General features: G+C 36.1%; 16 protein-coding genes and 1 pseudogene across 28 annotated transcripts in view; 7 read left to right on the plus strand and 10 right to left on the minus strand.

Moving 5' to 3' along the window:
* Positions 1-2,769: 2,769 nt before the first annotated feature.
* Positions 2,770-4,221, minus strand: LOC127900756 (uncharacterized). The gene is made up of 3 exons (XM_052435962.1): positions 3,806-4,221; positions 3,604-3,763; positions 2,770-3,291 (listed from the first exon to the last, which is right to left on the minus strand). The coding sequence occupies exons 1-3, from the start codon at positions 4,219-4,221 to the stop codon at positions 2,770-2,772; spliced, it is 1,098 nt and encodes a 365-aa protein (XP_052291922.1).
* Positions 4,222-4,299: 78 nt separating this feature from the next.
* On the minus strand, positions 4,300-5,087 carry LOC127900757 (uncharacterized). The gene is made up of 2 exons (XM_052435963.1): positions 4,812-5,087; positions 4,300-4,692 (listed from the first exon to the last, which is right to left on the minus strand). The coding sequence occupies exons 1-2, from the start codon at positions 5,085-5,087 to the stop codon at positions 4,300-4,302; spliced, it is 669 nt and encodes a 222-aa protein (XP_052291923.1).
* Positions 5,088-5,801: 714 nt separating this feature from the next.
* On the minus strand, positions 5,802-6,203 carry LOC127900758 (uncharacterized). The gene has a single exon (XM_052435964.1). It carries the CDS (start codon positions 6,201-6,203, stop codon positions 5,802-5,804), a length of 402 nt encoding a protein of 133 aa, XP_052291924.1.
* Positions 6,204-19,814: 13,611 nt separating this feature from the next.
* On the minus strand, positions 19,815-22,245 carry LOC107176443 (protein FAR1-RELATED SEQUENCE 5-like). The gene is made up of 3 exons (XM_052435965.1): positions 20,122-22,245; positions 19,954-20,025; positions 19,815-19,871 (listed from the first exon to the last, which is right to left on the minus strand). Exons 1-3 carry the CDS (start codon positions 22,243-22,245, stop codon positions 19,815-19,817), a joined length of 2,253 nt encoding a protein of 750 aa, XP_052291925.1.
* A 2,529-nt stretch (positions 22,246-24,774) lies between these two features.
* On the minus strand, positions 24,775-26,344 carry LOC102607218 (transcription factor bHLH162-like). Its single transcript, XM_006493039.4, has 3 exons — positions 26,087-26,344; positions 25,093-25,437; positions 24,775-24,991 (listed from the first exon to the last, which is right to left on the minus strand). The coding sequence occupies exons 1-3, from the start codon at positions 26,333-26,335 to the stop codon at positions 24,923-24,925; spliced, it is 663 nt and encodes a 220-aa protein (XP_006493102.2). The 5' UTR covers positions 26,336-26,344; the 3' UTR covers positions 24,775-24,922.
* Positions 26,345-40,396: 14,052 nt separating this feature from the next.
* On the minus strand, positions 40,397-43,160 carry LOC102607518 (RAP domain-containing protein, chloroplastic). Its single transcript, XM_025093391.2, has 4 exons — positions 42,981-43,160; positions 40,972-42,838; positions 40,805-40,887; positions 40,397-40,670 (listed from the first exon to the last, which is right to left on the minus strand). The coding sequence occupies exons 2-4, from the start codon at positions 42,812-42,814 to the stop codon at positions 40,575-40,577; spliced, it is 2,022 nt and encodes a 673-aa protein (XP_024949159.2). The 5' UTR covers positions 42,815-42,838; positions 42,981-43,160; the 3' UTR covers positions 40,397-40,574.
* A 515-nt stretch (positions 43,161-43,675) lies between these two features.
* Positions 43,676-46,985, minus strand: LOC102620134 (inactive glucose-1-phosphate adenylyltransferase small subunit 2, chloroplastic). 4 transcript variants are annotated; one of them, XM_052438229.1, is made up of 9 exons: positions 46,231-46,985; positions 45,857-46,147; positions 45,475-45,744; positions 45,219-45,386; positions 44,986-45,128; positions 44,792-44,903; positions 44,607-44,705; positions 44,229-44,354; positions 43,676-44,069 (listed from the first exon to the last, which is right to left on the minus strand). In XM_052438229.1, exons 1-9 carry the CDS (start codon positions 46,414-46,416, stop codon positions 43,953-43,955), a joined length of 1,512 nt encoding a protein of 503 aa, XP_052294189.1. In that variant the 5' UTR covers positions 46,417-46,985; the 3' UTR covers positions 43,676-43,952. The 4 variants fall into 4 exon arrangements, with proteins under 4 accessions (XP_052294189.1, XP_052294188.1, XP_052294187.1 ...); XM_052438228.1 differs by having other exon boundaries at positions 44,229-44,357; XM_052438227.1 differs by having other exon boundaries at positions 43,676-44,354.
* A 411-nt stretch (positions 46,986-47,396) lies between these two features.
* On the minus strand, positions 47,397-50,263 carry LOC102607813 (6,7-dimethyl-8-ribityllumazine synthase, chloroplastic). Of its 2 annotated transcripts, none has more exons than XM_006493041.4 (8): positions 50,114-50,263; positions 49,907-50,022; positions 49,687-49,782; positions 49,288-49,383; positions 49,045-49,123; positions 48,260-48,306; positions 48,096-48,155; positions 47,397-47,755 (listed from the first exon to the last, which is right to left on the minus strand). In XM_006493041.4, the coding sequence occupies exons 1-8, from the start codon at positions 50,235-50,237 to the stop codon at positions 47,717-47,719; spliced, it is 657 nt and encodes a 218-aa protein (XP_006493104.2). In that variant the 5' UTR covers positions 50,238-50,263; the 3' UTR covers positions 47,397-47,716. The 2 variants fall into 2 exon arrangements, with proteins under 2 accessions (XP_006493104.2, XP_052294049.1); XM_052438089.1 differs by having other exon boundaries at positions 49,907-50,028; positions 50,114-50,253.
* Positions 50,264-50,387: 124 nt separating this feature from the next.
* Positions 50,388-54,160, plus strand: LOC102608984 (4-hydroxy-tetrahydrodipicolinate reductase 1, chloroplastic). 2 transcript variants are annotated; one of them, XM_006493045.4, is made up of 9 exons: positions 50,388-50,536; positions 50,640-50,876; positions 51,399-51,636; positions 52,097-52,230; positions 52,322-52,396; positions 52,477-52,578; positions 53,314-53,423; positions 53,551-53,638; positions 53,990-54,160. In XM_006493045.4, exons 2-9 carry the CDS (start codon positions 50,643-50,645, stop codon positions 54,056-54,058), a joined length of 1,050 nt encoding a protein of 349 aa, XP_006493108.2. In that variant the 5' UTR covers positions 50,388-50,536; positions 50,640-50,642; the 3' UTR covers positions 54,059-54,160. The 2 variants fall into 2 exon arrangements, with proteins under 2 accessions (XP_006493108.2, XP_024949157.2); XM_025093389.2 differs by lacking the exon at positions 50,388-50,536 and having other exon boundaries at positions 50,543-50,876.
* A 2,379-nt stretch (positions 54,161-56,539) lies between these two features.
* LOC102608105 (poly(ADP-ribose) glycohydrolase 1) lies at positions 56,540-61,957 on the plus strand. Of its 3 annotated transcripts, XM_006493042.4 has the most exons (11): positions 56,556-56,877; positions 57,453-57,644; positions 58,134-58,237; positions 59,232-59,436; positions 59,537-59,641; positions 59,893-60,011; positions 60,175-60,318; positions 60,660-60,798; positions 60,979-61,164; positions 61,444-61,506; positions 61,631-61,957. In XM_006493042.4, the coding sequence occupies exons 1-11, from the start codon at positions 56,632-56,634 to the stop codon at positions 61,787-61,789; spliced, it is 1,662 nt and encodes a 553-aa protein (XP_006493105.2). In that variant the 5' UTR covers positions 56,556-56,631; the 3' UTR covers positions 61,790-61,957. The 3 variants fall into 3 exon arrangements, with proteins under 3 accessions (XP_052292626.1, XP_024949130.2, XP_006493105.2); XM_052436666.1 differs by lacking the exon at positions 59,893-60,011 and having other exon boundaries at positions 56,540-56,877; positions 60,167-60,318; XM_025093362.2 differs by lacking the exon at positions 57,453-57,644 and having other exon boundaries at positions 56,551-56,877.
* A 143-nt stretch (positions 61,958-62,100) lies between these two features.
* Positions 62,101-64,416, plus strand: LOC102609638 (F-box/FBD/LRR-repeat protein At5g22700-like). Its single transcript, XM_052436667.1, has 4 exons — positions 62,101-62,263; positions 62,587-63,548; positions 63,767-63,931; positions 64,002-64,416. The coding sequence occupies exons 2-4, from the start codon at positions 62,607-62,609 to the stop codon at positions 64,278-64,280; spliced, it is 1,386 nt and encodes a 461-aa protein (XP_052292627.1). The 5' UTR covers positions 62,101-62,263; positions 62,587-62,606; the 3' UTR covers positions 64,281-64,416.
* A 4,164-nt stretch (positions 64,417-68,580) lies between these two features.
* On the plus strand, positions 68,581-71,015 carry LOC112496176 (F-box/FBD/LRR-repeat protein At1g16930-like). The gene is made up of 4 exons (XM_052436668.1): positions 68,581-68,741; positions 69,081-70,042; positions 70,253-70,417; positions 70,488-71,015. Exons 2-4 carry the CDS (start codon positions 69,101-69,103, stop codon positions 70,764-70,766), a joined length of 1,386 nt encoding a protein of 461 aa, XP_052292628.1. The 5' UTR covers positions 68,581-68,741; positions 69,081-69,100; the 3' UTR covers positions 70,767-71,015.
* Positions 71,016-72,047: 1,032 nt separating this feature from the next.
* LOC102609941 (thioredoxin-like fold domain-containing protein MRL7L, chloroplastic) lies at positions 72,048-74,927 on the plus strand. Of its 2 annotated transcripts, none has more exons than XM_052438997.1 (6): positions 72,048-72,177; positions 72,468-72,677; positions 72,815-73,359; positions 74,305-74,390; positions 74,476-74,577; positions 74,670-74,927. In XM_052438997.1, exons 2-6 carry the CDS (start codon positions 72,489-72,491, stop codon positions 74,801-74,803), a joined length of 1,056 nt encoding a protein of 351 aa, XP_052294957.1. In that variant the 5' UTR covers positions 72,048-72,177; positions 72,468-72,488; the 3' UTR covers positions 74,804-74,927. The 2 variants fall into 2 exon arrangements, with proteins under 2 accessions (XP_052294957.1, XP_006493111.2); XM_006493048.4 differs by having other exon boundaries at positions 74,305-74,386; positions 74,466-74,577.
* A 16,583-nt stretch (positions 74,928-91,510) lies between these two features.
* LOC102610251 (putative disease resistance RPP13-like protein 1) lies at positions 91,511-98,208 on the minus strand. Its single transcript, XM_015525517.3, has 6 exons — positions 93,423-98,208; positions 93,173-93,251; positions 92,859-92,942; positions 92,477-92,745; positions 92,238-92,372; positions 91,511-92,151 (listed from the first exon to the last, which is right to left on the minus strand). The coding sequence occupies exon 1, from the start codon at positions 97,828-97,830 to the stop codon at positions 93,466-93,468; it is 4,365 nt and encodes a 1,454-aa protein (XP_015381003.2). The 5' UTR covers positions 97,831-98,208; the 3' UTR covers positions 91,511-92,151; positions 92,238-92,372; positions 92,477-92,745; positions 92,859-92,942; positions 93,173-93,251; positions 93,423-93,465.
* Positions 98,209-109,538: 11,330 nt separating this feature from the next.
* On the minus strand, positions 109,539-117,938 carry LOC102611358 (putative disease resistance RPP13-like protein 1). 5 transcript variants are annotated; one of them, XM_025093373.2, is made up of 6 exons: positions 113,304-117,938; positions 112,199-112,374; positions 112,022-112,088; positions 111,751-111,936; positions 110,002-110,859; positions 109,539-109,899 (listed from the first exon to the last, which is right to left on the minus strand). In XM_025093373.2, the coding sequence occupies exon 1, from the start codon at positions 117,562-117,564 to the stop codon at positions 113,359-113,361; it is 4,206 nt and encodes a 1,401-aa protein (XP_024949141.2). In that variant the 5' UTR covers positions 117,565-117,938; the 3' UTR covers positions 109,539-109,899; positions 110,002-110,859; positions 111,751-111,936; positions 112,022-112,088; positions 112,199-112,374; positions 113,304-113,358. The 5 variants fall into 5 exon arrangements, with proteins under 5 accessions (XP_024949141.2, XP_052293672.1, XP_052293673.1 ...); XM_052437712.1 differs by having other exon boundaries at positions 110,002-110,316; positions 110,673-110,859; positions 111,751-112,088; XM_052437713.1 differs by having other exon boundaries at positions 111,751-112,088; positions 112,199-112,366.
* A 2,179-nt stretch (positions 117,939-120,117) lies between these two features.
* LOC127900759 (uncharacterized) lies at positions 120,118-120,582 on the plus strand (annotated as a pseudogene).
* Positions 120,583-137,347: 16,765 nt separating this feature from the next.
* The window catches only part of LOC102612134 (putative disease resistance RPP13-like protein 1), a 5,834-nt gene continuing 2,590 nt past the window's right edge, over positions 137,348-140,591 (plus strand). The window contains exon 1 of the mRNA XM_025093384.2: positions 137,348-140,591. This exon is cut by the window's right edge and continues 1,067 nt beyond it. Within this exon, the coding sequence (XP_024949152.2) occupies positions 137,454-140,591 (3,138 nt within the window). The 5' untranslated portion in view covers positions 137,348-137,453.

Here is a 140,591-nt window from a genome sequence, read left to right on the forward strand (position 1 = left end):
CGTTTTGATCATATTGCCAAGGTATACCCAGTAATAGATGACAAGCATCCATAGCCACAACATCACACCAAATTTTGTCTTTATAAATTGAACCAATGGATAAGGAAATTAAGCAACGTTTCAATACTGTCACTTGATTTCCCTTCTTCAGCCATATGAGCTTGTATGGAGTTTGATGAGGTTCTGTCTTTAAATTTAGCTTTGTTATGGCTTCTTCCGAAATGACATTCTTGCAACTGCCTGAGTCTATGACCATACGACATACTTTACCCCCAATTGTGCAAGTAGTCTGAAAGATATTTTGTCGTAGCCACTTGTCTTTGTCTTGCCCTTTAGGAGTGAAGAATGCACGGTTCACGATCAACATTGGTCCGCTATCACCATGTTCTTTAATAGATTGAGCGCTACCACTACCAACAAAAGTTGGCTCTATAGCGAACTCTTCAGTTTCTTCCTCCTGATGGTCCTCGCTTTACTCTGTGCCTATGAATAAGCCTTTACCATATTTTCCTCCCTTTTTACATTCTGTCATTCGGTGCCCATTTTCTCCGCAATTAAAACAGTGTAATCCCAAACCCGAGGATTGGGTTTTGCTGCTTTGACCGATTTCACTAGGCTTACTAGTTTTATTTGGAGGATTTGGAGGAGTGAAAGTACGAAATTGGGAAGTCGGGTTTGAATTATCACGAACAACACTTCGAGCACCCTAAAAGCTTGAGTCATTAGTACGTCGACTAAATTGCTTCTCCAACTGCAAGGCTTGTTGGTGTGCCTCTGAAACAGAGTATGGATCAAGTAAATTTAATTGGTCTTGAAATTGAGACCGTAAGCCTCCAATGTAGCGGGAAACCTGTTGTTCTTCTGTCTCTGTCAAGTCATTGCCTGCCACCAACCAATGGAATTCTGTAGTGTAATCATCCACTGATCGATTACCTTGCCTTAAATTCTGTAGCTGTTGGTATAACAGTTTGGCGTAATTATAAGGCAAGAATGCTCCACGCAAGTGCTTCTTGAACTTTTCCCAAGAATCAATCTTCTTTTTGCCTTGCCTAATCCTTGTGAGCTTAGTTTGTTGCCACAAAGCTGCTGCTCTTCCACGAAATCGAGTTGCAGCAAGCGAAACTAGTTTATTTTCAGCAACTTCTTTGTATTTGAAAACTTCCTCAATGACGTTAATCCAATCCAATAATTCTTCAGGTCGACCACTTCCTTGAAATTCGGGAATGTCAATTCTCAACCCAGATTCCCATCTTCTGTCATCAGTAGACTCAGTTCTAGGTCAACGCCCAGGGAATGGGTGAGCAAAGCTTCCACTTGATTTGTCTTCACATTCTGGAGTACGATGGTGTTCGTCAAGTAACTCTGTCATTCGTGCCATTTGTGCAGCTAACATATCAATTCTGGCTGTCATACTAGCCAGGGCTTCATCTTTCGAAACATCTTCTTGATTGTAAGTTGCAGTATGAGCATCACGAACTTTTCTTGGAGGCATTTTTTCAAATTCGGGTTTAAAAATGTAGTGGGGCTAAACTGAAAGTAAATAAAAATTTTAGGCCGAAACTGTAATTAAGCAAAAGTTTTAGATTTCCGATGACGGTGGTCGGAAATCGAGTAAGGATGGGCGGATCTGAAAGATTTTGGGTTGGTAAGTATGATGGTGGTGGTGATTTGTCTGAAAAAGTGGTGTTTTGGCCGGAAATTGTAGATAAAGCTGACGGTGTTGGAGGGCTTCGGTTTCCGGTGGTTTGAGCGTCGATCAGCGGTGAGGAATGGTGGGAAAGGTTCAGTTGATGGAGAGGAATGGACTGATGGTGGTGGTAGATGGAGTTAGATTCGTGATACCAAGTTTCGGCTCTGATACCAAACTGATGCAGCGAAAGTTTAAAATTCAAATATTCCGTTGATTCTAGAGAATACCGGAACAAAAGAACAACTAAATTCAGGTTGATTCAAAAAATACCGCGAATTTAAGGGTTACGACTCGTTGATTCCACAGAATACCGAGAATTAACTGTTCAAATACTCACAAAGAGATTTGAAAATTGAAATATTATTAAACTCAAAATTCTACCTTCAAAGGCTACAAGAGAAAGCTATTTATAGTAGTAGTAATTATCCTAATTCATGAAGTAAAACAAAATCCTTAATTGAAAGGGAAAGAAAATTTTAAATTAGAAAGGAATTAAAAAGTCTTTAAACTTTAGTTAATAAGGAAACTAATCCTAGTATAATATGGATTCCTACTCTTCATCAATAACTTGCAGCCAGAAACCAAGTGAATAATAGAATAATTTGAGAGTTTTGTGGTATGTATTGTTATGTCTATAATAGTAATTTAAATTTTGAACAATTTTGTAATAAAAGAATTTTTTTTTTACAGGTGGATCTAATGTGTGTTTTGGCAGATTAAAATAACCGCACCATTTTTTACAATCACATAATGAGAAAAATTACCAAAATCCCCTTTATATTCTTAGAGATTAATCGTTTTAGAAATTCACTAAATTTTTTTACATTAATTTTTATATTAATTATATTTTATTGAAGTATCAAATTATTGCCACAACATGCGAAATCTTTTAATGAGTTTTAAAACATAAAGTAAAAATGTTAAATTTTAGCTAATATTAATAAGAGTAGCAATCTACAATTCATGGGGTACAAAATAGCTGGATCTACCATATATATAAAATCGAAGAATAGGAAACAAGAATATTTAATGTACACAATTTTTTTTTTTAAACTGGCAACTTCATTAAAAGGCAAAAACTACAGAGAAGTAAGTAACCAAGGAGGTGGAACATGACTCCACTCCCCAAAGCCTGACAAAGAACCCCCCACTCGGGCAGCAACATGGGCAGTGGTGTTCGCAGACCTTCGAACAAAAGAGAATTCAATATCTCTTATAGACTTAACTAAAGCTCTACAGTCATCAAGAATAAGACCATAACCATTAGGACAAGAATAGTTCTCTGTGAGAGCTTTAAACACCTGAAAACAATCCATTTCAACTACAACACAAGACAATTGCCGCTGCTTAATCCAGCTGAGGATCTCACGCACACCAAGCGCTTCAGCATCCCTTGCCCCATAACTACCCAGAACACACGTACAGCAAGCTGTCACAAAAATCCCATCAGAGTTGCGAATGACCCCTCCATAACTCACTTTCCCCTGAGCTGAAAATATTGCAGCATCAACATTACACTTAAGCCATCCTGGATGAGGTGGCGTCCAGCAAATTGCCCCATGACAGCCTTGGATAGAAGTAGCATTAATGACACCAGAATGCTGCCTCACAGTTTACCATTGAAACAAATAATTCTCAGCAGAGTTAAGGACATGACGCACACTACAGACTTTGTTATTCCAAACTTTCTCATTCCTGTGGTACCAAATCCTCTAGTATATCATGGCAACAAGGTTACACATCTCTTTATTACAGCAAGTAAAAACTTGCTCCAACCAATCAAAAAATAAAGGTTGAGAACCAATTAAACCAAGGGAAGAAGTCAACCAACATGTTTGAGCAAAAACACAGTTCACCAAAGCATGCACAACAGTTTCATTTTGCTGATTGCAAAGAGAACAGATAGACATTACCTCGACTCTCTTCCGAATAAGATTATCGGTTATGGGAAGCACATTCATTGCGGCTCGCCAAAGAAAGATCTTCACCTTACTAGGCACCTCCAAGTTCCAAACTTTCCTCCAAACACCAGATGAAGGGGCGATAACACAATTATTAAGCATTCTATAACAACTGCGAACAGTATACAACCCATGGGGGTCTGCCATCTAGTACCATACATTCTTGTCTCTTCGAGAACTAAGCGGGATTTGCAAGATGAGATTCCGGTCTCGAGTATCAAAAAGATCTGCCACTGCATCGTAGTCCCATCTACGCTGTCCAGGGACTATCAAACTGCTGACCGGTGCTGTTGCTAATATTTCATTTAAGCTAGTGGAAATAAAACCATTAGCTGCATCTGGAAGCCAAGGATCCGACCCAATAAGAGTGTTCTGACCACTGCCAACCTGGATCCTACTACCACGAACAATAATATGCTTGGCTGCCATTAAAGATCTCCACACAAAACTTGGATTATGACCTAAGTCAACCTCTACAATAGATGTGCGAGGGAAATACCGAGCTTTGAAAATTTGGCCAATAAGAGATTTCAGATTCGTTAACAGCTTCCAAACTTGTTTCCCCAACATTGCCACGTTGAAATCGTGTAGGTTTTTTAAGCCAATTCCTCAATTGGTCTTCGGCTTACACAGCAAATCCCATTTCATTCAGCGAATACCACCTCTCCCATCACGTCTACTTCCCCACCAGAATGAGTTCATCATAGTTTCTAGTTCTTTGCAAAGATCAAGAGGCAAAAGATAAACCTGCATAGCATAATTAGGGATAGCTTGAGCCACTATTTTTAACAGAATTTCCTTGCCAGCTCCCGACAACAAATTCATACTCCAGCTGTAAAGCTTCTGCCACACCCTACCTCGGATGGAACTGAAAACTTCTTTCTTGTTCCTACCAATAAAAGAGGGTAAGCCAAGATAAGTACCATGGTTAGCAGTAGCATTAACCTCCAATATATGGCAAAATTGCTCCTTTACATCTTCATTAACATTCAAAGTAAAGGAAATTGAGGATTTGCTGAAGTTCACCATCTGTCCTGACGCCTGACCATACACCCCGAGAATGCACTTAATCAAATGAGTTTCCCTTGGTTAGCCTTGAAAAACAGAAAACAGTCGTCCACGAAGAATAAATGAGATACAACAGGGGCTCCTCTAGCTACCTGAACCCCGTGGAGCAAACCAGCATGTTCATTCTTACGGATTAAAGCACTTAAACCCTCCGCACAAAGAATGAATAAGTACGACGACAAAGGGTCCCCTTGACGAAGCCCTCTACTAGGAACAATAGGTCCAATCTCCTTCCCATCCCGAATAACATGATACCGAAATGTAGAAACACATAGCATAATCAATGTCACCCATTTAGCATCAAACCCCAGCCTAAGCAGCATAGCTTCCAAGAATGCCCATTTAATTCGGTTATATGCCTTCGACATGTCGATTTTAAGAACAGCTGCCCCAACATTTCCTTACCGTTTCCTCTTTAAAAAATGCATAATTTCAGAGGATATAAGGATATTATCGGTTATGGCTCGACCCGACACAAAAGCACTCTGAGATTCAGACACTACAGAGCCCAGAACAGTTTTCATTCGATTTGAGAGCATTTTAGCGACAATCTTGTACAAAATATTGCATAAAGCAATAGGCCTTATATCCGATAGTGACTTTGGTTTTGATTTCTTGGGGATCAACACAATAGATGTGTCATTTAAGCCCTTAGGAAATGAGCAAGTAGTAATAAAATTTAAACATGCCTCAGTCACATCCTCACCAATATTAAGCCAAAATCTCTAGTAAAAGGCAAGGTTCATACCGTCGGGACCTGGTGATTTGTCCGGGAGCATTTCGAAGAGAGCCCCTTTAACTTCACTAGCTGAAAAAGGTTCGAGTAGCAAATTGTTCTGCTCAGCAGAAACTTTTATCTCCACACAATCTAAGATTTCATCATTTTGACAACCATCAGAAGTAATAACTTGGAGAAGTAGTCAGAAATCAAACCATTTATTTCACCAGTGTCCTTGAGCATTGCAGAGAGTCGTAATAGAATTCCTTCGCTTTCTTGTAGTAGCCGTAGCATGGAAGAATCGAGAATTCACATCCCCCTCCTTGAGGCAAAGCAATCTTGACCTCTGTTTCCAGAAAACCTCCTAATTGTGAAGAAGCTCATTAAACTGCTTCCTAACCTCTGTAAACTCCTCAAGACCAGCTGAATCACGACGCCCCCTCAAGAGGGTCATCCATCTTCTACACTTGGAAATACGATTTTGGAAATCCTGAGCTAAGTGACCTTCCCACTGAAGTAAAGCAGTCCCATAATTTAAGATTTTTTGTTGAATTGGAAACCCACGCGAGGAAGACCAGCTAGACCGAACCACCTCTGTACAATCAGCCTCTCTCAGCCACATATTTTCAAAATGGAATCTTTTATGCCTTCGGGAATGAAGTAAAGGGTTTGGGTCTATAAAAATATGCAAATGATCTGAGGTAGAAGACTCCAGGCTCCAAACCCGAGCTTCCTTGAATTGGCTTATCCACGAATCAGTGGCCATAACTCTATCCAACCTTTCCTCCACCCAATTTTTCGTCCCCCGAGACCGCTTCCATGTAAATTGATAACCCTTTATACCGATGTCAATTAATCCGCTATCAGACACTGCTTATTTAAATCCCTGCAGCTTCCAATTGGGATGCTCATGCTTTCTCGCTTCTCATGAGCAGCTAAAAGGTCGTTAAAGTCCCCAATGCACACCCAAGGAAGAGAGGACACAATAGATAATGTGCGAAGGAGGTTCCAAGATTCACGCCGACGACTGGATTCCGGGAAACCATAGAAGCCCGTCATCCTCCACTTTCCAAGCTCCTGATACTCAACCTCCACATCAATACAATTTCTAGAGAATTTTATTAATCTCACTTTGCTGCTTGCTTTCCAAAAGAGGGCAATCCCTCCACTTCGGCCCATTGGCTCAACGGCAAACAGCCCCTCATAGCCCAACTTATTTTTTAAGCTTTCTAATTTATTTCTATTACAAAGAGTTTCAATAAGGAAAATAAAAACTGGGTTCTTACATTTGGCCCATTCCTCCAGCATTTGAACTGTCCGTGGTTGGCCCAGCCCACGGCAATTCCAGCTTAGGACACTCATTTGTCTCGGAGGGCCTGATTTACAGGGCCCACCGCTGGTCCATTTTTTGATTCAAGTGGTAAAATCATCGCTTGGGAAGATACCTCTCCTTCAAAGCCCATTTTGCTGTACAATCCAGCTTGTGACCGTCTCCTGTTGGAATCAGTAACAATTATTCCTTCATCCATATCATCCCTAGAATCCGGATTGATATCAATTTCATTTACTGTCCCCGCAACTTGCTTTCCTTTCACACATGATAGAGTCTTAGTAGACACCAGACTGTCACCTTCCTTATTAACTACCATGCTCCCCACATCCACGTTCTCCTCAATATTCTTAGTGATAGCATGCCCCGGATTTGCGGCAAGAATTGGGCCAATTGCCATGGTAACTGCGAAGTCCCCGTACCTTCTTTTTTCCTCATCAGCTTCCACCGGCGGTACAGATCTCAGCCACCGTTCGCCAGAATTCATCGCATTTCTTCTATTTGGTGCCTTCATCCAGTGACAATAAGCTTTCACAATCTCCCCAGGAGGGCATTCATACAATTGGGGACACTGCTTTTCAGTATGGCCAAGAAATCCACAAATAAAACAAAATATGTTAAGTCGTTCATATTTAAAATCCACCCAAATCCAATCTCCGCCTGCCTTCTTTAACTTCATCCTTCTCTTCAGAGGTTTTCTAACATCTATAGACACTCGGATGCGCATATAGTTTCGCCAAACCCCCATTAGGTTATGCTCATTAGACTCCAGAAAAGTGCCTATGTAATTGCCAATGTCTTTTAAAATTTTCGTAGACATAAATCCTATTGGCAGGTTGTAAATCTGGATCCAAAACGAAGTAAAATAAAGTGGGACATTACTAGGCTGTTCGTTCTCCTCCAGCCGCTTAACAAGCAGAATATGTTGATCAAACGTCCACGGTCCTGAGTCAAGAACCCTTTTCACATCCACTTCATGAAAGAATTGGAATAGAAAGAGCGTGGGAGATAAATCTTTAATATAGACTCCCTTCCCTGGCCTCCATAATGAAGCCATTGTATTCTTCATGGCAGGGAAATTAATAACTTTATCCGTAAGAAATCTGCCCACCAAACAAAATCGAAAATCAATACTCACTGGACCACCCTCATTACCAGCATCTCCTTCTATAATGAGCCCCCCTTCCTCCTCATCCAAACAGATATGAGCATAGCCATTATTAATCCTGATCTCCGGATTTCCTTCAGACATCGCCATTGACAAATAGAGAAAAAGACAAGAAACTAACTAGAAGAGTTTAAATTCTGCAAAAAATATGAAAGGAACTTGTCATACAGACAAGACGAGACAAAACTTGTACCAAGACAAGACGAGACAGGTATTTATAGGTTGAAATACATCAATAAAAATACTGCTTTGGTCTCTTGAGATTGTTTTCTTATTTAATTTTTGTGATTTTTTAATGTACACAATTTTTATTTCCACTTACTTGCATTTTTTACATTCCTACTTTTTCTTCGTTTTAGTTGGGGTGTTAGAGAAAACCATAATGGATATATACTTATTACAGTCATTGTAGCGGTCCACAACATTCTTGCACCACATTAAAAAAGTGAGAGAGTAACTAAGAAAAAACCTGAAAATTCACTTTTTTTTATTAAGTTGAATTTCTTACACAGTCTCATTTCATTATTCAAAATTTTTAACTTACTCCAATATTTTAATATTATTCTATATTTAAATATATATTTCTAGTGAATACAAAAGGTTTTGAAAGATGATACAACGAATATGCCTTTTGAAGAAAAAAAATGGTAAAAAAGAAATTATACAAAAATTTAGAAAACAAAATTTTTTTTAGGTGTTTCATGCATCTAAATGTGTTATAAATGTGAAAAAATAAATTGAAAGGATCTTTCACAAATCTTTTGATTTGAGAAGATGAAAATCTATAAATGACACTTGAATAAATCGGGTTTAAGAAAACAAAAAAAAATACTGTTTTTCCTAGTATATATGTATATAGCTTAAATTATAATTTTTTTTTCTTTTCACCCAATAGCTTTAAAATCTAAAAATCATTTTTTTATTAAAAAGAAAAGAGGTTGAATAGAGAGTGGGATTGGAAACTTGGTGGAATTGGAAACTTTTAAGTTTGAAGTTTTTGGGAGTGACAGAGAACGAACGGCTGAATAGCATTGGGTGCAAACAATTGGAGTGGCTTTGGCTTTTTGTAGGACTTCATTGTTCATGTTACTTATTCGACACCTGGCTTCTCATGGGTGGAATTTGTTGATTTTTACAACTCACTTCACTATTCACGTGCAGCTTTAGCAACTTGGGACACATGGCTTTGACATGGGTTGAGTTTGTTGTAATGGCTTCTCGTGGGTGGAGTCTTTTCTGTGATTTGCGATTGACTAATTGGTTAAGGCAAACGATTTGGACTAATTTCGTCTGAGAGATCTACATGTACAATTTAAGAATATAAACGATTTAATTTTAACTAAATAGGGAACCAGAAAAGAGCAGATAACTAAAGCTGAGAGATCTATATGTATAATTTAAGACTCGTTAAAATAAATGATTTCAATACAAAAAGATAAAGTTTAAAAGATTACATTTACAATTGACAGTTTGCTAAAGGACCGACTAAAAAATAAACAATAAAAAAACTTAATTTTCTATAAATTTTAGTAAGTTTACTTCTTCGATTCTTTTTTTTTTTTTTAATTTTTTATGAATAAACATTTTTTTTATCATTTATGAGAATGGACTATCTTTATTTTAAAGAATAAGAATGTCTGCCCAAAAAATGAAACTCAAACCCAAAGGTAAACCACATTTGCCAACTGCCATCAAGAAAAATGCGGTAGCAGAACAATATCAGCAAAATCATCAAATTAATTATTAATTGGTTTACAATAAGGGGGCGATGTTTCATCTTACAGAAGCAAGGGGCAAAGCCAATCCACCATTAGATTGGCAAATCAAACGAATACACAACTCTGCAACCCCAGAAAAATCTTAAAAATAGAGCAGACATAAGAAAAGATTTGTAAATTCTTTTCAAACTAATGATATGTTATATGCAGCCCTCCAATCCCCTTTTCTTTCGGCTTTGTAAATTCTTTTTAGCCAAAAATATACTTGGATCTGTCGGATCTGATGACACGAACACTTTTTAAGTGTTCATCTGTCTGCTTAGTGGGATGACGATTCAAGGCCGTTGATACTTTCGGAAACAAAGACAACCTTGAAGCTGATCACCCGGGATCACACCCCCACCTTTTGATGTGTCAATGGCCTCCCACATTGAACTCCTTAATCCATCTCAGGCCGCTTATCAGGGTTAGCATCCCAGCATCTCTTCATTACATTTGCTAGAGAACTTGGGCAGCGTCTTGGTATCTCGGGCGTCTCAGATTCTGTTTCAAAATGAATGTAGACAGAAATAAGAAATGGGTTGCATTTTGAGGCATCAATTTTTTTTTTCCCCTTTTTTGAGGACCTGTTGAAAATGGTCGATTCTTAGAGAAAGATAATATTTGGGCTTGAAGCAGATACTGTACCAGGCGAACCACGGCTGAGGTGACTTCTGAGAAACTAAACATTACATTTGTATTTCCACCCCAAAAAAAAAAAAACGCTCATAGTAACACGGACAGTCCAAAGCCAACACTTCCCATCATCACATCAAATGAAGCAGAAATTAACGGGAGATGGTGCAATTAAGATTTTATAGGAAATGACCTTATATGTATGACTGATCTTCCAGACCTATACCCCACTACATTTTCCTTGAAACACATAAAGAAAAACTAACAGCCATGAATTATCTTTTTCTAGTAAAAGAAACTGACCTCAAAATCACACTACATATATGCAAGTAGAAAAGGAACAGAAATAAAGTCTATACCTCCGGAGCCATGTAACCAAGATTGCCCTCTCCCCCCCCCCCAAGTCAGGTCATTAGGATTTGGGGCTTCAACACCGGCAACTACAAGATCAGCAATTTTTACAGTGCGAGTCTTGTTCAATAATAGCATGTTCTCTGTTTTCACATCTCTGTGGACAATCTTCTGTGAATGAAGGTTACTCAATCTACAAAATATAAGTGCTGAGCTGAACAAGATTTCGAGTCACAAGCCATCCTCTAGAGCCATAGGGTAACATATGGTAGAAAAATTACAATTACTAATGGGGTAGATATAGGTACCCTCAGTCGAGATCAAGTGCTAGCTGGACAACCACTTTGAAAGCTAGTTTCCTTCTCCTGTGGTAAGTTTCATTTCCTTTCAGATTTTACCACATGTGTTCAGCTTAATTTCTTCAAATTACTCCGATTTAAGACCAAATTAGACTTTCGAATAAGGGCTTAAGCAATATATATAATACAGATGACCTAGGAAATGGGCAAGGATACTCTGTAATATGAAGGGACAATTTGGATGTGTTTGCAAAAATGAAAAGACAGTAACCCCTGAAATACTGGATGCGATTGATGACTTGACGGTCAATCTAAATTTTTTTTTTTTCTCTCTCTCTAAATTTTTTAAAGCACCAACTACTTTCAGATCCATCTGCCATCTATATTGAGTATATTCTAATTATAATTCTATCGTTGTTTGTCCTTAGAAAGCAAATACGTACAAAACTGTATTTAATACTCTATTTTAAACCCACCACCAAAAATATAAAATAAAATCAAAATGTATCTATTAAATTAAATAATTTGCAAAAACTACGGCTCTCAATAGTTAGTCTACTTATAGACTAAAGTTATTTATTAATCATGGTTAATATGAGATGTGTGTAACAAAAAAACAATAGATAGGTGGCTTGCTTTGCTTTTGCTCCAGAAAAATTATCGAGATTTCGGTTAGGCAAACTGAGCAGTTCAATTTTAGTACAATATTTTGTCTAACAATTTTTAGTTTAGCATTAAACCATAATATCATTTTTTTATTAGCATTAATTTAATTTCTTTTTAATTAATGATTATGTTATACGTATAGTGTTACTCTCATCATCGTTTAACTTTTTCATCCACTAATGATTAATGCTTCAACAACATATTACAATTCAGAGAGAATGACAATTCCATCCCTCCTTTCTTTCCCCCCCCCCCCCCCCCCCTTTTTTTTTTTTTTTTGCATCACTTAGGTTTCTTGTAGATTTTTAGTACCTCATTTTATCAATGACTAACAATGTTAATTGAAAAATTATGCGGTTGGAGGTAAAATATAGTTGGTTTATTGATACACAAAGACACACAAAAAAACGTATTAAAACTGGGCCAGTTAATGAGGGCCTTTTATGCCGACGCGACGTGATCGTGCAAATATGAAATATTGCACTGAACACTAATGAGCCATGGTCCAAAACAATACCTGGACCAGTTAATGAGGCTGGCATAGTTTCTATAAATAAGGACTAGCCCAAGTATCAGTCAATCTACGCTTCAGCAATTGGCATCCCAAACAAGTGCTCTACCCTAAAACTAAGAGTGGACCTTCTAACACCCCTTCAAAATTCTTAGGAATCCTCTTTTTTTTTTTTTTTTATCCCAGTGATTACTATTCTCATTCTAATACCAAAATAACATTTTCCTATTAAATTCCATTTACAATTATTTTACTTTATTCCAATTTAATTATTTTAAGGCCTTATTTTGTAATGAGATGCTATAATTTTTAAAAAATTATAATTATAAAATAAAAGTTAATAATATATAGTAAATATAATTTTTAAAAAATAATAAAGATATACTACATTTTTTATTATAAAAATATAAAATCAAATCAACTTAGTTTCTAAAATATAATAGTTGATATTTATTAAATATTTTAGTACTATAAAAGTTACAACTCTCCGACTTCAGTTCCAAACACGGACCTAAAATAGATTGAGACAATGAGTTTGCAAAACTATATGTGAAGTTAAGTGGAGCTTCTTGATAGTCCTTCCAATCGCGATCGTGATAGCACACGTTGAACTTGGAAAAACATAAGCTGCCGAACTCAATAAGCATTTGCAAAAGATAGTACATCAGGTAGTTTTAAAACAAGTTTTTTTTTAACAAATCAATGTCTTACTTTTGGTCTTTTTGGATAGATGAGTCACACAAAAAAAAAAAAAAAAAAGCACTCGTTGATTTTTCAGATTTTAGAGAGATAGAAGCGATCGAAGAGTTTGTAAAGAAAATAAAAATATCCTGGGTGTGTTGAGTTTGCAGAGGGAGAAGCAGGTGGGCGAGTTTGTTCTTCAATAGCGGGGTGTTAATAGCTGTAATGTAAGGCAAATGGATTGTCCCTTAAGCCCATTCAAACTCGGCCTATATCTAAGGAATAAGTAGGCTTTAATTCTCAAGCTGATTTGGGGGACACTGGGCCAGGCTGGCTTCGTTTTGCTTTTTGTTTTCTCTCTCGAATAAAATTACCAATTTAAAGTAAAGTTATGGCTACTTTGAAAATGTTCTAAAGTAGAGTAAGAATTATAATTATACATATAAAATAATAAATAGTAAAAATTTTATTATAATTTTAATCATGTAGTTATAAAATATTGCTCTACCTTAAAGCGATTTTAACATAGTCGAACCCAATTGGTTATATGCGTAAAGTTTCAATAATGCGGTGTGCGTCTTCATGTGTCAAAATTATGATTATTGATTTACTTCTAAATATGTAACGAATTATGAGCATTAAATATCTAAATCGAACCATTATTATAAATCTATTCTAATCTATGAGGAATTACCAAATTTTTAATTGAGAATACAATAGATTTATCTCCGCGCACACATTGACATTCCATCTCTTTACTGTTGCATTGATTTTAGAAAGTTAATTTTATGGTTCTTGCCTCAATGCCCAGCTGCACCATCGTAACAAGTTTTTCATTGTCGTTAAGAAATTATTCATTCATAATCACTGATTCACTATATTATCGTTATACGAAACATATTTTTGTAATAGATATAGTAAATTATATATACAACGAAAAAGCTATTATCAATTAAAAAAAAAGTTGCGGACGTTTGTAATACGCAACATGCTGCACTATAATCGGACCCTAAAATATTAAAATAATAGATAAATTAAAAAATAAATAAAATGTATGTTTTAAGTAAAATATTTTATTTTGTAATATATTAAAATACGTGTTTTACATATTTAAAGAATCTTTGGTTAATAAATTATTCCATACATATTTTAAGTTGCCCCATTTTGATAACATAATATTTGCATCATTGCATGCATGAACTTGATCGCTAACATTGATGTTATATGAGTCGCATCTGATGAAAATTCCACATGACAAATATTCAAGCGATCGAAATCGATAGACAAATTAATTGTACCATGTTACAGTTAAGATTGGAAAATAATGTATCTGGCACATCTTCCTTTTATGTGGCAAATTAATGTACATACCATAGAGTACATTTTTCCTTTTACGTGGCCCTCATGACGTAGACGTCGTCCAGGTATAAATCATCATGTGACAGTGATTTAATGTGGACGCCTAATGACCAATGAGCTTTTGATTCAATGGGAAAAGTATTGCACTTACAATGATAAGTATAAGAGTTCGAACTTCTATAAGAGTATTATGGAGGTTAGTTTCAATTTTTTCTTAATTATCAACTAATTGAGTGGAGACAGTCTCTCCTTTATAAAATATGAGTGGAGTAGACACCCCTCGAATATTAGAGAGGATTTAAAGTATTTAGATAAATCCTTCAATGTGTTAATGTATGGCAATAGTCCTAATTATTTAATACGATTATAAATATTGTAATTATAATGTCTAATGTAATATTTGTAACAATCTGTGTATAACAAAATAAAAAATATATATGGATGCCTAATGGACCGGCAACATTCAACACTGAGAGTCAACTCAGTTTTTGTCTTTTAACAATTGTATACCAACAATTTGTGGTCCAAATTTTAACATAATATTATCGTTTAAAGAAAAACAAAATACTTGAGAATTTAGTAACCCATTTTTCCACGTGCGGAGTTAAGCTCCCCCTCCATTGCCATTGCTTTTATTTTTCAATAATATCACTTTTTACTTCATATATGAAATTTTTAAAAGTAGATTTAGTAATCAGATTGTGTGTAAACATCTAGAGTTCCAACGAACTACGCAAGCACGGCATAAAGGATCTTTTTTTTTTTTATTATTCAAGGCTCTCTAACTGCTAATGATTTTATTCTACGTGTTAATCGAATAATGCTATTGTATAATTGAGATTTAACAATTTATTATATTTTAACTTACTAACCACGAATTATTTACGTGAAATTTACTCAGAAAAAAATTCGAGAACATGGTCAGTAAGTGTCCAATTAAACTACGCCACAACAAAAATGATTTGGACATGCTGACGATAAACCTTAACTACTACTAGTACTACTTATACGTGCACGTTTGTAATACCAACGGTGAAGCCAGACAGTGTCCAGTTTGATCAAGTATTATGTCATTAAGTTTAATTTTTTTCAAAAAATTCATTTTCTTTTTTATTTCTCCTAAATATTTATTTGCCCCCAATATAATTTGTGGTTGTCCCAATTAGCTTTGAATAAAATACAAAAAAAATGTAATTACAAATTTCTATTTGAATGATGCTTGGGGAACCCAATTTGTTTCCATCTGATGTGGTATTTATCTATTAAATGATATAATAATAATTTTGTTAAATTATAAAACTTATTATCCATTATATAAATGACACAAAGGGTGAGCATTCAGATTATGTTAATCTGAATAGAATTAAACCTAAAATTTATTTTGTATTCGGTTCGGTTTAGATTAAAGGGTTGTTTGATTTTTGTCTAAAGTCTTAATCTTAATTTTTTTTTACATTTATAATTTTTATTTTGTTTGTTTTTTTAATCACTTATATCTAATTATAATATGTTTAAGTTTGAATAAAAAACGTTAAATATTCTGACTTTCATCTTAATGGCAAAACATCTTAATAAAACTATAATATTCTATCTCATCAATATTCATATTGAATAAATTTATTTCCTATTATATGAATTATCCTTTTAGGTGAGTGTGTATAATAGGTTCATCTCTTTGTACTTGTATTTACTGTTTTTATAATAGATTTTAAATTTTATTTAATACATTAATTTTAATTCAAATGATTAAACAATTCTTTATTGACTTATGTAATTAACAAGAAAAAATATCAGTTTATTGTACTAAAAATAACATTGTCAGTATCATTTATTAATGTAAAAAAATTGCGTTATATATATACTTTGTTAACATAAACATTATCAATTTTTTAACTAACCAAATAATTTATTTATAACTTGTCATATGCTTAACCAATAATATAAATATTATTAATATTTATGAGATTATATATGTTAAAATATCATATTTCAGATGTTTTCCTTTCGAAAAATAAACAACTTAATATTTTTATTCAGATATTTAAAAAAGAAAAATAAACATGTCATTCAAATATATGTATTTAGACCTATTCAGATTTTAAATAAATTTAGATCTATTCAGATTTCAAATTAAAAAAAAAAATACTTCCTAACCCTTAAAAGTTGAATAAGTTCAAAATTAAAACTTGATTGATTTTTATTGTGGTTATGGTTAAAAAGAACAATTCCTAATTCTCTTCTCTTCTAATATTGTCCATATGCTCCCCTTTTACATTAAAATTCAACTCATGTTATTAATCGGTATGAAATTTAAAGAAATCCAACCCTTCTCTCAATCTTTTTCCATGTCACGTGTTGCGTTCATACGAGCTAGGGAGACCATAAACTATTTGAGTGAAATATGGACGTAAATTTTGGTACGCACACTTCAACATCATTCAGACAAGAAATGCGCGTTGTCGTCATCTTGTGCTTAGTTGCTATCAATTGGTTAAAAGATCTCATAATGCAATTTCGAAAAGGAAAATGATGTTTGTCCCGGGTCAAACCCCGGGTCAAACCCCGAAAATGATGTAAACGGCGTCGTTTTGATTATTATTTTTTTTCTTTTGGAAAACTCTAAAACGACGACGTTTTGTGATGATATTTTGAGAAGAATAAAATCTATCTTCCTCTTCGTTTTTGTTTCTTCGTTTCACCTGTGAAAGCAACAGAGCAACAGAGATCCCAACTTGGTCTTGTTCCGTTATCTCTTCATCTCTTCATCTCTTCATTTCTTCGTTTCTTCGTTTCTTCGTTTCTTCGTTTCTTTACTTTCCTTCCTCTCCCGAGGTCCAGACATTCGGGATCCACGACGACCGACTGACAGCCACGATCATCGTCAACACTGGTAGCACTGGTACTCGAAGCTTGTTCGGGAAATTGAACTCACGAAGCGGCAAAGTTACAGCCCGAGGTAATGCTTCGTTTTTTCCTCTTTAGGTTATGGCAAAATCGGGACGATTTGGTTGATCTAGGTTAGGCTGTCCTGGTAATGCTTCGTTTTTTCCTCTTAAGTTATGGCAAAATGGGGACGATTTGGTTGATCTAGGTTAGGCTGCCCTGTTGAATTTAATTTCATTGCTCAACAAGTGCTAAATTTTGTTCCTCTTTGATTTAATGTCATTGCCCTGTTGAATTCTTGAATTTTGTTCCACTTGAAAGCTGTATTTGCTAAATTTTGTTCCTCTTTAATTTAATTAAATTTTTGAAGACCACACTTTTAATTTTTGAGTTCTAATTAGTTAGGCATCCGACCCACAATCATGGCATCAGGGTCTCTGACTTAATTTTTGTAACAACAATTACAAAACTATGAGTTAATCTCTTTGAATTATTATTGTTGCTAAAGTGTACACTCAATGGAATAAGTTGGTCTTGGTGGGAATTTTTCTAATTACAGTGGTTAATTGTTAAGCACAAGAAGGGTTTGTGATGGAACAAATCGATAGAAGTGGGAATTGTAAAGCGAAACAGCAAAACTTAGCCATGACAGAGAGTATTAAGTAGGGCAAATCCAAATAAGATATTCCTTATTTGAATCAATTGCAGCTGTTCTCTTTCTGTATTTTATGTTATTTTTTGAATTAATGTAACCGAGTGATGAGGATTAATATTATTGATGGAGGGTTGTATTTTATCTCCAGTTGTGTGTGTATAGATTGTGTGCATTTTGGCTTGGGTTCTTTGATAGCCTTTCTGGCATGTTGCTTCTAGTTTTCATAGCTACTGGGTGGTTGCTAGGTGGTATTTTGGTATTAGCTGGGTGGTATTTTCTAGCATGTTGCTTCTAGTTTGGATATTAGCTGTTGGGTTTCTGGCATTTTGGTATTAGTTGCTGGCATGTGGCTTGGGTTGTTGGTGGTTTTGGCATGTTGCTGCTAGTTTGTTTTTGGCATTTTGGTATTAGCTGCTGGCATGTGGCTTGGGTTCTGGGTGGTATTTTCTGGCATGTTGCTTCTAGTTTGGAGATTAGCTGCTGGGTTTCTGGCATTTGGGTATTAGTTGCTGGCATGTGGCTTGGGTTGTTGGTGGTATTTTTGGGCATGTTGCTGCTAGTTTGTTTTTGGCATTTTGGTATTAGCTGCTGGCATGTGGCTTGGGTTCTGGGTGGTATTTTCTGGCATGTTGCTTCTAGTTTGGAGATTAGTTGCTGGGTTTCTGGCATTTGGGTATTAGTTGCTGGCATGTGGCTTGGGTTGTTGGTGGTATTTTTGGGCATGTTGCTGCTAGTTTGTTTTTGGCATTTTGGTATTAGCTGCTGGCATGTGGCTTGGGTTGTGGGTGGTATTTTCTGGCATGTTGCTTCTAGTTTGGAGATTAGCTGCTGGGTTTCTAGCATTTTGGTATTAGTTGCTGGCATGTGGTTTGGGTTCTGGGTGGTATTTTCTGGCATGTTTCTGGGTGGTTCAGGCAGTAATCATGTTGTTCATATGTTCTAGTTTTCTTTTCTTTTAAGTCTAACTAACTGTAATTGCAATTAAAATTTGATTTGGGTAATTTCTTTGGCATTATTAACTGTAATTGTTTCCGTTTTTGGGCAGTTTATTCCCAAGGGACTATTAACCACAAACAATGTCATCCGAGCTAAGTGAGAATCGGAGCTCATTGCAAATGTGTAATAGATGCGGTAATCATATGGAGTTGTTAACGTCACGCACAACAAAAAATCCAAATCGGAAATTTTGGATTTGTAGAGGATGTAAGAACTTTCAATGGGCTGAAGATCGTAAACCAACCGAAGAGAAAATAGACTTGTTAGCGGATGAAATTACGAAGTTAGGCTTAGAGATCGAGTGTTTGTCCGTTAAATTTCAATTATTGCATAAAGAACTTGAGCATATGCGAGAACGTGAAGTGCAGAGGCGATTATTGGATGACGAACTTCGAAAGAGAGAGGCACCGCGATATGATTTTATTAAAATACTGATGATTGTTGTATTATGTTTTCTCTTAAAGTATTATTTTTAAGTTGTTTCAAGTTAAAGACTTGTAGACATATGTAATAGCATTTTCATGTTAAATTATAATTTGGCCCCAAAAATTATTCTCAAAATTATACTATGGCCCAAATCATTCTAATATTTTCGAAATTAATCCAATTCTAAACTTTTGAAAATAAACTTATTAATTCATAGTATTATGAAATTATAATTTGGCCCCAAAAATTATTCTCAAAATGATACTATGGCCCAAATCATTCTAATATTTTCGAAATTAATCAAATTCTAAACTTTTGAAAATAAACTTATTAATTCATAGTATTATGAAATTATAATTTGGCCCCAAAATTTATTCTCAAAATTATACTATGGCCCAAATCATTCTAATATTTTTCAAATTAATCCATTTCTAGAATTTTGAAAATAGACTTAAGAACTCCATAATTTAAAAAATGTCGAAATACACATACACCAAATTACATTAGTACATTAGTTGAATAGTACATAAAACATAAGCATAACCTAACTTTGATTACATGCTTGGTTCATTAGTTGAAAACTCCCCTTGATTGGCCTCCTCGAAATTTTGTTGCGGTGCATGTTGCAAGTGCACATGATGAGCTGGACCGTAATTCATCTAATACTGATAGTAAGGGGGGAAAAATGCATGTTGTGGGGGTGCTTGTTGTGGTTGCTGTTGTACCAAAAAAAAAAAGTTAAACACAAATTATCAAACATATGACAATGAAAGGAAATAGCAAATAAAAAAATATTACCATAGCCATATTGCTCTCTTGTGTTGGGATTGTAGTGGCCACCTGAGAGGATAAATCATGTATCTCCGCGTCCTAGGAGTGCAGTCAACACACATTTAAAGTATATATTAAATTAATTTAAAATGAATGTATTAAAGTATTAAATTAATCTAAAGTATATACAATTACCTCTATAGTTGTGTTTATTGAAACGTTGTTCGATTTCTGTTTTGGCCGCTTAAATTGCTTTTGCTTTCTTTGACTAGGTGGACGACCTTTACGCCGACTTACCACTGGATCTTGTATGTTACTACTGGATCCACCATCAATGGTTGTATCGTCGTCGTCACATCGAACATTTAGAGAAACATCCTTCATAGCTTTCTCAATCCAACCCATAATGTTTTTATGACTTTCTTCATTTTTGGAAGCTACCTCAGCAACATCATAAAAAGCAGTGCACTCCTCTCTATATCGCTGATGTTCAATGCTCGAACTCCGTGCATCATAACTGACTTTGACTTTACTATAGAACCTCCGCACATCTTTCCTCCATCTTCGTAGGATATACTTTTCAGGCAGTAATTGCACACGGTTACGTGACAACACTGCGATAGCGTGTTTGCAAAGAATGCCCTTGTATTCAAACATTGAGCACACACAACGAATTTCACCTTCATCTTTTTCAAAAATGACTCTAAAAGTCTTTTCTCTACTCTTTTCATCGTTTTCAATAACTTCATATTCTGACCCCCCACAACTGAAAACCTCACAATATATCTTATTCACCAGCTCTTGCTGAAATTCTTGAAACTTGGAAATAGTGTACACTTCTTCAACTTGCTTTTCCATGGCAAAACTGGTACGACATGGCAACCGTTGGCTAAAACTTCGTGCATCTGCTTGCCGTTCTTTCTCAATTTTACTTTCCATTGCTTTCTCATATTTCTCCACAAATTGCTTCAAAGTTGTCTTCGAGTTAACATACCCATCAAAGAAAGCATTCATACTCTCACTACGCTGAGTGGTTGACATTCCAGCCCAAAAAGTAGTTTTCACGAATGCTGGAACCCAATGATTTCTTTCCACATACAAATCATTCAACCACTGATTATTTCTAAGATCATATCTATCTAACATGTCATGCCAAGCTTCCTCGAATTCAACAGGAGTATGTAAGTCATAAACAACAGAAAGTAATGAAACTCTAATGGCATGATATTCTGCATACCTTCCCAACTTCTCAGGCACCTTTTTTAATATATGCCACAAACACCATCGATGCCTAGTGTCTGGAAAAACAATCTGAATTGCCCTTTTCATCGCTTTATCTTGATCTGTAATGATTCCAAGGGGAGGACACCCAGACATACACGATAGCCATGTGTCAAATAACCACGTAAATGTTTCCGTGTCCTCATGCGAAATCAACCCACATCCTAACAAAATTGATTGACCATGATGATTAACTCCTACAAAAGGAGCAAATGGCATGTCATACTTGTTTGTTAGGTATGTGGTATCAAATGTGACAACATCCCCAAAGTCCTTATAGGCTGCCCTACTCCTTGGATCTGCCCAAAATACATTTTTTAACCGACCCTCCTCATCTAGGTCAATACTGAAGTAAAACCCATCATTTTCTGTTTGCATTTTCTGAAAATACCTCTGAATTGCAATAGCATCCCCTTCTCCGAGTCTTAATCGCCTCACCTTGTCAACATGATTTCTAGCATCTCTTTCTAAAAATGACACATTTTCAAAGCCACCAGCCTCGACAACAATCGACTTAAAACTTTGAGCCATTTTAATTCCAGCTTCTTCATTTATTTCAAGCAGCTTTTTAACAAAAGGACTAATGGAACGGTTGCATCGATAATACCTACTCTTGCTCGGACTCACGGCATGATTGTGTTCAAGGATCAAATTTCCAATTACCCATTTTCCACTAACAATATCCAAACGTTCTCCAATTTTAGCATTGCATCCAATCTTTTGGTTTGGTTGAAGCCGCAAAACATTAGTGGCTTTGGCTTTTGACTTGCCGTTTCTCCCACAAGTAAACGTCACATATCTCAAACTCCCATCATCCCCTTTTCTACAAGATCTCCGCATCACTGGAAACCCCTCTTGTAGGCCATAAGTTTTATAATATTCAAACATTTCATCAGGACTATCAAAAGACATCCCAACCGTAGGCTCAACAACATTTTCCACCACCAATTCCTCATTGTTTTCTTCCAAATCAGCCCCCTGTAAATCCTGCAATTCCCCAACTTCATCAACCTCCTCCACTTGTTCGAAATTATCCATTAACTGCTGCAAATTAAAATAATTCAATATCTTATTAGTTATTTATCGCAAATTCATTAAATTTTAAAACAAAATTTCAAAAGCAAAATGAAACAACTCAGATGGTAATTACATCTTCTCACATTGCTTTTTCTGTAGCCCCTGTATTAATTGCAGATGAAGAAACACAATAATATAATCAACTAGTCTTGAAATAAATTGAGCCATGTATGTAGAAACTCAAATCGATTGATACTAATCATAATTCCTTTATTCAGAATAATAATATTAATTCTCTTGCCTTTAAAAAAACAATTCCATTATACCCAATTTAATTACATACACAATTATAAAAAAACAGAGCCCAGGTCATTACTCTACCTCCATTCGTTCACAATTTTTTAAATTGATTTTGAATCCTACGAAGCTACAACCCAATTTCATAAACAACATCATTTCTACATTAAAAATAGATTAACATCATCATCAATTTAGCTTCAACTCTGTTTTTTTTTTCGTAGTGATGCTAACAGCTAATGTATGGAAACTGTTACAATGTTACTGAAGAAATAAATTCAAGAACATGAGAACTGAAGAAATAAATTCACAGGGAAAAATTTAAAATTAAATTAAAAAACAAAATGCTACAAAGAAGACAGTACCGAAAAAAAAACTCAAGCTTCCAAAATTCAATCTTTTAGGCACAATGTTATCTTCCTCTGCCGAAACTCAACCGAAACCAATCTTGCTGCTGTTGGTCTTGTTCTTCACTAAATGCAAGGGCTGTGGATCTCGTTCAGCTTAATTAGTAGATGCCGAAACTAATCATGCCGAAACCAATCTTGCTCGCAGCCGAAACTCAACCGAAACTCAGCTGCTGTTGGTCTTGTTCTTCACTAAATGCAAGGGCTGTAGATCTCGTTCAGCTTAAGATGAAGAGGATGGAGCAAGGGCTGTGCAAGGGCTTTGGTCTTGTTCTTCACTAAATGCAAGGGCTGTGGATCTCGTTCAGCTGCTGTTGCAAGGGCTGTGGATCTCGTTCAGCTGCTGTTGCAAGGGCTGTGGATCTCGTTCAGCTTAAGATGAAGAAACGAAAAAGAAATGAAGAAAGGATGGAAGAAACGAAAGAAATGAAGAAAGCCTGTAAGAAACGAAAAAGAAAAAAATAAAGAAAACGACGCAAATAAGAAGCCGCGAAGTAAAAAAAAATTTAAAAACAAAACGACGCCGTTTTATATTTTTCGGGGTTTGACCCGGGGCAAACATCAGCACTCTTTCGAAAAAGTTAAAATTCGACTTGATAATGCTTTTCTGCTTTCCATGTTTGGGGTTAGGTATGACAGGTGGGAGTGACTTTGATTGTGATAGTCATCAAAAGACACGTAGATTTTACATAATTATCTTAAAATTAAAATTGTATAGTTGTAATTTAAAAATTATGATATTAAAATATTTAATAAATACTAACTATTGTATTTTAAAAAATGTGTTAATATAATTTTTCACTTATATAATAGAAAATTTATTATATTTTTAATAATTTAAAATTATTATTTAAAATTTATATTTATTATATATTATTAATATTTATTTTATAGTTATAATTTTTTTTCTACAATAGTTGTAACTTAAAAGATACAACATCTCAATCACAATCGCACCCTCAAACATAAACTTATGACTTTTTAAGAAATACATATACTTAGTTTATTATTGTTTTCAGTTAATTTGAAGATATTATATGTAGTATCCTGATCTATTTTGTGGGATCGATAACGAGATCATGTGTATTTCGATCGAGAAAAGAGATGAAATCTCGACATTAATCATTAACTACTTAAAATTATATACAAATGATTATGTGTGTTTGTTCCCAACATTTGAAATCTAGCCATACATTAAAATAAACTTATTAAAATCAGAAATCAGAAATCATTCATTATTATCCCCTAGCTAATTATTTCGTGCGGTTAGGAGGATAAATGTCAGCAAGATGGGTCCAATATAATGAAATTGCGGACATTGATGTGTCTTTTCTTGCTTGGGTATGGTTTGATTTTAATATATAGGTTCAAGATGTTTAAATGTAACAATGTTCATCTGGTACAAACTAAAATCAATTCTCAACAAACATAATTATTAATTTATCGAGGAAGAAGATGAGTATATACACACACATATATTGGAACATTTTTATATATTAGTCTTAATTTGATCTGGAATTTTAGATTTTATTAAAGTATGAAAAAACTATTAAACCGTGTGGCTTAATAGTTTTTATAGTTATTACATTATCATACTGCATGGTGTAATAGCTTTTCTAAACTTCACAAAATTCAAGATCCTGAATTGAAGCGTCTCACTCCCTCTCTCTCTCTCTATATATAGAAATTTTTTAATTTAAAATTTTTAAGTGTCGAAAAGTTTGAAAAAATTTTAAAACTGTATAATTTTAAAGTTTAATTTCATCATAATACTATGAATCTACGATTTTAAATTTTTTTCGAACTTTCCCAAACTTTAAAATCCCAAATATATATAATCACTGACTGATCAAGAAAAGACTTTTATTAGAAGAAAATAAAAAAAAAACTACTCCTTAATTAATTAAACCCAAATGACATATGGTAATTAACAACTAATTGTTCATCATCTAACGGCAAAGCCAAAGTGTTGATAATTCGATTGGCTAATGATCTCAGTCAACCAAGTCATGCAATCTTTGGCAAGCTCTTGAAGTCTCAACACCAAGTCTTGAGATTTTAGCCTATATAACATATCAAAATAAGTAGTTAATTTAAACAAATTAAATATGATCGGTTTCTGATAATTAAACTAGAGGAAATGGCATATATATTTTTTAATTACCTGGGCACGAACCGTGTGAAAAATTTTATCACCAATAGTAGAAAAGCTAGCACTGACAACTTGAGCACCTTCTTCTTCGAGAATACTAATAACTTCATACAACATGAAGTTTCTTTGCATCCCACTTATCAAAACCACTTCAATACTAGAACCCAAGTCTTTTAATTCAACCACCGGAAAATTTGAGCAAATATTATTCGTTTCATCCATAATGTTATTACTACTGTTTGGTTTTATTGACTTCATTGCTTGTTCCTTCATTCTATTCAATTTATCTATTCTTTCTCTCAGCTGCTTTATGTAGCAGCAAGCTAGATCCAACCGGTCTTCTTGCGATAGCATACTCTGCAACAAAATTAATTAAATATGTTAGTCTGGTGTCAGTGAAAATCCGCAATAATATTTACTGGACAGCATTACTGGACAGCAACCAAAAACATACGTACAATTAATGAACAGATTAATGAAAGGGCCCCAATAAATGGACTATTAATAGGAAAGGCCACTTTCTTAAATCTCATCCAGAATCCAAAGTAACAGAACGCAATTATCTTTTAAGTAGATAATTATCTCTAAGTATCATAACTTATAATCCATGAAAATGTAGGAACCACATAAATATTAATATTTCATCCGGTCATTATCAAGTGGCCAGCTGTTGTCTGTGCTTGTGAAGTACAAATTAAAGGGTCTGGGGCTCGAACAATGGTCGTATGAATGGAGAGGATGAAACGCTCACACTGCAGTTTCCCGCCGGGTTGGAGGAGGGGGTGGTTGGGGGGGCCTCTAATATTTTACAGGAGAGAAGGGACTGTAAAAATGTTACAGAAAAACCTAAACCTAAGCAATTTTTAGTTTTTCAACCTATAGAAAGGGTCATATTTATGAAATGAATAATTAATATATCCATATCATTTGTAAGGAAAAGGAAGAAGGATTGATGATCAGTTACGTTACCCAGTAAGGTCTAGGAGAATTAAATGAATAGAAGTACCTTGGAGGCTTTGAAGTGGTGAGAAGGAACGAGAGAAAAAAGCTTGAAGCATAAAGATTTCATGTGATCTCTGCGATTCTTTTCGATATTTTTTCGTTCAGGTTTTGACGACTTATCGCTTCTTTTCTTCATTCTTTTCCACTCTTTGCTCACTTCTTCTCGCCAATAAGAGAGGTTGTAGAGAGAATTGAATGAATCCAAAGAGTTATGTAGCCCATTATATAGACAATTATGGAAGGGAAATATCATATGAAGCCTCTCGCTGGTCTATATTGTTCGGTAGAAAGGACGAGCTGTGAGGCCAAAAATCTGGGGATTAAAGTAATAAAGGTACTTTTTATTGATTGACTCCTGATTGTCTGTTGAAATCAACTTGTAGTCCATAGTTTTTACAAATACATCACTTTAGTCCTCTCCAATAAATGCTATCACTTTTGAACTTGTAAAAAGCCAACGATCTAAAGGCATTTTAGACAAAACAAATTGTTTGTCTCCTACACTTCCGTTATACATGTAAATCAAATCAAAATATTTTATAAGATTCTTATAGTTAATGTTATCTTCATAAGAGTCATGATATGTTTATAAAGTTTGTATGCAAAATTTGTATCTCGGATGACCACTAAGTGTTAGATAGTAGTCGACGTTTTATATTTTCATTAATGAGATAATTTCACAACATCAATGAGTTAATGACACGTTAAAGGTAGATAAATTAGAATACAAACTTTGTATACTATAAATTGAAATACAAACTTTGTATACTAACTTTATACAAACTTTATGAGGGTATCATTACTCTTTTAATAAAATAAATTAAGAGAGTATGTAATAAAATATATGTAATGACGTAAAAAATTAAATTTGGCTTTATCCACCCCGATATTTTTTTCTTTCGAGAAATGTATATTAACACAAAGTTATAAATTAATAGAGTACAAAAACTCGAGAAGTATTCATAAATTATTATAAATTCATGAAGGTTATGGGTAACAACTTGAATTTCCATAAAGTATGGATGCTTATAAAAATTAAAAGCAGTAAGTTTAACTTTGAATAGGACAATTGTGGGTGAATAATAAGAGGTTAAGAGTTTAATTCTAAATAATTACATTTCATTAATTTGATTTGCTAGATCAGGATACAAGGTAACTGGATAAGAAAAATGAGTCGAATAATAGAATAATTAGTATTTTTTTTATGGTCAAAAGTGGTCAAGGACCTGTGTAACAAAAAAAAAAAAAAAGAGAACTAGAGAAGACTTAAGTGAAACATTTATGAATCCTTTGATTTGTCAAATTTTTGTAAACAAAAGACAAGGAGCCAAATGATAGAAACTCAATAAAATAAAAATAAATCAACATTTCGATTGAATGAACTGTTTGAGCCACATAAGATGCTTTTTGACTTCTAACTAGCCAAGCGTGGATAATTAGATAATTAGATAAAGATGATATTGTGTTTTCATATCATCACTTATCATATGGGCTTGGTTATAGTCAGGATATTATACATCTCACCTTGACTTTTCCTCCGCGTTCACCGGCCACTTTTTTTTTTTTTTTGTCTTAACTACGAGGTATTTTGGAAAGGACTCCAACTGTGGGAGGTACTTTTAAGCCCGTACCACAACTCAGATTAGAAGTCCCCGCTTGAACTGGGAGGCACAAGTTCTCCCAATAAAGACGACTTTCCTACGACTCGAACTAAAAAGTAAACTAAATCAAACCACGTAAGATGACTCTATTACCAGTGGAGCCAACACTTTATTGGTCGTCGGCCACTTTTTTGTGCCTGAACTTTTGTTGTTTTTCTGAGAGGACAAAAAAATTCACAATAATTACTTGCTTTAACATCATCAGTCCACACGTCAGAAGAATTAATTAGTATGTTATTCTCATCCAAGTACTAAAATTTCGAAATAAAAAACATGATTTACGGAAAAAAAAAATAATAATTTGACCATGTGGGCGGCTAAAATCTTAGGATAAATTTGACCATTCTACAAATTTTCTCCAATTATAATGGTGGGGCACACGTTACATTCGTTTAAAATTTTCTCTTCATTGTTACAAGTCATGATAAGGATTTGACTTGGAATCCGAAGATGTAATGTAAGTAAATATTTTCCCCAGAAGACGGATACGTGTCAAGCCATTATTTCCTAAATCAGGCAAAGTAATCACTAATTAAAATCAACGTGTCTTCACACTGTAAAACGGGGAGTAAGAGTAATCATAGCGGGGAGCATGCCAGAGAATTTGGAGGCTAGCTACGAGTGTGGAAATTGGCAGAACTGATCCAACCGAAGTTTCAAGGCTTTAACTATGGCTGTATGTACAGGACTTGCTTGACCAGCAACAGCTCATATGCATGCTCATAGTCACAGCGAAGAATTTAGAGTGTGTAACAGTTGTTAATCAACAGAAGGCTGAGACATAGAATATTTAAGGCTGTCAAACAGCTTGCAGAATCAGTCTGACGACTTCATTCTTGACATTGAAATACTTCACATGCTGAATACTCAGACCGACAAGATTCCACATTAAATCAAGGATTTGTTTTTAATTGCTGTAAGCAGGTATACAATAACAAACGTGTTTGGTAAACACCTCCATACTTAAGAGTTGATCATTCAACCCAACAACTGCAAAGCGCTGCACAACACTTCAATCTCAATACATACACACACACGTGTGTGTGTGTGAATAAACAGCCTAAAATTTTACTGCCAGTAGGGTTATATAAATAGTGGGTATGCGGAATTGGTATGCCACATCTGACAACTAATTGTAAGATAACAGAAATCTATCATTTCATGGTCATTGTCCATTTTTGTCATCTGTGGCTTAGGTGCCGATAAATTAGGCAACTGCCCAGTTTTAGTTGTATCGAGAGCATGATAATTTGGATGCATCCAATCATACAAGTAAGAAGTAATAGCCTGATCATGGTGTCGATTTGATACGAAAGAAGCAAAGAATTAATCAGCTGTGTATCTTAATTTTTAGTGCTCGTATTAGATTTAGCGCTGTGGAAATTAAGAATCTATCTCTGGCAAGGGCAAAAGCGATAGGCCAGGTTAACGAGGAAAGGGGGACTGGTTCAACCTCAGGAATGAGAGCAAGCAAGTCCAGCTTTGTTGTGCAAGTCACTGTCTTTATCCGATCCGATAAGATAGATCTGATGCATATATAGTAAAGAAAAGCTCTTCCGCAAGCCATTTGGGGAAATTCCCTAACGAAAGAATAGTAAGCTTCTTTCCTTGCTACTTGAAAGAATGCCTTGGCACACTCATACTAGAAGTCAAAGAAAGAACTCGGGTCTAAGCTCTCAACTTCAAGGAAGGGAACCGAAAGAGCAGAAATGTCATCTACCTTTCCAACGGAATCTTTGCCCGGCTAACGTGAGTTCTAGGAAAAGAGAGACTTTAAGCTAAAGAAACTTTTTTTTAACCTAGACATTCTTCTAAGAGTTCAGGGCTAATAGGCCCAGTCTGATAGTTATTGGCTGAGAACACAAAATCCTTCCAGAATGAAATCAGAAAAAATCCTTCCAGAATGAAATCAGAAAATCCTTTCACTGAAATTGCAGCTCTAGTGTTTGATGGAACAAATTATCAAGTGTGACCTGTTAGAATGGAAGCTTATCTGGATGCTAATGATCTGAGGGAGGCTGTTGAACAAATATATGAAGTTCCACCCCTGCCAGACAATTCAACTCTTGCACAAATCAGAAATCAAAAGGAGATGAAGCAAAGAAAATCAAAAGTGTTTGAGGGTGCATTTCTCGCGGACCAGCCATACCCTAAACGAGGAACCAGTCTCCTTGTAAGTGAGCAGACAGGTGAAGTCTGGTAGCATATATCCAAGACCATGAATTCTCTGCTCAATCACGAGGACGTCCTCTTCTAAACTATAGTTCGAGCAGGGTTCGTGCTAGGAGCCGAGAGTCTTTCCTGCTGGAGATCGGGGTCGGCAGACCCAGTCTATAATGGTTAACGAGACGTGCACTCCTATCCGAGAATCTAGGCACGAAACCCACTCAGCCGCAACTACGACATTTAAGCATCCACTTCCGTGAGCTAGGGGAGGTGATGGACGTGGATCGTGGGGGCCGGATTCGTATGAAGGCTATAAAACAGTGATCAACGAAGGTTAAGGGGTTAGACACTTTTACACTAGAACTTAAGAAAAAAGAGTATTTACTGAAAAACGAGAGAAAAACTCATAGGTATTTCACTGCCTAAGAGATCATTAGAGAGCCACGAGATCAATAGCCAAGTTTCCCAAAAAGTAAACATAAATTTCTGACTTGAGACTCGAAGGGTTTACGCTGGGATCATTAGAGAGCCACGAGATCAGTGGCCGAGTTTCCCAAAAAGTAAACCTAAATTTCTGACTTGAGCGTCGGAGGGTTTACGCCGGGAGTCCTTACTAAAGTAGGAAACACATGAGCAAGTAGGGGCGAGGGCCGGTATCTCTTTGATTCACCACCCAGGGGGATTAATAAGGGGGAGCCATCATAATCTGAATTGTCTCTGACCATATCTTATGTGTTCAGGAGTCTGCTAAGTCATAGGAGGCATAGCTCTGCTCAGTTAGAAGAGTTACGTGAAGTATCCTAGGTTGGTCGTGAGTTTGGGATAGGGATGGCAATGGATCGGATCTGACCCAAGATCCATCTTATCCAAATCCAATCGGATTAGATTTGGGTCAGTGTAAAATAGATTTGGATTGGATTTGGATATAATGTGCAAATCTAAGACGGATTTGTGTAGATCTGTCTTAATATCTAGATCCAAATGCATATCCACATATCTTTTAATTTTATTTTATTTTTAAAATTGTCTTAACAATTTTGTAATTATAAATGATAGTAAATCTCATTCATAGCATCTTAGTAGTAGTATTTACCATGTATTTAATTAAATATCTTAAAACTTAAATATTAATTTTTAAATTTAAATAATAATAGAATAAAAATTTAAATGATAATAGAATAATTGTCAATTTATTTTATTATATTGACCAAATAAGTTTTAAGGAGTAAATTAATTTCTCCCATACACTAGCACGTATTGTCTCAAAATTGCTTTCCAAATTGTCCTTGAAAATACTAAAGAGGCATGTGAAAACAATTAAAGGAAGCCTTATATTTTTTATTTCAAAGTCGGCCTTGAAGTCAGTATCATGATTGATGATTCACGAATTCATGTTACGTATTTCCCTTTATTATTAAAAAAAAGGAAGCCTTTATTCATGAATAGAATTCATGATACCATTCGTAAAGGGAAATAATAATTTTTATTATGAGGAAGCCTTATATTGTTATATGACACATAATATAATTTTTTTTTTTACTTATTCACGAATTCGTGAATCCTGATACCATTCATACTAAGTGCCGCACTTTAGTTTGCCATAATTTCTTTCAATTATTCATATTCTAGGTCAACTCATTGTCAATCTTGCTCCAACAAAAAAAAAAAAGTACAACCTCTTTCTTTCTCTTCATTCTACTCTCGCTTCTTTACTCTATTTGAATATTTAGATAAGTCCTTTAATTGCCAAGTAAGTATTTAAACTTGATTTTTTTTCTATTATTTTCTCATAACATTATTCTCATAACGTCCACATAATTTAATTCTATAATATTGAATTAGGTATATGGTAATCATCAAATTACGTATTAGTTTTCCATGTGGGTTAGTTTTTATTTGAATATATCTTAAATTATGACAGTTGATTTCATTAATAAAGGATCCATGTGAATAAAGATTAAATGAGAAGCATTCAATTATTTATTTAATTTATGCTCCTAATTTTTTATATTATTTACAAATAATTGTATTTATTTACTTGTCTAATATCGATGTGTAATATTAATTTTTTTCAGTGACATAGACGCTTAATGTTTTTGTTTATTTCTTCAATTAGGTGAAATATGGATTTTTGTCCTAATTTACTTCAGTCAGAAAATGATGATAATGATGAGTATGATGTTGTTGAAGTAATTGAACCATCAAATGGGATGGAGTTGAATTCAACCTCACCAATTCCTAGCGATGAAACTGCTGATGTTAGTAAAAAATTGAAGTCTGTTGTGTGGAATCATTTTACGAGGCAAAAGATTAATGGACAATTGAAAGCAATTTGTAACAAATGCAATGGAAAGTTAGTTGTAGGAAGTGGGACGAACCATTTACAAAAGCACTTGCTTAGATGCCCACGACGTAAGCAACCAGCAATCTGAAAAACACGTATGCAACCCAAGAGGGGGGGTGAATTAGGATTCTAAAAATTATTCAATTTATAAAGAAAAACTTAATGCAAATATAATCCAAATTCAAAGCAAAAACAATTAAGTTGATCACAATGTAAAAAGATAAGGGAAGAGGGATTCAAACACTGAGATTTTTACGTAGTTCGGCCAACCTCGCCTACGTCCACGCCTCCAAGCTTTCCGGGCTTGAGGATTCCACTAAGCAAGCCACCAAGGCTTCAATGCTTACACTTGACTTCCATGGTGTCAATAAACCTTTACAATAAGAGATTATCCCCAATCTCTTAACCCAAGTGTATCCCAACACTTATAATCACTCAAAGTAAAAGATTACAAATTGTTTTTGCCTCTCACAATATATAAGATTATACAATGATGCTTAATATGTGAATAGATGAAACAAGAATGTGTTCTAAGCTCTATGAAGATTGTATTCTCGAATATTAGCTCAATAGTTGTGTTGTGATCAAATCTCTTTGAATTTGAATGAGCTTATTTATATCTGCAGCTGAAAACTAGCCGTTATAGACTGTCTGCACACTGTCGGATTGCCGTTAGATAGATATCGGATCGCCGTTTGACTGGTCAATATGACCGTTGGACTGATTTTTCAAATTGTCGGATCGCCGTTAACTAGATGTCGGATCGCCGTTTATGTCCAGAGGCTACACTTCATTTCTGGTTGCTATCGGCGAGCTGTTTATCAAATTTGTCGAATCATCGTTTAGGTCCAGAGGCTATAGTTGATATCGGCGAGCTGTTTATCAAACCTGTAGGATCGCCGTTTAGGTCCAGAGGCTATACTTCAGTTCTGGTTGATATCGGCAAGCCGTTTATCACACATGTCGGTTAGTCGTTTAGGTCCAGAGGCTACTGGTTGATATCGGCGAGCCGTTTATCAAACCTGTCGGATCGCCGTTTAGGTCCAGAGGCTATACTTCAGTTCTGGTTGATATCGGCGAGCCGTTTATCACACATGTCGGTTAGCCGTTTTCCACAAAAACTGCTGCAGTGAACTATTTTGCAAGATGACTGTTTTGTCTCCAAATCTTTATAAAAAAACTTTATAAAACTTGTCAAAATAGATGAAAAATATGTTGAGCTTTTAAAAGATTAATCAATCTTAATTATGTTTGTTATCATCAAAATCAATTAAGGAATTATTTAAGTTAACACAATCAAGAATGCTACGTTGAATGCTACTATAAATAAAGGGAAAGTCCAAGTTGGGGCATTTTCTTTTGATCATGAAACTTCAAGAAGAGAGCTTGCAAATATGATTATTAAGCATGAATACCCTCTTAGTATGGTTGAACATTCTGGATTCAGGAAGTTTGTTGGTTCTTTAAAACCCATGTTTAAGGTCATTTCTCGAAATACGCTGAAGAAAGATATCTTTAAGCAATATGAATATGAACAGTCTAAAATAATGAAGTTTTTGGCGAGCAATCAAAGTAGAATTTCGATTACTACTGATTTATGGACTTCTAATCAGAATATGGGTTACATGGTTGTCACCACACATTTTATAGATAATTCCTGGAGGTTGCAAAGTCGTCTTAATTATAAGGTACTTTCTATAGCATTATTTATTTATATCTTTGTCATTTCCTTTTCATTATGATTAATAAATACTCAATTCATATAATAATATTTTTGTTCTATTGTTTGTCATTTTTATTTAGGTTTATACATATGATGTGTCCACACATTGCTGAGGTACTTTCTAATAATTTAATGGAGTGCTTATTAGATTGGAATATTGATGGAAAAATGTGTTCTTTAACAGTTGATAATGCCACTACTAACAATGCTATTGTTGACATCCTCTTAGACAAACTTTCTAATTCATTGTTATTAAATGAGAGGTTGTTTCATATGCGTTGTTGTTCACACATCTTGAACTTGATAGTGAAGGATGGGCTAGATGTCATTAGTGAAACTATTGAGAGAATTCGTAGTAGTGTTTCTTATTGGAAAATGACACCCAAAAGACATGACAAATTTATTAAGGGTGTTCGTGATTTAAAAATTTCAAGCACCAAGCAATTGATTCTTGATTGCAAAACGAGGTGGAACTCTACCTATTATATACTTGACACTGCTTTAGTTTATAAAGACGTGTTCTCTCGCTTAAAACCACGAGAACCACAATATAAATCATTGCCTAGTGAAGAAGATTGGGAGTTTGCAAAAGAAATTTGATGTAGGCTTAAATTATTTGATGAAGTTTCAAAATTGTTTTCTGGCACGAAATATCCTACAATGAATTTGTACTTTTATTATACTTGTGAGATTAGAATATCTATTTCTGAGTGGTTAGGTTCTAATAATGATAAAATAAGGATAATGGCAAAGAAAATGTTAGAAAAATATGACAAATATTGGAGTGTGGTTAATGAGTTAATGGCAGTGGCAACTGTTTTGAACACTAGATATAAGATGAAACTAGTATAATACTATTTTCCTATGCTTTATGGAGTTGATTGTGAACATAGAATTGGGAGTGTCCGTAATTATTGTTAAAGTCAGAATCATATGGACATGTTTATCTATCTAATGAGCCTTTGATTACTCAATCCCCAATGTAGGCATTTCATTTAGGAAGGGAACAACGTCAGGCTAGTTTTGAGACATTTATTAGTCAAAGTACTAGTACTGACCACGTGAAGTCTGAACTAGACTATTATTTGGAGGAATATGTCATGCCTCGAATTGATACCTTTGACATATTGGGTTGGTGGAAGGTGAATGGATCTAAATATCCTACTTTGTGCAATGTTGCTAGAGATATTTTGGCTATTCTTCTATCCACAGTTGCATCTGAATCTGCATTTAGTACCAGTGGTGGATTTGTGACACCACATCGTAGTAGACTCCGTCCAAATACATTAGAGGCTTTAATGTGTTGTCAAGATTGGTTGTTGGTTGAAGATGCTGGTTCGAATTTTTATAATTAAATTATTTATTTCATATTAACTATTTTTTGTCTAACTACTTTAATTTTTATTTAATTTTTGTGCTCAAAATCATATGCCTGTTCTTCAACACATACTAGATTGATATATTCAGAAGATGTGGACATGTATGAGGTACAATTAACTATATCATTCATATATTTAGTTAAATATAGTCATAATAAAAATAATAAAGTATTAAATATAAATTATATTTAACTTATATGACATTATCTAATGTTGTAGGAATGATGGTGGTTGTGTTGTGATATCCAAATAATGAAGACAATAGAATATTATATTGATCTTACTCTTGCATTTTTTTTATTACCTTTCTTATTTGCTTGTTTTGGTGTAAAAGCATAAACTACAATATTTATTAGACTTTTTAGACAAATAATATAATTTAATCATTATCAATACATTTTAGTCTTTAATTTTCATTCTAAAAAATTATTGCTCTTTTATTGTAAAGTTTTAGAATTCATGATGGAATTAGATTAGATTTGGATTTTAATTTTTTTTTCTAGTTTTGGAGCGGATATAGATATCTATTTATTTTTTTGGATCCGGATATGAAGCGAAAAACATGGGTCTTTGATGGATCTGGAGCAGATACAAATCTCAATTTTTATTATAGATATGGATTTGGAGTAAAGTAGATCCAATCCATATCTGGCCCATTACCATCCCTAGTTCAGGAGTTGAGGAGAGATCCTGATCGCAGACGAGCAGACACCATAATCTCGCATCAACAAAAAGCAAAAGCAACCTTGTTTGCTGCAGTCTCATCTACTATTTTTTCCAAAATAATGACGCTGAAAACAGCCAAGGAAATTTGGGATTTTTTGAAGCAAGAATACAAAGGAAATGAAAGGGTCAAAGGGATGCAAGTGTCGAATTTGATCCCATAATTTGAGATGTAAAAGATGAAAAAATCATAAACAATTCAGGAATATTCTTACAGACATTTTGAGATTGTCAACAAGGTAAGACTCCTTGGCATTGATTTTTCTAATTTTAGTGTTGTTCAAAAAATCCTAGTCACAGTTCCTGAAAAGTTTGAGGCTACAATTTCATCTTTGGAAAACTCAAAAGATCTGTCAAGTATTACCTTGGCAGAATTGTTAAATGCATTGCAAGTATTAGAACAAAGGAGGCTTATAAGACAAGAAGGACATGTGGAGGGTGCTTATCAAGCCAAATCACAAAACAACAAATGTGGCAAAAATAAGAAAACAAACTAAATAAATACAATAAGCTTGGAGGTTCTGCAAGCAGTAACAAAAATAGCCAAAGCAGTAACACTTAAGTCTTTCCACCTTGCGCTTACTGCAAAAAAGCCAATCATCTACAGAATAAGTGTTGGTGGAGGACAGATGCAAAATGTCACAAGTGTGGTAAGTTAGGGCACATGGAAAGGAAATGCAAGACTCAACAACAACAAAGAGAAGCTAAGGTTGTTGAGGATCAACCTCAAGAGGAACAGCTGTTTGCGGTATCATGCTTTGCCACCAACAGCTCCACAGAGAGCTCCTTATAGATAGTGGTTGTACAAACCACATGACTTATGATCGAGAGCTCTTCAGAGAGCTTGACAAGACCGCTATTTCCAAAGTCAGAATTGGAAATAGAGCACACATTACAGTAAAAGGTAAATGAACAGTAGCAATTAAAGGCCATACAGATCTGAAATTGATTTATGATGTTTTATATGTTCTTGAAATTAATCAAAATCTTTTGAGTGTTACTCAATTGTTAGAAAAAAGGCTATAAGGTGTTGTTGAAGATAAGAACTGTGTAATCAAATATGCAAAAGATAGAGAGGTATTCAAAGTTCAAATGAAAGGCAAAAGCTTTGCCTTGGATTTAATGAAAGAAGAACAGGCTGCTGTACACAGAGAAGATAGCTATGTTGTGCTTTGGCACACAAGATTAAGCCATTTCCATCATATTACTCTACTCTACATGAAGAAGAACAATCTAGTCAAAGGCTTGCCTGAATTAGAAGAAGAGTCTCCTAAATATGCTACCTGTCAGTATGGAAAGAAAACCAGGATTCTGTTTCAACAAAATAAGGCCTGGAGGGCTATACAGAGGTTGCAATTAATACACATAGATGTAGAAGGGCCAATGAAAACACCATCTTTGAATAACAGTAAGTATTATATTGTTTTTATTGATGATTACTCAAGAATATGCTGGATTTATTTTATGAAGCTTAAATATGAGGTTACTGACATCTTTGTGAACTTTAAAGCTTAGGTTGAAACTCAAAGCAGATGCAAGAAAATTTAACAAGTTTTCTGAACATGCAGGCATTGAACATCAGTTGACAGCACCTTACACTCCTCAGCAAAATGGTGTTGTGGAGGGGAAAAAACTGGACAATAATGGAGATGGCAAGATGCTTATTTCATGACAAAGGGCTGCCAAAGAAATTTTGGGCCGAGGTCGTAAAAATTGCAATTTTTTTATTGAACAGATTACCAACAAAAGCTTTACAGAAAAAGACTCCATTTGAAGCATGGTATGGTTACAAACCAAAGCTGCTTAATTTGAAGATATTTGGTTGTCTATGTTTCTCTTACATCCCTCAAGTTAAGAGAGACAAATTGGACAAAAAAGCAGAACTTGGGATTTTTGTAGGTTATAGCTCAACTTCAAAAGCCTATAGGATCTACTTATCGCAAAACAACAAAGTAATAGTCAGCATGGATGTTCAATTCTTTGAGTTAGATAACTGGGGTTAGGAGAATGACAAGAAGCTTAAGGTCGAAGATGAGAATGATGATACGGATAATGAAAATGTTAGAGGAACCATATCACTTTCTGACATCTATCAGATGTGTAATATTGTTGTAATGGAGCCTACAGGGTATGAAGAAGCTGAAAATGATTAGAAGTGGATAACTACAATGAAAGACGAGCTAAAGATGATTGAAAAGAATCAGACATGGGAGTTGGCAGATAGACGTGAACACAAGAAAGCTATGGGAGTCAAGTGGGTTTACAGGACCAAACTCAATCTTAATGATTATGTAAACAAGTACAAGGCAAGACTTGTTATCAAGGGATATGCCCAGGTGTTTGGGGTAGATTTTTTTGAAACTTTTGCCCATGTTGCTAGATTGGATACCATAAGGATATTGCTAGCTCTTGCTGCACAGCATGGTTGGGTTATGCACCAAATGGATGTCAAATCAGTTTTTTTTTAATGGATACTTGGAGGAAAAATTTTTTGTAGAGCAACGTGAAGGGTTTGTTTTTCCAGGACAAGAGGAGAAGGTATATCGACTGAAGAAAGCCCTGTACGATTTAAAACATGCACCAAGGTCCTGGTATAACAGAATTGACACACACTTAGCAAACTTATGCTTCGAAAAAAGCCTAAGTGAATCTACTTTATATATCAAGAAGGCTGATAATGAAATACTTGTGGTATCTATGTATGTTGATGATCTACTCGTTACAGGAAGTAGCAAGGAGTTGATTGACAGGTTTAAAAGAAAAAATAAAAAATGTCTTTGAAATGACAGACCTTGGGAGGATGACATTCTTCCTTGGTATGCAGGTACATCAAAAGCAAAATGAAATATTTCTATGCCAGCAAAAAATACAAAGGAAATTTTCAAGAAATTTAACATGGAAGAATGCAAGCCAACCGCAACTCCAATGAATCAAACGAAGAAGTTTTGCAAAGAAGATGGAGCTGAAAAGGTGGATGAAAGGTTGTATAGGAGCCAATAGGCTGCTTAATGTATTTAACTGCAACCAGACTAGATATCATGCATGCAGTGAGTTTGCTATCAAGGTATATGAACTATGCTAGTGAAATTCATTTTCAAGCAGTAAAAAAAATTCTTAGATATGTTAAGGACACAATTAATTATGGAATAAGGTTTAGTCGAGTTAAAAATTCCAGTTTTCATGGATATTCTGGTAGTGATTAGGTTGGATGTGTTGATGATATGAGAAGCACCTCAGGTTACTGGTTTAGCTTTGGTTTTGGAACTTTTTCAGGGTGTTCTAAGAAGCAAGAAATTATTGCTCAATCCATAGTAGAAGCAGAATATGTAGCTGTTGTTGCTGCTGTGAATCAAACCCTTTGGATCAGGAAACTCATGACAGATTTGCATATGAAACAACAAGAAGGCACACAAATATTTGTAGACAACCAAGCTGCAATAATCCAGTGTTCCATGGCAAAACAAAACACTTTAAGATAAACCTTTATTTTCTAAGAGAGGTACAAAGAGAAGGAGAAGTGCAACTGATCTATTGCAAAACAGAAAATCAAAGTATTGACATCTTAACAAAAGCACTTCCAAAGATTAGATATGAATTCTTGAGGTAAAAGCGGTGTTTGCAGCTTCAGAGTCAAGGAGGAGAATATTGACTGAAATGACTCATGAAGTTAAATCAGTTTTATTTTTTGTTATTTTTTAGGATTATGACTACTTCTTCATGCTATTTTCTTGCACTTAGTTGTTAGACTCAACATGTAGCAGATTTTTCTGCAATTTAATTTTCATTATACTGTATAAATAGATGATTTTGTTGCTCAATAAAATATAACTTTGCAGTCTCTAAATCAGCCTTCTCTCATTATCTTTATATCCAACAATTAGTGAAGGTTTCAGTATCTGAAGCGAGCACAACGCGCCAAACGAAATCAAGGCATGTGCAAAACCAAACCAACAATCATAATAATATTTTCAAGATTCCATTTTTAGACCAAACTGCTAATGGGCAGTATTGAACCACAAACAGTACGCATTAACAACCATCATCAAACCCATTTCAGTGCCACCTAAGCAAATCGACATGCAACCCAAACACCAACAAATTCCGAACAGGCTCTTGAGTCTTGGCACTTCAACTGGAGTGAATATCAACTGCGGTTAAAAAAGACTTAAACCAAGGACACTTGTCACTATGTTCATTTGGAATCTCTTCTTTAAGCTGAAAAGACACTTTTACCCAGGCAGCTTTCACTGCTATTTCTAACATGGTCAATATGTTAATGTGATTTGAGTTTTATCAGCAATGTACTTGACTAGGGTGGTGATCAGAAAAATTCTCACTTAACAAAGTGGTCATTATCATTGATGATACATATAACCTTTTGAACATAATGATACATATAATTGAAATTGAATTAAAACAGTATCTTTACCAGTTTCTAAATATCTACCAAATTTTGGCTGACTTGAATTTCTTCAAACCGCATCTATTTTTAATGTTTAGGCAATGTTGCTGCTGCCTTCACCACCAATGTAATCTTTGAGAATCGCTCTCAAGTAATCTAGCTGCTCAAAACTCCCTTGAAGTTCCTCCCACTACAAGTGAAAAAAGTGAAAAAAAAAAAAATTGATCATTTATTATATCAAACAGGTACCAAATCTCAATTAGGAAGATCTTTCAAAAAATGCAAATATGTAGATGGAATCAGGATTGTGATAATCAAACTCGCCTCTTGAAGAGACAATGACACCACATTCCAGCCAGCAGCAGCAATGTAGCGGTGTTTCAGCATGGTATGTCCTAATGGTACCCCTGGAAAGAGAAAGAAGAAGATCAATTGAATGCTAAATTGGTGTGAAATTGGTAAAATAAATTGATCGAACACCAGATGCACACCAGTATTCCTTGAGAAATGAGTTGGTCCATCAATCTCGAATGCAACCTTCTTATCGACCAGAACAGCATCTACAGTATACCCATCCACGGCATATTCCCTGATCCAATTGAGGCCAGTGCTAACAAGAAGACGAGCTACCTCCTTCTGGAATGATGAAGTCACTTTCTGATTAAACCTCTTTGTTTTCCCAGCACTGGCAATTTTCTCTTCAAGAACGCTACTGAGAGCCAGCTGAAGATGTGGGTGCTCTAGTTTCAAGCACTGATTCACAAGATGAACTTGAGAAGCGAACATGATATCCTCCCTGTACTGCTCTGAAATCCTTTGCTCTTCAAAACGGCTAATAGTTTTCCATATGTCGGAAAAGAAAATCCGGTCCATTTGTCCAAGTACAGCATATGACCAGGCTATGTTTCCGAGTTGATCCCTGTTAAAGCTCAGCACAGGGGAGCTTAAACTTCCTTCAGAGTCAGCATCTCCACTGCTTTTCACACCCCCATTTTCATTACAGTTTGACAACGCTTTGTTTAAACAACATGTGAATTGAGTGGCATCCTTGAAAGCATTATCCAAAGATTCAAGTAAAGGGTCAGCAGGCTCATATAAAGAAGCAAAAGCCCATAGCACTTGAGCAAGCTCCTGCTCTTGAAAAGTGTGAACTATATCTGATGCTCTTTTTGCTAATTCTGAAAAGAGATCAGGAGCAGAGTGCTGCATTGAAGCAAAGGCACCAGCAACATTAGCAACATTCTGAGAATTGAACTCCCCAACCTTAGTCAAGGCTACCTCAGCAACTCTATCCATTTCAGACAAATAAAGCAGTTCCCCTCCAATCTTGGACAGTGCCCATGCAATATTTGAGATACCTTGAGCCGAACACTCAGGTAATGCTGTCATTGCAATTGCCACAAGCATTGACATCTCTCTCTGGCGGGTAAATGCCAATCTATGAGTAGTCATCATCGAGACTTTCTCCATGTTCTTGGCAATTCGATGCAGCGCTGTGGCAATGTTCAAAGGGGATAGCGGCGAAGGGCTCAAACCTTTCCCAACCGCCGTAATCATCTCAGCAATTACCTCCAACACCTCTTGGGCAGTCTGTGCATCCACAATATCTTTGTTCAAGTTAATTTCCTTCCTACGATTAGATGGCCCTGAAAATTGGGATAGCCTATGTACAAACTCTTCAATCGTCTTCTCCCTCTTTTCTTCAAACATCCCACCTGCCATCATACTCACTGTCCTTCTAAGATCATTCATATCATACCCATTGCCACTACCCATTATATCATCCATTTTCATATCATCCTCCGAATCAAAATCCAAATCATCATCAGTCACCTTGTTTTTCTTCTCAATCTTCTCTAACTTTTTCTTACCTTTTTTCTTTTTCTTCTTTACTTTAATCAAATCTTCCATTGAACTAGCCAACCCCCTTGCCTCAATAGACTTAAGCGCAACTTTTCTAGCCCTCACACACCAATCCATCCCTTCGTTATCATCCACCACCTTAGATTTCTCTTGTTTCTTTCTCTTCTTGGGAGCTTGATAACCAAAAGGGTCAAGCTCCCCGAGAAACTCCGATTCCCAATCTACACTGTCCTCACTTTCCTTCTCTTCACTATCATCAACTTCATCATCCTCAGTAACTCTTCTAATTCTAATATTACTCTCTTTCTTCAAATTCAAACAATTATTTCTTCGTAGACCCAACTCGAGTTTTCGGGTAAAAAACCCATTTCTTAGTTTTATCAACGGAAGATTATGAACGGTTGTTGGATTAAAAATGAAGGGTTTTATTATACAAGTATGATGAGTGAATGTATTTAACAAGCCCTCCATATTTTTCTTTATCTCATTTACATACTGAATAAAAGAAAAAGATCAGCTTTAATCAACGAAAAACAATAAAAACAGAACACGGAGTTTGTTTATTTATCAGGCTACAGATTTTAAAACTGAAAATGAAGAGAATTGCGACAGATTTTGAGAAAGAGAACGTACGTACCAATGAAGGAACTTCGCTGACTCTTACAGAGATAATGAAAAATAATGAAAAGTGAACTCGTCTCTGAGGTTTTACACGAGGTTTTTGCTTAATGGCTTGTAAGAATGGAAGGAAGCTCAGACGGATAAGAGACTTCTCATGAAGCGACGTGGTTGGGAAAAATAAAATGTTCACATTATTTTTTTATCAAAATCTCTTTTGATCTTTTAACATTTAATGGAATAAACTTTTATTACAAAACCCTTAAAAATTCCCTTTGATATTTTTAAATAAAGCCATTTCCATGTATTTAATCAAATATTTTTTTAAAAAAAAAGTTGCTTTCGGTAATCCATTCTTATTTCGAGTTAATACTTAAAGATTAAGATCGGTCTGAAATTATTTTGAGAGCTTTAAAAATGATTTTAAAAAAAAGAATTAGAGTTCACCTTTATAGATTTTTATAAAATGAATAATTTATGAAAAGAGTTTGTGACTCCAGCATAGTAAATAAATGATGGATTTCGGTTATCTAATTAATCAAAAATTCCATTTTATTTTGAGTTACTGATTTAAAAAAATAAATAAATACGGCATAAACAGTACGTTGATATTGTGATTAGTATTTTGGTACCTTCAACTCCTAGAAAAAACAAAGAATACGCAAGGAAAAGTGAAAGTGAAAAGAGAATCTTTAGATTTGTAGGAGGTATTCTTCTGCAAAGCCTGCAGCTTGTAAAGAATAATTTATGATTCTAAATTTTTGTCACATACAGAAACTAGATTTTGCTTTCAATTACATTACAGGGCCACCTTGCATAAATATTGAAGGAATGTACATTAATAAACTAAACTTGGATTGGATTTTTGGTGTTCCCTCAAGAATAGCGAATTTTCATTTCCTTCCTGGAGATACATAAGTGTTCTATTTATCTTAATTCATAAAACAATCATGGAAGAAGAATCCGATTTTGCCAACGATTGATTTCATTTTCATATGATGCTGCCATCTGCAATTTCAGCCCCATGAATAATCACCACAATTCCTTCACTGATAATGTAGCCATTAGCTTCTCTATCTCCTTCTTGGACACCATCTTTGTTAATGATCTGCATAACAGTAATGATCAAATTTGGTTTCAGCATTGAAAATAAAATGTGCAAACTGCAGATATAACAAGATTCTGCAAAAGCTGAAGTTGACAGCAAAGATGTACTAGAGGTTTTGCTACTGCGAATTGATGAAGATTGATGGATTTTCCATAATACCAAAACATTTTTGCCAATCCTGGCATTCTTATCTATAACGGCTTTCTTTATTTGAGTATCTTCACCAATTCCTACTGGAATGGCCTTGTGATTGATACACTTGCCACTGCTTTGAATATCCTCTCCCTGCTGATTGAAACATGCTTGTGTTAGAAGTAAAGTAATGAAAAAGAAGCAGCAAATGTTGTTTTTTAAGAACCCTGGATCCCCCCTGGTTGCAAAGCATTCAGAAAAGGCTAAATCCAGCTTTGACCAAACAAAACATTCATTTGGAATGACATTAGGAAGCTTCATTTACGTGTGCTCTTTTTGAGAGCTCACTAAAGCATTTAATGAGACAGAGAATTGAAGGGTATACGAAGTCTAAATATCTCTTACTTGATAGAAATCAGCGCCCATGATCACGGAATCTTCTATTACTGCCCCATCTCCAATTCTTGTCCTCATACCAATAACTGTACCTTTGATCTTGCACCTCTATTGTTAGAAAGGTCAAAAATGTATTTCCAGACAACAAAGTAAAACGACATTTCAGAAAGAATATGCAAAATGCTTTTACTTACATTGATAATGCAACCATCTCCAACGACACTATCTCTTATTACAGCTTCTCTGATCATAGTTGGAGGCAGACACCGAGGCATGGTGTAGACTGGACAATCTCTATCGTAGAAGCTGCCATGGAAGGAAAGTTTGAGTTAGTTGGCGAGGAGCCATTACATATAGTTTGTAAAATTCACAAACACAATTTACTTGCATTATCCTTTCAGCCCTTTCCGGTAATTTAGCCACTGACTTATATCTCATATTTGATCTCTTAATGCATTCCATGTTTGCATGGTAAAATGCTTCTATGCTCCTCATGTCCTCCCAGTATCCATCGAACAGATAAGCTTCAACCTGTCATAACAAAAGTAGAAGGCATGGATGTAGCATATATAGAAGTAAAAGTGCATTTGCAAAGCTTATGCATAATCTACTTAGTCTGACCTTCATGCCAATGGATATTGCAGCTGGTATTACTTCACTTCCCAAATCGGTTGCCTCAGGCAAATATTCTTTTAAAAGCCTTGACATTGTATCTCTATTAATGAGATAAATCCCCATACTTGGAAAATTACCAGAAGCAACACTGTCGGATTTTCTTGAGCTTTTTCCCTGAATTTTGGGATAAACGCTTCTCAAATAAGCACCTTCCAAAGTCAGAATCAAGTTTTATAAAATGGAGATTGAGGAAGACACTTACTGAGATGGAAGTTATTGTTTCCCTCTCTGATTTCATGCTAAATTCTATTACCTGATTCACTGGATTTACTCTCAACAAACCAAAACCAGGGTGTTTATCTCTTATTGCATTTAAAGCTACAATAGTTATATCAGCTTTGTTATTCCGATGAGCTTCTATTAGCCTCTGATAATCCATTTTGTACAAATGATGGCCTGGAAGGATAAGAAACTCAGTCACAGGATACTCTTCTAGCACCCACAAGCATCTTCTTATAGCATCAGCATTTCCCTAACAATCAGAACCACAAAACAAAGAATGTTGTCAAAATGCTGATGCCCAACATCTATTTCAGGAAAAACTAGAGGCTCTGAGGCAGAAATAGAAGTAGACATCAACAAACCTGAAACCAGTCCTGGTCTTCAAGGCTCTGATATGCAGCAATCACTTCGACAAACCCATCTTTCCCACGAAGTATACCAGAGAAGGCTCTTGAGAGATGGAGATTGAGGGAAGTTGAGTTGAACTGTGTGAGAGCATATATCTTGTTAATGTTGCTATTAATGCAGTTGCTTACGACTGCATCAACAAGTCTGTAGTTGGCTGCCAAAGGAATAGCGCCTTCTGATCTTCTCTTTGTCAATGGGTAGAGTCTTGACTCCGATCCATCTCCAAATACTACTGCTGCAACACTCTGCAACAAACAAATCTTCAAACACCAAAGATGGATTTATGTATAATATTTGCTAGAAAGCTTGTGAGTAAAGAAAAATGAACCTGGTCTACTGGAGGGAAAAGTGGAACGGGATAGTAAGGCTCCTGTGAATTGCATAAGTACAAGCTAGCAGGAAAGGAAGAAGGAAGCTTTGACAAGTGTTTCTGTTGATTGCGTGCCAATCCTAAAATGGGAAGCTTTGCTTGATGTTTAACAATGATGGGACAAGAAAGCTGCAATGTCACCATGGGAAGAGAGTGCAAGAAAGAGTACAGTATGCAACTTTCTTATAGGTTATGATCTGTTAATGTATTTTTGCTTCATTTGTTCCTTCTTGTGCATTTGAGATTTAATAGAGAAAACAAGAGGGGAATAATTTAATTTCTTCTTCCTCATGACTACTGCAGAGAGATCTGCCTTGCCTGGCTAGATGTTGATGACCATATGACACAAAGCTGTCAGAGACCTTTGTTTGCGCTATTGTGTTTAACTTTGATTCTAAGCTTCTTGTTACTTTTCCTTATTCTTTGATCTGATGCAACTTGTTTGCAACTTTCTATGCCAAGAATGCAAAGTTATTTTAAACTTACAAAATTACCAGGAACAGCTTATTTAGTATTAAAAGCTGCCCTCAGAATGACAACATTACCCTCAAACATACAGAGATGGGATTGGACAAGGACTCTTGAAAATGGAAGTTAAACCAAATTTCTAATAGTCACTTAAGAAAAAACCTAAATGTTTGCGCAGTTGCCCTTTTATTAGATATTTTGCTGGTTTTGGTTCTTTAGTTCAATTGGTTACAGTTGGAAGGTTGAAGCTTATAGCCAACACCAGACATTTGGAATGGAGTAATTTCCAAGTCAGGAATTGTCTCGGCTTTTTTGCCTCATGGTTTTATTGCCAATTTTCCACATTATTATATTCTCCCACCAAATTAATAGAATTGATTAAAGAACTGATTTAACGTAAATATTTAAGGGTTATGAACAACTTCATGTGTACAAGGTGGTTTAGGCACCAAATATTAAAAAATGATGAAAATTGCTCAATACGCAAATCAGCAAATCCAAGCAAAAGCCTTAACCATACACATTTCACTAGTTTTCTCTCACCCTGAAATCAAACTTCTTCCCACAAGCCATGGCAAATAGGCTTGCTAGCAATGTCACGCCTTTCATGTTTTCAAAATAACACCGCTAATTCCCTACAATCTGACCATCAATCATGGATGCAAATGCCCTTTATTTTGAATATTGTCATCTAGAAATACATGTGAGAAGCATACAGAATCCAGATTGTTTCTGATTCAGAACATTACGAAATGCTTTTTCAGTATCTGGGTGACGCGCAGGGAAAAGTATCCAGTATTGAAGCAGTGAACAAATTGCTTATCGTATTTTGGAATGCTAAGGCTAACCTTTTGCAGATCCCAAAACTGTCCATACAAAGGCTTCAGGTATCATGAAACTACAACAAAAGGCCACTTTCTCAAAAAGAAAATATGAGCGGAAAAAGGACTCTGTCCAACTCTTCTTGGTGAAACCACTACTTCAGGTGGTGCTCAAATAAAGATGCCATTTCAATCTGCAGCACAAACCAAAAATAACCATGAAAGAGCTGAATCAACTAGATAAAATATTAATCAAAGCAATTTTTTTTTTTGTCTAGTAAATTATTTTGTCAGAAAAGACCAGCAAGAAAACAGTACTACACATGCATAAACCATCTGTTAATTAAAAAAATAATGCTGTACCGTACATCAGTGCAATTACTACTGGTACTTGCAATGCTAGGATTCATATCTTTTTAATCCAGGACTCTACATAATATATTTACTTCAACGAGTAGCACAATATCACAGATTTAGCAATTAAAATCCAATTGCATGATACTACTTAACAGTATTGATTTAACATCAACTTACAGCAGTCAAAGCTGCCTCAGCACCCTTATTCCCAGATTTACCACCAGCTCGATTCAAAGCCTGCAATTATCATCAAAAGACAACAGTCGCCGATTTTAATTGTTTGATGGCACGAAAAAGACCTAAATTAGTCACATTTCTGGTTTCATGGCATTATAGGTTACCTGGTCCATGTTATCGCAAGTCAGGACACCAAATATGCATGGAACACCTATTGTACATTGGAAACAACTTCAGTCAGGAACAATGTATAACCAAAGATACAGATCAACAAAATGATGAGCTGCAATGATATGCTACAGCATAGTTTTCCCGCTGCCCAAAGGCAATTCTTCCAAGGGGATTCAGGTTTGAATTAATAATTCAGGAGGCCACTGGCAGGAACTAAGTAAAACCATACTTTGAAGCATCATCCAACAATATGATAATCTACAGGTATCAATAATTTCATTCTTTCACTGGTTTATCTGAATAATAACCCAAAAAAATAAAAATAAAAATAAAAATAAAACAATCAAGACCAAGAAAACAATTTTTTTTTTTGGCTCACATATGAGCCACCTCGCTAACAGGTATCATCGAAAAGACATACTAGAAGACACGAAACTTAAAGGGTCCAATGTTTGCCATAGACAGAAAATTAGAACAAAATACATCAATGGAATGGAAAGATGATAAAGCCAGCGAACATAGATATGGCATGATTCAAATATTAAGACAAGAACATAGATACAAAGAATAAAAACATGTATTGTAGCATTCTTCAATCAAGCTGAGATCATATCAGACCCAAAAAGCTAGATACAGATATTTCAACACTTGACATTTCAAGGGGTTGAAATGATAAAATTTAATCATATTCAGATAGTAGTTACCTCCCATTTGTCCCATATTCTAGTAAAGAAAATACAATCAATTCAACAACAGAAACCAAAAATGAAACAGTAACCTGAATTCACGCCAGCTGAAAGAACTCCGGATGCAGCAGAATTAGCTACAGCATCATAGTGAGTAGTATCACCTCTAACCTACTGACCAAAAAAAAAAAAAAATAGGGTTCATGGATTAGGTAAACATCAGCAATATTTACTTAAACAATAATACAGTGATGGGAAACCCTTCTTGACCCAAAAATATATACATAAAACAGAAGATATTTTATCCTGTTAACATAATTGTGGAGAAACCATACCACGGCACCAATACACAAAACTGCATTATACTTCCCAGACTTCCCTAGCTGTTGTGCAACAACACCAATTTCAAAACTACCAGGAACCCACACAACCTGGTGAGAAAGTGAAGAGAAGAATCATTACACATTAAAATCTTCTCATCTGAAAGACCAATTTAGAAACCAAATGCTCAAAAGCCTGCTTGCTTCGCAATGAATCATTCTAGAATTCCCAATAAACAAAATGGAATGCATAAGCAAACATTATAAGAGGGTTCTAATTTACATTTATGGACTGTGTAGACGAGGCAAAAGAATAAAGCAAAGTCAATATAGCTACATCATTTTGATAAATATAAACAATAAAATGTACAAAATACTTGATAGAACCAAGTACAATAAAGAAGAGCTACATACATCAATGTTTTCTTCTTTAACTGAATACTTCTTGAAGGTCTCCAAAGCTCCCTCTAACAGTAGTTTTGTCACAAGCTCATTAAACCGTGCAACAACCTTGATGAGAACGAAAAAATAATTAATAACAAAAATGGCCCAGATGAGTATTAACATCATAAAAAGAAAAGGAAACAAATTCGGGTAAGACAAGTGAATTTGCATTGAAATCAAGAGAACAGACCAAAGCAAAACGGAGCCCCTCATTTTTTGTAAGGAATCCAGTCAAATGCCTCACAGCTTCCGTTTGTACAAACGATAAACGTTCCTTCCTCTCAATCGCAATCTGGGTTCCAAATCCTGAAACTTAGAAAGAAGTCAACAACAAAACAACGACCCATTCACTGGAGACCTAAAAAGAAATGGCAAAAAAAAAATGCAAAAAAGAGACCTTTGAGTGAAGAAGAACGTGAAAAGGACATAGAAGTTGGTTTTGGAGAAAACCCATTAATGAATTGACGAGATGATGATGCGAGAGGAGAGTGATGAATTGTTGTTTTGAGGTTTAAAGCCATTTTTGTTCTGATAACAGCTCAGTGTCAGACTGAGACTTCAATCTGAGTTTTAAACCCTAGTGTTAGTAGAGTAGTTGGGTAACCGTAAAAGTAAAATGGGTTGAAAAAAACACGACCCAAAACCAAATGAGTTAACGCGGGTCGGGCTCGGGAAAAAGAGAGGGTTTTCTTTTTGGTTAATTTGCTTCCTCCTTTTTAGTCTTTACTAGCCAGCCACCGTTTAAAACTAGCAGCCGATTTTGTATTTTTTTAATCATTCTTATTACAAACCCTTTACAGAATTCTCTTTCTTTCTCAAGGTATGTAATCAAAATTTGATCTTCCACTGTAAAAATCTCAGCTTTTTATAATCCTTTCTAGTTGACGGGGAGGGATGTGATATGGCTTTTTTATGTGGAACAGATAATGGCATCTTTGCTCAAAGCTCCAACCAACAACACTTTGCAACTGCATAAGTTGGATTTGTTTACTGGAAGCAGCAGAATCAACAGACAGAGTAGTAATAGTGGTAATGGGAATGTTGCTTTCTCGAGAAAAAGATCTTTGGTGCCACCGGTTCTGTCAATGTCAGCAACAGGAGCATCAACTAAAGAACATTTGGAAACACCCATGTCCAAAAATTTGCATATTCCCATCATGGTATTATCTCATATTAACCTTCTACTGCTTTTATTTTCTTTTGGTATGCGATGAATTTTAAAATTTGTGACTTCAATCTTACTATTGGGGTAATAAAAGAATGTTTTAATAATCATTTCTTTTCTTTTTTTTGGAGGGGGAAAAAAGATCATTGAATTGATGTTGGATGGCTTGAATTGACTGAATTAGCCAAGTTTTAGTGATGTTGCTTAGTGACCCGGAGGGGAACTAACTAGAGTTAACAGATATGTTTTTTTCTATGATAATGGACATGAAGCTGTGGCTCCTTGGTTCTGATGCTAATCATATATTGCTTGCCCTTCGTAGCTGCATTGTCTTGCTTCTACCTGTTTAAGTGTTATTTGATTTTAATTGAACTTTTTGCACTTGTACAAGGATGGTAATGAAGTTTATTTATTTAATAATTATTATGTTAGTTTAGCTTTCTATGATGAGCAATAGTGTATATATTGTATGTGTTGATGATACACCTCATGCTTTATAATTTCATATCCATTATAGGTAAATAGTTGTACTGGAAAAATGGGGAAGGCTGTTATCAAGGCTGCAGATGCTGCAGGACTTGAGCTGGTTCCTGTATCATTTGGCACAGAAGAGGAATCTGGGCAAAAGGTGGAAGTGTGCGGGAAAGAGATCCAGGTTCATGGTCTTTCTGATAGGGAAAGTGTACTTGCATCTGTCTTTGATAAATACCCAAACATGATCGTTGTGGACTATACTGTGCCTGCTGCTGTGAATGGTAAGCAATTGTAGTGTTTGTCATTTGAAAAGAAAAATGCATCTTAAATTTGAAAATTATATTCGGGCAAATAAATACTGGTATTTTGGTGATAGGAGCAATTATTTTTCCTTTTTTAAGATGTTTCAAGTGAGAAATTACTAGAATCTTTTGCCTAGAGAGATGGTGAATACTGAATAAATTGTGTTCGAAAAAAGGAGCAAAGCCACTGTCCCAAGTTTCTCTTCTTAATTATTTAAGTTCTACTCAAATGCTCTAATTATAAGTTGTCATTCTGACTTATCAGTAGTATTAGGACCATTGACCTTGTTTATTTTATAACTTTCTACCGGACCTTTAAGATAATACATAGTGGATAATTCAGCCCTCATTGAATTGCTAAGGTGCAGCAGAATGCTTCCTCTGCTGCATTTGCCTTGCTCCATATTTTTTTAATTTAATGAGGTTGCAAATAATGTAGGTAATGCAGAGCTATATTCCAAAGTTGGAGTGCCCTTTGTTATGGGAACCACTGGTGGAGACAGGGTCAGATTGCATGAGACAATAGAAAATTCAAATGTTTATGCCGTGATATCCCCACAAATGGGAAAACAAGTAATATGAATTGTACAACTTTAATCGAAAATAAAACTTAAACACATTTGATTGGTTGTATAAATATCCTAATAGTGTGTTGATTTGATAGGTTGTGGCATTCCTTGCAGCTATGGAAATAATGGCTGAGCAATTTCCTGGAGCCTTCTCCGGGTATTCTTTGCAGGTACTTTTGTTTCGTAATTTCTTCTTAGGGTTTATCTGATGCTATAATAATAATAATAGATGATGCATTTTTGTTCTTAGGTGTTGGAGTCCCATCAAGCTGGTAAATTGGACACATCTGGAACTGCCAAAGCTGTTATCTCATGCTTTCAGAAACTAGGGGTGTCTTTTGATATGGATCAGGTGTGTTCAAGGGCGTTTAAGCTGTTATCTTTGAATCTTCCATATGTTATCTTTAGGCTTTGCTATTTGTTATTCAGGATTCCTACATATTGAAATATTGTGAATATAATAATCATAATGTGATAAAAATGAAATAATGCATAAGTTTTGTATGAATGCCACATAACAGGGATATAGACTTGGGTATTTGTTTATTTCGTTTAAGTGTATTCAGGCATAGATGTTGACAGCCATGCTTTTGGCTCATATGTTTGGTGTGCACGCATGTCAGTGATTGTCAACTTAACGAAGAGTGAATAGATTAGCTATTTTGATGTTCTATTGATTGGTAGATTCTAATCTGAATCTTAAGCTCTATTCGGGAGTGCTGCACTGCCACAGCGCTCCCAAAGGAAGCTTTAGACTGCTATCGGCTTGGTAGACCTTGCTGGTTTTAGAACGTCTAAATTGTTTTGGCTGGTTTTATAATGTCTAATTTGTTTTGGCATTAATCCATCTTGTGAATGAATGTGCTTTTGTGTATGTCAAATTATCAATTAGAAACATTGTCATTTTAAAAGTATATTGAACTCTGTTGGATAACTCTTTCTTGGTTGAAGAAAATGCCTATTTTAAGTTAGTTTTGTCAATTTCCGATGTCTGTCTACCGGCCACAGCTTTGTTATCTTTCTAACAATAATTTTTTATTTCCTCTGTTGGTTTCATAATCCATAATCTTCCTGCCGTATTCATCAGATACAAATGATTCGGGATCCCAAGCAACAACTTGAGATGGTGGGAGTTCCAGAGGAGCATTTACCTGGTCATGCATTCCATATGTACCATTTGACATCACCTGATCAAACGTAATCCCAGGCATCCTAGTTTGTTCCCCCTCATTTTTGTCCGGTATATATTTTCATTTTCTTCTTTGTTAGATTTTAATCATAAATGACTTCTTCTTTTTTTTTCTGTCTTTTTCTCTCTTCGCAGAGTTTCTTTTGAATTTCAGCATAATGTTTGCGGGAGATCAATTTACGCAGAGGGGACTGTTGATGCTGTGCTTTTCCTTTCTAAGAAGGTGCTAATACTTTCACATCTCACATTTTATTTGCTCTTATTCCGTTGCTTCCAATGATAATATAACCTTTCATTATGTGAATATTGATATAGTTATAATCATTATCATTTATGCGCATGCTTAATTTGACCGTGCCATAACTTTGCTTTTATAGTATCCTTATCATTCGATGACAACAAATTAACTCGATAGTCTGACCGAAATTAAAATTGCAAAATTGCTTATGATCTTCTTACTTCTGTAAACATCCAAACATCGACCTTTATGATCTCAAGTTGTTTCGTCTTGAATTTCTTGTTGTGTGATTGCTTCTTACTCAATATTTTCATGCAAATCGTTGCGTAAAAACAGGTTCAGTTGAAGGCAGACAAGCGTATCTACAACATGATAGATGTCTTGCGAGAGGGAAACATGCGTTAAAATTTTGTTTTAGCTATGTTCCTTGTATTAGTATTTAGTACATTCTTCGCTCAACATTTTTGGGATTATGATGAAACGTGCAATGCAATTTTGGATTAGTAACTTTGGCCTCGCAATATTTTGTTGTCATATACTTTTACTGCTAATTCATGAGAACATGACAGACTAGTTATGAGTTGAAGCCCCACTTTTCGTTGCCATTGTTAAATATTTTTGTGCATGCATATAGATATCATTATTTATGGCAAAAAAAAAATAAACATTGACTTTTTTAATTTCATTGATAGATGTTACATGTGATATAAAATAATTTTACATCAATTAATTATAGACATGTAAACATATAATAAGTGTGAAATTGAAAAAAAATATTTTGATAATTTATTGCCAACATATGAACAAAAAAGAGTTTTTATGGGATAAATAATGAAAGGAGATACTGCTTATAAAAAGGACTCTTTATTAGTGTGTTGGATCATCAAGTAATAAAATTTTAGAATCATCAAGTAATAGAGTCTTCTATCTTCTTTCTTGTAAAAATCTTTCTCTTACAATAAAATTATTCTTTATATATTTTCTTATTTTTTATCGAATTATTGATAGAACTCAAAACTATGCGGTAATTGTATGGGTTTAGGCTATATATGGCACTATGGTTATGTGATTTTTAAGCTACAAATGAAGCCAAACAAAGATATTCTAAAAAAATCATTATTTTTTTTCTTGATTTTAATATCTTTTTTTTTTTAAAAGAAAGGTATTCCGAAAATTCATTATTGTTTGTTTTTTAGTTTTACTTCTGTAAAGTTATATATAAATTTCAATGTACTCAAAGATAATCTTACAATTTTTGAGAAAATGTAATAAGATTGAGACTCAGCTATAGTGCAACTATGGTACCAAATTGATGATGTCTTCACAAGAAGATAATATAATACTTAAATCAAACCTCATTAATTTTTATTATAATATTATGAAAATAAAAAATTTAATTTAATTTAAACTTTCAATCCTTTTTTTTTGTTGGAAAAATTATAGATTCCCCTTTATATCCAAACTAAAATGGGCCATGACATTTACCCCCTTCAAATTAAAAAATGGTACACTTAAATCCCTTACACTAATAATTTAAGTTATTTTATAAACCGTAATCATCTATCAAAATGAAACATTATATATGTGTTATGAACAATGTTGTGTTTAATAAATTGAGTTAATTACCTAATTTAAGTAAGTTTTATTTATTTTTATTTTCATATTTTCTTAGCTTAAAAACTGAAAAATATAAAAATAAGATTAATATATAATCCATGATGAGATGAAAATGGAATAACATTAAATTATCTTATTATGGAATAAAACTTCAAAAGAAAATTCAGTATACAAATAGCTTTGTTTATACCAAAATTCTAAATACAAAAATATAGATTATGTAATTAACTTAACTTATTACAAACGATATTATCATATTACATAAAAAAAAAAAGTATTTTTACAGATGTTTGCTATTTGCAAAAATAAATTAAATTAATTAGGGGTAAAATGAGCTTTTTATTGTAAAATGACTTAAAAGGTCCATTGCTACCATAATGAGGTTAAGTGTAAGATCTTTAAATTTGAAAGGGATAAGTATCACAATTCATTTTGAGTTTGGGTATAAATATTTTTAATTTATATTTAAAGCAAAATCCATAATTTTTTCTCTTTTTTATTTTAATTTTCGGATAGGGCGAGACTATTTGAAATAATTTTTACATTTTTAATTTATAACTTTTTCCTTTTAGAGTGATGCCATTTCCACCCTTAGAAAATCTTATAAACCCCTTTTTCCACTTTACTTTTAAATATTCCTTCATACTTATTTATTAAAAAAGAAAAAGCCAATCTTAAATCTCTCCCGCTAAACATATTAATTTCCCCTCTCTATAAACTTTCTCATACTGTAGTCAAACTTCAATAATTTTCTTTTGTGACCTACAGTATTTTTATTTTGGTTTAGATTTCCTATCAAAATATATAAATTCATTTGTGCACTTCTAAATCACTATCCTTCCTTCTTATTTCTTAACAAAATTCCATAAGATGTTGACTTTCTCTCTCTAGAATGAATTTTAACATTCATTCTTCAAGTGAACTTTTTAAATTCAATATATTTTATTGCGTGAATTATTAAAATTTTTATTGCTTTTTGGATTGTTCATAATTTAAAGTTCCGACACTTGTCCTACTATTAATTAAGACTCAAAGGAAAGCATTTATCGGTGTCGATGAATGAAAATGGGTTTTGCAAAGGTCACCTTTTGTTTTATAAAATTATTTCCAAGGTTAAAATCGTAAACATATATGATGCGGGGTTTTATAAGATATTTAAAGGGGTGTTAGAAGCTCAATTGGTTCTTGTATACAAGTTAAACTAGCGAACTTGCCCAAGTTTTAGTGGGTCGAAACCACTTACCACAACCAAGTTTTTATGACCGACCCGGCCCAGTTTACATACCAACTTCAAGAGCAACTTTGATCTTCGAACTTCCGCACAGCTTGGTGACTTGGTTTCGTTCAATTCAAGCAAAACGATGGAGAGCAGAGAAGATTTGAAGTCAATACTAGCGTACTTACCGGTGCTGGTTCGATCGAAGAATCTGTTTTGGCCATCAAAAGTGGTGGAAGCACTGAAAGAAATGGCGCAAGGGCCTGATCACAGCAGGGTCAATTCTGGGGAAGTTTTATTTGTTGCAATTCGTGATACGAGAAGCTCGCTCTCTCTCCTTCAACCCCTCGCCCCTTTTGCTTCTGAGGGTTACGCCCTCTTCTTCGATGAGGTAAAAGCTCTTAATATCATCTGGTATTGCGTGTTTTTTGTCAGTTCGTTGAAGTCTCTGTGTTTGTATTTTGGCTCTGAAGTTGAAACTTGAGTGTTTCGGTTTAATAGGCATGGCTTTCACTTGATTATAGAACTAGAAATAAGAAACCATTTGCTTGTTTATTACTACATGAAGAAAGATTGTTTGCTGTGCTCGTGAGCTCCAGCCTAGTAATCTGCAGTTGGTGTGGAATGAAATCACTAGCTCTCAATTTAAAAATTATCCGTTAAATACAAATCAGTGTCTGCATACACTGTAGCTGCTGCGCTTTCAGAATTAAGTAGAAGCTCAACAGTGAAAACAATACCCTGAGTTGTTTCTTACTTTCTAGTGTGTTTCTTTCCCTCTCAGATGTATTTGATCAATTTGATCGACTGCAAAATTTAAACTGAGGGAATGTTAAGGACAGCTTGAGTCTCTTTATTGATTTCATTACTTTTAGTAAAATACTGCTATTTAGTAAATGTGCCTACTCTCACAATTACCATAAAGATGTAAATATCATTGACGCTTAATTAAGAGGATTTATGCAGCTGATTTCCCGGGCAGAGGCGGCAGAGTGGTTTGGAGAGGTTCTCCCAGCACTGGCAAATCTTCTCTTGCAGTTGCCCGCTCTGTTGGAAAGTCACTATCAAAATGCGGATGATATTCTTGGTAAATATGGCTTCAAAACTGGTCTCCACTTATTGGGTTCACAAGAAGGAGGCATGGTGTTCCTTAGCCAGGTATCCATGTGTTTAGTTGGTCAGTAGTAAGGCCTTATATCCCCCATGTTTGCAGGATTTATAAAATTCTTATGTGCCATTTATGTTAAAATAGATGAGGAACAATGACCCACAGGGTAACCTATTTTAGCTGTGCTGAAGATTAAAATGATTTTAATATGATGTGATCTGCTCGCATGGCTAGCTAGAGATGGTTCTTTTTTTTTGTTCCCCTTTTTTGTACTGTTGATAGCCTGTGAGTGGCTTGAACAGCAACTTACTTATCAATAAATTAGAGAAGAATCAGAAATTGGTACTATTGGACAGGATGCTGGATGTGGTACAATCTCTAAAAATTATAATGATGGGACACGAAAGATGACCCACCTCTGTAGATTCACAACTAATTCTCTCTTCTCTTTCAATCTCTCTCTCTCTCTCTCTCACACATTTATTTTTTCCCTGCTTAAATACTCAATAATTTCTGATAGCATCAATGTTGCTTTTCAGGAATTGATTGGTGCTCTTCTTGCATGTGCTTTCTTTTGCTTGTTCCCAGCCAGTAATAGAGGTGCAAATCATCTTCCGACCATCAACTTTGATGAATTGTTTGCGTATGTGACCTCTTAAGCTATATTCTGTGGACCTTTGAACTGTTTTATTCATCCATGGTAGAAAAATCATAATGAGGTAGGGTATTGCAATATGATTCTTGTTTCTACTTGTTTAGCTTTGCATTGCGTTATGTCTAAAACTTCTCACACTGGGAACCAAAGTTTGAAAGTAATTGCAACTGTGTTAGTATCATTGTTATGCATCATTTCAAATAAATAAATAGGAAGATTCAAGCTTGCTTAATCAATGAATTGGCAAGTTTGGTTTTCGGTGTTTCTTGGCGAGAGAGTGATAATATATTTTTTTTCCGTCTTTGTAGATATATGCACTTCTGTCAGTAGGATTGTGTTAAATCGTTGCTTTTAGTGAAAGACTGAACTTGCTTTTGTTCTTCCTACTAGTGATTGCTGGTAACAATTGGAAGGAAAAGACAATTTGGCTGTATTTTGCTAGACATGATCTCAAATAAATTTTTTGTTGAGGGCAAACCTGGATGCAGTAAACATTGTCGTGTAAGAAAGCAAACTTTTAGGAGCCTCTAGACCACATAGACTAAGAGAAATATCTTGTAGCAACAGTATCTCTTCTGCTTCCAAAATGAAGTATGTGTGTCACTATTTTCCCCAAATAGTTGCTGTAGTGGAGGCTTGGATGCTTCTAGGTATCTTGACAGCTAGGGGAAATCTGAATGATGCATGCGCAAAGGGTTCCTTAAATGCAAAACCTGAGCTGATTGTTTTAATGTCTCATTGTGACCTATTGCTATTAATTAGCATAAACGGTTAGTGCAGTAATTACTATGTTCCTTTTATGGTTGATCTGATTGCATGATTTTCTGGTTTTATCCATGAAATCAATTTTCTACTTCTTCTATTTTCTTTTCTTTGCTTTTATTTTTTATTTTATTTTATTTTTTATAATAGTAAATGTCATATACAAATTTCTATGTTTTCCTGAACCCACTACATTAATCACGTCAATTGCATTCTTCAGGAGTCTATATGAAGGTTATAGTCAAAAGCAGGAAAATAAATTAAAGTGCATTGTACATTATTTCAAGAGGATATGCTCCTGCATGCCTGTTGGCTTTGTCTCTTTTGAGCGGAAAGTTCTTCCTCAGGACCGCCATCCTTTATTCACGTCTTATCCTGAAGCTGATTTTTGGAGCAAATCTGTGCTGCCCCTCTGTGCTTTTGAGGTAATTCAATTTAAATTTAAATATTTGCTACTGTAAAAGTTGAATTCAATTTATCTAATGTCATATTTCTGCTGTAGATAAGAAAATTTTGTATTTGTAGGTTCATAGTCTAGGCTTCATAGAAGATCAATCCGCCAATGCTCTTGAAGTAGATTTTGCAAACAAATATATTGGGGGTGGTGCTCTTCATAGGGGCTGTTTGCAGGTACTATTTTTTGTTAACAATTTTACTGTGACTTCCTTAGTGGTTCATACTTAAATTAGGTATTTTTTATCGCCTATTCTTAAATATATTGTTCCCTGTATGTGTTACTTCTGCATGAATGCCTTCTCATTTAAATTGCCTTCCTTATTTCCCTCCGCCTACGTCATGTGGATCATTAGCTTCTTGAAATATCACTCAACATAGAATATTTAAATCCTAATTTTATTTGTTGTCAATGCCACTTTATGTAGGAAGAGATTCGTTTCATGATCAATCCAGAATTAATTGCTGGGATGCTTTTCTTGCCTTCCATGGCAGATAACGAGGCTATAGAAATAGTTGGTGCTGAACGATTCTGTGATTATAAGGGGTGAGTCTAAGGCAGTAAATCCGAAAATCCAGGACTTTGAGTCATTGGGGACATAGATACACAATACGTTGCTGAACCTAATTTTATGTATTTCTTTTATGTACATGACTTGACTTATGCTGTGGTTGATTTCTGATTATAATATCGTCTTGAAGTTGTGTAGGTATGCATTGTCATTTCGTTTTGCGGGTGATCATGCAGACAAAAGGCATTTTGACAGTTTTGGAAGACGTATAACCAGGATCGTTGCTATTGATGCATTATGCAGCCCTGGGATGAAACAATATGCACTAAAATACCTTCTTCGGTATGTAAAATTTGCTTTGGAACGCCTCAAGTACACCTATTAGAGAATAGACATGTACACTTAATGTAGTTCAAATGGAAATCTTCATCTGGATTTCTATTACAAGAATTTAATAGGTTGCTGTACTCTCGTAGTCTTGTCCTATCACTGATCCACAAATACGGAATGATCTTACAAAGATCAGCCAGTGGCTTTATTCTGTATTTTGCAGCCAGGGATATATAAGTATAATAAGGCTTTGTGGTTCCATGGATTAGTTAATCAAAGTTGACATTTTTTTTCGCACCAGGGGCGTTTTTGATGTTAGAGATTGTCTTCACTCAACTTGTTTCTCTTGACAGGGAGACAAATAAGGCCTTCTGTGGGTTCATTGATCAATCAAAATATTGCCAATACAAGGGTTTATTTCAAGTCAAAGGACTTCATGAAGCTCATCTTTATCCAGATGAGAATGACCACACATCAAGGAATCATCTCGAGGTGCAAATTATTTTCTTGAATTTTTTGTCTGGTGATACAATGGTTAATTGAAAATCGTATATCAGAATGTCAAAAGGCTGATTTCTGATGCAGTATTATTTGAAGTGTTTGTAATTTAGAATAATTTGAACTTCTTCTTAACCCCTTAACTCAGAAGACTAAATTTTCTTTGTAAAATAGTTAAATGAGGCTTCCTCAACTACTGTTGAAACAAATCAAGGAGCTTCTGTAAGTCTACCAGCACTTGGAAATTCTGATGGGGAGGGTAAAGATTTGCCAGGGATTGCTACTGGGAACTGGGGATGTGGTGCTTTCGGCGGTGATCCTGAACTAAAGGCTATAATTCAGTGGCTTGCTGCTTCTCAGGTAGTTATTCTGCATAAGTCTGCCATGAATTTCATTTGAATACTGTTAAAAGTTGCTGTACAAATGCTTGCACGCACACAACTAAATCGCACGATGCATATCTTCTCTCGGGTGGAGATGCTGTTGGACCAAAAGTAATTGTGTTGGAAGTTTGTAACATGTGAACTTAGGATTTCTCAAGGGTTTAATATATTAATGTGGAGATACTATTATTTATTTGAAATAATAATAGAGAAACATGTTCTCCTGTCGCTCATTTCTTGTTGTGACTTGATTCAGGCATCGAGACCTTTCATTTTATACTACACATTTGGCATCGATGCATTGCAAAACCTAGATCAGGTACTCATACCAATCCTCCACGGTGCATCCTGGTCTTCCTGTATTGTTTGCTCCTGCTATTTCCGAATCTTGGGTGCGCATATCGCATCACATTCTCATCCGAGTTGATGATCTTGTTTTGCAGATTACGCAGTGGATTCTGTCGCATGAATGGACAGTCGGAGACCTTTGGAATATGATGGTGGAGTACTCATCCCAAAGATTGAATGGACGAACCGATCTTGGCTTCTTTGCTTGGCTTCTTCCATCCTTAACTTCCCATGAATTGTCAAATACAAATTAAGATTGTATACATGAATCATGCAACACGCAAATTGTTAACAGTTATATAGGTAAAATAGGTTATTTTGTTAAGCCTTTTAATAACCAATAAGATTCGTAGTATTTTCCCAGCATCAGATTTCAACGACCTTACGAAATGAAATATATAAATATTTTTGGTTTGGTTCGAGTAGGATTCGTGAACCCAACTGGTTAATTCCGGTTGATGCATACAATTGTCGCAATCTTGTTCACTGTATTTAATTTGCAACGGTAGGCCTGCCCTCACCAAATAACTTACTCACAAGGCATTAAAAAAACGAATAAAAAAATTAATAGTAATTGGTAAATACTAAATAGTAAATACTCAAAATGTAACTTCCTCACAAAAATTTCTGAAGAAAGGAAAAAAATCAAATCGAAAGAAATTGTGAAACCCGTTGCAGCCACAGACCGGCTCGTCGCCTCCGGCGGCCTAGCCTTCCGTGAAAATAGAGTAAGTAATCTTTTGCTCTCCTTCTACTCTCTACTGGCACCAGATTCATACACGGATATTGGCAAAATAAAAAATTTTCCCCCTTTTGGCAGACTTGAGTATTCTCTTTACCTGAACATCAGTAATGGAAAGAATAAAATTTTTATTGATTTATTATTACAGGGGATGGAAGAGTATAAATTATAGGATCTTTTCTCTGTTGTTGTTAAATTTCTGACCGTTTTGCTAACTATCAATATGAGTTTTATGAAAGACCCATTATTAACCTAACTGAAAAAATGCTTTCTTCTCAGCTTTAACACTGTGTTTAATATATATTTCAGGTTGGTTGATAACTTTCACGATGAATAAATCAAAATCACGTAAAGTGGGTAAGTTAAATAAAAGAGATAGGATTAGTCGGATGCCCGATTCAATCCTTTGCCATATTCTCTCATTTCTGCCCACAGAACCTGCTGTTCAAACTAGCATTTTATCATCAAGATGGAAGCTGGTTTGGACTTCTCTTCCCAATCTTGTGTTCGACGACAAGTTTTGCTACAGAAGTGGTGGTACTTCAGTTAATAATTGGTTGACTAGGTTTGAGAATTTTGTCAACAGGATGCTTTTGTCCAACTCGGTAAACATTAACAAGTTTTCCCTTCATTGTCGGAAGCTTAGGTATTTGTCTTGTTTGAAATTTTGGGTTGCACTTGCAATTATGCGAAATGTTCGTGAGATTGAAGTTTATCTTCCGTTTGGCAATCCATTTGAAGAGGGTTACAAGCCTGCTGAGCTACCTGACTGCATCTACAATTCTGAAACACTTGAAATTTTGAAACTAGAAACAGATTTTCTATACAAGAGCCCTTCCTCTGGGATTTGTTTTCCAAGGGTCAAGAAATTTCATGTTGAAATACATAAGCCCAACATGCCTGACTTTTCTATCTGTCCTGTACTTGAAGATTTGTCAATTGTTGCATACTTGCTAACTAATGATTGGAAGGCCAATATTAGTATTTCGTCTCAAACTATAAAGAGGTTAAACTTGTTGATAGAGAGATATATGGGTTTCAGTAATGAGCACCAGGTTATGATTGAGGCTCCAAAACTAGAACATCTCTTCATTAAAGATCATACATTGGTATCTTATCTGGTCCATGAATTACATTCATTATGTGATGCACACATTGAGATTAACTATTCAGGGGAACGTGATCATCCGAGTCAAGCTGATCGTGCACTACAGCTTCTCAAAAAGCTCTCAAATCTTCAGTCTCTATACTTATGTGATGGCACCATATATGTAAGTTCTCTGTCTGCTTTATGTTATGCATATTTTAAACTTTAATATTCTTCTTACTTCCTCTCTTTTTTGTTTTTAATATGATTATGTTACATAGTTACATATTTTTCTGGTAATGTGTAATAAAAGTTATTTTGGAACTCATTGGTGGAACAATTTCAATTCCTCAAGTTAATAGTCGCTAGAAATTTTAATTATTGTCTTTGTCTCAATGAAAGGCACTTGGTGAAGCCTATCAGTATTTGTATGATGCTCGTCAATATTTCCTTCCCACATTTTCCAACTTGTCTTTCTTGGAAGTGAGGACTCGAGAATATGGAGGGTGGATTCTTCCGATCATCTTCAGTTGTTCGCCTAACTTGGAAACTTTTGTCTGGATGATGGTGAGGATGTGATAAACTATTTAAATAAAGGGTATTTAAGTTGTTTTTATATTTATTTCTTTGTAATCAGGCCACAGATGACCCTGAAGACGATGTAGAAGTTGAGTGGATAGAACCGCAGTTCGTGCCCTACTGTTTGCAGTTTAATGTCAAGAAGATTGAAATTCTGTATCACGATGATGATCCATTGGAACCAGTCAAGTATTTATTGAAGAATTGTGGAGTTTTGGATAGAATGATCTTTAGATATGTTGGAGAATCTTCCAATGAACTTTGCAAGGAATTATTAATGTTTCCAAGAGGCTCAAAGACTTGTGAGGTTGAATTTCGTGGAAAGTATAGGGATTGAGCGACTTGGTTATTTTGAATTGGTGATTTTGGTCGGGTGATGCTGTAAAAATTGCTGGTGATTTGCATCAGAACTCTATTGTAGATGATAAAAATATGATTTCTTTTGTAATGTAAATGCATTGTTTACTGTGCCATTTTTTTTCTTTTTTTTCCCTAAAAAAATCTTTTTGAAGCTTCTATTAATTTTTTTAACGGTTTTGCCTAAAAAGGATATATCATTTTATTGAATATTTGAGTCTCATGGCATGGACTAAAATTTTCGTCTCACATTTAGAAATGAAACCTTCTTTTTTTTTTTTTTCAGTTGATAATCTCTAACTACATTGAAAATAGCTTACCAAACTAGAGACAGAAGAAAATCTCTGACGAAACACTTAACATTGATATTTAAAACATTTTAAGTCAAAATTGAAAATCTGTATCACAGAAATTTCGACTTATTTTAATTTTATAAATTTGTGTCAATTAGGCATGACTAGTATGATTTTTTTAGCCATCCTTTATTCACGTCTTATCCTGAAGCTGACTTTTGGAGCAAATCCGTGCTGCCTCTCTGTGCTTTTGAGGTAATTCAATTTAAATTTAAATATTTGCTACTGTAAAAGTTGAATTCAATTTATCTAATGTCATACTTCTGCTGTAGATAAGAAAATTTTGTATTTGTAGGTTCGTAGTGTAGGCTTCATAGAAGATCAATCCGCCGATGCTCTTGAAGTAGATTTTGCAAACAAATATATTGGGCGTGGTGCTCTTCATAGGGGCTGTGTGCACGTAATATTTTTTGTTAACAATTTCACTGTGACTTCCTTAGTGGTCCATACTTAAATTAGGTCTTTTCCTTCACCTATTCTTAAATATATTGTTCCATGTATTTGTTACTTCTGCATGAATGCCTTCTCATTTAAATTGCTTTCCTTATTTCCCTTTGCCTATGTCATGTGGATCATTAGGGTCTTGAAATATCACTCAACATAAAATATTTAAATCCTAATTTTATTTGTTGTCAATGCCATTTTATCTAGGAAGAGATTCGTTTCATGATCAATCCGGAGTTAATTGCTGGGATGCTTTTCTTGGCTTCCATGGGTGATAACGAGGCTATAGAAATAGTTGGTGCTGAAAGATTCTGTGATTACAAGGGGTGAGTCTAATGCAGTAAATCAGAAAATCCAAGACTTGAGTCACTGGGGACATAGATACACAATAGGTTGCTGAATCTAACTTTATGTATTTCTTTTATGTACATGCCTTGACTTATGCTGTGGTTGATTTCTGATTATAATATCATCTTGAAGTTGTGTAGGTATACTTCGTCATTTCGTTTTGCGGGTGATCCTGCAGACAAAAAGCATTTTGACAGTTTTGGAAGACGTAAAACCAGGATCATTGCTATAGATGCATTATGCTGGCCTGGGATGAAACAATATGCATTAAAATACCTTCTTCGGTGTGTAAAATTTGCTTTGGAGCACCTCGAGAACACTGAGAACTATTAGAAAATAAATGTGTTTGCTTAATGTAGTTCAAAGGGATAATCATTTTCAAATCTTCATCTGGATTTCTATGACATGAATTTAATAGGTTGCTGTACTGCTCGTAGTCTTGTCCTATCACTGATCTACAAATATGGAATGATCTTACAAAGATCAGCCAGTGGCTTTATTCTATATTTTGCAGCCTAGGATATATATAGTATAATAAGGCGTTGTTGTTCCATGGACTAGTTAATCAAAATTAACGTCATTTTTGGTTGTTTTTTTTTTTTTGGGGGGGGGGGGTTAGTGATTGTCTTCGCTCAACTTGTTTCTCTTGATAGGGAGACAAATAAGGCCTTCTGTGGGTTCATTGATCAATAAAATATTGCCAGTACAAGGGTTTATTTCAAGGCAAAGGACTTCATGAAGCTCATCTTTATCCAGATGAAAATGACCACATATCGAGGAATCATCTCGAGGTGCAAATTGTTTTCTTGAACTTTTTGTCTGGTAATATAATCGTTAAAATCATATATCAGAATGTCAAAAAGATTCTTTCTGATGCATTATTATTTGAAGCGTTTGTAATTCTCAGAAGACTAAATTTTCTTTGTAATATAGTTCAATGAAGCTTCCTTATTTACTGTTGAAACAAATCAAGGAGCTAATGTAAATCAGCCAGCACTCAAAAATTCTGATGGGAAGAGTATTCAGCATTGGGATAGTAAAGATTTGCCAGGGATTGCTACTGGGAATTGGGGATGTTGTGCTTTCAGGGGTGATCCTGAACTAAAGACTATAATTTAGTGGCTTGCTGCTTCTCAGGTAGTTATTCTCATCTGAATACTGTTAAAAGTTGCTACACAGACGCTCACACACACACAACTTAATTGCACGAAGCATATCTTCTCTCCGGTGGAAATGTTGTTGGACCATAAGTAATTGTGTTGGAAGTTTCTAGCGTGTGAATGGAGGATCTCTCAAGGGTTTTATATATTAATGTGGAGATATTGTTATTATTTGTTTGAAATAAAGCAGAGGAACATCTTCTCTTGTCGCTCATTTCCTGTTTCTCTTTGATTTAGGCATTGCGACCTTTCGTTTTATACTACACATTTGGCATCGAGGCATTGCAGAACTTAGATCAGGTACTCGTTCCAATCCTTCCATCATCAGCACTTGTGAATGTATTATCATTATGAATCCTCCACGCTGCATCTAGGTCTTCCACGTATTGTTTGCTCCTGTTCTTTCTGAATCTTGGACACGCATATCGCATCACATTCTCATCTGAATTGATGATCTTGTGGTGCAGATTGCGCAGTGGATTCTGTCGCATGAATGGACGGTCGGGACCTTTGGAGTATAACGGTGGAGTACTCTTCCCAAAAATTGAATGGACGAACCGATCTTGGCTTCTTTGCTTGGCTCCTCCCATCCTTAGCTTCCCATAACTTGTCTAATACAAATAAAGATTGTGTACATGAAACATGCAAATTTTTTAACAGTTACATATGTAAATTAAACATGTAAATTGCTGTGCAACGTTATCAGTAATTAAATTTGAGTTTAGAATTTTGTTTAGAAAAAGACCATTATTGTCATCTTTTCTCAATAAAATTTGTATATAAATAAAAGACCGTTATTGTCATTTCAAAAAAAAAAAAAAAAAAAAAACCACGCCCGTATATAAAAAAATTAATGCTCTCCAAGAATTATAGATCAACTAATGAAGGGAAAAATCATCAATTTAATTTTTAGTATTTAAATTTATTAATGTTAACAGAATTGGAGTGTCATCAGCGTGTTTATTTTTTAATAAATGTTGAAATAAATATATCTTAAGTGACATTAATTTTATTTTTTAATAATTATATTAAAAAATAATGTTAAATTTTCTAAAATTTAAAAGTTTTATATTTAAAAGAATTTTAAATATTTTGGAATTATTTTCTAAATATATTATATAAATTAAACTAAAGAAGTTAATACAATATAATATAATTAAAAATTAATACAATAAAATATAGCATCAAAAGTTATACAATATTATTATAAAATAATACTAATTAAATACAGAATAATATAATATATTTATATTAAAATAATGTAATACAACATAACATGATAAGGTGTGTTAAATGCACCCTTAGTATATAGTATATGCAATTGTTGAAATCGTATTCACCGTGTTTAATTTGCAATTGTAAGGCTGCCCACACCGGATAACTTACTTATTAAGACAAAAAAGAAATCTATAAAAAAAATTAATAGTAATTAGTAGGGTCTGGCTACGGTGCAATGGTGATACGGTATCACCGTTGCATCCAGCCGTTGGATCCACGTGGATGAATGGATCCAATGGGATCCAACGGCTGGGTGCAACGGTGATACCGTATCACCATTGCACCGTAGCTTTCTCCTAATTAGGGGTTCGGCTACAGTGCAACGGTATCACCGTTGCATCCAGCCGTTGGATCCCACTGGATCCATTCATCCACGTGGATCCAACGGCTACGGTGCAACGGTGATACCGTATCACCGTTGCATCTAACCGTTGGATCCACGTGGATGAATGGATCCAATGGGATCCAACGGTTGGGTGCAACGATGCACTGTAACTTTCTCCTAATTAGGGGTCCGGCTACGGTGCAACGGTGATACCGTATCACCATTGCATCAAGCCATTGGATCCACGTGGATGAATGGATCTAGTGGGATGCAACGGTGATACCGTATCACCGTTGCACCGTAGCTTTCTCCTAATTAAGGGTCCGGCTACGGTGCAACGGTGATACGATATCACCGTTGCATCCAGCCGTTGGATCCCACGTGGATGAATGGATCCACTAAATGTAAACGGTAAACCCCTCCCAAAAATTTCTGGAAAAAGGAAAAAAATCAAATTGAAGGAAATTTTGAAACCCGTCGCAGCCAGAGACCGGCTCGTCGTCGCCTGCGGCCTAGCCTTCCGTGAAAATAGAGTAAGTAATCTTTTTTCTCTCCTTCTACTCTCCACCGGCACCATATTCATAAATGGATACTGGCAAAATAACTTTTAATTTTTTATTTAGCTTTTAGCATACTTGAGTATTATCTTTACTTTGAACAACAGTGATGGATAGAATAAAATTTTAATTGATTTATTATTATATGGGATGGAAGAGTTTAAATCGTAGGATCCCACGTTGTGTATTCTCAATTGTTGTTAAGCTCTGCAGCTTTCTTAACTATCAATATGAGTTTCACGAAAGACCCATTATTAATCTAACTGAAAAATGCTTCCTTTTCGGCTTTAACACTGTGTTTATTACATCTTTCAGGTTGGTTGATAACTTTCACGATGAATAACTCAAAATCACGTAAAGTTGGTAAGATAAATAAAAAAGATAGGATAAGTTGTATGCCGGATTCGATCCTTTGCCATATTCTTTCATTTCTGTCCACAGAAGATGCTGTTCGAACTAGCATTTTATCTTCAAGATGGAAGCTTGTTTGGGCTTCTCTTCCCAATCTTATGTTCAATGACAAGTTATGCTACAGACGTGATGGTACTTCAGATAATGGTGCGTTGACGAGGTTTGAGAATTTTGTCGACAGGATGCTTCTGTCCAACTCGGTAAGCATTAGCAAGTTTTCCCTTCATTGTCAGAAGAAGCCCAGGTATTTGTCTCGTCTGAAATTCTGGGTTGCACTTGCAATTATGCGAAATGTTCATGAGATCGAAGTTAATCTTCCGGTTGACGATCCATTTGAAGAGGGTTACGAGCCTGTTGAGCTACCTGACTGCATCTACAATTCTGAAACACTTGAAATTTTGAAACTAGAAACAGATTTTGTATTCAAGAGTCCTTCCTCTGGGATATGTTTTCCAAGGGTCAAGAAATTTCATGTTGAAATATATAAGCCCAACATGCCTGACTTTTCTATTTGTCCTGTACTTGAAGATTTGTCAATTGACTACTCGCTAAATTTTGATTGGGACGCCGATATTAGCATTTCGTCTCAAACTCTAAAGAGGTTAAACTTGATGATAGGGGGACCTATTGTCTTTGCTAATGAGCACCAGGCTACGATTGAGGCTCCAAAACTTGAACACCTCCATGTTAATGATGGCACATTGGTATCTTATCTGGTCTATGAGTTACATTCATTATGTGATGCACGCCTTGATATTGACTATTCGCGTGTGCGTAGTGATCCGGTTCGAGCTGATCATGCACTACAGCTTCTCAAAAAGCTCACGAATCTTAAGTCTTTGTACTTATCTTGTGGCACCATATACGTATGTTCTCTGTCTGCTTTATGTTGTGCATATTTTAAACTTTAATACGCTTCTTACTTCCTCTACTTTTTGTTTTTACTCTGATTATGTTACTTATTTTTCTGGTCGTGTGTATTAAAAGTTATTTTGAAACTCATTGATGAAACAGTTTCAATTCCTCAAGTTAGTAGCTGCTAGAATTTTTAATTATTGTCTTTTTCTCAATGAAAGGCTCTTGGTGAAGCGTATCGGCATTTATATGATGCTCATCAATATTTCCTTCCCACATTTTCCAACTTGTCTTTTTTGGAGGTGAGGATTCGAGAATATGGGTGGTGGATTCTTCCGATCATCTTCAATTGTTCGCCTAACTTGGAATCTTTCGTCTTGATAATGGTGAGGATTTGATGAACTTTTGAATAAAGGATATTTAAGTTGTTTTTATATTTATTTTCTTTATAATCAGGACGTAAATGGCCCTGAATACTACGTGGAAGCTGGGTGGATAGAACCACAGTTCGTGCCCTATTGTTTGCAGTTTAATGTCAAGAAGATTGAAATTCTGTATGGGGATGATGATCCATTAGAACCAGTAAAGTATTTATTGAAGAATTGTGGAGTTTTGGATAAAATGATCTTTAGATATGTTGGAGAATCTTCCAATGAACTTTGCAAGGAATTGTTAATGTTTCCAAGAGGCTCAAAGACTTGTGAGGTTGAACTTCGTGGAAAGTATGGGGATTGAGCGAATCGGTGATTTTGTATTGGTGATTTTGGTTGGGTGATGTTGTAAAACTTGCAGGTGATTTGCATCAGAACTCTATTGTAGATGATAAAAATAGGATTTCTTTTGTAATGTAAATGCATTGTTTACTGTGCTACTTCCTCCCCCCCCCCCCCCCCCCCCCCACAAAAAAAAGGATCTTTTTGCAGCTTCTATTATTATTGTTTTTTTTAATGGTTTTGCCTATGAAGGATATATCGTTTTATTGAATATTTGAGTCTCATGGCATGGACTAAAATTTTCGTCTCACATTTAGAAATGGAACTTTTTTTTTTCCAGTTAATAATTACTAACCACATTGAAAATAGCCTACCAAAATAGAGCAGAAGAAAATCTCTAACGAAAGACTCAACATTGATATTTAAAACATTTTTAAGTCAAAATTTGAAAACTGTATCATTGAAATTTTGACTTATTTTAATTTTATAGATTTTTTGTGTCAATCAGTCATGACTAATAAAAACTAGACGTGTCATTAAAATTCTGCACCGATGAAACAAGCTATAGATTTCAGGATACTTTTGAACTAATCTACCAAAAATCTTAGTTAATAAAGCAACAAGTAAAACATTCATCCTAAAGCCAATATTTTGTATTTAAAAAAAAAATATATATATATATATATATATATATATATATATATATATAACAAGCAATAAAATGAAGCCCCAAAAATATTTACTCTCGCAAAACATACAGCCCAAAGATCGAATTTGCTACATGCCCAATAACTCAATGGTACCCTACTAAATGTTACATTTTGTTCTGAATTATAAAACAAAAAAGATTACATTTAGAGGAAAGACAAGGAGTAAAGATGAAAAAATGTATCGGCAAATGCATAATAATATAATTATTTTACTCCTTTGGTTAGGAAAGGAAATAAATAAACCAAAATAAGATTTCTTTTTTGATTTTAACAACAGAACTTTTGTTTCGCATATAAATTAGAGAAATTGTTTTACATGCAAAAAGATTATTTAGTTTTTTTTTTTTTATTACTAGGTAATTTTATTGATGAAAAACTTTTATATTTTTAACTCTTTATGAACTTTTTATGAGTGGAAATCTATTCAGTGGTACAAAAAATTTAATATTCAAATCCCGCTCACAAAACAAATGGCCTTTTGTATTAAGTATTTCAATTGTGAGGATTTGCAAACAATTAGTTTATTTTTAATATTTAGAGAACTATGAGGACTATTTTGTAAATCTTCACCCTTGACATATAAAAATCGAAATGTGCTCGCTCATCTTATCCATTTGAGAGCTCTGGGTTTAGCGAAGGGTTTAAGCTGAACCAGAAGCACGAGAAGAGGAAGAGGAGGGGGAAGAAGAAACGTATCTGGGCATTAAAATCAAACAATCACTGGTCAGTACTTGCACAATCAACTCATTAACCCAGTTTTGTTTCTTTTGGCTGTTTTTAATTACTGTGCATATAAATCTTTTTCAACAAACCATTACTTCAATGCTTCTTCATCTTCAGTGATTTCAATTGCTAGTCCTTTCATGACATTGAAAATTTATCACATTTAACTTGAATTCTTCATAATTTAATACCCATGTTAAAAGCAAGAGGCCCTTTTTTTTTTCTTTGCAGTTCTCTTATTCTTCATTTATACATTTACAGATATTTGAATTATAAATTTAATTTTGCAGAGTCAGATACGGGGTTGAAAAATGGCCCTACGACATACAATGACTTTCGAGTGCTTAAATTCACCATTGAAGGGCAATAGATTAAAATCTTTTCCTTTGAATTTTGTTAAAGTTTCTCGTCCTAATGAAGAACGAAGCAGCAGTCGGGTTTCGTCATCAAGGATGGAATGTTCCGCCTTCTCATCAAATATTGTCAAGTTGCCTTTGCAGGTGTGTTTTATTTTAGCAGTTCAAGTCATGTGGAGGATATGTTAGTTTTAAAAGTTTTCCAATTGTTTTCTTTGCATAAACGTGTGTGTATGTATGTATATTTATATGTAGAAGCTAATTGTGTTTGAAAAAAGCAGGCTGGTAGTTTTAGAAGAAATATAATAGTAAGATCTTTGGTAGAGAAACTAGGAAAGAGAGGAGGAGGAGGAGAATCAAGTGACACAGATGATGAGGACGACGGCGATGATGATTCCTCTAGAAAAATGGATGTGGAGGATGACCCGTTGATGGATCCTGAAGAGAGACGTGAATGGAGGAGAAAGATTAGAGAAGTCATTGCTCAATGTCCTGATGTTGAGGAGGAGTCTGACCCTATTGAAAAGAAGAAGAAGATGCAGAAGCTTCTGGCTGATTATCCTCTTGTTATGGAGGAAGATGATCCTGATTGGCCTGAAGATGCAGATGGGTGGGGTTTCAGTCTCAGTCAATTTTTTGACAAGATAACTATCAAGAATGTCAAGAAAGATGAAGATGATGAGAATTACGATAGTGAGAATGAAATTGTGTGGCAAGATGATAATTACATACGTCCTATCAAAGACATCAAGACTGCAGAATGGGAAGAGGCCGTTTTCAAAGACATCAGTCCTCTAATTGTTCTCGTACATAATCGCTATAAAAGGTTAGTTTCTCTCTCTCTTTTGGCTTACTGTTATATGCGTATGTGTATTATTCAATTTGCACTCCTTCCAATTAGTGCCTTAATTTGAATTGAATGGACATGTTGGCATTCATGGCTGATTTTTTTTATGCACAAGACGAGATGGTGTTATTCACTTGGCTGATTTCACGCGTAGTGGCAGATTTCATTGTAGTTGCTTCTTAGTATTGCTTTCAGTGTGCTGATCCATCAAGTCAATTTAGCTTGTGATCTGCCAATAATACTCCTATATATTTGTTTTCTGACCACTATTCAAAAGTTCTGCTTAGTCTTTTTCTATTGAATCCAGGTCATTGCTTAATGTCAGATGATTTTTTGTGATTATTGAATCATAAGTCATTCTGTAAAAGATGGTCAAGCATTGTAGGTCTCTGAAGAATATAATGCTTCATGCTTGTCCTCCAGAAAGGTCCGCTGCTCTGCATTATCTAAGAGAAGGTCTTGTCGAAATCTCTATAGAGTTTCCAACATGAAAATATTGCTTCTGGAGATTTTGAGTTTGTCTACTACTAAAATCAAATTCCACTGAATTTCCACCAGTCTAGTTAATGTGATGCGTTCTAAAAATAACTGTATTATGACCCATTAAACGTGCTGTTGAATGAACTTTCATGTACCTTCATCCCTATTGATCTTAGAGCTCCATGGAATGGTTGTTCTCGGTTCTAAAGGTTTATCATTTTACTAATTCTATGGTTATCATGGCAAAATACTGGAGGACAGAATTCAAAATTTTTTATTTTCTGAATTGAGAAAATTTTGCTGTGAATCATGGATCATACATGTAAACCATTGTAATTTACTGATTCATAATCTACAGGTTACATTTTAATACTTGCATCTCTTGTATATTAACAATTAGTTGCTCTGCTTTGTTATAATCCACATCAATTCGATTGTTTGCAGGCCAAAGGAAAATGAAAGAATGCGGGATGAACTGGAAAAAGCAGTGCACATCATATGGAATTGTAGGCTGCCTTCGCCACGAGTAAGTATGAAATTCAATGCTTATTTGTTTTTGCTCATAATGGTGATTGTTTCTAATATGAAATTATTGTATTACACAGTGTGTTGCAGTTGATGCTAACGTTGAGCATGACTTAGTTTCTGCTCTTCAAGTGTCTGTCTTCCCAGAGGTTATATTCACTAAAGCTGGGAAAATCTTGTACCGGGAGAAACGTAATTTTCTTAACCGAAGAAAAAGCTGCCTCTTATTATTTTGAAGGGAGTAATTTTTTTTATCTTGCCTTGTTTATGTGTGTGTTCTTCAGCAACAAGAACTGCAGATGAGTTGTCAAAGATAATGGCGTTCTTCTATTATGGAGCTGCTAAGCCAGATTGTTTGAGTAGCATTGAGAGTAGCCAAGAAATGATCCCATCTGTTGCCATCACCAATCCAAGCTAAAAGTAAAACAGATGTGCTTTCTTCATGATGTAGTGGATGTCATAAATGAATTGAGATTTAACATATACACAGTAACTAATGTATAGCTTAGATTCACTGCAATTAAAAAAAATAGTATATATTATGCATGCTGTCCTGGGTGAAGTTATTTTGTTTCTTAATCTAACTTAATCCTGTTTGTATTCTATCGATATCCAAATTCATTGCAATTACGGGGTATGTCCGTATATGATAAATTGTAAGCACTTTCTGGACAAGAACTAACAGAGGACTTGTCTTTTCTCACCCCTCTGAGATAAGCATCCTAATCAAGAACTTGTGAAGAAAGACGTTTAAGATCTTTGTGGATTTCCCCGCCATGCATTTATTCTCTTTCCAGGGACATGGACTAAAATCAAAGTTGATGAGGTTGGTGACTTCTTGGTCTCGATGTCCAGCTTGATGGTGTCATTACGCCTGTTTAAATGTTTCTTCAAACTTCAAGCCATCTTTGTTCACAGGTACTGAAGAACATGCATTTTCTTCCAATCCAAGGCACCACCAATAACTAGCCATACTAATCAAGACAGAAGGCAATGGAGTTTGAAGAAAGAACGAGTGAACATCTCACCCCTATTCCCATTCCATTTTATCCCCAGACATCTTAAAAATAGGACCAAAGAGGAACTCCTTATGCCGCTTCATTCCCAGCATAATTTTCTCTCCACCTCAAAGAAGAAAATGAGTTGATCATCTGAAATGATGAAGCACAGATTTGGCAAAACTAGTATCGACTTTATCCAAAACAGAAGTTATTTAAAGATCATAAATTTCTTTAATTACCATTCACCAACTCATGCTAAAAAAGCCTATATATTATTGGAAGCTCCCCTCATGCTTCTCATGTTCTTAATTCATTCTGGCACCTCCTCTGTTTCCTCCGTTTGCCACCGTCGTGACTTTTGCAGTTGACGAAATGGACGACTGATCTGATCAGTCTCCAAGAGTCCAGTTTAATAGTGTTATTTGCCTTAACATTTCAGCCGATTGAATGGATGCAAAATGGATCTTAGTTCTTTGGAGGAGGTATGTGTTCGCATCAACAAACCATTTCCCTGCATCAAAATTGCAAACACTTAACCCTAATTGCAGGCACACTACATTGATTGTAAATACTCATAGTATTTGTAGGGTGAAAGAATGAAGGCTCAGAAGCAAGTTCGTCATGTTTGTTAAGCCTCTTCAGATGCTTCTCCAAACATCTGGACAATGTTGGTTCTCTTAAGTCACAAGCAAAACAAAGAAAATCAAATGAAATGCTAAGGTACCAGACTCAGGTACTGCAACTGACAAAATCATAATACGGTAGATTCTACAAATTTTGAAAAAGAAAAGTACATGATATTCTGCTCCTAATGACAAATCGTGAATTTCTTATTGTGTTTTTCAAGAAAACAACAAGTTGTAACTAATGCAATAGAAAGTGTACCGATTATTACCTCGTTACATAAACTGTGTGGTATCTAGTTGGCACAGCATCCGTTACTTAAAAAGCCTTAGCATTCAATCTGATAAATGAAAATAAAAATAAGTATTAAATTGCTGAAAAAATTTCAGATATGAAGGTTTTAAATCAACTTCACCAATCTGTAATTGAAATTTGTAAAATTTGCATTGTTTTCATTTTTATTATTTCGATTCCCTTTCACCCATAAGAGTGAAAAAAATCAACGAGTTGAAAATTCTATCGAAGCGTGCAAAGTGAACCACAAAAATCTACGAATAGGTATGACTATCTGTCAATGGTATTAAATTTCATCAGATAAAAGTTCTTAATTTGAACCAAACAAAACTGTAACTGATTGACAGAATAATACTGAGGTGTTTCAATGTCACTGATGAAGAAGGCAATGAAGAAGAAGAAGGAGGAGCATCCTCTTCACCGTTTCTTACAATTCTCTCTGAAGCCTTTTCAGAGATAAAGGTGGCTTGCTACTTGCCATGAATGTTAAGAGAATCACAATATTTGATACACAACTTTTCCAACTGTGAATTATTGCCCATAATTTCCTGAGGTAAGGACTTCAATGCTCTGCTATTTTCAATTTTAAGATACCGCAGATTATTCATAAGAAAAATTACCATAGGAAATTAAATGAGACTCACGCAATTCTCTTCTGTTGACAGATCTTCAGGAGAGCTGAGTACATACAACCCTTGTTCCGTCTTTTCAAATTGGAGCCATGACTTGATCTGTTCAGAATTGCCAATTGCCAAGGTTCGTAATATCTGAAATCCATGACTACAAACTGCCAATGTGAATATCTAAGGTTCGTAGTTGAATTCTTCATGATGTAGTGGATGTCATAAATGAATTGAGATTTAACATATACACGGGAACTAATGTATAGCTTAGATTCACTGCAATCCAAAAAAATAGTATGTATTATGCATGCTGTCCTGGGTGAAGTTATTTTGTTTCTTAATCTAACTTAAATCCTGTTTGTATTCTATCGATATCCAAATTCATGGCAATTACGGGGTATGTCCGTATATGATAAATTTTAAGCACTTTCTGGACAAGAACTAACAGAGGACTTGTGTTTTCTCACGCCTCTGAGATAAGCATCCTAATCAAGAACTTGTGAAGAAAGACGTTTAAGATCTTTGTGGATTTCCCCGCCATGCATTTATTCTCTTTCCAGGGACATGGGCTAAAATCAAAGTTGATGAGATTGGTGACTTCTTGGTCTCGATGGCCAGCTTGATGGTGTCATTACGCCTGTTTAAATGTTTCTTCAAACTTCAAGCCATCTTTGTTCACCGGTACCGAAGGACATGCATTTTCTTCCAATCCAAGACACCACCAATAACTAGACATACTAATCAAGACAGAAGGCAATGGAGTTTGAAGAAAGAACGAGTGGACATCTCACCGCTATTCCCATTCCATTTTATCCCTAGACATCTTAACAATAGGACCAAAAGAGGAACTCCTTATGCCGCTTCATTCCCAGCATAATTTTCACTCCACCTCAAAGAAGAAAATGAGTTGATCATCTGAAATGATGGAGCACAGATTTGGCAAATCTAGTATCGACTTTATCCAAAGCAGAAGTTATTGCTCGAACTTGACTTAAAGATCACAAATTTCTTTAATTACCATTCACCAACCCATGTTAAAAAAGCCTATATGTAATGGAAGCTCCCCTGATGCTTCTCATGTTCTTAATTCATTCTGACAAGTCCTCTGTTTCCTCCGTTAGCCACCGTGTCATGACTTTTGCAGTTGATGAAATGGACGACTGATCTGATCAGTCTCTAAGAGTCCAGCTTGATGGTGTTATTTGCCTTAACATTTCAGCCGATTGAATGGATGCAAAATGGATCTTCGTTCTTTGGAGGAGTTATGTGTTCCCATTTGATTTTGGAGTTGATACTACATCCACTAAGCCTGCAGGGTAAAAGTCTTTAACTTGTTAAATTGCTTCGCGTCAACAAACCATTTCCCTGCATCAAAATTGCAAACACTTCACACTAATTGGAGGCACACTACATTGATTGTAAATACTCAAATAGTATTTGTAGGGTGAAAGAATGAAGGCTTAGAAGCAAGTTCGTCATGTTTGGTAAGCCTCTTCAGATGCTTCTCCAAATATCCGGACAATGTTGGTTCTCTTAAGTCACAAGCAAAACAAAGAAAATCAAATGAAATGCTAAGGTACCAGACTCAGGTACTGCAACTGACAAAATCATAATACGGTAGATTCTACAAATTTTGAAAAAGAAAAGTACATGATATTCTGCTCCTAATGACAAATCGTGAATTTCTTATTGTGTTTTTCAAGAAAACAACAAGTTGTAACTAATGCAATAGAAAGTGTACCGATTATTACCTCGTTACATAAACTGTGTGGTATCTAGTTGGCACAGCATCCGTTACTTAAAAAGCCTTAGCATTCAATCTGATAAATGAAAATAAAAATAAGTATTAAATTGCTGAAAAAATTTCAGATATGAAGGTTTTAAATCAACTTCACCAATCTGTAATTGAAATTTGTAAAATTTGTATTGTTTTCATTTTTATTATTTCAATTCCCTTTCACCCATAAGAGTGAAAAAAATCAACGAGTTGAAAATTCTATCGAAGCGTGCAAAGTGAACCACAAAAATCTACGAATAGGTATGACTATCTGTCAATGGTATTAAATTTCATCAGATAAAAGTTCTTAATTTGAACCAAACAAAACTATAACTGATTGACAGAATAATACTGAGGTGTTTCAATGTCACTAATGAAGAAGGCAATGAAGAAGAAGAAGGAGGAGCATCCTCTTCACCGTTGACCAAAAGTTGCAAGTTCTTACAATTCTCTCTGAAGCCTTTTCAGAGATAAAGGTGGCTTGCTACTTGCGATGAATGTTAAGAGAATCACAATATTTGATACACAACTTTTCCAACTGTGAATTATTTCCCATAATTTCCTAAGGTAAGGACTTCAACGCTCTGCTATTTTCAATTTTAAGATACCGCTGTGTTGATGCGAGATTCTGGTTGTCCTCGTTCTACGACCAGGGTCTCTGCTCGATCAACTTCACCACGACCAGGATCTCTCCTCGTAAAGCTTTTTCTCCAGAGGTTCCTGCGCACACAGACAGGTCAGAGTACGCCGGTTGTTTTCCCGGCGCAAACCCTCCGACGCTCAAGTCAGAAATAGGGGTTCTGAGAATGTTTGCCACGAATCTTATGGCTTCTTTTTAATCTCCGTTCTCGGAACTTTCTTTTCTTAGTTCTAATAGCAAAAAGTCTAACCCTTTTACCTTCGTTGGCTACCTTTTTATAGGCTTCCTCTGAATCCCGGTCTTCCGTAGTCCACGCCTATTATTCTGCCCACCCTCGGATGTGGATGCCCCAATGTCGTCATTGTGGGCGAATGGAGATGGACTTCGTGCCTTGATTCTCGGATAGGAACGCACGTCCTGCCAACTGTCGTTGACTGGGTCTCCTCGCCTCGACCCCTAGCAGGAATGGCCTTATGCCTTTAACAGGAGTTCGTCCTCATGAATGGCATATTCGTGGATGAGCATAATAGCCCTGCTCCTGTTCCCCTGCTACCAGGCTCTTACAGGACACACCTGCTCGTAGGACTCTGCCACCAACTATCTGCTCACCACATCTGGTCTCGCCGAAGTATTTCCCTCAAACACGCTGATTATTCATAAGAAAAATTACCTTAGGAAATGAAATGAGACTCACGCAATTCTCTTCTGTTGACAGATCTTCAGGAGAGCTGAGTACATACAACTCTTGTTCTGTCTTTTCAAATTGGAGCCATGACTTGATCTGTTCAGAATTGCCAATTGCCAAGGTTCGTAATATCTGAAATCCATGACTACAAACTGCCAATGTGAATATCTAAGGTTCGTAGTTGAATTTGTCATCTATGGCAACTCGAGGGATGTGAGATATCTGAGACCACACTTCTCCGATATCCCACTTGATCAGTGCCTTGTACATTCTGTTGATGCGAGATTCTGGTTGCCCTCTTGCTTCGACCAGGATATCTGCTCGATCAACTTCACCTCGATCAGGATCTCTCCTCGTATGCTTTCTTCTTCAAATATTCCTGCGTCCACAGAAATAAGTCAGAGCACCCCGGTTGTTTTCCCGGCGTAAACCCTCCGACGCTCAAGTCAGATATGAAGGTTCTGGGAACGCTTGCCACAAATCTTATGGCTTTTCCGTTATTTCTATTCTTTAGAGCTTGCTTTTATCTTTGTTATATTCTCAAAATTGCTAACCCTTTTACCTTCATTGGCTACCTTTTTATAGGCTTCCTCTGAATCCCGATCTTCCGGAGTCCACGCCCATTATTCTCCCCACCCTCGGATGTGGATGCCCCATTATCGCCCTTGTGGGCAAATGGAGATGGACTTCGTGCCTTGATTCTCGGACTGGAGAGCACGCCTCGCCAACTATCGTTGACCGGGTTTGCTCGACTCAACCCTTAGCAGGAATGTAGAAGGAATGGGCTTATGCTTCCAACAGGAGATTGGCCTCGTGGATGACGTGCTCGTGGATGAGCCGGATGTTCCTGCTCCTGCTCGAGGAACACTATTACCAGATGTCTGCTCATCACTGTTGGTCTTCGTCGAAGCATATCCCACCAACACCGGTCCCCCAATTTCTAGTGTTGGGTAATGTAGTAAGCCAACAGTAGAAACTTGACAGTTCTTGCTTGCGCGGGATATGAAAAAGGCTGCCAAGAGTTGTGTCGCATTTAATTGCGGATGAGGTGATGTGGCAGAGATCTACCACTCCATTTGAATTTCAAACCAACGGTTACGAGGCCCTTGGGATTCGGTGCCGTTTAATGCTGGCAACCCAAGAGTCCGTCCCCATTAGGAAACTCAAATCCTTTCGAATGGCAAATTCGTCATTCACTCCGTCTCTCCGGCAAAGAAGTTCCGGCATAAAGGCCTCCATCTCTGTCTTTCTCCGACTGACTCATTTCTTCAGGTATTTCTTTTATCTCCTTGGTCTCGGATAGTTGTAGATAATTTCTCTTCTCGTTTGTTTGGGTAGTAGTTGGTGGTGGTGTTGTGGTTAGAGCTTTAGGGAATGTCGAAAGGTAAAGAGAAAGTCATTGAGGTTGATGACGATGAGTTGGACTTCTTGCCTAGTCTGCTCACCGATCCTGCTTTTGATCCCGGGATCCCTTTAGAGCCCATTAGATCTAGTGTTGGCACTAGCACTAGGAGGATGTCCCCCCAAACAGCCTCCTCGAGCTGAAATAGCGATGAGGAGGGGTCTTCTGGCTCGGAGAACACCCTGAGTGAGGACCGAGGAGATGATTCTGGTGAGGTGTCCCCATCAGAAGCGTCGCGACTAGAAGGGTGGAGTACAGTAGGAGGTAGAGCCCTATTGCGGGATTACGCTATTGATTACATGACGTGCACGACCACGTTTGACGAGCTCACTAACCTCCGGCTTAGGTATAGCATTCCTGGTGAAATACTTCTCAAAGTCCCAGGAAAGAAGGATACCCCTAGCCGACCTCCTAGGGGATATGTTACCTTGTTTTTGGAGAGTTTTAAGCATGGGCTGAGGTGTCCCTTGCAACCCTACTTTGCGCGGATTCTTAACGGGCTAAATCTAGCTCCTGGTCAACTGAACCCCAACGGGTGGAGAGTGCTCTCTGGTCTATTCATATTGTGGGACAGATGTTGTCAAAGTGAGCCCACGGTCGATGAGGTGAAACACCTGTACCAACTAAACAGCAGCCCTAAAGATGCCGGCTGGTACTACTTCCAATCTAGTACCAAGAGTAGGAAACCCATAACTGATCTTCCAACTGGTGGTGGTGGGGCTTGGAAGAAAAAATTCTTTTTTGCTGGGGGTCCTTGGGGTCAGGTTGCACAAATGGACGGGAAGGATTGTCGCGTCCCACCCCGTTTCACAGTCCCAGGTTGCCTGCTCGCTTTAGATGTCTTGTATCCATAATTGTTCTCGCTTTACTGGTTTGTCTCTAACTAAGTGTCTGTTTGTGTTGCAGGTTCTTGGGGTGTTCACTTCCCGCTCAAACCTGACCAGCTCAAACGGGTTGAGGCTGTACTAGCCAATTCCTGCTCGAGCCGAGAACTGATTACTACTTACAACTTGCTCGAGTCTCGCTTGGTACTCCCTGGCCATAAGATGGAGGACGCTGTGATTGGGGCTCTGAACAGGAAACGTTCTCGACCTCAAACCACTAAGAGGGACCAGAACAAGGACGCCCCTACTACAAAGCGGGCCAACATCGTGCAGCAGGTCTCTCCCTTGAAGACTTTACCTCCTGCTCCTGCCAAAGTCGGGGAAACTAGTGGAGCAGCCACAAATCCTGCTTCCTCTTCTCCTCCTGTCGGGCCTCGGTCTCGCTTACCTGACAGCCGAGCAGAACACTTGGTCCCCTATCTCAATGAGTTGTCTAAGCTCGTGAGCAAGAAGGACTTGGAGGACTTTGATGGCTGCACCCTGGGCGAGTTGGTGGGAGCCATGCAGTATAGTGCTTTCCATCTCAGCTGCATGACCACTTACTATAAGGCCAAGGTTGGCCGTTATGACAGGAAGATGAAGGAGGACATTCAGTCGGCGATGACTAGAGCTGACCATGCCGAGAAGAAAGCAGGGGAGCTGAATCTCGAGAATCTGAAGTTGATGGAGCAAGAATCTCTTGCTCAAGCAAAAGCCATTACTCTCGAGGAAGAGCTGACTAAGGTCAAGGAGGATCTGCAGAGGCAGAAAGCTATGTACGAGGCTCAGCTCGAATCTCTCCGCGACTCTCACCGGGTTTAGGTCGAGAGTTTGGTGAAGGAGGCTGACAACCAGTACGACCAGGGACTTCGGCATTCCTATCGTTGCATCATGGCCGTCCTCGGGAAGCAGCATTATGATCTAAAGATGGATGACCTTGTAGCTGGTGTCACCCAACATATGGACGATGAGGCTGCTAAGGAAGATGTCGAAGGGGTGGAGCCAATCGTAGTTGAGGAGGAAAATTCTCCTCCTCGTGCCATTCCTGTTGATGTGGGTGAGGCGAGCACCCCCCTCGGACGCAACTGGTGATACTCCCCCAGCACCTGAGGTGGACCAGCCGACTGAGGCTGTTCGATTTACGGACCCACCGTCTTCTTAAACATGTTTCTTATATTGTAATGAACAATGTTTGTGAAGATTACCTGCTTTGTTAATTATTAACAAATTAATGAAAATGTTTTTGATTACTTTCTTGTGTTGTAATCACGGGTTATTTTTCCGTTTGAGAGTCTGCTCGTCTTCGTCCGGTCGAGCAGGCTTTGGCTTGGCATATGGTTTTGCCATATGCCTTAGAAAATTTTTCAATGCTTGGGATTCTACTCGCCTTCGGGCGTTCGAGCAGATCCTAGCACGCCCGGCTTCTGGTCTCGCCATAAACAGGCTTTGAGACTTAGTGAGCCTTCGCATGCCTTAGAAAATATTTCGATGATTGGGGATTCTGCTCGCCTTCGCGTGGTCGAGCAGATCCTGGCACGCTTGGCTTCTGTCTATCCATAAAACAGGCTTTGAGACTTGATGAGCCTTTGCATGCCTTGGAAAATATTTCGATGATTGGGGATTCTGCTCGCCTTCGCGTGGTCGAGCATATCCTGGCACACTTGGTTTCTGTCTCGCCATAAAACAGGCTTTGAGACTTGATGAGCCTTTGCATGCCTTGGAAAATATTTCGATGACAGTATAGCTGACTGAAATTCCTCATTGATCCCTTTATTGTTGAATTCGGCTTACATGAGATCGTTTTGACATAAAATAAATAACAACGAACACGAATAGAAAGAACTTGAAAATAAGAACGACTCTTACTGGAAATATTTCCTGAGATGTGCTGCGTTCCATGGGCGCTTCACCTCGTGGCCATCCATGCGAACCAACTTGTAAGCTCCTAGTCTAACTAGCTGCTTGACCCTGTATGGCCCCTCCCAATTCGGTCCGAGCACTCCTTGAGTTGAGTCTTTGGTGTTCTGATTCACTCTCCTTAACACCCAATCTCCGACCTTGAACTGCCGTACATTCACCTTCTAGTTATAATACCGGGCAACCCTCTGCTGGTAAATGACTGATCGCTAGGCTGCTTGCTCCCTTTTTTCCGTTAGCAAGTCCAAATTCAAACACATCTGCTCGTCGTTGTCCTGCTCGTTGAAATGATCTGTTCAGTGTGTGGTTGTTCCTATCTCAGCTGGTATGACCGCTTCATGTCCGAAAGCCAAGGCGAACGGTGTCTCCCCTGTTGCTGTCTTATGGGTTGTCCTGTATGCCCATAGTACGCCTGATAGCTCATCAACCCAAGCACCCTTCTTTGTTCCAAGCCTGGTTTTCAAAAGCCTCTTGATCATCTTGTTGGCTGCTTCTACTTGTCCGTTAGATTGAGGGTGAGCAGGCGAGCAATACTTCAACTCTATCCCAAGGTTCTGGCAGAAATCCCTGAAGCTGTGATTATCGAACTGCCTACCATTATCCGTTATCAAGGCATAAGGGATCCCGTATCGACAGACCAGGTTTTTCCACACAAAGTCTGTTGTTTTCTTCTCTGTGATCCTGCTAAGGGCTTCTACCTCTATCCACTTCGTGAAGTAGTCTATAGCAACTATTGCATGTGTTGCTGCTCCTCGTCCCTTTGGCAACGGGCCGATCAGATCAATTCCCCATTGAGCAAATGGCTAAGGGGAGGCCATGGAGGTGAGCTTCTCTGGTGGTTGGTTGGAGAAACTTGCAAAACTCTGGCAGTTTACACAACTCCTGGTCTTCCCTTGCGCATCCTGGTGCATTATCGGCCAGAAATATCCCTGTCTTAGAACCTTGTGGGCCAGGAACCTCCCACTAGAATGATTTCCGCAAATCCCTTCATGTACTTCTCTCAGTACCTAATCCGTGTCGTCCTCATCCAGACATCGAAGGAAAGGTAGTGTATATCCTCGCCGATACAGTACCCCATCAATCATTGCGTATCTCGAGGCCTGGGCTCTAACCTTCCGAGCTCGCAGCTTATCTGGTGGTAATACCCCGTCTCTAAGGTACGAAATTATTGGGTCCATCCACGAGCATTTTTGTTCTATCCGTAGCACCCCTAAATTCTGTTCGATGCTCGGGCTGGACTTCACCTCCAAAGGGATCGACTTTGGCATTTTTGGGTCTGCTACCTCTGCCATCCTGGCCAAAATATCTGCTCGACTATTCTGCTCTCTGGGGATTTGTACCACCTCCACTGCTTCAAATTTCCCCATCATCTGCCTGACTATCTTCAGGTACTGCTGCATCTTCTCCTCTCTTGGTTGAAATCTTTCGCTGACATGATTTGCAACCAGCTGGGAATCAGTTCTGATCTTTACTCTGTCTGCTTTCATGGCCTTAGCCAATTCTAAACTTGCTATCAAGGCTTCATACTCTGCCTGGTTATTTGTGGCTGCGAATTCTAACATTACAGCATAAGAGATCTGCTCCCCCTCCGGTCCTTCCAAGACAATCCCTGCTCCTGATCCCTGCTCCCCTGATGACCCATCTACAGACATTTGCCATACTTGGGCTTCGCCACTGTCTGTAGCTACCTCTCGTTGGTCCAAACATACTTCGGGCTCTGTGAATTCTGCTACGAAATCGGCCATTGCCTGAGCCTTTATCGCTGCTCGGGGTTTGTAGTCTATGTCGAACTCGCTCAGCTCTACAACCCACTTGACGAGCCAACCAGAGGCGTCTGGCTTGTGTTATTATCGAGACTGGGAATGCTTGGAAGTATGGCCTCAGCTTCCGAGCAGCAACCACAAGGGCAAGTGCCCATTTTTCCAACGGTGGGTATCTGGTCTCAGCGTCGAGCAGGGCCTTGCTGGTGTAGTATATCAGATATTGAACCCCTTCTTCCTCTCTCACCAGAACATAACTTGTGGCCCGATCTGATACTGCCAAATACAGAAATAACTTGTCCCCATCCCTCGGTGTGGACAGCAGAGGTGCTTGCTGCAAGTATTGCTTCAAGTTCTGGAAGGCTTCCTCGCATTCTGGAGTCCATTCTATTTTCTTTCCCCTCCTTATCACTTGAAAGAACGGCTGACACTTATCTGTAGCCTTGGATATGAATCTGCTCAATGCTGCCAACCTCCCCGTGAGGCTCTGCATCTCCTTCAGGCTACGAGGAGAGCTCATCTGCACGATCGCCTGGATTTTCTCGGGGTTTGCTTCAATTCCCCTATGGCTCACCATGAATCTAAGGAATTTCTCTGACTCGACCCCAAAAGCACACTTCTCCGGGTTGAGCTTCATTTTATACTTCCTCAAAAGCCCGAATGTCTCCTCGAGGTGTCCGACATGTTCCTTCGGGACTTTGGACTTGGTGATCATGTCATCCACGTACACCTCCATGGTTTTCCCGATCAACGGCTTAAAGACCTTATTCACCAGCCTCTGATAGGTGGCCCCAGCATTTTTGAGACCAAATGGCATTACCTTGTAACAGAATAAACCCTAGTTAGTGATAAAAGCAGTGCTCTCCTCATCCTGCTCGTACATAGGGATTTGGTTATATCCCGAGAACGCGTCCATGAAGCTCAGCAGACCGTGCCCAGCTGTTGAATCTACTAGCTGGTCGATTTTCTGCAAAGGGAAGCTGTCTTTCGGGCATGCTTTATTGAGATATGTAAAATCCACACACATCCTCCACTTGCCATTCGCCTTCTTTACCAACACCACATTCGATATCCACTCGGGATAATTGACTTCCCGAATGAATCCTGCTCTCAAGAGCTTTTCCACCTCGCCATTTATAGCCTCATACCTCTCCTGGTTGAAGCACCTCCTCTTCTGCCTTACTGCCCGAGTACCTTTCTTTATTGCCAGCTTATGACATGCTACCTCAGGATCAATCCCTGGCATGTCTTCATGTGTCCAAGCAAACACATCTGCATGAGCCTGTAAGCATTTCACCAACTCCTGCTTTTGCTCTTCCTTAAGTTTTGACTCGATTCTGATCGTCTTTCCCGGATTCTTTGGTCCCAGGCTTACTGTCTCCAGATCCTCTACAGGTTCTTGTTTGCCATTCTTGTTTTCCACTCGGATATCAAGCAATGTTATCTGCATTGCTTCCTTTGCTGCCGAGGAGTAGTAGCTTCTTGCGATCCTCTGGTCTCCTCGTACCACTCCAACTACCCCATTTACCCGGTACTTGAGAGCCAGATAATGGTTGGACAGCACCGCTTTGCTCATCCTCAGAAATGGCCGGCCTAGGATCATCTGGTAAGGACCTTCCTCATCTACTACCACAAAGTCCAGTATCATTGTCCTTTCTGTCGGGGAGCTCCCAATCGTGATAGGCAGCTCGACCACGCCCAGAGGGACCAACTTTCCTCCTCCAAACCCCTTCAAGGAGGTATTGGTGTAATCCAATTTCAGGTCTGCTATTCCCATCTCCTCCAGGGTTGACTTAAACAACACATCAACTGAGCTCCATGTGTCAACCAGTATCCTGTCAAACTTCTTGCTGGCAACAGTGGCCTTGATGACCAAAGCATCCTCGTGGGGGTATAGAATCCCTTCTTCATCCTCATCTGTCCACATGATTGGCACTTGTCTGACTCTTACGCGTTTGGCTGCTGGGGTGTTAAAGAATACATCTTTGCTGGTCATGGCGTATCTAGCATAATTCTTCCTCGACCTGTTGGAATCTCCAGCCAATGTTGGGCCCCCAGCTATCACCCTTACTGCAGGCTGCTCGCGCCTCAAGTTCCTGTCACTCTGCTTCCTTTCGCTTGTCGAGGCTACCATTGGGAAGGTCCCATCTATAAACTCGTCCAGATACCGATTTCTCACCAAATCTTCAACCTGGGTCTTGAGATCCCTGCAATCTGCTGTGGTATGGCCATGAGTGCCATGGAACTTACAATAGCGTCCCTTATCCCTCCTGCTGGGTAGCTTTGTTATTGGGGCAGGGAGGTATAGCAACCCTCGATCCTTTATGGCCTCGTACACCTCGTCCAGGGACATCTTCAAGGAAGTATACCGCCCATAGTCCTGGTTCTGGTCGATCAGGTGCACTGCCCTTTTTCTATTTGCTCCGTTCTGAGTTGGAGGCGGTGGCAGTACTTCTGGTCTGCCCCATCGACTACCGTGGGAGTGTTGATGAAGACCACCGTATGCCGAGTCATGCCTTCTCCAAGGCTCCCTAGCTGGGGAACGAGGAGGTTGCGCCCTGCTGCGCTGATACTGTGGTGGCCTCTGATGAGGCTGGTAAGTAGTTACCCGACCTCCTGCTCCACTACCTGAGGCCTGATGGTCCCTCCTCCTGATCGGCCCATTCCCTGGCAATGCTTTCTTCTCTTTCTTCCCCAACCCTTCTAACTGGTCTGTCTTAATCTGTACTGCCTTTTCCTCTTCAATATCAATGTCCCTCTTAGCCTGCTCGTATGCGGCTGTGTACGTCTGAATAACTGGGTTTCTCAAATTGTACCACAGTCTTCCTATCTTCACCCCTTCTTTCAGTCCCCTTAATGCCTGAGGATGGTTGAAGGCTCCCAAATCAAGGACAGCACGGTGAAACCTCTTGATGAATTCCTAAAGTGTTTCTTGTTCCCCCTGCTTCATGTTTTTCAACTCCATCATGTCATCTTCTGGTGCCATTGCCCCACGAAACTGTTCTGCAAATTCCTGGCACATCTGCTCGAAGGTTTTAATGCTCCCTCGAGGAAGCTTCCTGTACCACTCTCGTGCACGTCCCTCCAGGGATAGTTGGAACACCATGCACCTTTGGGATTGAGATAATCCTTGTACCCCAGTTATGTCGTTGAAGCGCTCTATGTGCACCAGCGGATCAGTTCGTCCCGAATATCTAAGGTCTGGGAGGCGGAAATCTCTCGGAATAACTGCCCTCATGATCTCTGCTGCGAGCGGTGATTCTCCGTCCAGCATTATCCTCCAACCAGGAGCTCTGCTCCTTCCTTGCATGTCGTCAATTATCTGCGCTAGCCTGCGCACTTCCTCCTCCAGCTGCACTGCACGACCAGGGTCACGTGCTGCAACTTGATCCCGCTCTTGCTCTACATCATGCAAGTGTTGCCTCAACTCTGTTTCCTCTGCATTCGCCACCCCGTCGTCCTCGTCAAAAATCTGTCTTGCCGGGGGTGGCTCTTCCTCTCTATGAAATTCTCCCCGCAGAGGTATGTTACCTCTCTCACCACCAAATCTCCCGGTAGTTTGACTTCTCCTCGTACTATCGGGACCTGGTGCCACTCCACCACCTCTCACCCTTTCCTCCTGGGTTACTCTTCGTTCACTCCGCAGCTCATGCAGGATGGTTGTCAGGGTCTCCATCTGCTTTTCCATCCGTTCCATCCGGTCGAACATGGCTTTTTCCTGCACTTCACTGGCTATCTCCCCCAGCGTCACAGAATCATTAAGCCTCATATCACCCCCTTGTGCACTACTTCCTCCTGTCTCCATTGCTCTTCACTTGCTTCACTCCTCTTCTTGCTATCAACAGAAGCTTTTTGCTCAGTTCCCCACAGACGGCGCCAAAATGTTGATGCGAGATTCTGGTTGCCCTCTTGCTTCGACCAGGACATCTGCTCGATCAACTTCACCTCGATCAGGATCTCTCATCGTATGCTTTCTTCTTCAAATATTCCTGCGTCCACAGAAATAAGTCAGAGCACGCCGGTTGTTTTCCCGGCGTAAACCCTCCGATGCTCAAGTCAGATATGAAGGTTCTGGGAACGCTTGCCACAAATCTTATGGCTTTTCTGTTATTTCTATTCTTTAGAGCTTGCTTTTATCTTTGTTATATTCTCAAAATTGCTAACCCTTTTACCTTCGTTGGCTATCTTTTTATAGGCTTCCTCTGAATCCCGGTCTTCCGGAGTCCACGCCCATTATTCTCCCCACCCTCGGATGTGGATGCCCCATTATCGCCCTTGTGGGCAAATGGAGATGGACTTCGTGCCTTGATTCTCGGACTGGAGAGCACGCCTCACCAACTGTCGTTGACCGGGTCTCCTCGACTCAACCCTTAGCAGGAATGTAGAAGGAATGGGCTTATGCTTCCAACAAGAGATTGGCCTCGTGGATGACGTGCTCGTGGATGAGCCGGATGTTCCTGCTCCTGCTCGAGGAACACTATTACCAGATGTCTGCTCATCACTGTTGGTCTTCGTCGAAGCATATCCCACCAACACATTCTTCAAGAGAAGGCCTTCTGCTGGAAAGGATGAAATACTCGCCATACATGCTGTATTGCGAAGAGTTATTTCGTTTTTCTTAATCTAAATTAAGAAAAATTTTAAGCATTTGTGGATAAGCAGTAACAGAGGATCTCCGTTTTCTCACCCCTGTTTGAAAGCATCCTAATCAAGAAAATTTGTGGAAGAATTTAAGCTCTTCGTAATATTGGTCACGCAGACAGAAGTTGTTGATGTTGAAATCTGGTCATCCTTTGCCCGACCTGATCATTCCACCAACGTTTGTGTTCTCCACGAAGGGAAGGTTGTACTCTCCTTGCTCTAGCAACTGCTCGTGTCCCTGGGACCCGAATCACCCTTTCTCTCCTTTCCAAGCTTGCGCTCACAGAAACAAGTCAGAGACGCCGGTGGTTTTACCGGCGTAAACCCTCCCATGCTTAAGTTAGAACAAGATATTTACGGGTAAAGTGTATAATTTAAGCGAGTAAACTGAATACAGTATTTTCGGCACAATCTGTATCGAAGATCTGTGTAAAAATGAGTCAGGATTTCAATTTGGCAGAGTTTTTCATTTTCTCTCCACTTTTTCATCCTTTTCTTCATCGGTCTCTTGGCTTCTTATAGCCATCATCCCACGTTTCCTGCGTATTCTTCATGCCCTCCATTTTCGAGTGATGGCAGACCCTCATGGGTCTCCAACCACCGAATCATGGGTAAACGTGGGATGGCATGTTCTTCCCAGCGATTCGCGGCATAGCGAACTTGTCGTGATTTCGTGAGATCGTGTGCTCTTTCTTTGGGTGATGAGCATCTGGTCGGTACATATCTCTGGTCAGTGCTCGTTTCTAGTTGGCACATGCCCGTACACGATGTTTTACTAGGACTCTGCTCGTGCCATTCAGCTGGGGAGATTCGCCTCAGGGTGAGAGATGAGGACATAGCTGAGTTGATACTTTTCATTACTCAACGGAAGTTACTCACATAATCATAAAAGATGAAAAGATCTGAATCTGTCTGATTGATCGAAGAGAAAACTTTAATAAATTAATCACGTATGATTGGGTCAAATGTGACATAATCTTACAGTGCAAGCTCTCATACTTTGAATTATACTATAGAGAGCAGGAGGATGACAACATATATCGTCTTTAAGTAGAGAAAGCAGCCATTATAGCATTTGCAACATTTCAAAGTTGATGACATTAGTCTAATATGGATGGATGAATGTAAAATTAGAACATGGTGCTGCAGAGGCAGCCAAAGTTCTTATTTCCTACCGGAATTCAGACAGCATCCGTCAAGCCTGCAGCGTAAGTCTTCAACGGATGAAGCTTTGCATCAGCAAACATGCTCGTAAAGCAATGACCGAGTTATCAGGGGAGGATCATGGATTTTTTGAAATCTCATTCTGGTGTTGGTATACGTCCTCTTTCCAGGGACTTGGATTAGCATCAAAGTTCATGAAACGGTGATCTTGTTGTCTCAATGTCAATCTCGATGTTTTTCATTCTGCCCGTTGTGATGTTTCTTCAAAGTTCAAACCCCAAGCCATCTTTGGTCAAAGGTGCTGCAGGACATTCATTCTCTTCCATTCCAACACAGAATCGATTTGTTTTCATAACTCCATTTCTAGAAATAATCCTGCACCAAACAGAGGCAAATTAACTAGCATGCTACTCAAGAAAGAAGGCAATTGAATTGGAAGAAAGTATTAGTGGACGTCTTACCATCATCGCCATGAGTCCGTAACCTTTTATCTGAAAATTACAAATATCATATCACCAGGACCAAAAGGCTAACTTGTTATGCCACATATCCCAGCCTGCCTTCAGTCCATTCCAAAAGCAAAATGAATTTATCATCTAAAAGAAAACACAGATTTAGCAAACTCAGCACCAACTTTATCCAAAACAGGAAAAATATTGAAATTTGAATAAGCTCACAAATTTCGTTAATTACCACTCACCAGCAAAAGTTCCAAAAGCCTGTATGTAATCGAATCTCCCCTCATGCTTCTCATGTTCTTAATTTATTATGACACATCCTTTGTTTCCTGCACTGGCCACCGTCATGACATTCACAGTTGATGAAATGGATGATTGATCTGAACGGTCTCGAAGTTCAGATTGATGGTGTGATTTCCCTTGTCGAAATTGTCATTAATGCAAACCGGCTCTTGGCTCTGTAGAGGCAAAGTTCTCACTGGATTTTGGCGTGTTGCAACATCCAATAAGCCTGTGGGGTAAGTCTTATCAATCTAAAGTCTTGCAACAACAAATCATTCGCTGCATGAGAATTGCAGTCTTTATTGTAATTTCAGGCATAATGCATCAATTTCAAGTACTCACAGGATTGTGTAGTAAAGATTGAAGACTTGGCAGCAAGCGAAACCTCCCATGTTGTCTAGTTTTATTAACCCCCTTCAGATGCTCCTGCAAACCTCTTAAATCTTATTTCATAAGCAAACTAAGGAAAACGAGTAAAATGCAAGTTGTACGTCAGATACTGCAACTGACAACATATAATATAGTAGATACTCTAAATTCTGGAGAAAAAGGACATCAGATACTAAGACTAACAATAAATTGTAAATCACACACTAGTTGTGCTTTTCAAGAAACAACTAATAGAAGTTAACCGGTGAGGATCATGAATTTTTTACCTCATCAAGGGTACTATTGTCTGCTTATATTCTTCTGATACATTGGTGATGCTACTATCTCTTTTCTACGAACACGTCACTGCATCAAAGTACAAGCCATGTTGGCGTTCTTAAGTAGGATGAAAAAGAAAGGAGAAAAAGGAAAGGAAATCATGTACAAATTGTCTCAACCTAGTATCTGATTCTGATATATGAAAATGAATAAGAAGTATTTTCAAAATGATTTTGATATCTCTTTGCTACAACTGACCTCGTTTTGTTAGAGCGGTCAGAAATGTATGAAGTAACAAAATCTACTCTGCCTCTGGATCGTATATGAATTTGTCATCTATCTTAACGCAAGGAATGCGAGCAATCTTGGACCACTCTTTTCCTCTATCCCTTTTGCACTGTTTTCTCAGCTTTGGACAATTTTTTATTTCTAAGCTCAAAAGTGAGGATGGAAGGCCCACCTCTGGAAATGATGTCAGATTTGGGCAATCTTCAATCAATAGATGTTCAAGAGAGGTGAGGCTCTGAAAACCCATTGAAGAAAGGTATTTCAATTTCGACAATCTCCTAAGGATCAAAAAAGTTAGAGAGGCGGGCAGCATCATTCTCATCTCTTCGTCAGGAAAGGACTCTGCATCATGACATTCTTCAATTGAGAGGCCTATAAGAGATGTAAGCCTGTGCAATCCCCACTGGATGACTGCCTTATACATTTTCGCATCAACTCCACCTCCAATTCTAATTAGTTTTAGATTTGTTGGAAAACCTTCTTCTGAGAACGATAAAATACTAGGACATTCCTTTATTTTTAAATATTGAAGAGATTGGAGTTTGTGCATGCCATTGGGCAGGGCATCAAGCTTCTCAAAATAGGAAATGGTTACATGTGAAATGGTGTTGGGAAGCCCTTTTTCTGCCAAGGAAACAAGACTTGGACACTTCTTTATATAAATGCTCCGTAACTTGTGCAGGCCCTTGGGTATTGACTCCAGCTTTGGACAATTACGAATGTGGAGGTCTTCAAGCGCCTCAAGTAGGTGGATTCCCGATGATAAACAGGTGAGCTGAGGGCAATCCCTTATCTGCAGGCTTTCCAACGTCACTGATGAAAGTGAAGAAGAAGGTGCATCCTCTTCATCATCCACCAAACACTGCAAATTCTTACAGCAGTTTATCTCGAGGCTTTTAATACATGACGGTAGCTTCTGCCTCGCAACAAATGTTAGAGAATGACAATAACTGATAAAAAATGACGAAGAAGAAGCAACAGCAGAAGCATCATGTTCACCATCGACCAAGTGCTGTAAGTTCTTGCAATTCTCTATCTGAAGACTTTTAAGAGATGAAGGTAACTTCCCTTTTGTGACGAATTTGAGAGAATCACAATATCCGATATACAAGCTTTCAAGTCGTGAATTGTTGTCCACAATTTCCTCAGGTAAGGATCTTAATGTTGAGATCTCGGAAATTATGAGATACCGCAGATTTCTTGGGAAAAAACTGATCTCTGGAAACGAAACAAGACTTATGCAACTTTCTTCAATTGATACCTCATCAGGGCAAGCAAACATAATTAGCTCTTCTGGTGGTTTAAAAAGCATTCGAAAACCTCCATACGGCCTCCATGACTTGAGCTCTCTAGAATTGCCAACTACCAAAGTTTCTAATACCTGAAATTCTGGTTTGAATAATTTTCCAAACTCCAAAGCATTTGAAATTGTCTCGGTTTGTAACAGTGAAGAGCTTGTCCGACTAGCGTGAAGCATCCCCTCACATCCATTTATGTCTAATGAACTATTTGAAATAGTCATAGACTTTATTAATTTAGAATCAATCGGAGTTCTGCACAGCAGCTCTTTGCACTCATCAGCTTCTAATCTGCAGAGCATCGGATAGCTTGACAATGAAAATTTCAACTTTTGACATTTACTAACAACAAGTGTTTTCAAGGAGGGCAGAAGCTCTGGCACTTTTCCAGAGAGTTCGGGACATTCAACAATGGAAAGTTTCTGAAGGCGAGGAAATATTTCAACGTGCTCATTTCTGTCGACGTTAGTGTCCCAGCGCTCCCATTCTGGCAAATACTCAAAACTTAGAATCTCCAACGATTGAAAAGGCTCTGAGAAACATTTGCCAAAAAACTCGCAACCTATGCTTTTTAGGTTCGTCATCCTCTTAATGGTGAGGTCTCTAAGTGAACTCAACAACCCAAGCGATGGCAATGATGTGCAATTCCAACAGTCATCTAATTCAAGGACATTCATCTTAGAGAACAATGGATCTCCTATCCAAAGCGGAAATCTCGCTCCCCCATAGCGCTTGATTGTGAGCTCTTTAACAAATTTATGAGGTTGTAGTACGCCAAGTACTTGCTCTTCTGCTACTTCATCTCTTGAATTGTCAAATTGGGATCCCCATTCTAGCGACAATGCTTCTAGATTCAGCTTCTCACATAACGCAGCTTCTCTTGCATTCTTTGAATCATTCACATTTTGTAATCCTGAAATACATAGTTCACCACTGAGAAATTTTAAAATTTTCAAATCTTCCAAACCAGATGCAGTTTCACCACCCTTGCCCACGACGAAATTAGATAATGTTTGAAGATTCTTGAGCTCCTTCATTCCAAATGGCATCTCCTTCAGTAAAATTGCCCCTCTTATATCAAGATGACATAAATTGATCAACCTCCTTATTTTCGACGGCAGCTTTATCAAACTACTACAATTTCTTAAAATCAAGATTTCCAAGTTCAACAGTGAGCATGATGACTCGGGTAAACTTCTTATGTCAGTGTCAGCAAGGTTGAGGTACCTTAAAAGCCTCAAATCTTCAAATGGAATAGGTAACTCGCCAATATAGTATCCTTGCAAAGATAGCAACCTCAACTTTTTGAACTTTGGCAACAAATCATATAACACCATGCTAGTTATGTAACAAGTTATAATGTAATCTGTTTTGTGTAATGGCAAGAATGTTCGCAGATGTTCAATTTCATAGAAAACCTTGAACTTATTTCTACCATCCAACTCGCCACATGCATAAGAAGAATGGCGGACCCTTTCAAATCTTCTTGATGACGAATTGTCCTCCTCTAACCTGAAAATGGTTTCTCCAGAAACTAGCTGAGCGAGATCATGGACTAGGTCGTGCATTGCAAATTTAGAACTGCCAAAGCCTTTTCGTTGAAAAATTGACCTTGAAACTAGATCATGAAAGCACTGGCTGCCCAAATCTTTCAGCTGCTCATTGTTGCTTGACTGTCGAATAATACCCCCAGCAATCCACAAGAAAACCAGCTCCTTCTCATCGAATTCAAAATCTTTGGGAAAAATCGCACAATAGGCAAAACATCTTTTCAAATGAGACGGAAGATGGTGGTAACTCAATCTTAACACAGGGAGGATGCTACTTTGACGAGGTAAATCCCATATTTTGCTATCCAATATGTCGTCCCACATATCGTACGTAGTAGTACGTAGAAGGCCCCCGAGTGTTTTTGCCGCAAGGGGCAAGCCTCCACATTTGCCAACAACTTTCTTGCGGAATGATTCTGAGATTTCAAGTGCATTATGATCTCTACCCTCAAATGCGTGCGTTTTGAAAATAGACCAGCAATCATCGTCTAACAGATGCTCGAGGTTATAATGATCAATGGGTCCCATTGTAGATGCAACATGTGAATTCCGTGTGGTGATAATCATCTTACTATTTGGTGCAGCAGCCAAGAATGGAGCTTTTAAATCTACCCACAAGCTGTAGTCCTCGTTCCAAACATCATCTAAGACCAGCAAGAATCTTTTTCCGTCCACTGCTTTTTTCAGTTGAACCTGCACTTTATCTACAGTCTTGAGATCACAAGTTGCCGAGGTGATTGACTCGAGAAGCGCCTTTGAGATGCTCAAAACATCGAAGTCATCGGAGACACAAACCCATGCTTTTACATCAAACTTACCGGAATCTTCAACGGCCTTGTCATTGTAGACCTCCCTAGCAAGGGTTGTTTTTCCGATCCCACCCATGCCGACGATGGGTATTACGGCAAAGTTAGCATGATCAGCTGCGGTATCAGTCAATACCATTTCAAGTACTTTGGTCTTATCTTCCTCTCTCCCAAATACGACAGGTTCTGTTGGGACACTTGAACTGGGTGGTCTTCGCTGAGCAGCAGCAGTTGAGGAAGTCCCTCCAGGAATCAATTGCAATCCAAGTTCAATTCTTTGTTTACAGAGTTCTTCCAAGCGGTTGGTGATCTCTTTGATCTTGGACCGCATACTGAAGTTGAACTTCACGGTGGTAATTGGACTGAAACAACGGAAACATGCTGCGGGGACCAAGTTGCGGACCTTACTACTAGAGCCAGGCTGATCAAGGCCTTCCGCCATCAACTTGTGTTCCAAAGCTTGAGTAGCAAACTCATCAAGAATGTCCTCAGCATCACAAGCCAAGTCTTGGAGATCGTCCAGCCACATCTTCACAGCCTCGTCCGTCAGTTGCTTCTCCTCTGCATCGCGGAGCACGGCCTGAATCGTCTTCAGTTTTCTTTCCCACTTTCTGAGCTCTGAAGATACCCCGCCTTGAAGTTGACGGATAAAGTTGAACAAATCACGGGAAGCCAATCTATCAAACAGCACATCAAGGAAAGCAGAGAGTAAGAGCTCTGCCATGGTTTCGTTCGTTCGCCGGAGAGAAAGGAATCGGTGTAAGAATAAGAAGGGATCAAACTGGAATGATTGAAGAAAAAGAGACAGGATTTAGTGAATGGGCATGAAAATGGAAATAAAACATCAAAAACCTGCAAAGACTCCAAATCAAGGACTCCAACAGCGGGCCTACATCAATTAATAATGGAGTAACATTGAAAATGTTACTCTTGTCCAGCCGTGTGGACTCCACCAAATAGTCTTCAAGCTCCAAAGGATTATAATCTTGTTATCATTATTTGAGCTTCGATTTTTTTTTTTAACTACTGTCAATTTTTATTGATAGCAATACACTGTAACGCGACACTATTTTAAACGGAAGACATATTTAATCCACCCAATTAATATATGCAATTGTGTTCAGTTAGAAATCAGTTTTAAGTGAAATTATTTTTTGATTGTGTGTGAACCCCTTGTTCTCATTTTTTTTTCCTTTTTTTTTCTTTTGTCATAACTTTATCTCTCCCTTGAGCAAGTGATTATTAATTAAAAAAATAAAAATAAAAATAAATCTTACTCATACATTTTTACTAGAGAATATATAATACAAGATTTTTAAAAGTTTCACATTAGAGAGGATCTTAATACTCAAATTAATGGCTAAATTTCTCTGTTAATAAAGACCGGAAAGTAAAGTTTACGGTTGAACTAAGCTGTAACAAATTTAGTTTAAGTGATTGTTTTCTAATTTCAAAATAATGATTTTGAATCCATTCTACATACCCAAAGCCACTTCACTTATGAACGAACTCTTAAAAGAATAAAGGGAAAATGACAAACACACCCCCAACGTTTAGGCAAAGGGACAAAAACCCTCCTAATGTTTTAAAAAAGACATTTACACCCCAATTTATTATAATTTTACCATTATACCCTTCTAGCATATAAAAAAAAAATTAGTAGATTATCCAATTTGTCTATTTATAATTAACAATATATAGACAAATTGGATATTATAAAAAAATTATAAATATACCCTCATTGCCCAATTCCTCTATTTAAATTTTTATCAATAACTAATTTTCAAAAAAGACATCTATACACCTAAAAAAATTATTAAAAAATTATAAATTTTAAAATAAAATTAGTTATTAATAACCAATTTTATTTAAACTTTACACTTGTATATTTAACAATTCTCCACATGTCAATCATTTAAACTTGTACATTTATAACCAAATTTCTACGTTATTTATTATGGTATTAATAACCAATTTTATTTTTAAAATTATAATTTATTTACAATTTTTTTAAGTGTGTAGATGTCTTTTTTGAAAATTGGTTATTAATAAAAATTTAAATAGAGGAATGAGGCAATGAGGGTATATTTATAATTTTATTAACAATATATAGACAAATTGGATAATCTAATAATTTTTTTTATATGCTAGAAGGGTATAATGGTAAAATTATAATAAATTGGGGTGTAAATGTCTTTTTTAAAATATTAGGGGGGTTTTTGTCTCTTTGCCTAAACGTTGGGGGTGTGTTTGTCATTTTCCCAAGAATAAAAGCAAGTTACAATGGCCCTACAGTTTTTTGTTGATAAGAAGGGTAGCTACTCCGAGAACTTGGCAACGACAAAAGCAGTTATACATATGGGATTTCTTAGCTTTATTTGCTTGCCAATATTGACTACATATCCTAGATTCTGATCAGCGGCAGATCCAGAAGCCCCCTCTGTCCCAACCCAAAAAAAAAAAAAAAATAAATTCTAAGACTAAAAGAAAAAAAAAATATTTTGGGTTTCTAATTTACCCCCATTAAATCTATTAAACCAACTCCTATAAATTTATATAAACCCAAAAAATTTCAACTTTAACTTTAAAATTATAAAAACCCATACTTTAATTAAAATAATGATAGTCCACCACCCAAAAACATTTTTCTATTTCTAAAAATAAGATTGATTCTTCCGGTTTATAAAGTAACAATAGAACAAAATTTTTAATAACGAAGTTCGTAAAGAATTATTTCTAGAATCAGATGGAATGAATGATAGTTTAGTTGTTTTTGTAAGAAATGATATATTTAATAATATTGATAATGAGTCTATTACATAACATTTTCAAAATATAAAAAAATGCGTTGAGAACACTTATGAATGTATTAGCAAATATTCTATATATTCAAAGTTTTAATTTTTAAAATTTACTATTATCTAATTTGGCCCCTAGTAAATTTTTTTTCTGGATACGCCACTACTTCTAATGTTATGAATCTTTTGTTCTTTCCCATCTACGACAATAGTTTCATATTGGATAACATCTTTTAGGTTTTGGTTATGTTGGTTAAAGATCTTTTGCAATGAAAATATTTAGATCACGTTTCTCATACAACATGTAGAATTACTATAATTTAGAAATCATACCATTGTTTTTTCACAAAAGTAATTTAGGCTTTCAAGTCACGATCTGTCACCATGAATCTTATTAGATCACAATCCGCCATCATGAATCGTACCTTTATCACTGCTGAAAGTAACTAGCAAGAGAAAACTAGTTTTTCTCTAAAAGTTAGAGAGAAAAAATTTCTACTCCTCTATTTTGCATATTGTGGCTCTTGTATTTCTTTTGGAAAATAAGCTTTTTTATATATCTTTTTGGTGGAAATTTTAGGCCTTTAAAAATTAGATAAAGCCTAAAGTAATGCATCACTTGTGCTTGCTATAAGGACCCACCTCGTAAAATAATACAAGGACCCTTATACACAGACATATTAAATAAAGCCTCCAGCCATTAGGCTTTTAACCCAAATAATATGTTATCTTACTTATCAATTAAATGAGCTAACTCATGGATCATATGGACATACAATAATAGCTGTAATAATTAACCCTATAACTAAATAAGCCTAATTATTTAATTCCAAATTCTACTTTACTAAAAGATTGGATTGACCTCCATAATTCTATGCTATCTAAGATAGTATTCTTAAATAATAGTTCGACCCATGCCATATTGATTTCTTTATTAAACAATCCTTTATAACGCATCGCTAATTAAACTGATATCCCAATTGTCCAATTAATTTAATTATATCTTATTCATTGACACTTATTGATTTAGTTTAACGATCATTTCCAACATACTAATTATGTTGACACACTATGACTAGAGAATTTAATGATCAAGTATTTTAAACCTGTCAAGAGATGTATTCTATATTGTTAATCTATAATCTCACTACTCATAATTGCTTCGCCCAAGATACTAGGTAATCTTGACCGTAAATTTATGTCACGTCCATTGGTAACTCGAATGAAATGGCAATCACAAATATGAAACTATAATTAACTCAAGATTAATATTGCAATAAAATCGATGCGTATGAGATTTAATAATTTTGAGAGTCATTTCAAGGTTAACTAAATTTCATATGTGATCTACGTCAATGTAGTCAAACTACATCAGTAAATTCATACATTATTAAGATAAATTATTTAATGAATTTACTACAATCTAAATATAAATAGAGTACCATACTCTATTTATCAACTGTGAACTCAATTTATTTAATCTAAGATAACTTATATTTATATTTTCTATGAATCTATACAATAATCACATAAGTATATATAATGTGATTAAATAGATCTTATTCAAAATATTTATATAATTAAAATATCTGAAAAACATCTCAAATAATCAGAATATGTATTTTTATAAATAAATTAATATACTTTAAAGAGTGCATAATGCCAACAGGTTCTCTATGATTAATTAATTTAATTCCGTAAAATGGTCTAGAAGTCCATGTCATAATTATTAGAACGGAACTTTATTATTGCGTAATAGTTCAATGTTGTTATTATCCATATATATCAACCTATATTTATTCTAAGTAAAAGTTTAGATTTGCCCCACGGACTTGAATGAGTGAGTTTTAAGCTGCTTTACTTATTGATCACCGAGTTCGAATCTTGAGGGTTGTAGGGAGTTAAAATATTAATATGAAACTTTCTAATTCCTCTATTTGGGAAGAAAAAAAAGAAAAAGTAAAATCTTTGATTTAGAGATAATAATCTTGATCTCACCAAGAATTAGAGAAAATTTCCTCTTTTTCACCCTGATAATCATCTTTTGATACCGGCTTACCTAGTATTTAACTGCATTTTTTACGCATGTTTACATTATTAGTCATGTGTGATACATGCAGACTCCAGTTCTATTTTTTAATAACTAGTAATCTCATGTTTGAAGTTTTTGCTTATATATGATAAAACTAAAATATTCATCCCAGACAAGAATCCTGGATATTTATACTCAACAACAGAAAGTCGTTGATTGATTCTCTAGGTTTGCAATAGCGTATAGCTAGCTCTCCACATAACTCTTTGCTTCCTAGAAATTTATATGTTAATTTCCAGGATTCATCCTCGAAATTTCTTGATGTGACATAGAAATCAAAGACAATCCTGCGTGTATTGTGATTATTACTTTGTAATCAAGTGACATATGATCATTCTAATAAACTCCGTAAAAGTGATTTCACATGGCCCTGGAAATTTAGTTGACAAGATTAAAGAAACTTTATGAGCTAGCTACTGTTATGATATGATATGGTATAATCACATCGTGTTTACAATTTTTTTTTTGTTTTTTTTTGTATGGTTATTTTTACCATATTTTAAAAATTGTTTAGCTGTATTTATCTAATGAGTTTATCAAAGATTTTAGAAAATACATTAAAAACATGTTAATCTGGTAAATTTCATAAAAAATGAAATAAAATATATCAGATGCCTGGTATAATTATGACAAAATTGAGTAAACTGATCTTATTAGTGCCTGAAATTTTGAAAATGTGGGTCTATTTAAATCTACTAAAATACTCATAGAGCTACCACTAATTTAGAAATTTTCTCTATACTAGCTTAAATATAAAAAATTATATTACAATAAAAACTCTACTGATATTTATAATAAGAAATCGATTGGGACCTCCTTAGTCATTCTATTATGGCACAACACGAAATTCTACTCTCATTTGACATCGAAGGTGTTGGAGAAAAATCAGTTTTTTAAATATTTATAAAAACTTTTAGGATCGCTCTCATACAATATATAACAATTTGTAATATAGAAATCGTACCTTAAAAATCCGATTTAGCCTTTTCCGCTGAGGTGATTTAGGTTCCTAGATCACAATCCGTCACCACCACTCCTATTAGATCACGATTCGCCACCAAATAATCTTCCAGGCTATGACTTAAGTTTGATCTGCACTTGACGTGTGGACGCCTTTATCACCACTAAAACAACTAGCACGAGAAAATCTTTCTCTCAACAATAGAGAGAAAAATCTTTTTCGCTGATCTGTATAAAGTGGTTGCTCTGTTTCTTTTGGGAGAAAATATGCCCCTTTATATTTCTATCTAGTGGAAACCCTAAGCTCCATTTTTTTATATTATTTAATTCTATTAAATAAGTTTTGATTTAAATTAAAAATAATAAACCAAAAGTAACATTACTTCTTTCTTGTCATAGGGGCCCACCTTGTAAAATAACACAAGGCCCCTTAGACACAAGTACATTACATGGAGCCTCCCACTAAATAATATATTTAGGCTTTTAACCAAAATAACTAGTTATCTTGCTTATTAATTCAGTAGTGGCGCAGTCAATTAAATGAGCTAATCCAGGGATCATTTGGGAACATACAATAGTGGCTGAAATAATTAGGCCTGTAATTAAACTAGCCCAATTATTTAATTCCAAATCTACTCCACTAAAAGATTGGAACTGACCTCCATAATTGTATGCTCGAATAATAATTCGTCTCAAGCCACATTGATTTCTTTACTGCATAATCCTTTGTACCACATCGTTAATTAAATCGACATCTCAAATGTCCAATCGATTTAATTACATCTTATTCCTTGATACTTACTACTTTTCTCTAATGATCATTTCAACATACTAAATATGTTGACACACTCTGGCCAAAGAATTCTATGATCAAATACCGAAAACCCATCAAGAGATGTGTTGTACAAATTCTATATTGTTAATCTATAACTCCAATACTCATAATTGCTCCCACCAAGATATCGGGTAATCTTGACCACAAGTGTGTGTCGTGCCCATTGGTAACTCAAATGGAATAACAATTACAATCATGAAATTATAACTAACTCAAGATTAAGATTATAGTAAAATCAATGCCTATGAGATTTAATAAGTCCGACAGTCATTTCAAGGTTAATTAAATCTCATATGTGATCCAGGTCAATGTAGTCAAACTACATCAATAAATTCATACATGATTAAGACGAATCATTCAATGAATTTACTACAGTCTAAACATAAATAGAGCGCCTGACTCTATTTATCAACTGTGAACTAAATTTATTTATTCATAAAATAACTTGTATTTATGTCTTCTGTGAATCCATATGATGATCACATAAATACATATAATATGATTAAATGAACATTTTTCAATATATATTTATGCGATTGAAAATATCTCAAATATTTTATTAATCAGAAAATAAATTAATATGCTGTAAAAGAGCATATAATCCCAACAGAAGGAATATCTATTTTACCCAAAACAATGAAAAGATAAATTGATCCCCACTCAATTTTATTAGAAGAGAAATCAAGTCCCAACAATGCAGGGACTGGAAATCTCTGAATACATAGATTGTCAATGGCTATGAGCCCATTGGCTAACACCCATATAAATTAAAATTAAAATAATTGTGATTTTTTTCTCTTTATTTCGCTTCCTTCCCCTAGTTTTTGTACGACTATTCTTTCTCAGTTAGACAAAGCTTGGGCTTTGTTACAACAAAAAAGATATCGGGTAATCTTGACCACAAGTGTGTGTCGTACCCATTGGTAACTCAAATGGAATAACAATTACAATCATGAAATTATAACTAACTCAAGATTAAGATTACAGTAAAATCAATGTCTATAAGATTTAATAAGTCTGACAGTCATTTCAAGGTTAATTAAATCTCATATGTGATCCAGGTCAATGTAGTCAAACTACATCAGTAAATTCATACATGATTAAAACGAATCATTCAATGAATTTACTACAGTCTAAACATAAATAGAGCGCCCGACTGTATTTATCAATTGTGAACTAAATTTATTTATTCATAAAATAACTTGTATTTATGTCTTCTGTGAATCCATATGATGATCACATAAATACATATAATATGATTAAATAGACATTTTTCAATATATATTTATGTGATTGAAAATATCTCAAATATTTTATTAATCAGAAAATAAATTAATATGCTTTAAAAGAGCATATAATCCCAACAGAAGGAATATCTATTTTACCCAAAACAATGAAAAGATAAATTGATCCCCACTCAATTTTATTAGAAGAGAAATCAAGTCCCAACAATGACAGGGACTGGAAATCTCTGAATACATAGATTGTCAATGGCTATGAGCCCATTGGCTAACACCCATATAAATTAAAATAAAAAATAATTGTGATTTTTTTCTCTTTATTTCGCTTCCTTCCCCTAGTTTTTGTACGACTATTCTTTCTCGGTTAGACAAAGCTTGGGCTTTGTTACAACAAAAAAGATCCCTTCAACGTACATATATAGCAATAAGCTAAGATTAAAGGTTGGGAAGTGAAATGGTGTTACTCAGTACTCACATATTACACGTCAATAAAATTACATTTATTTTCAATTGAATATTTGTTATTCTTTATACTTGCTACTCATAGCAAGAACATTAGCAGTTTATTTATACGAAGAGAATAAAATTGAAAAAACAAAAAAACCCTAATGCCCTAAATATATATGGAGAAATTGTTTTAACAATCATCATCTACCCAACACTTACGGTTAGAATTCTAGTTTCTATGGCTAGAATCTCATAATGACGATTGATATTGAATAAAATTAAGATTCTGAGGTAGAAAAATTATGAATCCCAAGAGTGGGTGAGTAAAGTTGTTTGCTTTTCATTTATGTTTTATAATATATCTTGTTCTTTGTGGTATATTTCTTAATGGATTTTATGATAATAAAAAAAGTTATTAATAAATGAGTGTATCTATTTTAGTGGTTTCAACTTTCAAATAACCCCATCCATCTTAATATTTGAGATCATCCTATCAAAACTGTATGAAATATAATTAAATAGTAATGATCACATCTCTTTGACGTGACGATTTAAGTTTGTAGATTAGGACTTAAATTTGTAATAATGAACATTCATTGCAGTAAATGTAAGAGAACTTCACTTCACACCGAAATATAAATATGGCATGGATAAACAAACAAGCATCATTTCTATCAATTTCTGTTTCAAGTGTCCATAATGTTTGGCTGACAAGACTATAAGTGCAATACAAATGGGAAAAATACAACAAAGAGAATTTTGGTTAAATAAACCATTATTTTTTTAATTAAAATCCACTAAGATGGTGGCGGGTTAGGCCGGACCTTTACCTGTAGAATAAATCAAGCAATGAATATAAGGTGGGGGACGTAAACCAAAACCTTCCAAGAGAAGCAAATGTTTTAGCGATCAATATAGAAATATTTCAAGTCAAGGTGATTAATGTTGAATATTGGAATCTCGAGAGTGTTCAAATGGTTAAATAAACCATTTACTCAAACTAAATTTAATTAAATTTCAAATTAGTAATCAATATTGTCTTGTATTGATTTTTCTTTTTTCAAATTCCATCTGTAAAATAGTATCACACCAAAGAATATTTCATCAATAATCAATTACTTATTCTTGCAAATTATATATCAACCCACTTTGGTGGTTGTCGAAGCCAGCAAAAATAAATACCTACTCTAAATAAATTGTGTATAGTGATTGAGCAGGGTCGTGTCCACAGAGATCGGTAATTATTTAAATCCTTTTAAAATGTAAAACGTAAAATGGGGGAATTGTTGACAATAATAAAAATCAAATTAAAATAACAAGAATGCAAATTAAAGTTATAATTCAAATTGGAGAAAGCTCTGGTTGAAGGAATTAACTCAGTTTGATTCGACTACTGATCATTGATTCAAATATAAATTATTATTACTTATGAATAGACCGGTTATAGCTACTGAGACCCTCTAATAGCCAATCTCTCCTTAACTAGTCGATAACCAAGGTACGGCCGTTGGTTATTTCCCTAATCAATAGACAACCCTAGATACGATCATAGGATTTAATCAATTGACAGCCTGAGAAACCAGAGAGACCCAAATCCTAATCAACAAACACATACGATGGTTCATTTAAATTAGATTGTTTATTCTCACAATACAACTCACTGCTATGTTATTTGTCACAAACATTAAAATCTTCATACGATGAATCCTTTAATTGACAATAGCTTAAGTTGATAATTAAATAGTGGCCAATTATCTAATTAACAAACATAATCATGATAATAATTCAGAGAATAAACAAATACCCAAAAAGTAATAAAACAATTAAAGCATAAGAAAGATCTCACAGTAGTGATGAGTCAAAACTTCATTAACCTTCAACCAGAATAATAGGTTTAGTTCTTCATAGAGAGAAGAGAAAAGTTTAGATCTAGGGTTTCTTTCTTTTCTAAAAAATCTCCTTTTTTTCACAATAGATTCCTCCCTTAAATACTCTCTCTCTCTTCTCCTTTAGACTTCTATTTAAAATAAAATACTAATATCTGAAATATTAAATTCGTAATTACAAAAATAACCAAAAATACAAAACACGTTAAACTAAAAACTGCAGGTCCGTAGTTGACAGCACGCACCCACGCCTTATCAACAAAGTTCTTCTGGCGCTCATAATTTCTCCAAGAGAACAATCATCCTTAAACATCATCTTGTAGCTCAATTTTATCACCAATCAATAGAATTGCACCTACAAAAAAAATCACTATTATTAAGTGCAAAACATCGATATTAAGGGAAATAAACAATGGAAAACTAGTGCATAAATTGCACTCTAACACACTTGTATTATCATTCTTATCTAACAATGAATATAAATAAGGGGGCGGTTTGTATTTTTTTTTTAGTGTTTGAGTTACCGTAACTCTATATTATATGTAAGACATGAAAAGCCATTAATAAAGATTGGAGAGCATGCATTTTGATGCTTTTGTTACTCGTCAAAACCGGTGCGGATTCCTCCATATAATTAAATTCAATTACAGGCTCCAAATGACTGTCACAATTACCATAATTCTTATAAATGTATTAAGCTTTTTTTGGCTCAATTCACTGTTAAAAAATCTAATGAAAAACAAAATTTAATGGAGTCCGCAGGATTGGAAGGGGTGGTAAACGAATTCGATTCTATATTGTATTTTACACATAGAATAGATCTTACAAAGTGCATATTTCAAAACTATGTTCTCTCAAGTTTTCAATATAATTATATGGAATTTATGATCGTCGTGATATAAATGTTCAATTTTAAAAAAAAATTGAAATATTTCAAAAATTCATAACTTTTTCGTTTCAGCATTTACTGCTCTAAAATATTTTAGGAAAATGTAATAGGATTGATACAACATTAATAAATTGATGACCTCTTTACAAATAAGATCATAATATAACATTAAATAAAACCTTCTTTTTAATATTATAAAATAAGAAGAAAAATTTATATAAAGATTTTCACCCTTTTTTTTCATAAAAAGAATAATAATATTTGACCTTTCAGTTTATCTCTTGAGCCACACTTCACACAATTATTATTTATTTATAAAATGACCATTACTTAGCAATTTTTTATTTATTTATCACTTTTTTATGAGCTCTTCTTCAATTTGAAATTGGATATGTGATTTTCTTTTAGCTAATGTCAATTTGAACTCATTTAATTAAGTCTGCTAACGAAAATCACCATTATCTACTTAACTTGCTTGGAAATAAAAACTGGGAATTCAAAATACCGGAGCTGCAGTAGCAATAACAATCAATTTCTGATCTTCGATTGTAGCAGCAGAGCAGCAGCAGCAGCAGCAGCAGCAAGAGTAGCTATTGCTACCGTCGCACCACCAAATCTGACATTCAGAATCAAATAGCTTGGAGAACAAACTCAGATAGGAAGAGTCAATGTCCAAATTTGCAAATTGCAACCTTGATCACAGTTGCAAGTTTCTCAAGAGTGATGATGATTCCATAATCGAGGAGAATAGAGAAGCCACTCTCTGTTATAGCTCTGTTATGGCAAATATTGATGTTAAGGGCGATTAGGAAATAAATATTGTTAACGTAGAAGTAGGGATAAATGACATAAATTAAGTGGGTCAAATATGACTACTCAAGTCTATTAGAGAATATGTTATTTTTTAAAGTTTTCCCAAATATTTTCTTCGCACAAATGTTTGTGCGCGCATGTACATGTGTATATGCGTCTGGAAGTCAAATAGCATCAATAAAGCTAGCATCAATGTGCCTGTTCTGATGTTTCTTTAAACTTAAGCCATCTTTGGTCACAGATATTCTCTTTCAATCCAAGACAGTGTCAATTTGATTTCATCACTCAATTTCTGGAAATAATCCTGGACCAAACAGAGATAAACTAACTTGAAATGCTACTCGAAAGAAGGCAATTGCGTTGGAAGAAAGTACAAGTACACAACTTACCACCATCGCCATTAATTTTCATGTTTGAAATAGTGTTGAAGTGTTTGGCAGATAAGAAAGTGATAGAAAATAACAGAGAAGATACTAGGATCATGAACTTGATTTATTAATCATCATGAGTAAAATGATTACAACAAACGGTTTATATAATAGCTCAAAGGAATCTTTCTAACTGAATTAATGAAGCTACTGGAATCTATTTACAACATGTACAAAGTTTGTTACTGATGACAACCTTGACACGTGTATAACAACCTTGACACGTCAGCAAGAGCTTGAATCCTCTACTCTGATGTTTACGCAGCTAACGGTGCTCTGTTCATTCCTGCTCAGATATGCTAACAGAAAATTACACATCTTATCACAAGGACCAAAAGCGAACTTGATATGCCTCATGTGCCAGTCTATTTTAAGTCCATTTCAAAAGCAAATTGATTGATCATCTGAAAGAAAACACAGATTAGGCAAATTTAGTGTCAAATTTATATGTAAAGAATAGATTGAAACATAGAGTAAGCTAACCAATTTCTTTAATTACCACTCACCAGCAGAAGTTCAAAAGGGCTATAGATAATTGAATCTCTTGTTCTTAATTCATTACAACACATCCTCTGTTTCCTCCTCTAGCCACCATCATGACATTCACAGTTGATGAAATGGATGATTGATCTGAGTATTCTCTAAATCCTGCTTGATGGTGTGATTTGCCTTGTCATTTCAGCTGATCGAATTAATGCAAACCGGCTCTTGTTGCCGTAGCGGAAGCAAAGTTCTCATTGGATTTTGAATTGATACAACATCCAGTAAGCCTGCTGGGTCAGTCTAATCTGTTTAAAGCTTTACATCAACAAACCAATACCCTGCACAAAAATTGCCATCTTCACAGTAAGTTAATGTTTTGCATCAACATTAATTGCACGTACTCACAGGATTTGTGTGGTGAAGAATGAAGGCTTGGGAGCAATTGCATCTCCCTGTTTGTCTAGTTTTGTTAACTCTTAGATGCTTCTGGCTAATGTTGGTGTTCTTAATTCATAAATAAAAACAAAGGAAAGCAAGGCAAGCAAGAAAAAAACAAAAGGGAAATCATGTACAAATTATAAGAGTTGGATACTGCAATTCACAACCTATAAACTTCTTAAAAAGGCTTTACATGTATGCATTGACTATTTGTTAGCAGTAGCAGGGTGGCAGGTGAGGATTATGAAATTTTTACCTCATCAAGTCTATTGTTCTCTACGTTTCTGTGAAAAAATCTTGCCATTCAATTCCTGCAGGATCGGGCTCTTTTCGATCGGCCTTTATCTTTTCTCTTGCACTAGCTGTTGGAAGGCAACATCAAGCATCAAGCATCAATATCAATCACTTTGTATCATTTGAGGCATTGGTTTTGCCAGATTTATCTGCAGCCAGAAGCACAATTATTGAGTTTCTCCAGCTCGAATAGAACACTAGTAGTTTCAGCTTTGCAGATCCCTACACTAAGGCATAGGCTAGGTACTGCTAGAGATGGCAAAACCCCGGGCCGGGTCCGGGTATTGCCATGACCGGACCCTGCCCGGATGCAACCGGTCCGGGTCCGGGTCCGGGCCGGGTTTTAATCCGGGTACCCGGATTTTATATTTTTTAATATTTTATGTGTATATATTTTTTATTTTTTGGTAATTTTATAAGTTTTAAATTTATTTCAATAAAATTTGACATGAAAATATAAATTTTAAGTGTTTAAAACTTTATATATGTATAATAAATAAGTTAAATAAATATAAAATATTTAAAATAATATATATTTTATAATTTTTTTTAATAAAATCCGGGTTCCGGGTTTATCAAGTGATGCCCAAGACCGACCCGGCTTCATACCCGGGCCGGGTAATACCCGGCCCGCAACGCCCGGGTACGGTCCGGGTCCGGACCGGGCTGGTATTTTTGCCACCTCTAGGTACTGCCATTCCTTTTCTGCCTAATTAAAAAACAATTCCTTTTGGCTCAATCTATTTCAAAGCTACAATTAAAATTTGGCTAAGTTTTGAAATTTCTGTTTGACATTACCCTTCACCCATAAGAGTGAAAAAATTAATGAGTTGAAAGTAAAATTAATAAATAATAAAAAACTGGAATTAGAACCAACTATTCCTCTATGGTACTTAAAGTACCACTGGTTGTGTGTCATCAAAGTGATAGCGTCAGCTATTCTAGTAATGAAACAAATAGCTATCCTCATACTTGCATGTTTGCGTTTTAGATTCAACGAAAAGCAGAAATTGAATAGCTTATTCAATTAATCAACTGACCTTTCTTCCACAGAATCCGAACCGTATGTCTCGACGCGACGGATGTTGGCAATCTTGGGCCACTCTTTTCCTTTATCCCTTTTGCATTCAGTTTTCAGCTTTGGACATTTGGAGATGATTAATTGCAAAAGTGAAGATGGAAGGCCCACCTCCGGAAAGGATGTGAGATTTGGGCAATCCTCGATCCTCAAATATTCAAGAGAGGTGAGGTTTTCAATTTCGGCAATCTCTCAAGCGACAGATGAGTTAGAGTGGTGGGCAGTATCATTACCTTCTCGTCTGGAAAACACTCTGCTTCATGACATCCACTAATCGAGAGGCTTTGAAGAGAGGTATACCTGTGCAAGCCCCACTGGGTGAGTGCCTTTACAGCAATTGCAGGCATAACACATCAATTGCAAGTACTCAATTTGTGTGGTGAAAAATGAAGGCTTCGGAGCAAGTGCACCTCCAAATGATCCTCAAACGCCTATCGCATTGCATGGCTTCGATACTGTCAGAGCTCCCCTTATTCTTCTCTCTGTTCTCTCCACCAGCTTCCATCAAATTTGGTTTTCCTCTTAAATGTTGCTTCAAATTTGTTGCCATCTTGGTATTCTTGGGCTTCCATTTACCTCTGCATTACTAAGGAAAAAAAAAAAAGTTAAATGTGAAAATGCTAAATCTCAGAATAAAAAATGTTTAATTATTCAAGTACTCAGAATAAACTGTCGACTTTTCAAGTAGTCAAGTACTTCAAGGTCAGAGATGAAAAGTGAAAACTGTATAAAAAAATTTGATGAAATGAATCATTTAAATATTCAATTGTTACCTCAATTAACTATCGGGAAGCATCCAACGAAATTCATGCAAGTGGAATAAAATTAATAAATCATTTTTATGCAGTGGGTTTCTACTCTTCAATTCTCATTTGAAACTTCATCTTGCATCTACGAAAGTTACTGACAAAACCAATGTGATACAAAATGTACATACGTCTTTGATCGTAACAACATTTTTTTTATAAAAAAAAGTATATATATTAAAAACTAGCAAGGAATAAAATTTGGCTGATTTACAAATTTATTTATTTATTCTTATTATTATTTTTTTATTATTATCACTCACCAAAAGAGTATAAAAATCAATTTAGTTTATAATGAATCATACAAGTTCCGGAATTAGAACCAACTGTATTAAATCAATACAAGAAGCTGTATTAAATCAATACAAGAAGTACTAAACTACTAATTACCAACAAAGCATACAGATATATAAGAGGGGATTAAGCTCACAAAATAGAATCATCTGTCTAAAAACGAAAAAAGGCAGAAGCATAAGAAATCATAGAATGTAGAGTAGTGTATATCCATAACAACAGCATATATGTATATATTAATTTGATTAAGCTAAAAGAGTTAATTTGATTACCAAAACTTTTTCTACTTACTTTGATTACCAAACTCATTTCTACTCCAACGCAATTCCCATTTTTAAACAGTCAACTAGCAGGGTTCTGAAAATTGAATTTAACTTAGGGCAGAGGATTAAGTGGATAATAGAAATCAACTGACCTTGTTTGTTATGGAGGATGATGAGAGATAGAATGATGTAATAATTTAATATGATCTACTCCGAATCTGGATCGTATATGAATTTCCAGTCTATCAGCACGTATGGGATGCTGGCAATCTTGGACCATTGCTTTCCTTTACCCCTTTTGCACTCTTTCTTCAGCTTTGGACAATCATTAATCATTAATATCAAAAGTGAGGATGGAAGGCCCACTTCTGGAAATGATGTCAGATTTGGGCATTTCCAGATATTCAAAATTTCAAGAGAGGTGAGACTTTGAAAAGCCATTGAAGATAGATATCTCAGTTCTGACAATCCAGAAAACTCCAAATGAGTTAGAGAAGTGGGCAACATCATTCCTATCTCCTCGTCTGGAAAACACTCTGCTTCATGACAATCTTCATCAATCGAGAGGCGTCTAAGAGAGGTAAGCCTCTGCAACCCCCACTGGATGAGTGCCTTATACAACACTTTCACATCTCCACCAATAGAAAGTGATGTTAGACCGGTGGGAAAACCACCTTCTGGAAACGACACAATACTTGGACAGTCCCTTATGGACAGACGTCGAAGAGAGTTTAGTTTGTGCATGTCACTGGGCAGGGCTTCAATCTTCTCACATCTGCAAATTTCTACGCTTGAAATGCTTTCGGGAAGCCCTCTTTCTCCCAAGGAAACAAGACTTGCACAATTATATATCTTAACATGCTGTAACCAGTTGAGATTGTATAGGCTATCGGGCATTGACTCTAGCTTTGGACAACTACATATCTCGAAATATTCAAGCGCCTCAAGTAACTGGATTCCTGATGGCAAACTGGTCAGCTCTGGGCAACGAATTATGCTCAGGCGTTTCAGCGTCCCAGATGAAGAAGAAGAAGAAGGATCATCCTCTTCACCATCAACCAAATGCTGCAAGTTCTTACAATCCCATATCTCAAGGCTTTCAAGAGATGAAGACAACTTCCGTCTTGCAATGAATGTCAGAGAATCACAATTGCTAATATACAAGCTTTCCAGCTGTGAATTGTTGCCTATAATTTCCTCAGGCAAGGATTTTTTAGTCTTGGCCTTTTCAATTCTAAGAGACCGCAGATTATTGAGAAAAAAGTTGAACTCTGGAAATGAAGCAAGCCTTACGACACTTTCTTGAATTGATACCTCTTCAGGCCGGGTAATAACATGTAGCCCTTGTCCTGGCTTCTCCGTTCGAAGCCGTGACTCGATCTGGTCAGAATCGCGGATCCACAAAGCCTCTACTTGCTGAAATCCTTGCTTTAAAAATTTTCCAAACTCCAGAAGATTTGAAATAGTCACAGAGTTAGCAGCTCGACAATCATTATATATCATCCCTTTGCATCCATATATTTGGAATGAACTATTTGAAATAGTCATACACTCAACGGACTTAGTATCAATTGGAGACATGTTGCACACAAGTCCTTTGCACCCATCAATTTCTGATTTGCAGAGCTTCGGAAAACTTGAGAATGAAACTACCAACTCCCCACATTTACTAATAACAAGTTTCTCCAGCAAAGGCAGATGCTCCGGCAATTTTCCACAGAATTTGGGACATTTTACAATGGAAAGCTCACAGAGGCTACAGAATTCTGCAACGAGACCATTTTCATCGAATTTGGTATCCCAATTCTCCCATTCCGGCAAATCCTCAAAGTAAAGAGTGACGAGTGCTTGAAAAGGATTTGAGCAACCCTCTCCGTAAAACTCAACACCAATGCTTTTCAATTTCTTCAACCCTTCAACAACAAGGTGTTTAAGTGAACTCAACAACCCGAGGGTCGGCAAGGATGTGCAATTTTCACAATTTTTTAATATAAGGGCCTCCATCGTGGAGAATGATGGATTGGCGACCCAGGATGGAAACCTTACACCACCATAATACCTGATTGTCAGCTCTTTTAAACCTTTTTGAGGTTGCAGCATGTCAAGCACATTTTCTTCTACCGCTTCATCTCTTGAGATGTCAAATTGAGACCCCCATTCTAACGACAATGCTTTTAGATTCTGCTTCTCACATAACATGGCTTCTTTTGCATCCTGTGAATCATTGACATTCTCTAATCCTGAGATACAAAGTTCTCCATGAAGAAACTTTAAATTCTTCAGATCTTTCAAACCAGATACAGAGCCACCCTTGCCCACAATAAAATTAGACAATGTCTTGAGATTCTTCAACTCCTTCATTCCCCAAGGCATCTCTTTAAGTAATTTTGCACCTCGTATGTCAAGATGACGTAACTTAATCAATTTTCTCATTTTGGTTGGCAACTTGATCAGACGAGAACAATCTTTTAATATCAAAACTTCCAAGTTCAACAGTGAGCTTGTTGACTCGTGCAAGCTTTTGATACAAGTGCCAGCAAGGTTGAGGCACCTTAAAAGTCTCAAATCTGCAAATGAATGAGGTAACTCAGTGACATAGTATTGTTCTAAAGATAACACCCTCAACTTTTTGAACTTTGGCAACAAATCATACAGAACTGCGGCAGTTATGTAACTAGGGCCTACATAAAATCTTCTGTTTAAAGGTAAAAATGTTCTTAGATGTTGCACTTCATATAGGAGCTCAAACTTATTTTTACCATCACACCAACCCTGGGAGTATGAATAATGGCGAACTCGTTCGAATCTTCTTGATGGCTTATTGGCCTCCTCTAACTTGAAAATGATTTCTCCCGAAACAAGTTGAGCAAGATCATGGACAAGGTCATGCAGCACAAATTTAGAATTGTCACTACTTGATGGTTGAAAAATCGACCTTGACACTAGATCATGAAAACATTCACTGCCCCAGTCTTCCAACTCCTTACCCTTACTTGATTGTTGAATAATACCTTCAGCCATCCACAAGAAAACCAGTTCCCCCTCCGTGAATTCATAATCTTTGGGAAAAATTGCACAATAAGCGAAGCATCTCTTCAAGTAAGAAGGAAGATAATGATAACTCAGTCTTAACACAGGGTGAACGTCGCTTTGTTGAGGTAAGTTAGCCAATATATTGCTGTTCAATAATTCATCCCATGCATCTTGTCTCCTGGAACGTAAAAGGCCACCAAGAGTCGCTGCTGCTAGAGGCAACCCTCCGCATTTTTCAACAACTTTGTTACGAAATAATTCCGAAATTTGATGTGCATTAATATCCCTATCATCAAATGCGTGCATTATGAATACTGACCAGCAATCTTCATTTGATAGGGCGTTTAGATTATAGTGTTGAATGGGTCCCATTGTTGATGCAACATGTGAATTGCGTGTGGTGACTATTATCTTACTATTGGGCGCACCGGCGATGAAAGGAGCTTTCAAGGTTGCCCACGAGTTGTAATTCTCGTTCCAAACATCATCCAGGACTAGCAAGAATTTTTTCCCATTCACTGCATTTTTCAATTCAATCTGCACGTCATTTAAAGCCTTGAGATCACAAGGCCTGCAGGTGATTGACTCCAGAAGTGCCCTTGAAATGCCCAGCACATCAAAGTCGTCGGAGACACAGACCCAAGCTTTTATGTCGAACTTGAAATCTTCAACGGCCCTGTCATTGTAAACCTCCCGAGCAAGGGTTGTTTTCCCAACCCCAGCCATGCCGACAATGGGGATTACACGAGAGTTGGCAACAGCAGGCTCATCGCTCAACACCATTTCAAGTATTTTAGCTTTATCATCATCTCTTCCGTACACAGCACGTTCTGTCGGAACACTTGAACTGGTTCGTCTTCTGTGTGCAGCAGTAGCTGATGAAGTCCCTCCAGCTCCAGGAGTCAATTGCAATCCAAGTTCAATTCTTTGTTTACACAGATCTTCCAAGCGGCTTGTGATATCTTTAATCTTGGTCCGCATACTGGAATTGAACTTAATAGCGCTAATTGGACTGAAACAACTGAAACAAGCTGCAGGGACCATTTTCCGAACTTTACTACCAGTGCTATAACCAGGCTGATCGGGATCTTCCACCATCAACTTCCGCTCCAAAGCTTGAGTAGCAAACTCATCAAGAATGTCCTCGGCATCATAAGCCAAGTCTTGGAGATCGTCCAGCCACATCTTCACAGACTCATCCGTCAGCTGCTTTTCCTCTGCGTCGCTCAGCACGGCCTGAATCATCTTCAACTTTCTTTCCCAGTTCTTGAGCTCTGAAGATACCCCGCCTTGAATTTGACAGATAAAGTTGAACAAATCACGAGAAGCCAATCTGTTAAACAGCACATCAAGGAAAGCAGAAAGTAAGAGCTCTGCCATGGTTTTGTTTGTTTGTTCGTTCGTTTGCCGGCGAGAAAGGGCCCGAACGGGATTTAGTGAGAAACAGACGAGAAACAGGGTTTTTTAAACTGACATGACAAAATGGAAACAACTCTTCAAGAAAAGTGGATAGATTGATTAGGTTGAAAATAGCGAACGTGGATTCCTCCAGTTGCTGGCCTCCAATAATTCATAATGGAGTAACACTTGCAAAGTTCTGGTTTCTTTTCAAGCCGTGTGGACTCCACCAAACAACCTTCAATGATAGTGCTCCAAAGGATTAAATATCTCTGCATGAGCTTCCATTGATAAATGTAAATTTAGAAATTCAAGGGTTGCATCTTTGAGAATTAATACAAGCAATTTTACAAACGCACCTGACTCTCTCTGTATTTGGCCTACTATAAACAATTTTATTTGGTGAAAAACATTTATTTTCCTTGTTTCTTTAAATTATTAGTTTTAAAAAATCATATTTTATTAAATGCTATAAACTTTCATTTTACGCTTAAAATTTATGTATCATAGCACATCTGTACAATATTAAATGGTATTGGTAACTAAAGGCTAGGAAACAAAGTTAACATGCGAACTAAGCTGTAAGCCTGTAATAAAGCTATTATCAAACTGTACTAAAATGTTAATTAGTAATTTCTTAATTTCAAAATAACGGATTTTGAATCCAATGTCATTAACCAAAACCCTTAACATTCCCACATTACAATACAGCGGCTGTAAATGTAACTCTTCATAAAAGTAAATTCCAATGGCCCTACAGGCTACAGGTTTTGTTGATAAGAAAGCTGGCGGTCCTGAGAACTCGACAACAACAAAAGCTCCTAGATGAGCTCTCTTAGCTTTATTCGCATGCCAATGTTGTCCGCATTTCCTAGCACTCTATTCTATACCCATGTTCAATAGTCTTCAAATATTCCACGTAGGTGTTATTTATTTCATTTTTAGAACAATTGGAATCAATATTCTTCGTTTTTATATTAAGCTGCTTTGAGTTTTTAAATTTATTGTGACATTTGTGCATTGTGGTAAACGACACTAACACTCAAATTAGTCTAGCAATCAAAATTGTTGATATAGGCTGTTTTGTGGTATTGAAAAAAATAAAAACAAAAATTAACATGGTTGGTACCACGTCTTATGAGAATTTAGATTCAGTATTGAGTGATATTAATTCAACTCTTTATAATCTTCTGCATATATACATGTATAGCAATATACATTTAAGATATAATTAATTTTATACTTTTATTCAATAATTACTAATTATATATATTTAAAATATTAACAAAAAAGCCAATTCAACACCGAATCTAAATCTATTTTGTGAGTGAATCATGAGAATAAATCTCGTCCTTTTTAATTGTTTGTGAAGGAAAGATAAAAAAACAAGACAATCTTTTCATTATTTTTTTTACTATTGTTTACCCTCTACTTTCCTCTTCATTATTTTCTCTTCGATTTCATTATTTAATTATTATTTTAAAAGAGCTACCAAGAACATTTTTAAATCCTGAAACACAAAGTTTAGAATACCTTTCACTTGACTATTTTCTTTTCCCTAACAAAATTCTTATTATTAAATTTAATTTTTATCGTAACTTATGCTGAATTTGTATACTTGCAATTGATATAAAAAATGAGTGCTATTGATATGGGAATCAATGATACCCCGTTGGGGGGGGGGGGTGGGGGGCGGGGGGGTGGGGGGCGGCCGGGCCGCGGCGCTAAAGTCTCCAAAAGAGGAAATCAAATCCCTCAAAGGAAAGGATTGTGTTGTCAGGGAAGTCTCGAACCTTCAAGATGGGAAATAAGGAGACCTCGGTCTAAATTTTGAAAGAATCAACACCCATCATGCCAAGAAGGATGGAATTTTGGGATAACACTTATCATTAAGGAAGAATCACATAAGCATTGCAAAAGTGGGTAAGGAAGTTGGCTACAAAGGCCACTACACCCACAACACCCTCAAAAATAGGGTAACAACACCCACTCTGAGAAGCATGCTGTATTTTCTTCTCTATAAAGGTATTTTTAAGGAAAAATTGCCAAAGAAGGTATGGACACTCTACTGAATTGAAACAACTTAGATTCAACTCCAAAGAGAACTATATTGACTTAAGCATTGGCATGGGCACGCCGGAAACCACCATTTTGGGCACCATTTCACCTTTTCTTTGTTTGTTGCACTTGGTTTGACCGCAGGTGGGAAAAAATTATGCGTCAACAAGTGCCTTGAATATGTAAAATCATATATGTAACATGTTCGTCATATTCATGTAACAACATACATGCAACCATATTTAAGTAACTTGAAAATTTATTTCTTATCAATTTTTCATCCCCTACTTACTTTCTCTCATAAACTGCCATACTAAATATTTTTGTTTTTTAAAAGTACCTAAATAATTAATAGGATTAAAAGAAAATTTTATTTTTTAAATTGTTATATAAATAAAAGTATTAGTGACTTTAGCATAGTTGTGTGTGCACATAACAATAATAAAACCCTCAATATCAAGAGTCATCAACCCCCACATGGCAACATTGAAAGAGATTCTGAATTGGTGGCCGGTGGCAGCCACGATCCAGATAACAGTAGCAGTCGGCGGTGTAAGGGGAGAAGGAACAGTGAATGCACTTTTAGGTTTTTAGCGTCTCAATATAATGGCTTTCTACAAGGACTCCAATGCACGCACGCAGAAGTTCAAGCTAGGTACCTCAATGTCCGTCACGATAATGACTTTCAAAGACCATATGTTTGAGTTCACCTTTAAGTCTCCATCGGTTACTTGGTACCTCAAACAGGCAATGGGCGTTGCGTCAAGCAGCAGCCGGCCCGGGCATGTGATGACGTTTACGGCGACGTTGAAACAGGTTTATGAGATATCCAAAGTGAAGCAGTCTGATCCGCACTGTCAGTACATGCCCTTGGAGAGCATTTGTAATTAGCCCATTATTGGGACTGCTAACAGTATAAGGATTAAAGTTGTAACACCCTAAGTGAATCCCACATCAGCAAAGCATGGGAGAGGTGCTAAGTTTATAAGGGGTGATTCACACTTTAATTAGCAAGACACGTTTTGAGGTGTACAGGCGCCCCAGAAACAAAAACGTGCGGACCTTATTAAGTCACAAAGTAGACAATATCTTATCAGGTCTGGGTTGGGTCATGACATATGATATCAGAACAACTCTACGTGTCCTCTTGAGCGATGGTGGGGCGAGCGATAGTGGGGCAAACCTCAGTGAGGACGCTGAGTCCTTAAAGGGGGTGTATGTAACACCCTAAGCAAATCTCACATCGACAAAGCACGGGAGCACTCCAAGGTGAGACATTAGGACAAATGAAACCCTTATCTAGTAACTCTTGCAACTGGACTTTCAGTTCTTTCAACTCAATAGGTGCCATCCAATATGGTGCCTTAAAAATAGGTGCAATATCGAGAACTAGTTCTATAGTAAACTCAATCTCTCTACCCTGCGGTAGTCTAGGAAGATCTTCAGGAAATACATCAACAAACTCTATTACAATATGTATGTCTTTAAGGCATGCCTCATCAGAATGGTCGGCAACTGTATATGCTAAAAATCCTTTACACCCCATTTTTTAGCATTTTGTTGCCTTAACCATAGAAATTAAACCTCTATGACTCATTTGATTCCCATGAAAATGAAATTCTTCCTCACCAGGTAGGCGAAAAATAATTTCTTTAGCAAAACAATTCACTAAAACATTGTAAGGTCCTAACCAATCCATCCCCAAAATCAAATAATAATTGTGCATCTCTAAGAGTAGGACGTCCATAAGAAATTGCCTATCACATAATCTAATCACACATGACTTATAAATATAATCTACCAACTGGCAATCCCCCATAAGGGTACTCATTGACACATGAATATTTAGTGGCGTGATCGGCACATCAGCACAACGAGTAAACACACAAGATACAAATGAATATGTAGCACCGGGGTCAAAAAGAACTTTGGCTTCTCTAGAGAATAAAGACAGGGTACTTGACACCACATCATTGGACACCTCAGCATCTTTCTCTATTAGCACAAAAACATGCCCTTGCACCTTCAATTTCTTCCTCTGCCCTTCATTAGTCTAAGTGTTTGCAGTCCCGCTACGCCTCTTTGGGAAATCCATATTCTTGTGTCTAGTTTTTCTACAAGAAAAACAAGCTCCAATTTTCCAATAGCATTCACCAGGGTGACTCATTCCACAATGACGATAAGTAGGAAAGTTCTTCCGAGCGGTGGTATCAAGAACAACCTTGTTATCGCATTTGTTACCTCCACCAACATGCTTCTGGCACTAGGTGCCCTCCTCATAAAAGCTTCCATTTTGAGGTCCACCTTGCTGATTCTTTTTATTCCTCTGATCCCTTGTAGCTTTAGCTTCATGAATATCCTTCTTAGTAAGAATTGGCTGATCCACTAAATCAACATCATTATTAAGCATAAGGATGATCAATCGCCCTTTGATATTTGGATGTAACCCTTCCAGGAACAAAACCGCGCGGATCATATTAAGGCCCAAAACGGATAATATCTTGTCAGGTCTAGATTGGGTCATGATAAATGGTATCAAAGCGGCTCCGTGTGTCCTCTTAAGCGATGGTGGGGCAAACTTCAGCGAAGATACTGAGTCCTTAAAGGGGGTGTATATAACACCCTATGCAAATCCCACATCGGCAACGCACAGGAGAGATACTGGATTTATAACAAGTTTTTCACATCTTAATTGGTAAGACGCGTTTTGGGGTGTATGGGCGCCCCAGGAACAAAACCGTGCATGCCTTATTAAGGCTCGTTGAGTCCCTAAGGGGACTATATATAACACTCTAGGCAAATCCTACATCGGCAAAGTACAAGAAAAATACTAGGTTTATAAGAGGTAATCCACACCTTAATTGGCAAGATACGTTTTGGGGTGTATTGGCACCAGAAGAATAAAACTGTAGGGCCCTTATTAAGGCCCAAAGCGAATAATATCTTGCTAGGTCTATGTTGGGTCTTGATAGATATGTAACATCCTTGGCAAATCCTACATCAGCAAAGCACGGGAGAGATGTTGGATTTATAAGGGGTGATTCAAAATTTAGTTGGCAATAAGCATTTTAGGGTGTATGGACACCCCAGAAACAAAACCGTGCGGGCCTTGTTAAGGCCCAAAGCAGACAATATCTTGCCAGGTCTAGGTTGGGTCATGATAGATGCTATCAGAGCAATTCCCAACCGAAAATGTGTAGATGTTTGTGACATTCTACATCGCTTGGGAAGGATTTTGTAGGGATGAATAGAATTAGGTTTATGCCAATCCTTTAGGTTTTGTGATTTTTGTTCTAAGAAGTATAATTGAAGTATCAAAGTAGCGCAACAAAAGTGTGATGTATTAAAGCCATATCTAGAGTACCAACCACATAGAGAGGACACCGAAATAAATTTGAGTGACCCACCATATTTGAATTGAGATTTTTCTTTCTTTTCAGTGATTTGATTTGATTTGATTTTTTCTTTTTACTATTCTTTTGTTAATTGAAATTATTTTTAAATAAGTGTGTTTGTTTAACCATTATGTTTTCTTTTATCATTGTTAATCATGAGTGCCTCAGCTAAACAGCTCCTCTTGGACATTCTTAGACGACTTCAACATGTAAAATCTCATCTCAAAAGGCAGATTCGATTTTGTAAAACACATCATATTTGGGCTCTACAACCACCATAGTTAGTATCCTATGTTGAGGATTTAGAAAGCCAACTCAGAGACATTGAGGGAGGTGTCTACAATATCCAGTTGGAGCTTGAGATAAATTCAATAGGAGGACGATTGTAATTTTCTTTGCGTGTTTTAGTTTGTTTTTTTGTTTGTGAGCTTGAGTTTGTTACCCCGGTGAAGTGGCGGATAACGGTACTCCGTGACTATCAAGTCAGTTACTTCAGTTTTCTATAATAACTAATACTCTGAGGCGAAGATATGGACAGACATGAGATTCTAGTAAAGCTTCACAATCGATTCCCTTCACTTTCTCAGAATGCCCTCCTTACAATTTATAAAGCTCGGTCCGAACACATGCGATTGCTGATGAGGAATAACATACCTGCTGACATCCGCTAGTTAATTGAGGCTAAAGTATGATTGGTAGGTGAATTACCTCCCAAATTTATTGCATACTTGCTTGGTTGGGGTAAAGGAAATTATGCAAGAAAATGAAGAGCTTGAAGAATTTATGTTGCTTGTCATAAGTGTGCCAGAATGAGATGTGATAAAAAAATCATGTTCTTTAGGAATGATGTCTGATAACATGGAAGATAAGATTCAATTCATTAGGGATGGCTTGAATAATGAGTCATTGGATGATATCATTTTGTCTCTTGAAACGCATCCCAGTGGATATGTACAAGGAGCGATTCTCCAGTTATGACCATTATTTCAGAAAGAGAATTCGACCCATAGAGGGCGTTCAAGCCGTTTCTGGATGTAAAACCAAAGGAAGATGTGAGCCACAGTCGCAACTACCTGTAAATATCATTTTACTTCAGTGTTGTTTTATTTCAATATTGTTCTATCATTTACATTATTGTCTTTAATAATTTTATTTTATCATTATTTGTTTTTTTCCTTTTTACTGTTTCCTTTTTAACTCTCGAGTCATATGCATTACGCGTTAATTGACATTAACATGCCACCTCATACACAGCTGTAACCCACTATCACCAAGATTCTTAAAATGATTTTTGTCAAGCACTTACAAATTATTTTTGAGAAGTATCTCAATGGCAACTATTTCAGATAAACAATTGAAGAACATTTGTGTGCTTTCTGGATTTAACTATGGCAAACATAAAGAGTTCGTTGAGGCAGCCATAGATCTTGCTCGAAGTATAGTAGAGAGAAAACTACACTTAGTATATGGAGGATGAAATACTAACTAGGCAACCCAAGAGTGGGGGTGAATTAGGATTTTAAAATTTAAGCTAAGCAAACCACACAACAATTTAATCTATTGCCTTAATCGAATTGAAAACAATAAATTTAATCATGCACAATATTAAAAGAGTAAGGGAAGATAAAACAAACACAAGGATTTTTACGTGGTTCGGCAATCCCCGCCTACGTCCACGTCTTCAAGCACACCGGGCTTGAGGATTTCACTATCCAAGTCTTTCTAAGGCTTCAAACGATTACAATTGACTTCAAGGTGTTAATGAACCTTTACAACAAGAGATTATATCTCCAATCTCTTCACTCCAAGTGTTTCTCACACTTGTACGCTCACAATTTGATGTGAAATGAAAAATACAATAATCAATCTCTCTTTAAGAGTGGATATACAAATTGAAGAGCAAAGATGATTTAATGAATGATGATTCACGAAGTTGAAACTCAATATATGTTGTGTGCACTTGTTCTTGCTTGCTTGGATTAACAAAAATAAATTGGTTTTGAGTTTATATAGTTTGAACTCAAAAACTAGCCGTTACTAGCCGTTATACACATTCTGGGCGTATCCGGTTTGCCGTTTATGGAATCCGGTAAGCCGGATTTATATTACCGTTAAGGCAAAATTTTGAATTTTACCTATCCGGCTTGCCGGTTACGAAATCCGATAAGCCGTTTTCGTTCTGGATACATTCTGCCCAATATCTGTTTTTCTGATTTTTATATTCGGTAAGCCGCTTGCTACAGTAACTTGCACAGTGCATTATTTTTCAAAATTATAGTTTGACCCCAAAACTTTATCAAACTATATTATGGCCCCAAACGTTATGAAACTTTGCAAATAGGTCCAATTTCAGAATTTCTAAGTAATGTTTTGTTAATCCCAAAACTTTCTAAAATTATGATATAGCCAAAAATGCTATGACACTTTTCAAATAAGTCCTTTACCAAAATTTCAAGCAATACTTGTTTATTTCAAAGTTTTCAAAATTCTTTCAATTAAACCATAAACTTGAAAAGCAGCCAATTTCATAAAATCATTTTTCCATTAAATATGAAACATTTATAATATGAAAATAATGATTTATTTAAAAAGAATGTTAAATAATTTGAACTTAAAAGATTAATCATTCTTAATCTTGTTTGTTATCATCAAAATCAATATTATGAAAACATATATGTTAACAATCTCCCCCTTTTTGATGATGACAAACATTTCATGTATTTAAAGAATGATTCCATAAATTGCTCCCCCTAAATATAATCTTCTCTTACAATTTGCCAATTAGCTAAATTAATGATTTAAATACATGGATTTTTCTCCCCCTCATCATCAAAAAGAAAAACTTAATTGGCAAAGAAAAAAGTAGCAAATTTTTATAAATTTGAAAACATGTATTCTTCTCCCCCTTCATCATAAAAAAGAAAATGTAAAGGAAAAGAATAAAAATAGCAAATTTGTTACCCATGTTGTCCGAATGGAAATTTCGACAGAATCTCCCCCTAACAACAAGCATCACCTCAAATACAAATTTAGTAATATTACTCACAAATTATCATCATCATATAATCAAATACCAATTATCAAAACAATTACTCAAAATGCATATTATTCTCCTCCTTTTGATAACATCGAAATGATATATTATTTTGTCTCCCCCTTTGGACAACAAAAAAATTCAAAATGCCTATTATCCAAAATCATATTATATGCTCCCCCTAAATATATGGCCAATTAAAAAATTTAACCGAAATGATTTTATCCAAAAACATATTATATTTGTCTCCCCCTTAAAAATGAACAAATTCTCAAATACACAACATGGTTAAAAACACTTCCATATAAGCTTAAACAATAATAACCAACCAACAACTCCTTCAATTCATCAAGCAACGCACATATAATCATCAATTACAAAAATCATCAAGAAATCAAATCATTCCAAGTTTATGCCGAATTTTTGAAAATTCTTCTTCACAAAGAGGTTTTGATTTCTTTACCAAATTGGCATGCATATTATCAAATATTCAAGCTCCATAATTATCAATCACATTTTATAAATAAAGACAACTAAACTCATCGAATATCTAATGTGACATTTCAACATAACAAAAACAAAATCTCATATGCTTAAAAATCTCGAAGTATATGTACTTCTCCCTTTTTGGATATCATTTAAAACAAGTAAGACATATTTAACAATACATCGATAAAGTACAAAAAATACATTCATTCACTAATCATAGATTGCATAAGATCAAAGCTTCATCAAATACAATATAATCATCAATGCACATTCTTTATCATCAAAACTTAAGTAAAAACATAAGTACATAACTATTAAGAAAAGCCATAATTATGAGTTAAAGAACAAGTGATCAAATCTGTTATTATAAATGCTCACATATATTTTTAAGTGATGATATAGTAGTTACACCTTGTGATGGATCTTTCAAAATTAAGTTCTTAAGGTGAGAAGAAACATACCTCCACTCTTTGGGAATGTATGAGAAAGTACCTTCATTTTACTCCGCATTTATTTCTTCATGTTGCTCCTCTTGATTTTTAAGTGGTGCATTCTTTTGGCTATCCTTTGATAATCTTCTTGTAACTTTTCATCTACATTATCATCAACAACAACTTTCTCCGTAGAGGAAGAATTAGACTCATCAAATATAACATGTATAAATTCTTTCACAATCAAAGTTCTTTTGTTATACACTCTATAAGTTTTGCTTGTGTTTGAATAGCTAAGAAAAATGCCAACATCAAATTTTGGATCAAATTTGCCAAGATTATCTTTTATGCTAAAAATAAAACATTTGCATCCAAAAACTTTAAAATAGCCAATTTTGGGTTTTCTATAATTCCAAAGCCTATAGAGAGTATTATTGAGATGATGTCTAATCAATTTGGTCCTAGCCATTTTTTTGAATGGACTTATTTTTTCTCTCTACAACTCCATTTTGTTGTGGAGTCCTAAGTGATGAAAATTTATGCACAATGGAAAATCATTACAAAAAAATCTCAAATGTATGATTTTTAAATTCTCCACCATAATCACTTCTAATACAAGAAATAACATATAACTCATCTATCATGCATATACATCACACAATCATGAAATATGTAAGTATTCAAAGATTGAGAATTAAAGCATATCACTTATTTGTCATGCTTCGGCATTAAATAATCATTAAAATCAAAACAAATACATTATGATGAGTTGACAAGCTATCATCTTATATATAATCATAATAAAGCACTCAATGTTAAACATATTATCCAAATATAAAACATCCAAATATCAAACAATAATCATCATCAATCCACAATGAAAGCAACAATGCATATGAAAATGTAAGTGCATAATATAATAAAAAACTATGATAAAATCCATAAAGAGAGCTCATTATGGAAGTGGTAATTTGAAATACTCAAAATGCACAAATTCGGATTTTCAAGATATTGAGTAAAAATAGTAAGTTTGAATCAATTAAAATGATTTTAGAAATGAAGAGAAATTGAATGAAAATAGAGGTGAGCAGCTCATAGTTTTGGAGAGAGAAAGAACATGTGAAGACCAAATGAGGAAGAAAGATGAATAGTGCTAATAAACCTCAGAATTCGGCTTGTCGGATTTGTGATCCAGTTGGCCGGATATTGGCCCGAGAGTATGAAGCACGAATTCGGCTTGCCGGTTTGCTTAAACGGCTGGCTGGTTTCGAGAGACTCCATAAATTCGGCTTTCCGGATTGACTTGAACCGGAAATCTGGTTTTGTTCCAGCAAGCTTCCATGCGAATCCGGCTTTCCGGTTTTGCAAAATAATTAAATCATCTTGCCTCATCTTTTTCTCCTAGCTCATGCTCAAGTGATTATCCTCACAAGCTTTCATCAAGGAACTTCTCCACCATTCCTTGATTGTGGTACCTACAAAGAAAACATTCACGTTGTGCCCTTTAGTACCCAAATACTCTTGGGTCCTTGAGTGTTAGCAATGATTTCTTTTGGAACCCAAATACATTTTGCTCCATAATACACATTTCTTTTAATTGGACATCTATTCTTCATATGACCATTTTGATTGCAATAATGACATACAACTTGATTGTTAATAGATGTTCTCTTCACAAAGTAGTTCTTATAATACTTTTGTTTCAAATTTGGCTTATAACCAAGTCCTCCTTTATCAAACACACATTTTTGTGAATTAATCAATTTATCCAACATCTTTTGCCCATTTGTGAATTTTAACACAATTTCATTGAGCTCATTACTCTTTTTCTTAAGCATATCATTTTCTTTCATCAATTTATCAACATGTGATTTTTCATGCTCATATGAAGTACTTTGTTTACATTTAAATGATGCAATCCTATCATGTAACATTTCATTATCTAATTTCAATTCCTTGATCTTTTCATCTAATGAATCATTACATTTTTGTAAAGCATCCTTTTCATTTTTCAAGTTATCTACATGTGATTCTAGATGTTTGTGTAAAGTGCTAAATTTCTCATTTGATAATGCAACTTCATCATGCAATGTTTTATTCTCTAATTCTAATTCCTTTATCTTCCCATTCAATGAATCAATGCATTTTTGCATGGTATCCCTTTCATTTGTAAGTTCTAGCATTTTCTTCTTAAGGCATGCATTGTTTTTACCAAGTTTCATCCACTCATCATGCAATTCTTTAAAAGCATCATGTAATTCATCATAAGTAGGAAGATCATTTACCTCATCAAGTTCATCATCCAATTCATCTCCAATTGCTATAAGTGCCAAATTTGACACTTCATGAAATTCCTCCTCGCTCATAGTCTCCTCATATACAATTTCAAGTTTTCTCCAAATTTCATAAGCATTAGAACAATTTGAAACTCTATGAAATTTCTTTTTATCTAAGGCACAAAATTAAGCATTCATAGCCTTGGAATTTAAAGACATATTTTTCTTATCCAACTCACTTAAAACATTCTCCCTAGGAATGAATGAACCATCACAAACTATTTCCCATATTTCATAATCTAAGGCTTGTAAAAACACTCTCATCCTAATTTTTCAATAAGGATAGTCATTACCATCAAAGAATGGAGGTCTAGTGGTGGATTGGCCTTCCATGAAAGTTGAATTAATTTGGGTTGCTATTAATCTTTAACTCTAGACGGTTAAGTCTACACAAGAGCACCTCGCTCTGATACCAAATGAAATATAAGTGTGCAACCCAAGAGGGGGGGTGAATTGAAATTTTAAAAATTATCCTAGCAAATCCACACAACAAGCAATCTAATGTCTTAATAAAAATTGAAAGCAATAAGTTCAATCAAAGCACAATAATTAAAGAACAAGGGAAGAGAAAGCGAACTCAAGGATTTTTACGTGGTTCGACAATCCCCGTCTACGTCTACGTCCACGCCTCCAAGCACACCGGGCTTGAGGATTTCACTATCCAAGCCTTTCCAAGGCTTCAAACGATTACAATTGACTTCAAGGTGTCAATGAACCTTTACAACAAGAGATTATATCTCCAACTCTTCACCCCAAGTGTTTCTCATACTTGTACTCTCACAATTTGATGTGAAATGAAAAATACAACAATCAATCTCTCTTTAAGAGTGGATATACAAATTGAAGAGCAAAGATGATTTAATGAATGATGATTCACGAAGTTGAAGCTCAATATATGTTGTGTGCACTTGTTCTTGCTTGCTTGGATTAACAAAAATGAATTGGTTTTGAGTTTATATAATTTGAACTCAAAAACTAGCCGTTACTAGCCGTTATGCACATTCTGGGCGTATCCGGTTTGCCGTTTATGGAATCCGATAAGCCAGATTTATGTTACCGTTAAGGCAAAATTTTGAATTTTGCCTATCCGGCTTGCCGGTTACGAAATTCGGTAAGCCGTTTTCGTTCTGGATACATTCTGCCCAATATCCGGCTTTTTGGTTTTTATATCCGGTAAGCCGCTTGCTGCAGTAACTTGCACAGTGCACTATTTTCTAAAATTATAGTTTGACCCTAAAACTTTATCAAAATGTATTATGGCCCAAAACGTTATGAAACTTTGCAAATAGGTCCAATTTCAGAATTTCTAAGTAACACTTTGTTAATCCCAAAACTTTTTGAAATTATGATATAGCCAAAAATGCTATGACACTTTTCAAATAAGTCCTTTACCAAAATTTCAAGCAATACTTGTTTATTTCAAAGTTTTCAAAATTCTTTCAATTAAACCATAAACTTGAAAAGCAACCAATTTCATAAAATCATTTTTCCATTAAATATGAAACATTTATAATGTGAAAATAATGATTTATTTAAAAAGAATATTAAATAATTTGAGCTTAAAAGATTAATCATTCTTAATCTTGTTTGCTATCATCAAAATCAATATTATGAAAACATATATGTTAACAGAGGAGGTAACCGAGGGTTATCAAAATTGGTCTCAGAAGCTGCTTTTGTCAGAGGAAGCCAAGTGTTAGTCATCATCCTAAGAGCCCTAAAACCTTTGGGTAGTTTGTCTGACTCACCGAATGGAGAAGAGTTAGTCGTCTCAGGTATGCAAGAAAGAATAACTTAAATGCTTGATCATACTGATGCTTTTATTTTCCTACTAGGAGATCTTGCAACTCTAGAGGCACTTATCACATTAGTATCTTGGGCCCATTTGCACATTCATCGGAAACCCATCAGTTTGTTAAATGTCAATAACTTTTATGATGGCTTCATCACATTTCTTAACCATAATAAAAAACTATTTCATTCATTCCACAGCGAAAAAGCTTTTTATTTATGCTCACACTGCTAATGAACTACTTGATTTATTTCAAACTTATAGACTAGAGCCAGACCCCGAGACCTTTGTGTTGGAGTCTCCAAATAATGATGGTAACAGTAACCGCAGTAAAAAGTAAAAATTAGATTTAACTCTCCACCTGTAAATATTTTCTTTTGTGTTGCACCATCCAAGTGATGTCTTCTAAACTCTACTTCTTTCCTTTAAAATATTGAGGACAATGTTTCATTCTGATTGAGGGAGGGAATAATTGACAATTGTGGAATCTTGGTTAAGTTTTTATAGAATTTTTGTTGTAGAGACTAACCGTGACTAACGTTTTGTGTTGAAGATGACTGAATATGAAGTGTAGTTACTCTAGAAACGCATATTCTTCGTTTGAAAAAAAAAACCAAAAAAAAAATTCAGACATTTTCTTTTTCTTTATTAAGCTTTGACAATCATTTTTTTTTCTTTTCTAACTTCTTTTTTCTAATTTCTCCTTTATAAATATACACTTTCAAATTTTTTAGTTGAAGATGGCTGAGTATGGAGTGTAGTGCCTCTAGAAACGCATCTTCTTAGTTAAAAAAAAAATATTTTCTTTTTCTATCATTTTAAGTGTAACTTTTCTACATTATTTTCACCTTTTTGCATACATACTTTCTTTTCATGTTTAGAATAGGTTGGGGGGTAGACTGTCGTTTTTTTAAAAAAAGTGTGATTTTATAACATTGGATGACACGATAACTTTCAAATTTTAGTATTTGTATTATCTTTGGTCTTAAGTGATGTTATGTTATGTTTGCTACTCTACATGTTGATGTCGGAGACAAATATGAGTTGCCTGAAGAATGCACATGTCATAATAAATTCCAAGTAAGGTTTTGAGCCTGTCATTTTTCTTAGAGAGTAACCCGTTTTGCTCATTCTTCATACAACTTATCAATTTATTATTTTATACGATCTCTAGATTTCTTTTGAGTCAACCCTCTAAAAAAAAATTTGTAAGATAAAAAAAAATGTGCTGCTACATCTTGAGGTACATCTAACTAGTAGATATGGAAGATTATTTAGAGTCCTAAAAGACGATGGAAATGCCATCTACCCGCTTGAGCTTTTCTAGCCATCCCTTTTGTGAAAATTCCATAGTTAACCCTTTTGAGCCTTTAAAAAAAAAAAAAATTCTTTGTCAAACTTATCATCTTGACCCACTCTGATTTGGAGTATTACCCGATATCTTATAAGTTCCATCACCTATTTATGTTTGAGAAAAAAGTAAATAATTATTTTGTTCAGTGAAGTTGTGCAAAAAAAAAAAAAACAAAACAAAAAGAATTGTTGTTTCAAAAAAAAGAAAAAAAGAAAAAATAATAATAAATAAGCAAAATGCACCTTATAATTTCCAAAATATCTCTACTTTTTCTCAAACATATATTTTGTTTTTCCTATTTTTCTTCATTTGTTAGCCATGTCCCTAGCCTACGTTACATCATAATAAAAGTCCTTCCTAATTTTAGGGAGCTATATTTTGAAGTAAAAGCTAGATATATGGGCTAAAAAGCTGTAGTGATGCATTAAAAAAAAGAAAGAAAAAATAAATAAATTGGGTTGACTATCATTTTTGTTGACTTAAGATCGTATTATTTCTAAGCTGTGGGCATATTTCTTTCATCTTGGTGAGAGCGTGTGACATTACTTGTTTATTGTTTTCTCTCAAATTTAGCATTCATTGAAGTGACTATTTTTATTGGGTTTAATTTCCTTGTGAGAGTGTCACTACTTCCAATGAGATTTGATGAGATTTTGGGGTTTGACATGTCATTCTTAAAAGTAACTGTGACAAAGTCTGCTGGGCTCATTCATGTAGATGGTTGATGTGGGTGTGATGTTTCTATAGACTGGAGATAATGCTTATACTTTTATTTGATTGTTGTTATTAGTCTGATTGAATAAACACGATTGTTTAAAAAAATCATTTTGGGTTTGAATTTTCTTTTCGCTTTATTTGCTAAAGACTAGTAATAAGCTGGTTGGGGGGGTGTGTTGAGTGTTAGAAAATGTATATTTACAAAGGAGAAAATCATCATTTTACATTTCAAGTCTTACTAACATCCTTACTTTTATGTATTTAAGCTTCTTGTGATTTAATTAAAAGTGTTTTATTTTAATTAAGTATTTTATGTATTTTAGGGGCATCATGGTCATTTCACAATGAACGAGAGATCAGCAGCAAAACGGACATCACTTTTGAACTCAGGACAGTCGAAAACCTTAGGAGAAACATAAAACGAAAAATGTCACTGTTCACATATACGGTACTATCCATATTACTGTTCACAACACTGTTTATATATACGGAACGATGACGTGGCATTGATCGATGATGTGGCATTGACTAATGAGGTGTCACGATTCTATTGGACAAAATTCTTATGCACTATTGATCGGTGACGTGGCAGCATGTTAGTGACGAAAAATTGTGCGTACTGTACATGTATATCCACATGATTATTTACAACCAAACCGCGTCACTGTTCAAACTGCGTTACTATTCAAATCGCGTGGTCAAACCGTGTGTTATTCAAACCGCGTGATCAAACCGCGTACAATTGACTAATGACGTGGTGCAATCCTAAGCGTTCGAAATGTTTTTAATGCAATGGTCATGATTTACTCAATGTATCTATAAAAAATGGGCTTTCTCCTCTAATTTGGCATCCCTGAATTTATTTTTGAGTTCAATTTTCTGTAATTCCTTCTCCATTTTATATTTTCTACGTATTTTAATAAATTTCCACTTTACCCCTAGTTAAATTATGAGTAGATAAGTTTCTTTCAAGCTTGGGTTGAAGGTGAAGTTTCAACATGTGCCAGAGCTTTATTTGGTAAATTTATTTTCTCTTCCCCTCTAATTATTGTGGATATTTTGACTTTTCGTTGACAAATAGTAATAATCTTGTCTAGATACCGTCCTAGTTTAACAGGCACCCTAATTTTAAGTTATTATTATTTAGCAAGAGAAGCCCTTAGCACCATATTGATTAGAGTGTGGTTCATGAGGAGTGAAAATCCCCCTCATGATTTAATTGACACTAATAAGGAATATTAAGCTCATGGAGCATGTTAATACGGATTTAGATACCCAAGTACTTTAATTACAATAGTTTTCACTTTAATTTAATTCTGTCATTCCCATTTAAATTCTAGAATAGTCTGAATCACTTTCACCAGAAATCCAAACACCCTCATAAAAAATTAATTATATATATAATTAAAATCCACCCACTCGTGGGATCGACACTCGTCACCGTTAATCTATTCTACAATAGATTTGTGCGCTTGCGAGTTCAATAAAATTTGCACAACAATGATGGCAAAGAAATGACTGGCTTCATCTGAGGGTTTAGTCAGTACCTTACGTTGCCAGTAATGTGGTCGGAAATGGAAGTGGGCGGCAGGTTGGTTTTTAGGTCAGGTTGCGTTTCAAAAGCTCTCTTAGCCCCTCTCTCTCATGCGTGCACTCCCTTTCTCTAAAATAATTTTGGCTTCTCTTATTTCCTCTTCAGCTTCAAATCAAGCACAATTTCTAATTAAACACCCCATTCTCTCTCTCTCTCTTTCTTTTAAATAAGCTTAACACAAATTAAGCTATTGTGTAAATGGTAATTGTAACAAAAATTGTGAATGCGGGTTGTTACATCGTGTTCGTATTGTCTCGATTTCGTGCCATGACAAGTTTAAATTAGTCCAAACACGATCCATTTAACAAACTTATCAAATTGGACAACGCACACCAATTTATTTATGTCGGGAAATTGAGTTGCGTTAAATTTGTCAATAGCAGTTGTAATGAATCAATAACTTTTAAAACTTTAGGTCAAAAGGGCATGTTAGATGAGTATAATACAAGGTATTAGGACTTAACTTAATATTCAAATATTGAATCATAAGGACTTTTCCATTGGTGCTACTTTTTCATTGGGTATTTCATGTTCTTAAAATTGATAAATAACAATGAAATTAAAAAACTGCGTGTAAGAAAAGGTTACAGAAATTTGGTTTGGAAGCAAGAAGCCAGTTAATTTTGGAAAAATTCAAATCGACATGGCTAATTTACTCACTTCGGAAATTCTTCTCTCGCTTTTCCTGTTTCATGACTATGGGACGCTCTAAAGTATACCTTGTATAATTACTCAGATAATGCCATTATCATATAAGTATTCTATTCCAATAACAATATATATTGGTCCTGAAAGGCCATTGTTGTTAATATTTACTACTTAAGAAGCTTCTTTTTTCTCACCTTATCTACTTTTTGTTGTTAATTGTTGTTGTCATTAAAAAGTCAGGCTAAGAAACGCAACTCTATACATACGTACACAAAGAGACGCAACTCTATACATACGTACACACACTTGTGTTAATATATACATGATATATTTATTTAGTTGAGATACTCAATAATTTAACAGCTTATCTGTCATTCAGTGATTAAGTTATTATTTCTTTTATGAAGATTGATTAAGTTAAAATCAATGTCATTTGATTATAATTTCCCTAACCGAATTGAAATCTATCCGGACAAAATTGTTTAAAAGATAAGATGTGTGACCATTTTTAAAATCGATGGAATTTATGTGTACATTTTTAAGTACCTTTAGAGGTCTTGGTGGATTTTTCTTTCTAAAATTATTATGTAAAATTATCTTAAATAATGTGATGATGAGTGGCTCATCTTGTTGAATCACTTATTGTTATTAGGGCAAAGCTATGGTACCACAGTTGTATGGTACCACAGCTGGATCCAACCATTGAATCTAACCCACAGTTGTCACCAGAACTAAATTCAATGGCTGGATCCAATTGTGGTACCATACAACTGTAGCACCATAGCTGAACCCTTGTTATTAATGATAAGGGAAATTTTCAATAGTCCACCTAATTTTTAACGAAAGTTCACAAATACTTAAGATTTTTTAAAAATATCATTGATTAGCCTAAAGGTTCGTCAATTGTTTATCAAAGTCACCATTTCTGCATTTCATTAACATTTGTTAGAGTGTGATGTCACAATAGTAAAATGATCATTCAGATGTCAATTAATTTTTTTTTCTTCCAAACTTATTGTCGGACCACTTAACTTTTAGTTAAAAATTTAATTACCGACATGGTTTTTTTTATGTAATAATATGCTATTAGAGGGATAGTAGTCCTTTTATAAAAAATCTTTAAAAACTTCATGGACTAATGATAATTTTATAAGATTTTGATGGCTGTTTGTTAACGTTTTTCATTCGGTGTTATTGTTTTTCAAGAACAAAAGTTAAAAAAAAAATGTTTGGCAGCCCCTATTCCTGCATTGTTATGATTTTTGATGAGAACGAGATGCTCTCATTCTTCACTTTTGTGAAAAAAAGTAGAAAATGACTTTATTATATAACTCTTCTATCTTATACTCTTTTCATATAAATAGATACATATAAGTAGATGCATATATTTGTATATTTATAAGATAATAATATAGTAATTTTTTTTTTAAATAACATGAACAATACCAATATATATATTTAATGGATCGCAAATTTCAATAATTATAGCATAAACTCCCAAAATATAATATCATTACTAAAAAAATTAATTAATAAAATAATTGCCCCACTCTCCTTTACTATCTCTAAATTTTTAGATAAATAGTCAAACATATTTTCGCTGTATTCATTTTCATATATATACTATATTGAAAACAAACTACTAAACATATTTTTATTTTTAAAAATTTCTCATCAAAATTATCATTTTTCTTTTCTAAAAAAGTCTAGAAAACATTTTTTGAGATACAATACCAAATGCACCCTGAGAATCTCTGATCTTTGACCAAATGTTAAATGGGCAAATGATAATTTCTTATCATTAGTGATAATTATTTTCAGATCTATAGAAGGTTGGAATATTTTAAGGGCCTCTATGAAAAAGGTTTTTTTTTTTAATGAGGATAAAAATCCTATTTTTTAATTATTAATTAAATGGTTGGCGGTGCTGGTGGAATATTCCCCCTCGAGGAGAGCTGTGTGCAAATCAATCCAATACTGTTCACTTCTTCTGACGACTCGATTCCGGTGCGCTATCAAAACCATGGCCGTAGGAGAGCTCTTACTCGCTGCGTTCTTTCAGGTGTTATTTGACAGATTGGCAAATGGTGAGCTGCTCAACTTTGCAACCCAACAAGGTGTTCAATCAAAGCTCAAAAAATGGGACAAAAATTTGAAGATGATTCAGGCTGTGCTCAGCGACGCAGAGGAGAAGCAACTGACTGACGAGGCTGTGAAAGTTTGGCTGGAAGATCTCCGAGACTTGGCTTATGATGCAGAGGACATGCTGGATGAGTTCGCCACAGAAGCTTTGAAGCGCAAGTTGGTGGCAGAGGATCCTGATCATCAGAGCCTCATCATCCCTGCTGCTTATTTCACATGTTTAAACCCCAGCAGTGTTGAGTTCAATTTCAGTATCCGGTCCAAAATTAAACATATCACCAGCCGGTTGGAGGAACTCTGTAAACAAAGAACTGAACTTGGGTTGCAGTTGACTCCTGCAGGACCTTCATCTACTTCTGCTGCACATCGAAGACCGCCCAGTTCAAGTGTGCCAACTGAACGTGCCATCTATGGCAGAGATGAAGATAAAGCTAAAATTCTTGAGATGGTGTTGAGCGCTGAGCCAAGTGTTGCCCATTTTCGTGTAATCCCCATTGTCGGCATGGCGGGTGTTGGCAAAACAACGCTTGCTCGGGAGGTCTACAATGACAGGACCGTACAAGATTTTAAGTTCGACTTAAAAGCTTGGGTCTGTGTCTCGGACAATTTTAATGTCTTGAGCATTTCAAGGGCAATTCTTGAGTCAATCACCTCGGCGCCTTGTGATCTCAAGGCTCTGAATGAAGTGCAGGTTGAATTGAAAAAGGCTGTGGACGGAAAAAAGATATTGCTGGTCTTAGATGATGTTTGGAACGAGGACTACAGCTCGTGGGAAGACCTGAAAGCTCCTTTCCTTGTTGCTGCACCAAATAGTAAGATAATTCTGACCACTCGCCATTCACATGTTGCATCAACAATGGGACCGATTGCACATTATAATCTGAAGCGTTTATCGGATGAAGATTGTTGGTCTGTGTTCATGAAGCACGCATTTGAGGGGAGAGATGTTGACGGACATCAAATTTCAGAATTATATCGGAAAAAGATTGATGGAAAGTGCGGAGGCCTGCCCCTGGTAGCAAAAACTCTTGGTGGCCTTTTGCGCTCCAAGAGAGATGAAGAGTGGGGGGATGTACTAGAAAGCAGAATATGGGATTTGCAAGAAAGTGGGATTCTGCCTGTGTTAAGATTGAGTTACCATCATCTTCCATCTCATTTGAAGAGATGTTTTGCTTATTGTGCAATTTTTCCTAAAGATTATGAGTTCGAGGAGAAGGAGCTTGTTTTCTTATGGATGGCTGAAGGTATTATTCAACAATCAGCAGTCAATATGCGTCTGGAGGATTGGGGCAGCAAGTGTTTTCATGACCTAGTGTCGAGGTCAATTTTTCAACGATCAAGTAGTGAATGTTCTAAATTTGTGATGCACGACCTTGTGCAAGATCTTGCTCAATTTGTTTCCGGAAGAACCATTTCCAGGTTAGAAGATGCCGGTAAGCTATCAACTGAAAAACTCAGAAAGGTTCGTCATTCTTGTTACACCCGTGGTGAGTTTGATGGTAAAAATAAATTCAATGTTCTCTACAAAGTTGAGCATTTGAGGACATTCTTGCCAGTACTCAAAAGAGGTGGCACTGATGTTAGTTTTGTAACTAATATGCTTCTACATGATTTATTGCCAAAGTTCAAGAAGTTGAGGGTGTTATCTTTGCAAGGGTATTATATCACTCAATTACCTGTTTCATTTACGGATTTGAGACTGTTAAGATACCTAAATTTTGCTGGCACTAGGATAAGAAGTTTACCCGAGTCAACATGCTCACTTTTGAACTTGCAAATTTTGATATTAAGAGATTGTGTTTGTTTGATGAATCTACCATCCAAGCTAAAGAATTTGATCAATTTGTGCCATCTTGACATTGAAGGTGCAAATTTGCTCAAAGAGATGCCATTGGGAGTTAAAAAGTTGAAGTATCTCCAGACTTTGTCTAATTTTATTGTGGGAAGGGGTAGTGTATCCACTTTGAAAGATTTGAGCGATCTAAAGTTTGTTCGAGGGAAACTTTGCATCTCTGGATTAGAGAATATGACTAATTCACAAGATGCAAGAGAAGCCATGTTATTTGAGAAAGAACACCTGGAAGCATTGCTGTTACAATGGGGTTCTGAAATTGATGACTCACGAGATGTGGTAGGGGAGGAAAATGTTCTTGACATGCTACGACCTCATAAAAATATAAAAATGCTGACAGTCAAATGCTATGGTGGCCTAAGATTTCCTTTATGGATTGGAGATCCTCTGTTCTGTAATATGGAGGTCCTTAAATTAGAAAACTGTGAAAACTGCACGTCTTTGCCTTCACTCGGGTTGTTGGGTTCACTTAAACACCTCACGGTCAAAGGGTTGTCAAGGCTAAGAGTTATCGGTGCTGAGATTTATGAACAAGGTTGCTCAAAGCCTTTTCAATCATTAGAGACTCTTCATTTTGAGAATATGCCAGCATGGGAGTGCTGGGACACTAGTATCATTGAAAATGAGCATGTTGAAGCATTTCCTCGCCTCCATGAACTTTCTGTTGTGGGATGTTCCAACTTGTCAGGAAAATTGCCTGAGTTTCTTCCTTCATTGGAGACTCTTGTTGTTACTAAATGTCCAGACTTGGTGGTTCGTGTCTCAAGCTTTCCGAAGCTCTGCAGGTTAGAAATTGATGAATGCAAAGGACTGTCATGCAGCACTCCAATTGACTCTGAACAGATGAAGTGTGTGACTATTTCAAATAGTTTATTACAAATATATGGATGCAAAGGGATGATATACAATAACTGCCCATCTGACTCCAGGTTACTACTCAGGTCAACTCAGCCTATTTCTAGTTTTCTAGAGTTGGGAAAGTTGTTAAAGCAAGGATTTCAGAATGTGGAAACTCTGGCAGTTGGTGATTCCCAATGGATTGAGCTAAGGAGGCATCATATGTTTTCTCCATTTCGGAAGCCAGTGCAAAGACTGAATATTCTCACCCACCCAGATGAGATATCAATCGATGAAAGTCGCATGAGTCTTGTTCCATTTCCGGAGGTA

The sequence above is a fragment of the Citrus sinensis genome, chromosome 3, assembly GCF_022201045.2.
Source record: "Citrus sinensis cultivar Valencia sweet orange chromosome 3, DVS_A1.0, whole genome shotgun sequence".
NCBI lineage: Eukaryota > Viridiplantae > Streptophyta > Magnoliopsida > Sapindales > Rutaceae > Citrus > Citrus sinensis.

Coding starts and splice junctions, on each gene's coding strand:
- LOC112496176 (XM_052436668.1), top strand. CDS start 69,101: ATGAATAACTCAAAATCACGTAAAGTTGGTAAGATAAATAAAAAAGAT. Junction 70,043..70,252: donor TATCTTGTGGCACCATATAC/GTATGTTCTCTG, acceptor TCTCAATGAAAG/GCTCTTGGTGAAGCGTATCG. Junction 70,418..70,487: donor AATCTTTCGTCTTGATAATG/GTGAGGATTTGA, acceptor CTTTATAATCAG/GACGTAAATGGCCCTGAATA.
- LOC102611358 (XM_052437713.1), bottom strand. CDS start 117,564: ATGGCAGAGCTCTTACTTTCTGCTTTCCTTGATGTGCTGTTTAACAGA.
- LOC102607518 (XM_025093391.2), bottom strand. CDS start 42,814: ATGGAGGGCTTGTTAAATACATTCACTCATCATACTTGTATAATAAAA. Junction 40,888..40,971: donor TCATTTCTCAAGGAATACTG/GTGTGCATCTGG, acceptor TTCTCTTTCCAG/GGGTACCATTAGGACATACC. Junction 40,671..40,804: donor TGTCATTGTCTCTTCAAGAG/GCGAGTTTGATT, acceptor TTTCACTTGTAG/TGGGAGGAACTTCAAGGGAG.
- LOC102609941 (XM_006493048.4), top strand. CDS start 72,489: ATGGCCCTACGACATACAATGACTTTCGAGTGCTTAAATTCACCATTG. Junction 72,678..72,814: donor TTGTCAAGTTGCCTTTGCAG/GTGTGTTTTATT, acceptor TGAAAAAAGCAG/GCTGGTAGTTTTAGAAGAAA. Junction 73,360..74,304: donor GTACATAATCGCTATAAAAG/GTTAGTTTCTCT, acceptor GATTGTTTGCAG/GCCAAAGGAAAATGAAAGAA.
- LOC102610251 (XM_015525517.3), bottom strand. CDS start 97,830: ATGGCAGAGCTCTTACTCTCTGCTTTCCTTGATGTGCTGTTTGATAGA.
- LOC102620134 (XM_052438226.1), bottom strand. CDS start 46,416: ATGGTGACATTGCAGCTTTCTTGTCCCATCATTGTTAAACATCAAGCA. Junction 45,745..45,856: donor AAGACCAGGACTGGTTTCAG/GTTTGTTGATGT, acceptor TCTGATTGTTAG/GGAAATGCTGATGCTATAAG. Junction 44,904..44,985: donor GAAAGGGCTGAAAGGATAAT/GCAAGTAAATTG, acceptor CTTCCATGGCAG/CTTCTACGATAGAGATTGTC.
- LOC102608984 (XM_006493045.4), top strand. CDS start 50,643: ATGGCATCTTTGCTCAAAGCTCCAACCAACAACACTTTGCAACTGCAT. Junction 50,877..51,398: donor ATTTGCATATTCCCATCATG/GTATTATCTCAT, acceptor TATCCATTATAG/GTAAATAGTTGTACTGGAAA. Junction 53,639..53,989: donor TGCTTTTCCTTTCTAAGAAG/GTGCTAATACTT, acceptor GCGTAAAAACAG/GTTCAGTTGAAGGCAGACAA.
- LOC102609638 (XM_052436667.1), top strand. CDS start 62,607: ATGAATAAATCAAAATCACGTAAAGTGGGTAAGTTAAATAAAAGAGAT. Junction 63,549..63,766: donor TATGTGATGGCACCATATAT/GTAAGTTCTCTG, acceptor TCTCAATGAAAG/GCACTTGGTGAAGCCTATCA. Junction 63,932..64,001: donor AAACTTTTGTCTGGATGATG/GTGAGGATGTGA, acceptor CTTTGTAATCAG/GCCACAGATGACCCTGAAGA.
- LOC102607218 (XM_006493039.4), bottom strand. CDS start 26,335: ATGATATTTCCCTTCCATAATTGTCTATATAATGGGCTACATAACTCT. Junction 25,438..26,086: donor ACCACTTCAAAGCCTCCAAG/GTACTTCTATTC, acceptor ATTTTGTTGCAG/AGTATGCTATCGCAAGAAGA. Junction 24,992..25,092: donor TTCACACGGTTCGTGCCCAG/GTAATTAAAAAA, acceptor TATGTTATATAG/GCTAAAATCTCAAGACTTGG.
- LOC127900756 (XM_052435962.1), bottom strand. CDS start 4,221: ATGTTGGGGAAACAAGTTTGGAAGCTGTTAACGAATCTGAAATCTCTT. Junction 3,764..3,805: donor CGAAGAGACAAGAATGTATG/GTACTAGATGGC, acceptor TACTGTTCGCAG/TTGTTATAGAATGCTTAATA. Junction 3,292..3,603: donor TTATTCGGAAGAGAGTCGAG/GTAATGTCTATC, acceptor ACTGTGAGGCAG/CATTCTGGTGTCATTAATGC.
- LOC127900757 (XM_052435963.1), bottom strand. CDS start 5,087: ATGTCGAAGGCATATAACCGAATTAAATGGGCATTCTTGGAAGCTATG. Junction 4,693..4,811: donor GTTTGCTCCACGGGGTTCAG/GTAGCTAGAGGA, acceptor GTGTATGGTCAG/GCGTCAGGACAGATGGTGAA.
- LOC107176443 (XM_052435965.1), bottom strand. CDS start 22,245: ATGGATAATTTCGAACAAGTGGAGGAGGTTGATGAAGTTGGGGAATTG. Junction 20,026..20,121: donor CAATAAACACAACTATAGAG/GTAATTGTATAT, acceptor CTGCACTCCTAG/GACGCGGAGATACATGATTT. Junction 19,872..19,953: donor AAGAGAGCAATATGGCTATG/GTAATATTTTTT, acceptor TTGGTACAACAG/CAACCACAACAAGCACCCCC.
- LOC102607813 (XM_052438089.1), bottom strand. CDS start 50,237: ATGGCTTTAAACCTCAAAACAACAATTCATCACTCTCCTCTCGCATCA. Junction 48,156..48,259: donor CTTGCGATAACATGGACCAG/GTAACCTATAAT, acceptor TGATAATTGCAG/GCTTTGAATCGAGCTGGTGG. Junction 47,756..48,095: donor CTGAGGCAGCTTTGACTGCT/GTAAGTTGATGT, acceptor TTTGTGCTGCAG/ATTGAAATGGCATCTTTATT.
- LOC127900758 (XM_052435964.1), bottom strand. CDS start 6,203: ATGGCCACTGATTCGTGGATAAGCCAATTCAAGGAAGCTCGGGTTTGG.
- LOC102608105 (XM_006493042.4), top strand. CDS start 56,632: ATGGAGAGCAGAGAAGATTTGAAGTCAATACTAGCGTACTTACCGGTG. Junction 56,878..57,452: donor ACGCCCTCTTCTTCGATGAG/GTAAAAGCTCTT, acceptor GGATTTATGCAG/CTGATTTCCCGGGCAGAGGC. Junction 60,799..60,978: donor CATCAAGGAATCATCTCGAG/GTGCAAATTATT, acceptor TTTGTAAAATAG/TTAAATGAGGCTTCCTCAAC.